Source organism: Salmo salar, chromosome 03 (genome assembly GCF_965601325.2).
Source record: "Salmo salar chromosome 03, fSalSal1, whole genome shotgun sequence".
NCBI classification, from domain to species: domain Eukaryota; kingdom Metazoa; phylum Chordata; class Actinopteri; order Salmoniformes; family Salmonidae; genus Salmo; species Salmo salar.
In genome coordinates this window covers 31200567-31330075 of record NC_138293.1, presented here as the reverse complement: position 1 = coordinate 31330075, position 129509 = coordinate 31200567, and the positions used below count along the sequence as shown (strand labels likewise).

General features: G+C 42.8%; 4 protein-coding genes across 7 annotated transcripts in view; 3 read left to right on the top strand and 1 right to left on the bottom strand.

Annotated features, from left to right (window-relative positions):
* Window positions 1-22129: 22129 nt before the first annotated feature.
* On the top strand, window positions 22130-84246 carry LOC106599714 (solute carrier family 22 member 23). Its single transcript, XM_014191013.3, has 10 exons — window positions 22130-23032; window positions 46345-46448; window positions 46649-46803; window positions 61282-61450; window positions 63812-63939; window positions 73944-74046; window positions 75128-75366; window positions 76117-76149; window positions 78043-78166; window positions 79452-84246. The coding sequence occupies exons 1-10, from the start codon at window positions 22586-22588 to the stop codon at window positions 81058-81060; spliced, it is 3111 nt and encodes a 1036-aa protein (XP_014046488.3). The 5' UTR covers window positions 22130-22585; the 3' UTR covers window positions 81061-84246.
* Window positions 84247-85189: 943 nt separating this feature from the next.
* LOC106599713 (tubulin beta-2A chain) lies at window positions 85190-90854 on the top strand. 2 transcript variants are annotated; one of them, XM_014191012.3, is made up of 4 exons: window positions 85190-85400; window positions 85853-85961; window positions 87558-87668; window positions 89396-90854. In XM_014191012.3, the coding sequence occupies exons 1-4, from the start codon at window positions 85344-85346 to the stop codon at window positions 90487-90489; spliced, it is 1371 nt and encodes a 456-aa protein (XP_014046487.1). In that variant the 5' UTR covers window positions 85190-85343; the 3' UTR covers window positions 90490-90854. The 2 variants fall into 2 exon arrangements, with proteins under 2 accessions (XP_014046487.1, XP_045570673.1); XM_045714717.2 differs by lacking the exons at window positions 85190-85400; window positions 85853-85961; window positions 87558-87668 and adding an exon at window positions 87925-88092.
* Window positions 90855-94229: 3375 nt separating this feature from the next.
* LOC106599711 (desmoglein-2-like protein) lies at window positions 94230-102919 on the bottom strand. Its single transcript, XM_014191010.3, has 14 exons — window positions 102636-102919; window positions 101598-101723; window positions 100674-100829; window positions 100433-100574; window positions 100006-100169; window positions 99716-99850; window positions 99323-99508; window positions 98597-98907; window positions 98319-98461; window positions 97915-98136; window positions 97449-97682; window positions 96958-97085; window positions 96454-96801; window positions 94230-96319 (listed from the first exon to the last, which is right to left on the bottom strand). Exons 1-14 carry the CDS (start codon window positions 102681-102683, stop codon window positions 95114-95116), a joined length of 3549 nt encoding a protein of 1182 aa, XP_014046485.3. The 5' UTR covers window positions 102684-102919; the 3' UTR covers window positions 94230-95113.
* A 21566-nt stretch (window positions 102920-124485) lies between these two features.
* Window positions 124486-129509, top strand: part of LOC106599708 (desmocollin 2-like protein) — a 15126-nt gene continuing 10102 nt past the window's right edge. The window contains exons 1-2 of one of the 3 annotated variants that reach the window (XM_014191009.3): window positions 124486-124663; window positions 129407-129497. Coding sequence is in view for 1 of the 3 variants with exons in the window: in XM_014191008.2 (XP_014046483.1) it covers window positions 125392-125430; window positions 129407-129497 (130 nt within the window). In the remaining 2 variants the exon portion in view is untranslated. Of the gene's footprint in view, window positions 124664-125092; window positions 125431-128753; window positions 128851-129406; window positions 129498-129509 lie in introns of those variants that run through there. The other 2 variants (XM_014191008.2, XM_045714716.2) reach the window with 2 other exon arrangements.

The window sequence follows — 129509 nt, the reverse complement described above, 5'->3', positions numbered from 1 at the left end:
ACTATAGTAAAGATTCAGCCATTCATATTTGCTTCTCATCAATTAAATTAGGCTACTGTAATTACAAGAAAAAGAAACATCAATGCACCCACATATAACTGCATGGTGAATAATACATAACATGTGGTCCTATTCAGTGATGAAGTGGTAAAAAAAAAATGGATGGGTAAACTTTGATAGCTGGTCACAGTGAGAAAAGAAACGCATCATATACTCCCTGCTAAAATAGTGGTACATGTTTTTTGATGAAATACAATCCCCCAAAAGGTGGGTAAACTGTCATGCAAAAAAAGGTGATTAAACTGTGTTTACTTGTGTTTACCCTCCACTACACCACTGGTCCTATCTCTGTATCATGAGATATCTCTTTGATATGTATAGAGCAGCAGAATCCATGATTCGTGTCTCTTATTGAATGGACAGTGTTTAGAATGAAGAGTGTTTTGCATGTGCATATACAGGTAACTGCCAAAATAAAGGAAACGCCAACATAAAGTGTCTTAATAGGGTGTTCTTCTTCCCTGTAGCTCAGTTGGTAGAGCATGGTGTTTGCAACGCCAGGGTTGTGGGTTCGATTCCCACGGGGGGACAGCACAGAAAAAAAATGTATGAAATTAAATGTATGCATTCACTACTGTAAGTCGCTCTGGATAAGAGCGTCTGCTAAATGACTAAAATGTAAATGTAAATGTGTTGCGCCACACCACAAGCTGCCAGAACAGCTTCAATGCACCTTGGCATTGATTCTAAAAGTGTCTGGAACTCCAATGGAGTGATGCAACACCATTCTTCCATTAGAAATTCCATCAGTCGGTGTTTTGTTGATGGTGCTGGAAAACGCTGTCTCAGGCCTGCTCCAGAATCTCCCAGATTTTTTTATTTAAATTTTTACATTTAACATTTATTTAACTATGCAAGTCAGTTAAGAAGTAATTCTTATTCAGTGTTAAACTGGGTTGAGATCAGGTGACTGACACACACGGACACACACACTTTTAAACCCCCTATGCTCTTTTATACGTTACCCTACATTACCCATGATGGGATGTTAATTGCTTAATTAACTAAGGAACCACACTGTGTGGAAGCACCTGCTTTCAATATACTTTGTATCCCTAATTTACTCAAGTGTTTATTTTGGCCAGTTACCTGTATCCTTCAGAGGTGTTAATGAGGGTCCTCCTAGGGCTAGGCTATTGATATAAGGTAATCCGATGTTTATAACCAATACTGAAATGTTTATAACCAATGTCTGCTATGGGTATGGAGGTGTGTAGACACTTCGCAGTGTATTTTTGGGTGAAACAACAACGACAGTAACATTTCTATTTTGCAATGTACCAAACAGTTCTACCCTATTTCTTCTCTACCGTATGCATAATCAGAACCAGGCCATTGTTCTCGACTTGAAGGGCCAAACACACCCCACACCCAAAGGACACACCTTGTTTTTTTCAGCAGAGATAGAGTGATGATGTTCGCTTTGCTCCTTTCTTTCCCTCCTTAGATCTAATAATCCTTACTGCACCAACAAACCCCAGAGCGAGACTGAACGCGCCTGTGTTTTCAAATGTCATGTGTGTAGTGGGGAGCCACTTTGAAATAGCTGGACTGAACGCTGCCTAATATCCCCTAACAAAGACTTCAACAGACATGATGTGTCACCCTGACTCCCTCCAGCAATATGGGGTTGGGATCATTAGATAGTTAACAGAACGATGACAATGAGTTGCAATTATGTCCATGCCTCATTTTTGTATTTGTTGTTAATGTCTGATTCTAGATTGGAAAGTTGGTAAGTATAAGGGGTTCAGTAGGAAGGCTCCAGTCAGAATGTATGAATCTCTTACAGACTCACTCACTCAACAGTGCAGTAGGTGTGGCACAGGGTTGGGCCTTCATGTCTGCCCACCTCCCTCGCCCACTTCTCTCATTGTCAGCAATGCTAAGAGCGTGTGTCCATGTTAATACCCTGTCTAACCCTCTCTAACCCTTTCTCAATATCCTCTTGGCTACATGTGCTGCTATGAACAGCCTGGAGAACTTTTGCAAGCTTTTACTTTCGATTGGCAGTGCACAACCAGTTTGGCTGCATGTCTATCTTTACCCCTCTCTCTCTCTCTCAACTATTTCTGTCTGTCTCTGATCTTTCGCACTCAGTCACACACACACACACACACACACACACACACACACACACACACACACACACACACACACACACACACACACACACACACACACACACACACACACACACACACACACACACACACACACACACACACACATTCGTCATAAAAATGTTGAGGTACCTGCATTTCCAATTCAATGGTAAATCACTCCAATGTTTGCTTTCCACTCTACGTCACTGCACATTGGAGTATACACTACTACAATTCAGACATTAACAGAAAAAAATATGATTTACTAAATAAATCTAATATCCCTTTACATTTAGACAGTTGTATTTCTTTCAACAAATATAAACAGCATTATGAGGCACACCTTGTCTGAAACGTGTTATGGGTGTCTGTGTGTGTGATAATTACTCCAGTCCCAAAACACAGTGTTCACTGTATGTGAATCATAGTGATTATGAGCCAGTCAGAAGACAGCTGGTACCTGTAGAGACTAACCTGAATCCACCAGACAGTGACATTATTATCATCTGAGTAAGACAGAGAACGGATTGTGACAGCTAGGTGATGAGCACTTCCTATGTATACTCAGTGGTGACCCGTCATTCAGGGCAGGTGGAGCAGAACCCCACCTGTTCTGAGCCCCACCTGTTAAGCTAAATATATATAGTACCAGTCAAAAGTTTGGACACACCTACTCATTCCAGGGTTTTTCTTTATTTTTACTATTTTCTACATTGTATAATAATAATGAAGACATTTAAACTATGAAATAACACATATGGACTAATGTAGTAACCAAAAAAGTGTTGAACAAATCAAAATATATTTTATATTTGAGATTCTTCAAAGTAGCCACCCTTTGCCTTGATGATAGCTTTGCATACTCTTGGCATTCTCTCAAACAGCTTTTCAATTAACAGGTGTGCCTTGTTAAAAGGGGTATACAGCAGTTAGCCCTATTTGGTAAAAGACAAAGTCTGTATTATGGCAAGAACACCTCAAATAAGCACAGAGAAACGACAGCCCATCATTATTTGTCTTGTCATCTAAAATACTTACAAACTTTTACAGATGCACAATCGAGAGCATCCTGTCGGGCTGTATCACCGCCTGGTACGGCAGTTGCACCGCCCTCAACCGCAAGGCTCTCCAGAGGGTAGTGCGGTCTGCACAACGCATCACCGGGGGCGAACTACCTGCCCTCCAAGACACCTACAGCACCCGATGTCTCAGGAAGGCCAAAAAGATAATCAAGGACAACAACCACCTGAGCCACTGCCTGTTCACCCCACTATCATCCAGAAGGCGAGGTCAGTACAGGTGCATCAAAGCTGGGACCGAGACACTGAAAAACAGTTTCTATCTCAAGGCCATCAGACTGTTAAACAGCCATCACTAACATGTGACGCACGTTAAGGATAGGGGGCGCTACAGCGAATTCTGAAAAAAATACGTGCCCATTTTAAACGGCCTCCTACTCAAACTCAGAAGCTAGGATATGCATATAATTAGTAGATTTGGATAGAAACCACTCTAAAGTTTCTAAAACTGTTTGAATGGTGTCTGTGAGTATAACAGAACTCATATGGCAGTCAAAACCCCGAGACAGATCCTAACAGGAAGTGGAAATCTGATTTGTGGAATCACCTTCAACACTTTGCCTATGAAACACACCGTGAGTTAGGATTCATTGAGCACTTCCTAAGGCTTCCACTAGATGTCAACAGTCTTTACAAAGTGGTTTGAGTCTTCTATGGTAGAAACTGACCGAAAGAGAGGCTTGGAAAGTTGGTCATAGGGGGAGGGCCATTACTACTATGACGCGGGCGCCCATGGGTAGCCTCCCCTTCCGAAACGTTTCGTAAGACAATGCAATCGTCCCCCTTGAATATTATTGAAGCTCTGATTGAGAAAATCCCTAAAGATTTATGTTATACAACGTTTGACATGTTTGAACGAACGTAAATATATATTTTTTGCACATTCGTGACGACAAGTCCCGCGCGCTTCGGTACATTTTGAGTAGCCTTCGGAACGCGCTAACAAGAAGGAGCTATTGGGACATAAATTATTAACTTTTTCGAACAAAACTACATTTGTTGTGGACCTGGGATTCCTGGAAGTGCCTTCTGATGAAGATAATCAAAGGTAACGGAATATTTACAATAGTATATTTGATTTTAGATGGTTCCAAGATGGTGCTAATCTGTATCGCCTAGACTATTTTTCTGAGCATAGCACCTCGTTTATTGCAAAGTGTGATTTCCCAGTAAAGTTATTTTTAAATCTGGCAATGCGGTTGCATTCACGAGATGTTAATCTATAATTCTTTGACTGACAATATTACATTTTAAAAATGTTTTCGAATAGTAATTTAGTAAATTGTAGCGCTGATTCACCGGATGCATTTGAGGGAGAATATTTTCTGAACGTCACGTGCCGATGTAAAATGCTGTTTTTATATATAAATATGAACTTTATCGAACAAAAGAATGCATGTATTGTGTAACATGATGTCCTAGGAGTGTCATCTGATGAAGATTGTCAAAGGTTAGTGCTTCATTTAGCTGTTTTTTGGTTATTTGTGATGCATGTGGTTGGTCGGAAAATGGCGGTGTGGCTATTTTGACGATGTACTCTCCTAACATAATGTAATGTTTTGCTTTCACTGTAAAGCCTTTTTGAAATCGGACAACGTGGTTCGATTCAGGAGAAGTGTATCTATAAAACGGTGTAAAATAGTCCTATGTTTGAGAAACAGAAATTATTAGATTTGGTTATGAATATGGCGCTCTGATTTTTCGCTGGATGTTGATCCCGATTACGGGACCAGCGTTTAATACGTGTCATATATCAGTTTGAAAACAATGTATTTTTTTCAACATTCAGTTAATAAAGCCGCATACAAACATGGTCTCTTTTTTGCTTTTTTGAGTAAGGCAGCTCCAAAATGCAGGTGTTTCAGCCTAGCTCATTGTTTTCTGTGGTGGTGGAGCAGCCAGCAGAAAATACAGAGCACAGGGGTTGGTAATGTTTTCTAGTTGTGACATGATTAGATCAGTGTTCTGTCACTCACGGAGACACTACGTCACCGCAAAATCTATGGGGAGAGCTCGAAAATCCAAGCCCCTTGGGTGCTGCCATAGAGTTACATTAGAAGTGCCCATCCAAGAAGGCTCAAGATCATTGGCCACAGATAAAATGACTTCAAATCCTGTTATATTTACTGTAGCTTTGATTGGATTTATCATGTCAACATCATACTTTCAAAATCTTAGCTAGTAAGCTAGTGTAAGGGTCCTGTGTGTAGCTGGTGTAGAGAGTCAGGCGCAGGACAGCAAATAGGAGTAATCAATGTACTTTTACTCAAAATGACAAATGTACAAAGTAACATCACGAGCACACCATAACAGACCAAAAATACAATAAACAATCACTCACAAACAAACATGGGGAACAGAGGGTTAAATAATAAACAGGTAATTGGGTGAGTGAACCCAGGTGTGTAAGACTAAGACAAAACAAATGTAAAATGAAAAGTGGTTCGGCGGTGGCTAGAAAGCCGGTGACGTCGACCGCCGAACGCAGCCCGAATAAGGAGAGGGACCGACTTCGGCGGAAGTTGTGACAGTACCCCCACCCTTGACGCGCCGACACCGACCTCGGGGATGACCTGGAGGACGAGGCGCAGGGCAATGCGGATGGAGACGGTGGAACTCTCGCAGCAACGAAGGGTCCAAAACGTCCTCCACCGGCACCCAGCATCTCTCCTCCGGACCATACCCCTCCCACTCCACAAGGTACTGAAGGCCCCTCGCCCGACACCTCGAGTCCAGGATGGCTCGAACAGCATACGCCAGGGCCCCCTCGATGTCCAAAGGGGGCGGAGGAACCTCCCTCACCTCAGGCTCCTGGAGTGGACCAGCCACCACCGGTCTGAGGAGAGACACATGGAACGAGGGATTAATACGGTAATCTGGGTGAAGCTGTAACCTGTAGCATACCTTGTTCAGTCTCCTCAGGACTTTGAATGGCCCCACAAACCGCGGGCCCAGCTTCCGGCGGGGCAGGCGGAGGGGCAGGTTTCGGGTCGAGAGCCAGACCCGGCCCCCTGGTGCGAACACCGGGGCCTCACTGCGGTGGCGGTCAGCGCTCGCCTTTTGCCGCCTCACGGCCCGTTGTAGGTAGACATGGGCGGCGTCCCAGGTCTCATCCGAGCGCTTAAACAATTTGTCCACCGCAGGAGCTTCGATCTGGCTCTGATGCCACAGTGCCAGAACGGGCTGATACCCCAGTACGCACTGGAAAGGAGAGAGGTTAGTGGAGGAGTGAGTTTTGGGCCATCTCTGCCCAGGGGATGAACGCCGCCCACTCCCCCGGCCGGTCCTGGCAATATGACCGCAGAAACCTACCCACATCCTGGTTTACTCTCTCCACCTGCCCGTTACTTTTGGGGTGAAAGCCTGAGGTGAGGCTGACCGAGACCCACAGACGTTCCATGAACGCTCTCCAGACCCTGGGCATGAACTGGGACCCCGATCAGAAACTATGTCCTCAGGCACCCCGTAGTGCCGGAAGACGTGTGTAAACAGGGCCTCCAGAGTCTGTAGGGCCGTAGGGAGACTGGGCAAAGGGAGGAGACGGCAGACTTAGAAAACCGATCCACAACGATCAGGATCGTGGTGTTGCCCTGTGAGGGAGGAAGATCCGTCAGGAAGTCCACCGACAGGTGTGACCACGGCCGTTGTGGAACAGGTAGGGGTTGTAACTTCCCTCTGGGCAGGTGCCTGGGAGCCTTGCACTGGGCGCACACCGAGCAGGAGGAAACATAAACCCTCACGTCCTTGGCCAAGGTGGACCACCAGTACTTCCCACTAAGGCAACGCACCGTCCGACCGATGCCAAGGTGACCAGAGGAGGGTGACATGTGGGCCCAATAGATCAACCGGTCACGGACAGCAAACGGAACGTACAGGCGCCCAGCTGGACACTGGGGGGGAGTGGGCTCTGTGCGTAACGCCTGCTTGATGTCCGCGTCCAGCTCCCACACCACCGGTGCCACCAGGCAAGAGGCTGGAAGTATGGGAGTATGATCCATGGACCGCTCCTCTGTGTCATACATCCGGGACAGTGCGTCTGCCTTAGCGTTCTGGGAACCTGGTCTATAGGATAGAGTGAAAACAAAACATGTAGAAAACATGGCCCACCTTGCCTGGCGAGGATTCAGTCTCCTCGCCGCCCGGATATACTCCTGATTGCGATTGTCAGTCCAGATGAGAAAAGGGTGTTTAGCCCCCTCAAGCCAATGTCTCCACGCCTTCAGAGCCTTGACAACAGCCAACAGCTCCTATCCCAGCCTTGGACGCGTCCACCTCCACTATGAACGCCAAAGAGGGATCCGGATGAGCCAGTAAGGGAGCCGAGGTAAACAGAGCCTTCAGGTGACCAAAAGCCCTGTCCGCCTCAGCCGACCACTGCAACCACACCGGTCCCCCCTTCAGCAGTGAGGTAATGGGAGCTGCTACCTGACCAAAACTCCGGATAAACCTCCGGTAGTAGTTGGCAAACCCTAGAAACCACTGCACTTCCTTTACCTGCGCACCAGGGACACATGCTCGGCGCGTGTCGCGGAGTATATCAGAATGTTGTTGATATACACCACTACACCCTGCCCGTGCAGGTCCCGGAAAGTCTCGTCAACAAAAGCCTGGAAGACTGATGGAGCATTCATCAACCCATATGGCATGACGAGGTACTCATAGTGCCCTGAGGTGGTACTAAATGCCGTCTTCCACTCGACCCCTCCCGGATACGCACCAGGTTGTAAGCACTCCTGAGATCCAATTTTGTGAAGAAGCGCGCCCCGTGCATTGACTCGATGGCACTGGCGATGAGAGGCAGCGGGTAGCTATACCTCACTCTGATCTGATTGATCCCTCGATAGTCAATACACGGGCGCAGACCCCGATCCTTCTTCTTCACAAAAAAGAAACTCGAGGAGGCAGGTGAAGTGGAGGGCCGAAGTATCCCTGCCCCAAGGATTCGGAAACATATGTTTCCATAGCCGCCGTCTCCTCCTGTGACAGAGGATACACGTGACTTCTGGGAAGTGCTGCGTCTACCAGGAGATTTATCGCACAATCGCCCTGTCGATGGGGTGGTAATTTAGTCGCCCTCTTCTTACAGAAGGCGAGAGCCAAATCAGCATATTCTGAGGGGATGCGGACGGTGGAGACCTGGTCTGGACTTTCCACCGTAGTCACCCCGATGGAAACCCCCACACACCTCCCTGAGCATTCTCGTGACCACCCCTTGAGAGCCCTCTGTTGCCACGAAATAGTGGGGTTATGACAGGCCAACCAGGGTAGGCCCAGCACCACGGGAAACGCAGGAGAATCAATAAGGAAGAGACTGATTCTCTCCTTGTGACCTTCCTGTGTAACCATGTCAAGTGGAGCGGTGGCCTCTCTAATCAGCTCTGACCCTAATGGTCGACTATCTAGGGCGTGCACAGGGAAGGGCATATCCACAGGAACAAGGGGAATCCCTAAACTATGAGCAAATGAACAGTCAATAAAATTCCCAGCTGCGCCTGAATCTACTAGCGCCTTATGCTGGGAATGCGGGGAAAACTCAGGAAATGAAATAAACACATACATGTGAGCAACAGGGGGCTCTGGGTGAGCCTGGTGCCGACTCACCTGTGGCGACACGATAGTGCCCTGCCTGCTGCCTCGACTCCCTGAGGAACACCCCAGCACCGACCAGCAGTGTGCCCTCTGCGGCCACAGATGGTGCAGGGAATGGCCCCTCCGGTCGCCCTAAGTGCAGCACCTCCCCAGCTCTATGGGCATCAGAGCGGAGATGCTGGGGGATAGAACTGACAGGTCCCGATCTGGACGTCTGTGGGCAGTCAGCAGGTTGTCCAGCCGGATGGACATGTCCACCAGCTGGTCCAATGTGAGGGTGGTGTCTCGGCAGGCCAACTCCCGACGGACATCCTCACGCAGACTGCACCTGTAGTGATCGATCAGGGCCCTGTTGTTCCATCCCGCACTGGCGGCTAGGGTCCGGATATCCAAGGCGAAATCCTGCGTGCTCCTCGTCCCCTGCCCCAGGTGGAACAGACGTTCACCCGCCGCTTGACCCTCAGGCGGGTGGTCGAACACTGCCCGAAAGCAGCGGGTGAACTCTGCGTAATGGTCCAACGCCGCGTCTCCCTCACTCCATACGGCATTGGCCCACTCCAGGGCTTTGCCGGAGAGGTAGGAGACGAGGGCGGACACACTTTTTCAGAGTTCCCAGTTGTCTTGAAAACACCATAAATCCATAGAATGCCAGACTTTGATGACAAAGTTTGATGACAAAATGTTCCTACAAGAAGGACCCCACGCCTCCTTCCTGTTCAAGTGAGTACAGCACAACAAGGTGAGTCCAAAATGTATTGTATGCTGCTTTACAAATTATGTAAATTCCCAGGGAGATATGTATACTGTAGCTAAGAAAGTCATACTAAGTATATGTTGTGTAGTAAGCTGTTAGTAGCCCATGTGCCTCACCCTAATATTTTGGTCTCTTTCCCCCTCATAACTTAGCCTCCTGTTCTGACTACATTAGGTGGTTCACATGTAGTCTATAGCCTGTTTTAGATAAATGTCATCATCGAAAATTGTTAGAGCTTTCATTGTCTGCTGATAAGTCCCCATTATTTATCCTATGGTTCTGACTTGGTGGTGTACAGGGAGAATACTGTAAGAACAGCCCATGTTCTTAATTCTGTCACTGTACATTTCAAGAGTGCTGAACAAAATAAACTCAGCAAAAAAGTAACGTCCTCTCATTGTCAACTGCGTTTATCTTCAGAAAACTTAACATGTGTAAATATTTGTATGAACATAACAAGATTCAACTGAGACATAAACTGAACAAGTTCCACAGACATGTGACTAACAGAAATTGAATAATGTGTCCCTGAACAAAGGGGGGGTCAAAATCAAAAGTAACAGTCAGTATCTGCTGTGGCCACCAGCTGCATTTAAGTACTGCAATGCATCTCCTCCTCATGGACTGCACCAGATTTGCCAGTTCTTGCAGTGAGATGTTACCCCACTCTTCCACCAAGGCACCTGCAAGTTCCCGGACATTTCTGGGGAGAATGGCCCTAGCTCTCACCCTCCGATCCAACAGGTCCCAGACTTGCTCAATGGGATTGAGATCCGGGGTCTTCGATGGCCATGGCAGAACACTGACATTCCTGTCTTGCAGGAAATCATGCACAGAACGAGCAGTATGGCTGGAGGTGTGACAAAACCGCGACTCGTCAGTGAAGAGCACTTTTTGCCAGTACTGTCTGGTCCAGCGACGGTGGGTTTGTGCCCATAGGCGACATTGTTGCCGGTGATGTCTGGTGAGGACCTGCCTTACAACAGGCCTACAAGCCCTCAGTCCAGCCTCTCTAAGCCTATTGCGGACAGTCTGAGCACTGATGGAGGAATTGTGCCGTTCCTGGTGTAACTCGGCAGTTGTTGTTGCCATCATGTACCTGTCCCGCAGGTGTGATGTTCGAATATACCAATCCTGTGCAGGTGTTACACGTAGTCTGCCCCTGCGAGGACTATCAGCTGTCCGTCCTGTCTCCCTGTAGTGCTGTCTTAGGTGTCTCACAGTACAGACGTTGCAATTTGTTTCCCTGGACACATCTGCAGTCCTCATGCCTCCTTGCAGCATGCTCAAGGCACGTTCACGCAGATGAGCAGGGACCCTGGGCATCGTTCTTTTGGTGTTTATCAGAGTCAGTAGAAAGGCCTCTTTAGTGTCCTAAGTTTTCATAACTGTGACCTTAATCTCCTACCGTAACAACACTCACTTATGTCATCATGAAGTGCTTTGAGAGGCTAGTTAAGGATCATATCCCCTCTACCTTAAAACTCTTAGGGCTAGGGGGCAGTGTTCGGAAGTTCGGATAAATGACGTGCCCAAAGTAAACTGCCTGTTACTCAGGCCCAGAAGCTAGGATATGCATATAATTGGTAGCATTGGATAGAAAACACTCTGAAGTTTTTAACACTGTTAAAATAATGTCTGTGAGTATAACAGAACTGATATGGCAGGCAGTCCATTTTAACGCTTGTCTATGAGATATACAAATAAATAGCTCCCAGATTTACATTTACATTTACGTAATTTAGCAGACGCTCTTGTCCAGAGCGACTTACAGATTGCAGTTCCTATGGCTTCCACTAGATGTCAACAGTCTTTACAAAGGGTTTCAAGCTTTTTTTTAAAAAATGAATTAGTAGTTGTAGTTTCTCAAGGTGGCTCTCATTTTGACTGTAGTCTTCTGGCGCTAGTGGATGAGGGCGCGCACCTCGTTATTTATCTCCGTTATTGAACATACTACATTCCGTCTTAAATTGTATCGTTTATTTACATATTAGGGTACCTGAGGATTGATTAGAAATGTTGTTTGACTTGTTTGGATGAAGTTTATTGGTAACTTTTCGGATTCCTTTGTCTGCATGTTGAATGGGTGGATTACTGAATCAAACGTGAAAACTAAACTGGGATATAAAGAAGGACTTTATCGAACAAAACTACCATTTGTTGTGTAGCTGGGTCCCTTGGGATTGCAAACAGAGGAAGATCTTCAAAGGTAAGTGATTTATTTTATCGCTAATTCAGATTTTTATGACGCCTCTGCTGGTTTGGAAAATGTTTTTAATGCTGGCGTATGCGGGGCGCTGTCCTCAGATAATCGCATGGTATGCTTTCGCCGTAAAGCCTTTTTGAAATCTGACAACGTGGTTGGATTAATAAGAAGTTAAGCTTTTAAATGATGTAAGACACTTGTATGTTCATGAATGTTTAATATTACAATTTTGTAATTTGAATTTGGCACGCTCCAGCTTCACCGGATGTTGTCGATTTTGATCCCGGTAACGGGATCCGTGCGCTAAGAGGTGTACCTTAACTGACACCCTAGACCCACTACAATTTGCTTACCGACCCAAATAGATCCATAGACGATGCAATCGCCATCGCACTGCACACTGCCCTATCCCATCTGGGCAAGAGGAATACCTATGTAAGAATGTTGTTCATTGACTATTGCTCAGCATTCAACACCATGCTCAACACTCCATGATCCTCATTAAGCTCAGGGCCCTGGGTCTGAACCCCGCCCTGTACAGCTGGGTCCTGGACTTCCTGACGGGCTGCCCGCAGGTGGTGAAGGTAGGAAACAACACCTCCAATGCGCTGATCCTCAATACAGGGGCCCCAGAAGGGGGCGTGCTCAGCCCCCTCCTGTACTCCCTGTTCACTCATGACTGCGTGGCCAACCACGCCTCCAACTCAATCATCAAATTTGCAGACAACACAACAGTAGTAGGCCTGATTACCAACAATGACGAGACAGCCTACAGTGAAGAGGTGAGGGCCCTCTTCTCTGACCTCTCATTCAATGTAGACAAAACAAAGGAGCTGATCGTGGACTTCAGGAAACAGCAGAGGGAGCATGCCCCTATCCACATCAACGGGACCACAATGGACATGTGGAAAGCTTCAAGTTCCTCGGCGTACACATCACTGACGATCTGATATGGTCCACCCACACAGACAGTGTGGTTAAGAAGGTGCAACAGCGCCTCTTCAACCTGGCACCTAAAAGCCTCACAAACTTTTACAGATTACTTTTACTTTTACAAACTTGCACAACTGAGAGCATCCTGTCGGGCTGTATCACCACCTGGTACTGCAACTGCACCACCCCCAACCGCAGGGATCTCCAGAGGGTGGTGCGGTCTTCCCAACGCATCACCGGGGGCAAACTATCATCCAGAAGGCAAGGTCAGTACAGGTGCATCAAAGGTGGGAACGAGAGACTGAAAAACAGCTTCTTCCTCAAGGACATCAGACTGTTAAATAGCCATCACTAGGCGGCTTCCACCCGGTTACATAACCCTGCACCTTAGAGACTGCTGCCCCATATACATAGACTTGAAATCACTGGCCACTTAATAATGGAACACTAGTCACTTTAATAATGTTTACATATTTTTGCTTTACTCATCTCATATGTGCACTGTATATACTGTATTCTATTCTACTGTATTTTAGTCTATGCCTCTCCGACATTGCTTTCCTAATATTTATATATTCCTTAATTCCATTATTTTACTTTCAGGTTGTGCGTTTTGTCAGATATTACTCTATTGTTGGAGCTAGAAACACAAAGCATTTCTCTACACCTGCAATAACATATGCATAACATAACCATGTGCATGTGACAGATGAAATTGGATTTGATTTAATAACCTTATACCATTATAGCTTGGGGATTGGTTAGTAGATCTCTCTTTTGCCTTACACACCAATTTCACCAACGCTCTAGCAAGATACAAATCTGATCTATCTTTGTGTGTGTGTGTGTGTGTGTGTGTGTGTGTGTGTGTGTGTGTGTGTGTGTGTGTGTGTGTGTGTGTGTGTGTGTGTGTGCACATGCATGTGTGAGAGAAAAATAAGCTAATTCAACACGTGTACATTGCTCTCACATGATCTCTGTATACAAGAGTAGACACATGGCAATAAAGCCTTCTGAGAAATAATAAATGTGTTTATCTGCACCTCTCAGTTGGACTTTGAATTCAGTGATGCACCTGGACACATTTGAAACATCACAAAGTGATACTATGTATGCAAATCTCATACAGTGCCTTGCAGAAGTATCACCCCCTTGGCGTTTTACTATTTTGTTGCATTACAACATGTAATTTAAATGGATTTTTATTTGAATTTCATGTAATGGACATATACAAAATAGTCAAATAAAAAACTGAAATGTGGTGCGTGCATATGTATTCACCCCCTTTGCTATGAAGACCCTAAATGAGATCTGGTGCAACCAATTACCTTCAGAAGTCACATAATGAGTTAAATAAAGTCCACCTGTGGGCAATCTAAGTGTCACATGATCTGTCACGTGATCTCAGTGTATATATACACCTGTTCTGAAAGGCCCCAGAGTCTGCAACACCACTAAGCAAGGGGCACCACCAAGCAAGCGGCACTATGAAGACCAAACCAGTCAGGGACAAAGTTGTGGAGAAGTACAGATCAGGGTTGGGTTATAAAAAAATATCAGAAACATTGAACATCCCACAGAGCACCATTAAATCCATTATAAAGAAATTGAAAGAATACAGCACCACAACAAACCTGCTAAGAGAGGGCCGCCCACCAAAACTCACGGACCAGGCAAGGAGAGCATTAATCAGAGAGGCAACAAAGTGACCAAAGATAACCCTAAAGGAGCTGCAAAGCTCCACAGCGGAGATTGGAGTATGTGTCCATAGGACCACCTTAAGCCGTACACTCCACAGAGCTGGGCTTTACAGAAGAGTGACCAGAAAAAAGCCAATGCTTAAAGAAAAAAATAAGCAAACACATTTGGTGTTCGCCAAAAGGCATGTGGGAGACTCTCCAAACATATGGAAGAAGGCACTCTGGTCAGATGAGACTAAAATGTTGCTTTTTGGCCATCAAGGAAAACACTTTGTCTGGCGCAAACCCAACACCTCTCATCACCCCGAGAACACCATCCCTACAGTGAAGCATGGTGGTGGCAGCATCATGCTGTGGTGTATGATTTCTTTTCATTGGCAGGGACAGGAAACTGGTCAGAATTGAAGGAATGATGGATGGCACTAAATACAGGGAAATTCTTGAGGGAAACCTGTTTCAGTCTTTCAGAGATTTGAGACTGGGACGGAGGTTCACTTTCCAGCAGGACAATGAACCTAAGCATACTGCTAAAGCAACACTTGAGTGGTTTAAGGGGTAAGATTGAAATGTCTTGGAATGGCCTAGTCAAAGCCCAGACCTCAATTCAATTGAGAATATGTGGTATGACTTAAATATTGCTGTACACCAGCAGAACCCATTCAACTTGAAGGAGCTGGAGAAGTTGTTCCTTGAAGAATGGGCAAAAATCCCGGTGGCTAGATGTGCCAAGCTTATAGAGACATACCCCAAGAGACTTGCAGCTGTAATTGCTGCAAAAGGTGGTTCTACAAAGTATTGACTTTTTTTTTGTGGGGGGGGGGGGGGGGGTGTATAGTTATGCACGCTCAAGTTTTTGGTTGTTGTCTTATTTCTTGTTTGTCTCACAAGAGAAAATATTTTACATCTTCAAAGTGGTAGGCATGTTGTGTAAATCAAATGATACAACCCCCCCCCCCCCCCAAAAAAAATCAATTTTAATTCCAGGTTAGGAAAAATGCCAAGGGGGGTGAATACTTTCGCAAACCACTGTACAGTCTGCATTGTCTTGGAGTCTTGCCTGGCACAGCTACAGTAGCAGGGTGTGGCACTGCTAGTATAACTCAGCAGACAACTAGGATGGAAATCCAGTTTAACAATGTCACATAGACACCTCAACTCACACTCTATGACCTAAAGGCAGACAGGGAAGAATTAAATAATTACTCATTCGTTTGAAAGGTGATTTTCTTGCAGCTGGTTCTGTGGGAAAACTATGAGTCCAGTATGAACTGTTTATCCTCTAGCAACTGATAGTTTTGAATAATTTTAAACAATTCGATTTATATGGAGCAATGATGGTGTGCTCACAAAGCTTTGATCATTAGATACAGTGAGACAGAAAAGGGGAAAATGTGTGTGTGTGTGTGTGTGTGTGTGTGTGTGTGTGTGTGTGTGTGTGTGTGTGTGTGTGTGTGTGTGTGTGTGTGTGTGTGTGTGTGTGTGTGTGTATGTATGTGTGTGGGGGTTGGTTCGTCTATCCTTGTGGGGACCTAAAATCCCCAAAGTCCCCACAAGGATAGTAAAACAAAGAAAATTCTCCCTCGTGGGGACATTTCCCACATTCCCATGAGGGGTTAGATTTAGGGTTACAATTAGGGTTAGTGGTTTGGTTTAGGGTTAAGGTTATGGTAAGGGTTTGGCTTAGGGCTAGGTTTAGGGGGTTAGGGAAAATAGGATTTTGAATGGAAATGTATTTTAGGTCCCCACGAGAATATAAGATCCTTAACGTGTGTGTGTTTGTGTGTGTGTGTGGCAGCATCATGTGTGTGTGTGCGCGTGTCTGTGTGCTAGCAAGAGAGTGAGAGTGTTCTACACAGCAAAGTTAGAATTGACAGCACTGTTTAAGCCTGAGGCAAACCACCAGTGCTTTCCAGCCGAGCATTAATCACCAGCCTAGTGAGTGTTGACAGTTTCCGACACACACACCTACACACACGCACGCGTGCGCACACACACACACAAACACACGCAGGTCAACCGAAGCGCATACGGTTTGGCTTCCCGCCACACCTGAGATTGTTGCCATGGTGACAAAGAAGCAGGTTTGAACAATAACAAACAGTATGGTGAGACAGGGCTTGTTTGAGTGGTAAGGCGAAAGCAACCGACTGTGGACGAAAGTCGAGGAGTGAAGGCGAGGGAGGTGCATCTGCGACAGCCGAAAGTCGGACACTGTTGTGGTTTTCCAACAGCAAGGCTTAGATCATTATGGCAGAGTCAACATAGATTGTATTGTTTGTAAAAGTCTTTATAAATGTACAAATAAATGTTTCTATACCCCCATATCACATACTCACAAACTGAAAACATAACGTGTGAAAAATGAATTGGTTAGACTGGTCTCAAATACCACTTTTCATTTGTATCCCTTGTAGCTTTAGAATCACCCAAAGTTGGTTCCTGTTTCAGTCACGTATTTGGCCACATTCACGTGGGTCAAACAAAAAACACTCTAATGATTAGTTGACAAATAGTGCTTTGCATGATGCAGTTGGTGAGAAGCAACTGCAGCAACTTGAAGGTGACTTCATCAAAAACTGCATGACCTTTGATCAGTTCATGCAGTCGACATGCAAGTCGGACACTTTTTATAACCATAATGCAACACGCTTTGAAAGGCAGTTCACAAAAGTGACCCATTCGAACGTGCCCACAGATAGTGTTGTGGTGTGAAGGCAGGTCAGGTTTTATTGGCAGACACTCAACAAAGTGGGCAAAAACTGGTTGAATAAATATTGTTTCCATGTTATTTCAACCCAAAATATCAATGTGATGATGTTGATGATGATTTGCAAAGAGTCATCTATGTAAGGGAATTTTGTATTTTTTGACAACTCAACCAAATGTAAATCAAAACTAGACTTTGAACTGACGTCTGTACCCAGTGGGTTGTGACAGGCTACATTGACAGGACCAGGTTTTGTGGGAAAGGCTTGTGAATTAAGCATATTAGTGATATTGCACAATTATAGAACGTTTCACTGAAACATTACTGTTAACTCTGTTCAACTAGGATGAATAATTGTATTTTTGTAAATCAAATCAAATATTATTTGTCACATGCTTCGTAAACAACAGGTGTAGCCAAACAGTGAAATGCTTACTGACGGGTCCTTTTCCAACAATGCAGAGTTAAAGATAAATGTATTTTTTATAAATAGAAATAGTGACACAAGGAATAAATACACAGTAAATAACGAATAACAATAACGAGAAAATGTAACATTGCTATATACAGGGACTACCAGTACCGAGTCGATGTGCAGGGGTACGAGGTAATGTACATATAGGTAGGGGTAAAGTGACAAGGCAACAGGATAGATAATACATAGTACCAGCAGCAAGTGTGTTGGGGTGTCAGTGTAAGTATGTCTGAGTGTGTGGGTAAAGTCCAGTGTGTGTGTGCATAGAGTCAGTGCAGGAGAGTTAGTGCAAATAATCGTTTGTGTGTGTTGGGATGTGCATGTGTGTTGGGGTGTTAGTGTAAGTATGTCCAGTGTGTGTATACATAGAGTCAGTGCAAACGAGTGCAATAAAGGGTCAATGCAGGTAGTCCAGGTAGCCATTTGCTTAGCTATTTAGCAGTTTTATGGCTTGGGGTTAGAAGCTGTTCATGGTCCTGTTGGTTCCAGACTTGGTGCAAACACAATAAAGGTAGCCTAGCTGTTAGATCGTTGGGCCAGTAACTGAAAGGGTGCTGGTTTAAATACCCAACATAATTAGTCAAATTAGTCAAAAGGTGAAAAATCTGTTGATGTGTCCTTGAGCAAGGCACTTTGCTCTAGGGGTGCTGTACTACTATGACTGACCCTGGAAAACAACACATTTGACTGCACTTGTCCAGTGCATATGACAATAAAAAACATATATCTTTTTTTACAGGATATCTTTTCATAAAAACGATGCCCTAAGCCACATTGAGCGTAAGAATATTACCTTGAACAGTCAAATGCTACATGACAGTTACATTTGTAGATATATGTCTTTGATCTTTGCTAAGAGCTGTATAATTCCCACATCAAGGTTGACAAGAGCTGTTACTCAGGTTTAGCAGTGCAGGGCAGCAGTGTGTCAGTTAAGACAATGGTAACAAGCTGGAACTGCTCCACGGTCTGTTAGACTACAGTAGGTCTGTATTCTACAGTAGTGGCGAGGAGCTTGGAAACAGTCAGAGAGTTGCATCTTTGGTTGGGGCTGACCGTTACCAAATAGAGCCTATGCTAGTGGAGCTTATTGAAATGTCAAACAAAGAAATAAGTAACTAAGTTATGTGTCATTGGACTAATTGCCATTTACTATCTACATTAAAAGTAAATACCTTGTCATTTCTGTAATGTAAAATAAAGTGGTACCAAAATAATCAAAACATCACATTTTGGGGACAGTTCCAATACCAACAAAACCTCTACCGACAATCCAAGGCCTATGTCAAGGCCTATGTCCTTTAGAATGACTGTTCACACTTTTTTGTGTAAACTAAAAATGGCAATGCTGTAGTGACACACTGTAACCAGCAGAGAGCGGCATTGCCACTAAATAGAAAGAAAAGAGGAAGGGGTGAAAGGGGTGAAACATAAATCAAATATATACCAGTCAAAAGTTTGGACACACCTACTCATTCAAAGGTTTTTCTTTATTTTTACTATTTTCTACATTGTAGACTAATAGTGAAGACATCAAAACTATGAAATAACACATATGGAATCATGTACTAACCAAAAAAGGGTTAAACAAATCAAAATAGATTTTATATTCTTCAAAGTAGCCACCCATTGCCTTGAAGACAGCTTTGCAGGCTCTTGGCTGGTTTTCCTTCACTCTGCGGTCCAACTCATCCCAAACGACCTCATTTTTTTTCTTTACCCCTTTTTTTTCTCCCCAACGTGCACAGTCTTGTCTCATCGCTGCAACTCCCGTACGGACTCAGGAGAGGCGAAAGTCGAGAGCCATGCATCCTTCGAAAGACAAACACCATACACCTGGCGACCTGGTCAGCGTGCACTGTGCCCGGCCCGACACAGGAGTCTAGTGCGCGATGAGACAAGGATATCCCTGCCGGCCAAACCCCCCCCAACCCAGACAATGCAGGGCCAATTGTGCGCCGCCCCATGGGCCTCCCGGTCACGGCCGGCTGTGACAGAACCTGGGCTCGAACCCAGAAAAAATGAGGTAGTTAGTGTCTTAGACCACTGCACCACCCAGGAGGCCATCCCAAATTATCTCAATTGGGTTGAGGTTGGATGATTGTGGAGGCCAGGTCATCTGGTGCATCACTCCATCACTCTCCTTCTTGGTTATATAGTCCTTACACAGCCTGAAGGTGTGTTGGGTCATTGGCCTGTTGAAAAACAAATGATAGTCCCACTAAGCCCAAACCAGATGGGATGGAGTATCGCTGCAGAATGCTGTGGTAGCCAAGCTAGTTAAGCTTGCCATGAATTCGAAATAAATCACCAGTGTAAATCACAGTGTCACCAGCAAAACACCCCCACACCATCACACCTCCTCCTCCATGCTTCACTGTGTGAACCACACATGCGGAGATCATCCACTCATCTACTCTGCGTCTCACAAAGACACAGTGGTTGGAACCAAAAATCTCAAATTTGAACACATCAGACCAAAGGACAGATTTCCACTGGTCTAATGTCCATTGCTTGTGTTTCTTGGCCCAAGCAAGTCTCTTGTTATTATTGGTGTCCTTTAGTAGTGGTTTCTTTGCAGCAATTCGACAATGAAGGCCTGATTCACACAGTCTCCTCTGAACAGTTGATGTTGAGATGTGTCTGTCACTTGAACTCTGTGAAGCATTTATTTGGGCTGCAATTTCTGAGGCTGGTAACTCTAATGAACGTATCCTCTGCAGCAGAGGTAACTCTGGGTCTTCCATTCCTGTGGCGGTCCTCATGAGTGCCAGTTTCATCATAGCACTTGATGGTTTTTGAGACTGCACTTGAAGAAACTTTCAAAGTACTTGACATTTTCCGGATTGACTGACCTGCATGTCTTAAAGTAATGATGGACTGTTTTCTGGGCTTATTTGAGCTGTTCTTGCCTTGTCTTTTACCAAATAGGGTTATCTTCTTTATACCATCCCTACCTTCTCACAACACAACTGATTGGCTCAAACGCATTAAGACGGAAAGAAATTCCACAAATTAATGTTTAACAAGGCACACCTGTTAATTGAAATGCATTACAGGTGTCTACCTCATGAAGCTGGTTGAGAGAATGCCAAGAGTGTGCAAAGCTGTTATTTCATAGTTTGATGTCTTCGCTATTATTCTACAATGTAGAAAATAGTAAAAATAAAGAAAAACCCTGGACTGAGTAGGTGTGTTAAAAATTTTGACTGGCACTGTACTTCATATTGATTTTGTTGTGTTGATTTCAATTATGTAATTTCCTCATAGTTTACAGTATTTTATCTGACCACACAAGACAGTGTCGCTGAGAGTTACAGTTAATCATTACTGAAATAATAATATGATAAGATCATAAAATAATGTGGTTGACTGACTGTATTGCACAGGTGATATTAATCACTCTCTCTGTATATCTGTGGTAATAATAAAATACCCCCTGTATATATGTGTGTGTGTGTGTGTGTGTGTGTGTGTGTGTGTGTGTGTGTGTGTGTGTGAGAGAGTAGGTCTACACCCCTACATTTTTCTTCTCAACTCTCAATTGCACACTCTCTTCTCCTTTCCCTCCACTATGACAGTCCTATTGTCACAGAACTATAAAGGGCAGGCGTATGGCCTACTAAACGTCTCCTACACACATTACAATGGGGACTTTTGTTGCTATCTAGTGCCAAAGCCTAATAGAGAGCAATAGTACTGGTGTATGTTTGTAGGCACTCACTCCGTCATGGCTCGTTGGCCAAAGCCTATGGGGGAAATGTATGTTTTTTGGGGGGATTTGATTGAAGCCCAAAATAAGGTCTGTGGTAAACACAGGTTTAGGGAAATCTTATACGTTTTGTTCTATGAGATAATCTTCATCAGTTAACGTCACTTTTTTGAATGATATCACATCGTGAGATAAATACATGTTTACCTGACCAAATTATTAGATGGCCTGCAAAAAAAAGAGATTTGTTTTTAAGGTAGCCTACTGAAATAATTTGTGCAGACCAGAATGACGCTCTCCTCCCGTATTGTTCCTGAGCTGAGGAATTACCATCAATGTCTTTTATATAGACTAATTTATCTGTGGATAATCGATATCTGGAGCTCAAAAAGCAATAGTAACAATATGCAAATCGGAAGCCAAATGAAAGGCTCTTTCACAGATGCGATTCTGTTCCCGACGTTCTCAAAAACAGCTGTTAAAAAAAGTGACGTTCTTAGCAAACGACCCACCACCAGTCTATTGTTATGCACCCTGTAGGTGTATGCGACGGACAAGGGTGGAGGGTTGCTCAAAGTTCCGCTTATCTTATTCTGCAAACAGAATCCGTGGTACTCCACCGCTGTGTAAATGATTAAAAAAGCATAAACTTTCGATACAGCGGATGACTTGACAGGAAAAGAGGGAATAGGCTTGTGTTTACAAGAAGTCAGAGCTCAATGAGTGTACTGTACTCTGTAATTACATCTGCAACCTTGTACATGTGACTATTTAACTCTGAACGCTATAGGCTACTCTAAAGGACTGTATTTGGGCAGGTGTGTTACCTGTACGTGCAACCGTGTAAGGGGCAAGGTTGTATTCCCTCCCTTGGTTTACTACTTCTTCCGGCACAGCTCACACAGATAGGTTGATCAAATTCTATGCAAACGAGATGTATCCAGCAGATGGGAAATATTGGTGATTAAAAACTTCCCTCGCCGCATGTTCTCGCGCTTGTCTGTTCTAATATAGGACATTTGCCAGCCTGCATTTAAACCTGCTTGCTGTCAGCAAATAAGCGCTCTTCCTTCAGTGATAATAGTGCGTGGAGTCCACCTAAACAGGATCACAGGGAGCGAGCAGCTTCCTGGTCATAAAGAAGTGCGTCTTGCTTCAATTTCAGTGAATGCCTACGCACCGCAGTCACCACCAGAGCGGGGTTATTGACGCAGTGTGGAGTCTCCCGGCAGCATTGCCAACTCGGCTGCACTACAGACGCATCCATGAGTGAAACCGCGATGGCCGTGGTACAGCTCGATACCGAGGACCATCAATCGGAGAACGGCTTTGTGTCCCCCGAAACAGAGTCGCCGGGATTGCTCACACGCATTGACAGTTGTGTCTTGCCTTTTCTTGGGGGATTTGGGAAGTACCAGAGACAGCTAATCGTGCTGACATGGATTCCGGCGTTATTTATTGGATTCAGCCAGTACTCTGATGAATTCCTTCTTGCCCAACCGAACAACACATGTGTTCCGCCTATGGCAAACACGACTAATTTGACTAGAAGTCCTTTATTTCATGGGGCAAATAATAGTTTTCCGCGAACAGCGGCGTACGTTTATACCAATGGCACCCACAACGTAACGGCTAGGCATCTGCAACATTGTATGTGCAAAGAGTGGACGTTTGAGCTGCATACAGGACTCATTCAGAATGTGGTTACCAAGGTAAGTTTCGTAGCCTGACATTGAGAAATTAGGACTGCATTTCCAGTTTATATTATGTCATATACATTCCTCCCTCTTTTCAGATGAGGTGCATTGGGTCAATTGATTTATAATAGGCTATCAGCATATTGTGGCGGGTTACCCACAGCCATAAGTAAAGGCTGTTACCAGATAAGGCCTTTGTCGTTTTCACATTGTTTTATTGTAGGACTATAGACCTATTCCATGTATTGTGGTCTCATACACTAGCGGTTCTGGGGGGGGGGGGGGCAGTGCCCCCGTGACAACAATTTTGGACCCCCTTGTGACCCTCCTAAATGTGGAGTATGAAATAATTTTTACATAACTCATTTTTGCTATCGTTCTTTTTTTTACATCCGTTATTAGACAGTGGCAACGATGATGATTATGAACATGGTCTTTTGCCTGCTAATGCCTGCAATGCAGTGAAGAAAACGATATGACAACAATAACGTCTAATGTAACTGGCCCCTCTAACAGTACAACTGGCCCCAGCTTGGACCCCCTGTTTGAAATGGTCTAGAACCGCCACTGGTCTCATAATATAATATTGTTTTGATACAGACCAGCACCTGGCTTAACCGTCACACCTTCATAGGAGTCAAAGCATATGGCTGGTTCATGCATTGCAGCCTCCAATATCCTACTGGCGCAACAAGCCCAGGAAAGGATTTTTCCACAATGGGCTATCCCCGAATAATAAAATGGGCTGCTGCACTGAGTGCATTAATAACCTGTTCACGGGGCTAAGAATAATAATGGCCAACTAGCACTATGTGGGCGGTTCTGTGATTTTCATTTTAACATGCCAACATGACATTACTATTCGGAGCAGCTGACGAGGTGTGAGCTATAGTGGAGAGATCTCTGACCACGGCGGAATGTGCCCGTGGTCATAAAGACCCAGACCAAAGTGATACTCGAGCTTTGATTTAGAGCAAAGGGCATGTACTGTCATGCTCATTAGTGCTCCCCCGCGCGCGCCTCCCGAGAATAACGACTTCCCTATTTTGCTATTGTCACCTGCCATATATCTAATTTAACACGCCAACACTAGTCTGCCTTGCTTGCTTGCTTGCTTTCTTTCTTTCTGAATTTATATCTGAAAAGTATACACTAGACTACTGTATCAAGGACTGTAGTCATCAGGTAATGGGATTTCTGCCCAGTTTCCATCTTATTTTTAATTGTTGATAGTTCAGATTAGGGCTGGGCGATATGGCCCAAATATTAATTCGTGGTATTTAAAAAAAAATGGACGGTATGACGGTATTTTTAGTTTGAATAATAAAAGGTCTACATTTGCTTTGATTAGTTAGTGATCCTATGGTGGCAACACATACATTCTAAGTGATTTCAATGAGTCTTTCTCCATTCTGATTGTTTTATACTGTTCAGTTCAACTTCAACAAATGTCAGCACTTTTATAATTTCTGCAGTTCCTGCACCCAATTGTCATACTTGAGTAAAGTAAAGATACGCTAATAGAAAATGACTCAAGTAAAATTGAAAGTCACTCAGTAAAATACTACCTGAGTAAAAGTCTAAAAGTATTTTGTTTAAAATGTACATAAGTATCAAAAGTAAATGTAATTGATAAAATGTACATAAGTATCAAAAGTGAAACTATAAATAATTTCAAATTCCTTATATTAAGCAAACCAGATGGCATCATTTTTTATATATATATATATATATATATCAGATAGCCAGGGGCACACTCCAACACTCAGACATAATTTACAAACAAATCATGTGTGTTCAGTTAGTCCTCCAGATCAGAGGCAGTCGATGACCAGGGATGTTCTCTTGACAAGTGTGTGAATTGAACCATTTTCCTGTGCTGCTAAGCATTCCAAATGTAACAAGTACTTTTAGGTGCCAGGGGAAATGTATGGAGTAAAAAGTACAATATTTTCTTCAAGAATGTACTAACGTATAAGTTGTAAAAATAGTAAAGTACAGATAACAAACAAAATGACTTAAGTAGTACTTGAAAGTATTTTTACATAAGTGTTTTACACCACTGCTCAATTGAGAGAATTTCCCCAGGGAGGAGTTATTGTGACAGGGTAGGAACTAAAGTGTTGATAAGTGTTTCCTAGGGGACCCTGTATGCTTTAGCTGCATTGCATGTTTTCTCTTAGCTACTTCATGTAGCTAACATTTTCTTGCTTTGCATATTCCTCTTTGATTTAGAAGATACTGTTGCACAAACAACATGCTGATTTAAGTCTACACCATCACTGGTATTATCAGGCTGTATTAGCTAGCTACGTTTGCTCTTACTCAGTACATTTATTAGCTAGCTAGCTATTAGCATTAGTGGCTATTAGCATCTCACAAGATTTAGGGCAACTTGCTAAGAAAAGACAAACTAGCTGTTTGCTGATGTAAGAAACACAAACTAATACTGTCATTATAGAACGCTAGTGGATTTATATTAAGAAGCAAAGTGAAAACAGCATCGTTATCAACATTGTTGCATGTGCTGCATTGATCATGCAGACTGAACGCAAGTCTCTCGTGGTTGAGGAACATCAAATGCGCTCCTTGAGTGACAGGGGGCGTAGCTAGGTCTGTGTGGAAAGTGGTGCGGAGAGAGAGAGATGACTCAAGTAGCGAAGTAAACTATAAAAATTGACATTACACATGGCGTATCACATTTAACAAACCAAACATTCAAATACCGGTATAGAAGGTAAAGGTAAAACCCAAACCGGTCCCTGCATCAATACCGGTATATCATAAAATATGGTATACCGCTTAGTTCAGTTGTAGTTCAGTTCCTCTTGTGTTTATTGATCCACACAGGCCTAGATCTAAGCCTCCAGCACCGAAACTCTCATCCATGACTCTGGAATTTCCTGTTTGGACTATTGCAACACTCTCCTCACTGGTATCCTCACCAACAGACTTCAACTGAACTCTGCTTCCAGAATCCTCACCCGCATCAGGCCAACCGAACACATCACACCAATCCTAAGCAATCTACACTGGCTCCCTGTCCAATCCCGTATTAACTTTAAGACACTCCTCACCTACAAAGCAGGGGTAGGCAACCCTGTTCATGGAGTGCCGTAGACTGCGTGAATTTGTTCCAACTAGTCACCACACCTGACCAACTGAGCTAAGGGTTGCCTTCCCCTGACCTATAGTTTAGGATTGATTCTGTCCCCCCCCCCCCCCCCCCCCCCCCCACACTCTTACCCTAAACCCGGTCTGTAACCTATTCCCAACCCCGTAAACCTAAACCCTTACCCTCTAGTCTAAATTGTATCCTCTACCCAACCCCTCCTCATTATCTGTCCTGTTTTGTCTGGTCCATTAATTTAAAATTGCACTTTGAGGCACTTGATTTGATGTATATATATATATATATGTGTGTGTGTGTGTGTGTGTGTGTGTGTGTGTGTGTGTGTGTGTGTGTGTGTGTGTGTGTGTGTGTGTGTGTGTGTGTGTGTGTGTGTGTGTGTGTGTGTGTGTATGTATGTGTATGTACTAACTGCACTTGATTTTATGTAGCCCTACTTTTAATATAAGATGTCCTTGAGTACCCTGGAAGGTGTCCACCAAATAAAATGTATTTATTTATTATTATTATTATTATTATTATATACTAGGCTTAGATATATTTTTTTAACCCAAATAGTGACAAAAAAACATGATTTTGCACATTCAAAATAGACCTCATAAGGCCTACTATTTCACAAAAGGGTGTCTTTCTGTGAGAAGATATTGAGAAATTATTTGGCATTCTTCTCATGGACCCCTAGCGGTATAAGAGTACATCCATAGCAGAGATGCCAGTCATGTGGCCTTTTCTGTCGTTTTTGGAGGGCTGCACATCAGCAACAAAACTACGACTTTAGGCCAATGTTGGACACCCCCTAATTGTTTGTTGAGCTTTGTAGTTACACTTTGTCCCAGTGATTCCTTTCTGATGTGTAGTAAGTTCTACATAGATAAACTAAACATCCTCTGTACTGAGTTAATGATTTATATTTTTATCAAAAAGGTTGAAAACTGAACTTTAAGGTCACGTATTACTACATTCTAAACGCTATGTCCTGTGTCCCTGTCGTGTGGGTGTGTGTGTGTGTGTGTTTGTGTGTGTGTGTACACAACTGTCGAAAGCAAACTTTTTTTTTAAAGTAGCCTAGTATATCCATCTCCATTGGGGCTGGGAAGGAAGGGGCAGTAGAGTTTGATAGGTTTCTGTTGAAGGTACACATTCTTAATCAAACACTGTACTTCAAATACACCCGTTTACACACAGATGCGTCATCCAGTCCAGTGTCTCTCAACTCCAGTCCATAAGTACACATTTTTGTTGTTGCCCCGGGGACAAACAGACCTAATTCAACTCATCACATGCTTAATGATTAGTTCACATGTTGAATCAGGTGTGCTTGTTGAGGGTTACAAAAAAAATGTACTGTTGGTACTTGAGGACTGGAGTTGGGAGACACTGTAGTCTGCTCTATGTTGACCTAGACCTGACATTTTGCTGCTCAAAGGCATAAGAGGACCAGCTTGATAAAGAGGCTGGTTTTGAAGGCTCTCAGTACTATACAAAGTGGTTGTACCTATGGCTGTTGCAGTGACCGTATTACCGCCACACCGGCGGTCACGAGTCATGAAGGCAGTCAAATTCCACATGACTGTTTAGTCACGGTAATTAGACTTCTCCAAGCTCTGATGCTGCTGCTGGTAATTAGTAACCTACCAAACTTGATAACTGCCTGGTACTCAGCACTCTATTGTCCCTCTAATCACCCTGACATCAATGCAAATGCATTTGAAAATCTAATCAAACACTTCATGGGTGCCCATGAACTCATCTTGTGCAAAATTTCTATAGGCTATGTAATTGCGGGAGATAACAGAGTTGATGGCCTCTATTAAAAAGAGGAGGATACCATCAGCTTTCTATAGGCTTAGTATATTTATTTCTCAACTTTCCTAATATTAAGCACATTGCTTATATTTACAACAGGAGAATAGCCTACCTGGCTGGCATGAAAATTAACCACGGGGAAAAGTGTCCTCCATTCGCTATTTAAGTGCATAGATGTCATGTATTTTATCCCACTGCCCGTTTTGATACAGGTGCATGATAATGGTCCATTCTACATCAAAACAAATGTCACACATATATTATTTAGTATATTTAAAGAGAAGATTAAATCAAGAATAGTCTGATCGGTGCCAACATTAGCTAATCACTTGTGAGTTATATACAGTATTATCACTTGAATGATGCCCTGCATAAGAAACAATGTGTTTTTTGTGTAAATTTAAAAAAAAATCAGTCACACACCTCATGTTGCCTAGCCCATAGGCCTATATGTTTTAATACGGTTTGTATAACTAAAGTGGCCAAATGAATTCTTAAAATTAAGCATAATAATCTGATTTACATTACATTACATTACACATACAATGTAATGTAATGTAAATGTAATGTAATGCTTTACAAGGGGTGTAGAGTCTAACTGGCATAATTAAGCAGCGCATGAGTTTCAAGTTTGAGGAAGATAATTTTCACCTTAAATGCACCTTTATAATAAAAGCCTTACATTTTATAATTGCATTTCCGGTCACTTTTGATAATGGTGTTTTCAACTAATGGAACATTCAAACTTATAGCCTACGACCATGTGCGCATTGCTGCGTTTTATAATGTGAAGAAATAGCCTAATAGTTTAACATTTTAAGCTAAACGTACAGTTTTTTTAATTTTTTTTTATGCTATTGGTTGTATTAATTTGGGATCTATCGCATCCCACAACTTTCCCAGACTATGTTTGGAATATTTATTTCTCGCACAGAACAGAGTAGGTTGACTTTTGTACTATGGGGGATAGTAAATTGACATAGACTAGTGCTTTTGCTGTTGGTTAAGACTACTCATCTTGTTGGCTGACGAAAAGTAAATGTGGACAGTTCTTCCAATCTCTTCAATTATGCACCTTGGAATTGGATAAGGACGCCTTCAGTTGCGTCCCCAATAAGTCTGTCTTCACTTGTAGACTGTGAGAAAGACCCCATCACGTGACGGAGAGCCATGCAAGTGAGAGACACTTCGGAATTCGCAGCACACTCAGGGAGAAGGGCACAATGTAGAACTCCGGATCGCAAAAGGCATGGATTTTTTTAGGATGCATTACGGCCACAAAGGGGATGCCGCTGTGAAATTCAAGGCAATATCAAGTGCTTGTCAAATTGTGAATGAGAGACTATTGTAGTGTGTACAGCCTGCACAAAAAACAAAGCAGAGCTCGTGCCTTTCAAGCGACTTTTTTTTCAAATCCTCATTAGTCTCATCATGCAGCCTTAGAATGTATTAAAAATCAAAACGAATAGCCCAACGTTTGTCGAACTAAAGTTACATTAATAACTCTAAATTCAGCATATAGGAGGACCTATTTGTTTTGTTAACCACTCAACACAATAGCCGCATATGTGCACTACCTCAAATCGTTTGGAGAAAATATTTTATATTTATTCAGCTTTGTTCAATTCTTCTTCATACTATAAAATAATGCCACGGAATTCAAAGCAAATCTTGTCTGCTAAATGAACTAGTGTAGCCCACAGCCATTTGGCATAGCCACACCAGGACCTAGCATAAGGACAACTCAGAGTATGCTATTCTTCTGAAATAGACATGTTCTCTAAATCATGGTTCTTTAGACCTGTCTGAAATAAATCATGGATTTATTGTGCTCAGTGTGATATGACAATGAGCAACCGCACGTGCTCCACATTCTCGGACATCTTAAAATCACAGATAATGTCCCCTGTTTAAATGAGCAGCAGATAAAAATGCAGAAGCCTTGCATGCACAGTGTTTCATTCCACCACAAGCCAAGGGAGACTTTAGCCACACTTCATTTTACTGTGGTGTCTTTTTGATACCACTTTGATTGGTAGAGTTGGTATTGAAACTCTAAACAATATGATAGCCTACCCTTTTTTTATTTTATTTTTTTAAAGCATTGCGATGTCATTAAATACAAAGCTATTGTTAAGTTCTTTTACCATAGTAATTACAGCTTTACTACACAGGTATAACAGCAGCTAAAAGTAGTATTACCACAATATTAAAGTCCCAGTGCAGTCAAAAACATGACTTCCCTGTGTTTTTTGCAAAATATGGAGGAATACTGTGAAAATTATGATAATGCCCTTTTAGTGTAAGAGCTGTTTGAAAAGGCCGCCTGAAATTTCAGCCTGTTTTGGTGGGATGGAGTTTTGGCCTGCATGGCGACGTCACAAGAAGGTAAATTAGTTTATAGACAATTAAGGAAGCCCATTCCAAACCTCTCTGCCAATAAATAACAGCTAGTTTTCAGTTTTCCGCTCGCCACTCAGAATTCTTGTTTGGGAAATTGCTCTTTGCTAAGCTATTTTTGACCAATTTTTTTGTTGTTGAAACAATCACATTAAGGTACTTAATTGTTGGCCATAAATTATTTGATATTGAGATACAAATGTCTGCATTGGACCTTTTCAACAATATCTAACAATGTTGCATCATTCCATCTCCTCTCTTGGACTAAATTGTATAGCTACTGATATTTGTGTTGGTTTTCCTGTTGACACTGGCACCAGGGCAAGGCAGTTGTTGACACAGCCGAGCAGTTGGTGACAAAAACTAGAGGTGTCCTTTTTCCCAAGCAAGCATTCCACAAACCAACAAGGTCGTCCCCAGAAGGAATTGATTCTCAGGCTAATGGACGAATCCAATCCCACTAAAGGACCTCATAAGCCCACTCCCTTTCCCTAGACTCCTGGTCCGACATGCTATAACCAGGAAGTGACACACACGATGACATAAAGTGACGGCAACGCAGTCCTTGGTGTGTTTAGATTACATGGGCATAATGGCACATGGTTCCATCTGTTGAAAATTCTGTCTCCCTATCCTTCAGGAGTGGAGCAGAGTGCCGACGCCATGGAAAGGTGGTGTCGTTTTCCTGTCACAATGTACCGGAACACTACGTTAGCGTCTTATCTCAGACGGTTAATGCTTTCTAAGAGAAATCAAAGGAATTACTTTCGCTACGTCTCTTGGAGTAGCATAGCAATACAGTAAGAGGATATATTTCCTTGAATAGTAATAGTACAACATAGTAATAATGCAATAAGAGCTTTGGCTATATCGTCTTTAAATATTAATAGTAGAGCAACAGAATGGATTTACACGGTAGCGTCTCCTTGAATAGTCATGGCATAGTAACTGTGCTCCTCAGTACAACTCTGCCCTCATAGCTATGTTCAGAGAAGGATTTGATAACGCTAGGTTCAGAGGAGGAGCGGATAGGGGCAGATGAGGGATCCAGACTGGCTGGTGTGGATGTGGAGGCCCATCCTAATTGAGACCTTGGGCTCCTCGGGGACTCAGTTAATTGGACTGAGCTGAATAAAATAAAACGAGCCCGGATCATTAGAGAGAGACAGAGGGTCTCCCACGCTCCCTGCTTAATCTCACGCCGCTCATATATTCTACATTATATTCAGATGGCAGCAGCATCACACAGCCAGGAGTAGAGCCTTAAAACTCTCATCACATTCTATCTAGACCAGTGGTCGCCCACCGGTCAATCACAACAGACTGGTCGATCTTCAAGACATTCCTAGTTGATCACCAGACATTTCTGTTGAAAAGCCAACGATAAAGGCTTGCGCTCCGCCTACTGGGCGGCCTGGGAGATTTAAAAAATGTTTTAGTCATTTTAGCAGACGCTCTTATCCAGAGCGACTTACAGTACATACATTTCATACGTTTTTTTTTTTTTTTGTACTGGCCCCCCGTGGGAATCGAACCCACAACCCTGGCGTTGCACACACCATGCTGGCGTTGCAAACACCATGCTCTACCAACTGAGCAATGGCCAATCAGCTCAAATCACAGTTTCCTACAGAGCTTCCACGTCCCTGGCCACAGCAAAGTTTGATAGGCTACTAGCCTACGTAAGATTTAATACATTTTAAAATCATGACCAGAGAGAGAGACTGTGAAAGTATACAGCAAAGAGCTGTTGTTTTTATGAGTTCAAGTTCATGTTTAAGATTTTATTCAGCACTGTCAACACTGTTTTCATTCAACACTATTACAAAACATAAAACGCGCTTCTCTGTACGTCCGCTCACGCTGCGATAAATGAGTAGCGAAGTGTATCGATAACCCTGTTTTTTTTTTTTTTATTAGTCTATTTTAATTTTGAAGAGTATTTCACTTCTCTGGCCATAGGAACAACATGAATTTGCGCATGAGGCAGATGCGCTGCGGCTCGAGCTTCGTCATCAGGTGTAAGACTGTGTCCTCCCCTCTGTCTCATCGGAGGAAAGGAAGGAGTGAGCAGGGACCGTGAGAGGCGGACAATAAGGGGATACTTCTGATAAATATCCAGCTAACCATACATACAGCCAGCTTTTATAGCTAGCTAACTAGCCATGCATCCCGCTAGTTATCTAATGATAGCTGGCCAGCATACTAGCCATGCATTCAGAAGCTAGCTAGCTAGCTAGTCTACCTAACAGATATGCAATAAAAATATGCTCTTACTCAGAACTGCGTCCATTTCTTTAAAGTACGGGCAGTACTGGGGGTTTGAGCAATTTTTTTGTTGTTGTGCTTAATGCTCTGTCGATACTTTCTTTTCAGATAGTTGATTTGTTCACAGTACTTCGCTGCGTCGACAAATGTTGATTTTTACGGCTGGACATTCCTCACACACCTGCTTAAATATTTCTTCCCAAACTTTTTATGGTTGTGAATAATTTTCTCGAAATGGCGCTGAAAGCGCAGCTCCCCCAACACAGATTTGTGGCATACTGTCTCCTTTCTTGTCCAGTGCCTGGTTTTCTTCGACTTGGGTGCCATATTTTGAATTGCCGCTGCGGTTTCCACGTGTGTTGTTGTTGTGGTAGGCGGAAGTAGTGTGTGACAAGTACATCTGGGAACAGACCAAACTTACTATCATACTCCCTCAGTGATTTTTGGTGAGAAGCCTTATCCCATGCGGATCGTTTATTAAAATCACTGATGTGCAATAGTAAAAAGCACATTACCCACATCCTGTAATACTAAATCCGATTGACTAGGGCTCAAGACAACTGGGGACGCTGAAAAAAAACTAGATCCAACTACCAAGTCAAACTCTTTCTAGAGCTCCGACTTTCTAACGTGACGATCACTAACCTCATGATTATACTTCAATTATATACTGCTAAAAAAAATAAAGGGAACACTTAAACAACACAATGTAACTCTAAGTCAATCACGCTTCTGTGAAATCAAACTGTCCACTTAGGAAGCAACACTGATTGACAATAAATTTCACATGCTGTTGTGCAAATGGAATAGACAACAGGTGGAAATTATAGGCAATTAGCAAGACACCCCCAATAAAGAAGTGGTTTTGCAGGTGGTGACCACAGACCACTTCTCAGTTCCTATGCTTCCTGGCTGATGTTTTGGTCACTTTTGAATGCTGGCGGTGCTTTCACTCTAGTGTTAGCATGAGACGGAGTCTACAACCCACACAAGTGGCTCAGATAGTGCAGCTCGTCCAGGATGGCACATCAATGCGAGCTGTGGCAAGAAGGTTTGCTGTGTCTGTCAGCGTAGTGTCCAGAGCATGGAGGCGCTACCAGGAGAAAGGCCAGTACATCAGGAGACGTGGAGGAGGCCGTAGGAGGGCAACAACCCCGACGTCCACAGGCGGGGGTTGTGCTTACAGCCCAACACCGTGCAGGACGTTTGGCATTTGCCAGAGAACACCAAGATTGCCAAATTCGCCACTGGCGCCCTGTGCTCTTCACAGATGAAAGCAGGTTCACACTGAGCACATGTGACAGACGTGACAGAGTCTGGAGACGCCGTGGAGAACGTTCTGCTGCCTGCAACATCCTCCAGCATGACCGGTTTGACAGTGGGTCAGTCATGGTGTGGGGTGGCATTTCTTTGGGGGGCCGCACAGTCCTCCATGTGCTCGCCAGAGGTAGCCTGACGGCCATTAGGTACCGAGATGAGATCCTCAGACCCCTTGTGAGACCATATGCTGGTGCGGTTGGCCCTGGGTTCCTCCTAATGCAAGACAATGCTAGACCTCATGTGGCTGGAGTGTGTCAGCAGTTCCTGCAAGAGGAAGGCATTGATGCTATGGACTGGCCCGCCCGTTCCCCAGACCTGAATCCAATTGAGCACATCTGGGACATCATGTCTCTCTCCATCCACCAACGCCACGTTGCACCACAGACTGTCCAGGAGTTGGCGGATGCTTTAGTCCAGGTCTGGGAGGAGATCCCTCCGGAGACCATCCGCCACCTCATCAGGAGCATGCCCAGGCGTTGTAGGGAGGTCATACAGGCACATGGAGGCCACACACACTACTGAGCCTCATTTTGACTTGTTTTAAGGACATTACATCAAGTTGGATCAGCCTGTAGAGTGGTTTTCCACTTTAATTTTGAGTGTGACTCCAAATCCAGACCTCCATGGGTTGATAAATTGGATTTCCATTGATTATTTTTGTGTGATTTTGTTGTCAGCACATTCAACTATGTAAAGAAAAAAGTATTTAATAAGATTATTTCATTCATTCAGATCTAGGATGTGTTATTTTAGTGTTCCCTTTATTTTTTTGAGCATTTGTATATATTTTTTTTGCGGGGGGGGGGGGGGCGGGGGGAGTTCCCAGTTGTCTTGAATTCACCATGACCAACAAAAGCAGGTAACATCAGTCCAGTAAAAAAAAAAGCTAATTATTTCAATTCATGCTCTGCAGTGCCTTGCAAATGGTACACTAACTGATCTATTTTGTCATCAAAGCTCGAGATTTGAAATATAGTATGGTCTGAGCATAATGAAATTTGGCAGGCCAGGCATATAGCCAGTATGCTGTGATCATGAATTAAGCCTACTGCCCAAACCCCATTTCTACAGAACTGTTTTATTAAGTTCATGTTTTTTTTTGTAGTCATGTAAAAAATATCAAATCTGAGGGTTAGATCTCAGCTTGCTTTTTGACTGTGAAAGTGATTTTGACTTAGAAAATGTTGGTGGCCACTGATCTAGACTATACTGACTAAAACCCCCAGTGTGTTCAAGGAATGTTGTGGTTGTCCATATTAGTTGCAGAGTTAGTGGTTGGAGAAGGCAGAGAAGGGGCAACAGAACTTCTTCAAATGTAGCTGGAGAAGTATCTAGGTGGGACTGTTGTATAGGGGTGCAATAAAATGTTAATTTCTCTAGCAGAGAATTTGGCAGTACGGCCTCACAACCGCAGACCACGTGTATGGCTTCGTGCGGGCGAGTGATTTGCTGATGTAAACAGTGTGCCTCATGGTGACGGTGGGGTTATGGTATGGATAGGCATTAGCTACAGACAACAAACGCAATTGCATTTGATCAATGGCAATTTGAATGCACAGAGATACTGTGACGAGATCCTGAGGCCCATTGAGCATGTTTGTGATGCTCTGTATGTCAGCCTGTTCCATTTCCCGCCAATATCCAGCAGTTTAGCACAGTCATTGAAGAGAAGTAGGACAACATTCCACAGGCCACAATCAACAGCCTGATCAACTCTATACGATGGAGATGTGTTGTGCTACATGAGGCAATTGGTGATCACACCAGATACTGACTGGGTTTCGATCCACGCCCCTACCTTTTTTTTAAGGTATTTGTGACCAACATAGGCATGTCTGTATTCCAAGTCGTGAAATCCATTGATTACGGCCTAATGAATTTATTTAAGTTGACTGATTTCCTTATATGAATTGTAACTCAGTAAAATCTTTGAAATTGTTGTGTTTCGTTTTTATATTTTTGTTTAGTATAACAACATGCAGTAATTCTTTACATTTAAATAAGAAATGTTAGAATATACAGCTCCCCAAGCTTGCACCCCTATTCTCTCATACACATTACCTGTTATGTGTATATGTCCAAGCAGATATCTTTTTCGTTTTTTACGAAAGTCTGTATTCTTTATCTGTAGAAAAAGATTAACTGTATGTCATGACACCTCACTTTCATACAAGTACGGCGCGATAAGGTTTGCACCTAATTCCACTGTAGTGATAGAGTAGCAGGACTGGATAATGGCCCCCACAATGCCCTGTGAGTGAATACAGGAACACCTAGCCTTAGAGAATCTCTATCTTCCATATACTGGCCTGCCCTGTCTTATCCACAGACCCAGGATCAGGGTGGAACAGCAGGAGACCGACAGATCTGTTTGGATAGACGCACGCACACACCTCAAGTGGGAGGAAAAGAGGCCTGCCTGTGGCACTGAAAGATAAAGCTTTGTACAGGCGTTGTATGTGTGTGCTGGCGGGAGTTAGATTCTGATAATATGTGACCCGGCTCAACCTTTGGCCCTGGTCACAGTGGTTTTAGGATTCATTGATGTAATGCAAGGATCAGAGGGAAGTAGCTAATCATGCCCTTTCTCTCCACCCCTCTCTCTGCAGGGTGACAAACAGTGAGATTTAAAAAAAATATACAAAATTCAACATTGAATTATATGGTTCATCAGCTATATTACCAGAACTGGATAGACTGGAGCACTTTGTGTGTAAGAGACAGAGAGGAGCTATGAGAGTCAGGCAGTACAGTAATCGTTCACTGCATGCTGACACACTACAAGGACAAAAGCCTCTCGTTTCACCCACTATCCGCCCAATAATATTGTCTAGTCTCTCTCTCCACACAGTACAAGGTGACTCATACCCAATATGCTATTACCTTAGTGTAAACACACCCAAACTTAAGAATGTCTTCTGATCTTTTGATGTGTTTGAGTATGTCTGTGTGGACACTTTCAGGATACGGTAAGAATGTCTTGAGTGCTTCCTGCAGAACTCAGACAACTCTTTAGTTTGATCTGATCAAGTCTCTCTCTCTCAGAAAGTGGTCTGACGGACACTGGTACCATTTTTCACTGTGTGCTCTGTCACGGAAACACGCGCGCACACACACACACCACACACACACACACCCCCCCCCCCCCCCCCCCCCCGCAGGCCTTCATAAGGAGATTTTGGTGTGGTGGAAGACTGTTGTCCTGTCACTGAGCGTGCCACTGTTCTCCAAGGCTGAAACCATTCATTTCAGTAGAGGAATAATGGTACTTTTCTTCAGACTGTTAATTTATTTGTGCCCCCGAGAGAAAAGGTGCCCCATTATTTCCATGAATGCTAACAGTAGAGACTTGACCTGAGGTGGTTTTTGAATGGATGTCACCATTGTCTGCTCAGCATGTAAATTGTATGTCCCAGACAGTCCCGTTTAACATTTCTGTAATATGTTTAACCGTTGTGTAAACTTGAGAATTGATTCTGGTATGATATTTATCTAGGATATGATATCAACACCTTCACATAATAGCTCTAGAATATGGCATTTCTAACCTAGGGGATTTCTAACCTAGGGGATTTCCAACCTAGGGGATTTCTCAATGAGTTGCATTTTAATTATCAAAATGATCCCACAGTTGTGGGTTTATATTTTTGGATATTATTTCTGTGACAGATGTACCGGTAATGGAATGTATTTGACGTCTCTCTCTCTGTCACTCACACCTCCACCTACTCTCCTATATTCCCTGATCCCAGAGATGAAATAATCCTTCTAAACTTATACTGTTAATTAGGAAAGAAACTGAGGTGAGTCTGTTGCTAGGTGGTAACTATGCATCAGTCTCTTTACTCCACTCTCCCTCTCTTCACAGTCCCTGTCAGGCATATAATTTCTCGCTCTTTTTCCCTTAATATAGTTCCTTATTCTCTTTCTCTTTCCAATCCTCATTCACTGTCAAGCATTTGCTTACCTCCCCCACCTCCCTCTTTCTACTCCCTCCCCTCCCTCCCTGTCTTTAGTTAGACATGTACTGTACATGTAGCTGGTGCATAGCGTCCTTGTCAGGGCCAATCCGAATCACTGATGCAGGGTGACCGTTGGGGTTAAACGATAGACGCAGCAGCGGGGTTTATACAGGGAGGCTCCTGTCCCCCTCTGTCTCCTCCCTGGACTGGGGCTGTCACTCGGGGCCAGTGTTCAGGCCCTGATGCCCTCCCCTGCTGCCACACACAGACCCAGAGCACAAATAGGCCTTTTGTCCTTCCACTTGCCTGTCAAACTAATGGATTAATAAGGCATTGCCTTCTGTCTAACACAGAGCCTTCAATTCAGCTCTCTGCAATGACCATTACAATAGTGTGTGAGTGAATCAGTGCACAAAAGGAAGCACGGTTAGGCTTTTTATCATGGGTAACATTTTAAGATTAGCATTAAGACATGCTGTTCCTCTAACTAAGATGTGGTCAGGCTTCTTGCCCGGTCATCTCTTTCTTTGCTGATTTTAATGGTTAAGGTTACTTTCAACCTTGCAGTCATCAACTGCTTTGAACTGCATTAATCGGTCATGCTTAGTCAGTCACCCCGACCGCGTGGTCTGGTTGGTCCCCCATTCTGCACAGTCATGAGTTCTCCATATCCCATGGTCTTCACAGTCCCAGCTCTGAAGCGCAAACACACACACCACACTTTCAACACGCTAGTTTAATACAGACCAAGACAGAGGAGACTTCCTTGGCTTTTTTTATGTGGTATTGCGCAACATTGAGTAACTTGTTTGCCTCCTGTCTTGGTCTTGATCCATAGTGACATCGATACTGAAGGTATGAATGACATGGCATGCATGTGTGTCTCATGATCACTGCATGGTGTCAATGAGTAATCCTCCAGAAGTTTCCACTCTGAACACAACAGGTCACTATGCCAGAGGTTATAAGAGGTTATAAACCTTGATAGCCTAAAGACATTGAGTTTCAAAGGAGAAGTGCAAACCCAGTCCCCATTTCATATCCATTGTTATATTCCTTCCTCATAATATTTGTATGCACAGAGAGGGCTCCAGACCAGAGTACCAGGAACCTAGTAACCGTCCCCAATAGCCTGCTTCTCAGTTCATTCACAGCTGCATTGGACTCAAATTTTCAGGTGATAGTGGATAAGTCAAACAGATTTGGGATGAGATTATCATCAGTTTTCTCAAAAGTGGGTTTATTCATCTACTTTATGTACTGTACACATACAGTACTTGTACAGGAGCTATGACTCGGTATACAATTTGATTTATTAGACATGATGTACGACTATCTACTTCATCAATATTGTGAGATTTGTTCAAAGTTGATTTGTTCTGTTCATATGTATGCACCTACTATATCTATAAATAAATAAAATGCTAATGCAAATCATCTAGAGTGGCACAGTATGCTTTGCATTCTGGGAATCCCACTGTTGCTGGGGTAGTGGACTACAGTACACAGCCGGAGGGAGAGCACACAGACAGAGGGTATATGTAATTATAGCCTAAACACAGAGGGAGATCTAGGCGCTGGAAGAGGAAACGCTGCATAATAGGCTATAGTACATTTACATGGCTGAACAATTTTAATGGAGGCTTTAAAGCAACGTTTCTGTGTTTTGCTGAGTCTCTCTGGTTAAGGCAGTGTTAGCAAAGTGAGAGTTTGGTTAGGGAAACTGGATTGGGATCAGGGGTTTTGTTGCCCGTTTCCAATCCCTATAGCAAGGTAGCTAATGCGTTTGAGCCCTGAGTTAATGTCCCCATACAGTCTGACAAATAATGTATGTGCTTCATTTAGTTATTGGATGTATTGAGTAACACACTCTGTGCAGAAAGTCTTCCTTCTAGTAATAGTCAGGGCTTGTTTATTCTTTTGAGGTGCAATGCCTGCTAGAGGGGGGATGGGCTGCCCACTGCTCTTCCACCATAACTGAAGGGTGCATACTTGACTGCAAACTCTGGACACGTCTCCTAACATGGTGGGGTGCTAGTGTGTCAATGCGAAACAATTATAATTATACTTCCACTTCCACCATTATCAACACTAGTACTAACAATTCAATGCTCTGTGTTTGTGGCAATAAATGAGTGACTTGAGTACCGTAATTTTCGGACTATAAGCCGCAACTTTTTTCCCAGGCTTTGAACCTCGCGGATTAAACAATGACGCGGCTAATATATGGATTTTTCCCGCTTTCACATTTTTTTTCTTCCAAAAAAACACATTCTGTGACGTGCTCAGTTTTTTTGGCGGCATGAAGCTTTCATTAGACCAATGAAATTGCCGAACGGGTTAAGGTCAAACAACTTTTTTGTTTACTGTTTTGATTAAATCGAGCGCGCTCAAACTTCCCATCATTCTGATTACGGTAGTCATTTTGTCACCCTGATTCCTGGGGGCACAACAAAGTATTTGCAGCCACTTGACATCAGTGTAAATCGTGCATTTAAGGTGGCGCTCTGTGTTCAGTGGGAGGCTTGGATGACAAGTGGGGAGAAATCCTTCACTAAAACGGGCCGCATGCGAAGAGCAACTTATGGTCAAGTCTGCCAGTGGGTCCTGACAGCGTGGAGCATTGTCAAAAAATCCACTATCATCAACGGGTTTCGAAAGGCTGGACTGCTGCGTGTTGAAGAGGGCTCAGAGGGGGATTTGCCTCCGGATGAAAGTGACGAGAGCGACAATGACAACGATCCAATATCGGATGAAGCAATTCTGAGGCTATTCAACTCCGAGTGGTTTCAGTGGTTCAGTGGTTTCAGTGCACAGGAGGAGGAAGATAGTGACCAATGACTTTCTTGGTAGGCTACTTTTTACTGCTCATTTTTTATTTTTTGTTACATGCCGTGTTACGTTAAAGCCTGTGTAAAGTTAATTTGTTTCAATGTACCGGTAGGCACCTGCGGCTTATAGACATGTGCGGCTTATTTATGTTCAAAATAATATATATTTTTTAATTCAGTGGGTGCGGCTTATATTCAGGTGCGCTTAATAGTCCGGAAATTACGGTATGTCTCCTGCTGCATCATTGTCCCTGTGATCGGGGACTGGGGAGATTGTCTCTAGTTTAAACCTGCACCTTTCTGAGTTCACCGACCAACAGGTGGCACTCTTTTTCATGGTCATTCGAGACAGATTAGAGACGATTAACGCTGCCTGCCCGGCTGCGGTTCAAAGGCAACACTATCACTTCAGGCGACTGCCACTCCAGGAACTGATCCAAGTGACACCTCTGCTTCTCATCAGTGCTGATTACTCGCTCCTCATCACCCCAGTCCAGCTTGTTCGATCATGTATTGCAGGCAGTCCTGTAGCTGTTAAGACAAAGCTGGGCTGGTTGGTCTAGGGACCCATGGGTTTTCCTTCGCAGGACCCTCCTCGTCAGTGTCTGCTCACCGGCATCCTTATTAGAGACGATTAACCTGGAGAAATTACCAGTAGGGGCTACTCGCAGTCCTCTCTGCTCCCCAGCCAACTCTTGGTCTTGGATCAGGGTGGTCCTGACCAGAGTTATGCAAGCACACACCGGCGAAAAGAGGATGGCGGGAATTGCGGCGGCCTGCTCAGGAGGCTCACCTACCCGGAGAGATCTTTTGACGTGCTCATTGACGCTTTCGACCGGCCCAATCCTTAGTCACAGGCCTCAGGCGATCCACCTGACCAGCCTCAGCCCTGGCCAAGGTTGCCACAGTACATGCCACGGATCGGCGCCTTCATGCACTTAGAGAAACTGTCGCTCCCTGATTTCAACAAAGATGACAGGGGAGTTTGCTCTCTTCAAGATGACCCTCGAAAACCTGTTGCTCCCAGATGAGGACGCATTGGTTAAGTTCCACCACTTTCTCGACCACCTCAAGCTGCCTGATCCCCGTCTCATGGCCATCTCACTCCATGACCCAGTGCCATACACCGCTGCCATGGCAGACCTTGAGCAGCAATGGGGCCATCCACATTACCTTGCCCTGGAGATCTGTCATCATGAAGTTGCAAGACATCCGGCCAGGGGACACACAAGGCTTCAGTCAGTTCTCTTTTCTCATCCAGACCTTAGTGAGCATGCCCTCTTCACTCGGGCCCAGGGGTAATCAAGGCCTGTGGCTCCAAAGTTGAGTGTCTTCTGGGGAAGCTCTGAATACCGGGCCAACTTCATACATACATACATACATACATACATACATACATACATACATACATACATACATACATACAAGCTCCCCATACCCTTTTATACCGAGCACAATGGCTGAAGATGGAAGCAGAGTGCCAGAGCCACGACAGAGCAGCCAGTGCCCGTACACTACGAGACAAGCCTGCAGCCTTTGAGCAGAAACGCTCGGGTGCCGCTATACTATGGGGCAACAAAGACTCCTGCACAGGAACTACCACTTGCAGAGGCCAACGCGTAGTGCCCCTGTGCAAAAGCAGGGACCACTACCTCATCAGGTGTTAGATTCAACTCAATGACTGTCGAGCAGAGCCTCAAGTGGCTGAAGGACAAGAGCCACTGTCGGCGGTGCAGCCAAGCTCACCGTGAGGCTCGGTGTGACTTCAGGAGACTGATATGTGGTGGATAGCACCTCATTGTACTCCATTAAGTGCACACGTAGAAGTATAGGTCCAAATATCCCGACAGCTCTTCATATCCAGTGGTTGTTCAGATGGGTCAGGTGAGCTCCTCAGGCCGGACACTGCTCAAAGTGTTCAAGGTTCTCCTGCAAAACAAGGATGGAACCTTGGAGACCTATGAAGTGTTGGAAGACGGGGTTGGAATGCACAATGCCCTTCCCTGAAGCCTCAAGCTCAGGCATGACGGGGCGGAAGAGTCCCTCACCGTCCGGACAGTGCAACAAGATGAGAGCTCCCTACAAGGCTCATCTCTCAGCTTCAGGTGCTGTCCCTTGGAGGGACCCAGGAGGGCCTTCTCCAGGCCCTTCTCCATCAGACACACATTCACTGCAAAGAAGCTAAGCCTGGCAAACCTGTCACGCCCTGCCCTGCTTAGGCTCAAAGACAACACCGCCACTTCAGGAGCTGAACCAAGTGACACCTCTGCTTCTCATCAGTGCTAATTACTCGCACCTCATCACCCCAGTCCAGCTTGTTCGATCATGTATTGCAGGCAGTCATGTAGCTGTTAAGACAAAGCTGAGCTGGTTGGTCCAGGGACCCACGGATCTTCCTTCACAGGACCCTGCTCCTCGCCAGTGTCTGCTCACCGGCATCCTTACTCCTAGACGGATGACTGCATCCACCAGACGAGATTCCCCACAGCAAATGCAGCACCCCCTGCTGTGCTCACAGGGCAGCTATCCAGGCAATGGACACCAGCCTGCAATCACACTGATAACACAGGGCGGCGCAGTGCTTCTAGAGACAATCAAATTGTATTTGTCACATGCGCCAAATACAACCGGTGTAGACCTAACCGTAAAATGCTTACTTATAAGCCCTTAACCAACAATGCAATTTTAAGAGAATATTTACCAAATAAACTAAAGTAACACAAAATAACAATAACCAGGCTATAAACGGTACTGAGTCAGTGTGCGGGGGTACATGTTAGTTGAGGTAATTTGTACATGTAGGTAGGAGTGAAGTGACTATGCATAGATAATTAACAGCCAGAAGCAGCAGTGTAAAAACAAAGGGGGTTGGGGGGGTCGAGGTCAATGCAAATAGTCTGGGTGGCCATTTGATTAATTGTTAAGCGGGCTTATGGCTTGGGGATTGAACCTGTTAAGGAGCCTTTTGGACCTAGACTTGGCGCTCCGGTACCGCTTGTTGTGCGGTAGCAGAGTGAATAGTCTATAGCTGTGTTTGAATACCCATACTAACATACTGTATACTACATACTTAATGAGTATATACTATTAGTTAATTTTAGTATACTGTAAACGAACAGTATGCTTTCAGTTGAGAGTACTAGCTCTTCGCCTGTCTAACATAAGTTAATGCTGTTGCATTGCAACCTCTTGCTAGCTAGTTAATTTTCTTTTTTACACTTTTTTTTCACCCCAATTTCGTGGTATCCAATTGGCAGTTAGTCTTGTCTCATCGCTGCAACTCCCGTACGGACTTGGGAGAGGCGAAAGTCGAGAGCTGTGTGTCCTCCGAAACACAACCCAACCCAACCCAACCCAACCAAGCCGCACTGCTTCTTGACACAATGCCCACTTAACAATTGTGCGCCGCCCCATGGGTCTCCCAGTCGCGGCCGACTGCGACAGAGCCTGTACTCAAACCCAGAATTTTTTTTATTTTTGACCGCCTTTTTTTCTCCCCAATTTCGTGGTATCCAATTGGTAGTAGTTGCAGCGATGAGACAAGACTAACTCCCACACGGACTCGGTAGAGGTGAAGGTCGAGAGCAATGCGTCCTCCGAAACACAACCCAACCTAGCCGCACTGCTTCTTGACACAATGCACATCCAACCCAGAAGCCAGCAGCACCAACGTGTCGGATGAAACACCGTACACCTGGCGACCTGGTCAGCGTGCACTGCGCCCGGCCCGCCACAGGAGTCATTAGTGAGCGATGAGACAAGGATATCCCTGCCGGCCAAACCCTCCCTAACCCGGACGACGCTGGGCCAATTGTGCGTCGCCCCATGGACCTCCCGGTCGCGGCCGGCCGGCTGCGACAGAGCCTGGGCTCGAACCCAGAGTCTCTGGTGGCTTAGACCACTGCGCCACTTGCTAGCTAGTTAGCATGACAAATTATTAGTTAGACATTTTACGAGTTCGGGTGTGATCTTAAATTCAGAGTGCACATGTAAATTTAGAGACGTTTTTAAAATCAGTGTTTGTCCGTTTTTAAATTCAGTGTTTCGCTCTAGGAGGGCACACTGACTGCTCCGGCTGAGGAGTAGGGTTGATTTGAGCGTTCTGCCCATACAACGGCAGTCAAGCACCCAAGATAGCTTGCTAGCTACTTCCAGACTCAAATGAGACCACTTACCATTTTACTCGCCTTAGCAGAGCTAGTTAGGCAGTATTCATGTTATCCAGAGTGTTGGTGACTAACTGTGCAGCTGGCAACAATTTAATTATGCTTTTTTTGCCGACGTTTACTGACACTGGCCATATTCAAAGGGTGTTGAGCGCTTGTAAATGATTTATTCTGCGCTGTGGTACACTCAAACGAGAGTGCGCCGAAATCGGAGTAAATAGCCAGAGCGAATTTATGATAGCACCCGAATGTCCATTGAGAAGGCACAACAACTATACCATTTAGATAAGCTAAGAATGATGGGAATAATCAAATCAATAAACGTTGGGTAGGTAGTGAGCCTATAGTTAATATACTGGGAAGTTTGACGTTTAAGTAGCCAACTAACATTAGGTAGCTAGCTACAACATACCAGTACATGCTGCTATACTGATACGCTATGTGGTTCGTAAAGACAGTATAGCTAAAACATTGTCAGCCAATATAACATGTAAGGTAACTTATTTGAAAAGTCATTACTTTATTACATTTCTCAACATTTTTCATAACATTTGTCATAATTAGTTAAAGCAATGAATTTGTATCCGCTCTCATTGTACTTGGACTGCATATTTTCCGCCATTTTCTTCAATTCTGGAAACGATGTGAAGCCATGTCCGTTTCATGAAGAATTGAATTATGGTTCTAAACTACAGAATTAGTGTACTTTGCGTGTATGCTTCTTATTTTGGCGAATTTAGTACGACATCTGGAAACTTGTCATACTAACTATATCCATACTATGGCCAATAAACATACTATATACTCAATCACGTCACAAATAGTGCTGTTAGTATGAGTATTTGAACAAAGCTTACTGGAGTCTTTGACAATTTTTTGGGGGGGCCTTCCTCTAACACCATCTAGTATAGAGGTCCTGGATGGCAGGAAACTTGGCCCCAGTCAAGCGGAGTACACTTTAGCAGAAGAGTGCATACTGGACTGCAAACTCTGGACACTTCTCCTAACATGGGTGGGGTGCTAGTGCATCAATGCAACAAAAAATAAACTTTCACTCCCACCATTATCAACACTAGTACTAACAATTCAATGCTCTGTGTGTTTGTGGCAATAAATGAGTGACTTGAGTATGTCTCCTGCTGCGTCATTGTCCCTGTGACTGGGGACCCGAGGCGATTGTCTGTAGTTTAAACCAGCACTTTTCTGAGTTCACCAACCATCAGGTGGTGCTTTTTATTTTACCCTGGCTGAGATAATTTAATGTACATGTTCCAGTCTGAAATGACTGATGTTAATGTGTTCTTTCTCCCTACGCCGTATTATGGCTGCCCTCTCTGTGTGTGTGTTTCAGAGGGGTCCGGATAAAGCAGAAAACGCATCTGTTGTTTACATTGGATGGCCAATAGTAGCCTAACCTTCATATGTTCTTAATCTTCCTTTACAGTGGAGTCTGGTGTGTGACTCGGCATGGAAGGTCCACATCGCTAAGTTCTCTCTGCTTGTGGGCTCCATATTTGGATACCTGGTCTTTGGGGTCCTGGCAGACTGGTGAGTTTTATTTCTAACTACTACATAATATATTTGAATAGACATTCAGTTCAGGAGTGTTCAGTGTGTTTCTTGCTAATGCACTGAAACAATAAAATACCTTAAGGGGCAGACTCGAAGTCTTTAGCTTGTGTTGTTTAAATATGGGACATCTCCCCTCCTCCCCCTTGTCTCTCTCCCCACCCCCCATCCATTCTCAGGTTTGGTCGCCACCCGGTCCTGATCATCTCAGTCCTGTTCATGCTGGTGTTCGGTCTGACCGTGGCATTCTCGGTCAACGTTCCCATGTTCAGCACCTTGCGCTTCTTCGAGGGCTTTTGCCTGGCAGGCATCATCCTCTCCCTCTACATCCTCAGTAAGTCTTCAGTAAGTCCTGCAGGCCTAGTACACCATGCTTTTCTCCATGCCTTTGCTATGCTGTACAGTCAATTGATTTATCTGTTTTAGTGAGAATTTCAATTAGTGTTGTGGTAATGGATGTGCTGCATTGAGGGCAGCTGTTGGTTTCCATAGCCTTGTCTTTGTGGAGTGTGTTATATTAAACAGACCCCCATGTCTTGAGTTGGCGTTGGGATTCTATATATCATCAGATGGTGTTATGAGTAGGGCCATATTACCTGACTAGGGGCCACATCACAAATGGCACCCTATTCCCTAGGGCTCTTGTTGAAAGTGGTGTACTATGTACAGTAGGGAATAGAGTGCCATTTGGGACACAGACTAGGGAACACCCGAGTGACGAGGTGTTAATATGGTGTGAGGGGTGTGTTCTTTCCAACAGCTGCTGTTTGTTCTAGTTGCCTGTAAACTGTTAGGACAGGCCTCTGTATCACTGGAGATGACTGCAAGTGTTTCAGAAGGAGCTGTGGAAATGTATCGCCCCATAGAGAGAAACACTGCCTTTCCTATGTGGGTTATGTAGATGCTGTTGCAGCAGCTTCCATAGGTCCTAGCTATCGATCTGTGTTGTCACTCATCCCCATTTCCACCAGGCCTCTGCATTGATAGAGATAACTGCAAGCATATGTACCTGTGTGGAAACCTAGGTTGTGTCTAAAATGCCACCCTATTCTCTATATAGTACCCTACTTTGAACCAGGGCTCTGTGTCAATAGTAGCGCACTATATAGGGAATAGAGAACCACTTCAGACACAGCCCTAGCCTTTCCAATGTGGGTCATGTTTGTGGAGGGTCAGCAGAGGGTCAGAGGCTGTTGAATATGTACTAAACACAGAGGGAGGCAATACTGTACCTGCAGCCTGTCTGGTCTATTACATGGAACACTGTCAGGGCTGTGTCAGGCTCACCCTTTTGATGGGGTCAGTTACACTAGGTTTGTTTTGGTCTGGGTTATAGTTCTAGGAAAGACGACATCGCATTACTGGTAGACAGAGTGGAAAGTTATCAAAAGGTTTTTAAAAAAAGGTCATCCCAGCTTGACTTTGCTTGTGTGTTCCTGTGGAGCCAAATACCCTTGATCAAAGTGCCTTTCAGTGTAAATGTAGCCTCTGATAGCATACAGCTTCTATTTTAGAGGGTGTGACCTCCTTCTGAGGAGGTATCAACTGACAGAGAATTGCTGACTTTCCACTTTTTGGAAGTCCCTCCGAAGCACTCCCAACAAGTGCAGAATAGCTTTGAAATGAGTGCAGTTTTTCTAAATCAAGCTCACTTCCTTGGTTTGTCCTCTCATTACTGTTAACCAATAGACTGAGTGACAGATACTGAGATAGAAACAGAGGAGGTGGCAAGTTGATAATCTGTCCGCTCCACTGTACTCGCTGGCCTTGCCCACTGCAGTGCTTCACTGGAACTGTGTGTACTGTACACTCCATAACAGTCAGAGAGATGAATCCTTGTGACCTTTTCTCTCCACAGTAAAAGTTTGATGAGGGATAATCTGCCCGAGAAAGCCGTTCCAGTCGGTCCTGGCGCTCATTCCCATTGAAATGCATTTACCCAGCTAGCGAGGAGAGGGGGGGGGGGGCCTTCTTGTCGTTCTAATTTACTCCACACCGTCTACCTTGAAAAGCCTCGCAGCGTTCCCAAAATAGACGGCTGGGACCTTCTGTCAGTTTGTTTTGTGTTTGATAATTGCATTCATTGGTTGGTTGTTTACATAGCTTTCGCAAAGTCGTCTCACTGTATGCTGACTAGATACTGTGTATGTATGGACATAATTAAATTAAGGCCCACTCTCTTTTTGTCTGTCTCGCCAACTCTTTTGTCCCTCCACCCTCTTTTTCTCTCGCGCTCTCTCTCCAGTCTCCACCTCTCCGCCCTGTCTTTCTCTATCCTGTTTTTCCACTCATTATCAACTGCCATCCCAGTGATTGCTGAGTAAATACTGTCGAGTGTACGTACGCTTTAAGGAGTGCCACTGAATCACTCCGGTAACGGTGGTAAAAGACTATGTACGAACCTGGAGTTCAAACCGACTGCATTTCATTCTCCGTCAGTGTTGTTGAGGAACACACAGCAGAAAGGCAGAGCAAGGATATGGGCATTTTCCATGAAGGCTATGTGCTGAGAGGATTCATTATGTCGGGACTACATTGGCTGTCTACTTGTTAAAACTACCACACGGTCATCACGCATTTAGAATGATTGGTATAATTGATTTGTAGCATACCCATGGTTTGGCTGTACTATATTTGCTTTACAGATTTGTCTAGATTATGTCTGAACTCGCCATTCAAGTTGTGCAAATGCCAACCAATACAGTTTGTAATAATTACTCTATGGAATGGGTGGAGTTCAAATAAAAAATTAAAAAATCAGCTAGTCAAGTCATTTAAGTTGAGCTATACCGTATTGTTGTTCTTAATGTGGAGGCGGTATACTTCACATTCTGCGCCTCCCCTCTGTATTGCCACAACTCTACTAATGCAGGTTCTCTTCAGATATTGGCACTGTTGTTATCCAAACCCTATATCACTATATACATAATACTGCTATGTACACTATAGGCATATTTAGACTTTCCCAAAAAAGTTTGATTCCCAAAACATCTACATTTTCCAGGGCAAATGGAAGAATTGTGTATGCCAGGCATCTAGGCTCTCATATCAACACAGCTGTTAAAAGAGACTTGTGGTGTGGGAAAACCTGGGAAGAACCATGTAGTATTTGGGTCAAGGATAGTTCAAGATGTACTGTTAAGGAGGTTAGGCTACTCCTTTAACGTCCAAGGACTTCATATGTTCTGTTCAGAGGTAACTGGCTCTGGCAACCAAAACAGTCAAATACTCCATCTAAACGTCAATCCATTCTCAATTGCCATACGGTTGTAGAAACATAAATCCGTCAACTTTCATATCACATCAATATAATTTCAAATTTGCAAAATACACTGAGTGTACAAAACATTAAGGACACCTTCCTAATATGTAGTCGTCGTCCCCCCCATCAGAAATGCCTCAGTTTGTCTGGGCATGGACTCTACAAGGTGTCAAAACCTTTCCACAGGCATGCTGACTCCATTGCTTCCCACAGTTCTGTTAAGTTGGGTGGTGGACCATTCTTGATACACACAGGATACTGTTGAGCATGAAAAACGCAGCAGCATTGCAGTTCTTGACACAATCCGTTGCGCCTGGCACCTGCTACCCTACCCCGTTCAAAGGCACTTAAATATTTTGTCTTGCTCATTCACCCTCTGAATGGCACACATACACAATCCATGTCTCAATTTTCTCAAGGCTTATAAAAAAATCATTTTTTTAACCTGTATCCTCCCATTCATATTTTTTTTGTGTATTTTTGGGGGTATTTTATTAGGATCTCCATTAGCTGTTGCAAAAGCAGCAACTACTCTTCCTGGGGTCCACATGAAACATAATACAGAACATCAACAGACAAGAACAACTTAAAGACAGAACTATATACATTTGTTTTTAAAGGCACACACAACCTACATATCAATGCATACGCACAAACCATCTAGGCCAAATAGGGGAGAGGCTTTGTGCCGCGAGATGTTGCTTTATCTGTTTTCTGAAACCAGGGTTGCTGTTTATTTGAGCAATATGAGATGGAAGTTACATGCAATTAGGGTTCTATATAATACTGTACACGTTCTTGAATTTGTTCTGGATTTGGGGACTGTGAAAAGACACCCGGTGGCATGTCTGGTGGGATAAGTGTGTGTAAATTGACTATGCAAACAATTTGGGATTTGAAACGCATTAATGTTTCTTATAAAAAGAAGTGATGCAGTCAGTCTCTCCTCAACTCTTAGCCAAGAGAGACTGGCATGCATAGTATTTATATCAGCCCTCTAATTACAATGAAGAGCATAACGTGACGCTCTATTCTGGGCCAGCTGCAGCTTAACTAGGTCTTTCCTTGCAGCACTGGACCACACGACTGGACAATAATCAAGATTAGACAAAACTAGAGCCGGCAGGACTTGCTTTTTGGAGTGTGGTGTTAAAAAAGCAGAGCATCTCCTTTATTACGGCTAGACCTCTCCCCATCTTTACAACCATTGAATCTATATGTTTTGACCATGATAGTTTACAATCTGAAGTAACGCCAAGTAATTTAGTCTCCTCAACTTGTTCTACAGCCACACCATTCATTACCAGATCCAGCTGAGGTCTAGCACTTAAGGAATGATTTGTACCAAATACAATGCTCTTAGTTTTAGAGATGTTCAGGACCAGTTTTATTACTGGCCACCCATTCCAAAACAGACTGCAACTCTTTGTTAAGGGTTTCAGTGACTTCATTAGCTGTGTTTGTGGTTACTGATGTGTATATGGTTGAATCACCAGCATACATAGACACACATGCTTTGTTTAATGCCAGTGGCAGGTCATTGGTGAAAATAGTAGAGGGCCTAGAGAGCGGTACACCACACGTTACATGTTTGACATTAGAGAAGCTTCCGTTAAAGAGAACCCTTTGAGTTCTATTAGATAGCTCTGAATGCACGATAAGGCAATCTGAGGTTGAAAAGCCATAACACAAGTTATTTTCAACAACTGATTATGGTCAATAATATCAAAGGCTGCACTGAAATCTAACAGTACCGCTCCAACAATCTTCTTATTATCAATGTCTTTCAACCAATCAGTCATTTGTGTCAGTGCAGTACATGTCGAGTGCCCTTCTCCATAAGCATGCTGAAAGTCTTTGTTAACAGATAAATCGCATTGTATTTGGTCAAACACAATTTTTACCCAGCAGTTTGCTAAGAGCTGGGAGCAAGCTTATAGGTCTGCTGTTAGAACCAGTAAAGGCCGCTTTACCGCTCTTGGGTAGCGGAATTACTTTGTCCTCAGGCCTGGAGGGAAGCCAAAGACTTTCCTCTAGGCTCAGATAAAAAAATATGACAGATGGGAGTGGCTATAGAGTCAGCTACCATCCTCAGTTGCTTTCCATCTAAGTTGTCAATGCCAGGAGGTTTGTCATTATTGATTGATAACAATTTTTCCACCTCTCCCACACTAACTTATAAATTCAAAATTGCAATGCTTTTCTTTCATTATTTGTTTTTTTATGCATGAATACAATTGCTCACTGTTCGTTGTTAGCATTTCCTGCCTAAGTTTGCCCACTTTGCCAATGAAATGATCATAAAAATAATTGGCAACATCAAATGGATTCGTGATAAATAAGCCATCTGATTCGATGAAAGACGGAGTTGAATTTCTGCCCATCATTTCATTTCAAGTACTTAACAAGTGACATCAATAAAGGATCATAGCTTTCATCTGGGTTCACCATGTCAGATCATGTCATGGAAAGAGCAGGTGTCCTTAATGTTTTCTACACACAGTGTACACGGTTTTAACCTGTTTAACACAGTTGCAGCCGACAGTATTCAAATATTTCAGTTACAACACTTCTGGCATCCTTCTTTCGTTACACACAGGTATTCTGAGATGCTAGATAGCCAATTAGAACAGGTGGTCACCTCTGTCTTCCGTAAACAAGCGCTCTAACATGGAAATATGGCCGTGTGGGAACCCTAACCCTATAAAGATGTCATAATTGAACCTTTTTTTTAAATTATTTTTATTGACAATTCTTTCTTGCTGATATGATGGTTAAGTTCCAAACGTTTACAAAACCGTATCGCAAGCGATGCATAGCCTATTAACGTTTAGACAGAGCTTCGGGGCAGTGTTGGAGCATCGGTGTATGTGGCAGATATGTAAGTGAATAGACGCTAACGCGCTAGCTTTACCGTCTATGAATGTGCTAGGTCAAGGCTAAATGATTGGACCAAGGGAGTGACCATACACTAAAGGTATTTCATCGTGGTTATGTCACCTTCCCTTGCACTCCAAGATTCCCCACATCAATGTCATTCTTCTTCCTTCTCCTAAAGTGTGGCTGTGAGTGCATAGTCATGATCCTAGTAGTCTGATTTTTGCTTTGCTAATCGTACACAAACGTCGATCTAGAGAGAGGGACTGTAACCCGGGTAAAACCCTGCAGGGTTCACTGTCAACAATGATATTTCCCCATGGAAACCACCATGTGAGCTACTGTGTCTTTTCAGTGTGGTTTCATCTTACCTAGAGACAGGGCGCAGTGCTGTACTATATAGAGCTGATTGACATACTCTCTGTGTGACTTGTGTTTTCCACTTGTGACTCAAAAGGCTCTGGAGTGTGTATGACAGTAATTCCCCTTTAATTACATAGGAAAGGTGCTCCCTTCCATCTAGCTTCCATCTGTTATCCCCTGCCTGAAAGTATTGGACATGGTATGTTTGGGCACTGGATGCTGCTTAGGGGTCTTAATGTACCTGTATGGGGAAACACTGAGGGTATGGTTAGTAAGAGAACATAACCAACCTCCTCTCTGTTTCCCTTCCCTAACTATATCCCCAGTGCCTGCCTGCCTGCCAGCCAGCCATTCAGTGAGCTCTACGGCAGGCGGTAAGCCCCGGTAGGGGAGAGGTTTGTGTTAATGCCTTTGTTCGCTCTGCTGCGCTGGCCTGTCAGATTCAGCCATACTGCAGGAGCGGACAGGGCTGATGTGAGGCTCCTGACACAACCTCTATCACCATCCAGACGAGGGAGAGGGAGAGCGATGGGAGAGACAGAAAGGCAGTGCGCTAGAGCGAGACCGAGGGTGGGGCAAATGGAGCGAGGGAGAGGAATATAGCTCACTATCTATGTGATGACTCATTATTACTCTTTTGGTGAGGATTTGATGTTATCAATCTTTTTTATGCTGACACAAGTGTGAATGTTTGCTGTGCTAATGTGTGCATTTACCTGCAGTGCCCAGGATGTGTGCACTCCAAAGCAGTGGGCCATATTAAGACTAGCACATCCATATCCACCCTATTTTTAAAACATAGCAGAATCGCTAATCAAATGCACTGCTATTTCTACTTCAGAGTTCCATCACTGACAAGGCCTACAGTATATTAGCATTTTTGCGCTGTAGCATCAGTAGGCATACAGTATGTTAGCATTTCTGCTAGGGTTATTGTGCTCAGGTGCAGTGGGTAGACTTAGCTAGCTAGATTTGTTTCTTTCTCTGTGTGTTATTGTTAGCTCATGTCTTGCCCCAGCTATGTAGGTCACTTTACTTCTCTCCCAGCCTGTGACGCGATTTGAATTCAACTAGTCTTCATTTTTATCATTTTAGCTAGGTCATTGGAAAAATTTAGTTGCCTATATTCTTTTAACTTAGTGAATGGTAAATGTTGACGACCATACTCTTATTCATTAGGCTAATCACAAAAGTATACAGTGTATTAGGGAGATCTCAGTATTTTGTGTATCTACAGCACATAGAAATCATATCAAACCTGAACATAGGCCTCAGCTTGTTGCTTCATATACTGTATCATTCCAGAGCACATGTGATCCTGGGATGTTGAACAGTGTCTAAGCAGACGATACTTGATGATATCACTCTCTGGCTGCAATGTATTCCCCAGGCTTGCCCCCGCCTGCCTCGCTCACAACATACTCGTGTTGTCTCAGGATTCTGACATCTTGTTGAGAGATTAGCTGGTAGAGCTGATGTCACCAAACAGCTAACTAGGAGTGCCCCAGCCCTGTGTACTAGTAGGAATCACAAGTTTGTGTGTGTAGAATTATCCAGATTTGACTACATATTGTTGCCATGCCTAACACTTCCTTATTATTGAACACTTGGGTTGTATTTCACAAAGGGTTAAGTTAGTCAACTTTTACACTCATTAAGAAATAACTTCAAAATAATTGTGATTATTTGATTGATTTAACTCTTCTATACTCTCGTCATGTTTATAAAGATGGAATGAGTCAAGTCAGTTACTTTGAATCACTGCGTCCTCTATGTGACCATATTTGTTCATCTATTCAGAATTCAACACCTCCAGATGAAAGTCATGTGATATTCTCACCGGGAAATCTAGTCTTGTGACTTTATCAGGAGGTGACTTCATCACGTTCTTGCTCTGTTTGTGTTGAAGGAGCAGGGCTGTGTCTTGATCACTGTGAAGCAGTGACATTAAATGAAATGTACTATTGACTATCTGATCATTCCGTTCATTCCAGTCTGACGTGTTGTAGTCTTTATGCTTCTCAACACTTACTGAACTGTATCGATTATTCTGTGTAGTTACAACTTGGAGACACTAGAGTCTGCACTCCAACTTAATTACATACATAGTCATACTCCTAGCTCTAATGGACAGGTAAGTATCTGCTGTACATCCACATTGCTATACATTTAGCATTGCACAGAGGAACTGAGAAGATGCATAGGAAAACACTTATCTACTCTAAAAAGTAGCTAGATGACGGCGTATCCCCTGTTTTGCCATGATCTGTCCTGGTCTGTTTCCCCTCTGGTGATGGGATAGTAAAGCTGGTTTATTCAGACAGGATTTGGGCCAGCTCTGTTCCCCTTCCTGCTGCAGTATGTATGGCTGGGTTCTGCTGCTCGGACAGATTGACTGTCGGTAATTAGTGTGCGTGCGTCCGTCCGTCCGTATCCAGAAGCATTCATCTCCCAGTACAGAGGGAGAGAAGAGACTGAAGTGAAGACAGACATGGGAGGGGGGTGGGTTTGAGTGAGTGAACGTGTCTGTGGGCATGCTGAGACTGAGTTCATGTTGGTGACCATATGTGAATGTTGGAGCTCCCATGGTCCAGAATGTACGAGTCTGGGGTCCTTATACTGTAGCTTCCATGTAATTTTATATTTTTCATTAATTTGATTGTCTATGGGTCTTAGCAAGCAGTTGCTTATCAACAGATAGTATGTTGATAGTGTGACCATCTGTAGAGCATTTACAGATGGATTACCAGACTATCCCCCAAAAATGTAACCGGATGAGTTAAAGCGGAATGATGGAGGCAAGGATGGAGGACCCTGGCTTAACTAGCTGACTATACTAGGATGAGTTAGGGTTGCACTAGGATCAGTTGAAGCAGAATGAAGGGGCCATGGAGTTCACTGGTTTAACTATCTGACTGAACTAGGATCAGTTTGTGCTGAATGATGGAGGTATAAAGGCATGAAGACTTTATGAAGGTATAAAGGCTTAACTGAACATGGATCAGTTAGTGATGTATAGACCTGGCCCACTAGACATTAATGAGCGCTGAGATCAGCCCTTTCTCAGAGAGAGACAGATAAGGATGTCTAGGCAGGATAAATGGTGGATTTTCTCAGCCAGAAGAGAGGAGGAAATCTGTGACTGGCTGGGAGATTCATGGGGAGCGATACCACGGAACCCCCTCCGTCCTTCTCTTCACGTCTTCTTCCTCCCCTCTCTCTCTGCTCTAGATGAGTTAAGGTGCAGACTCAGTGCTTCCTCTGAGCAGGGTAAAGTTCACTTTTGTGCGGGGTGTACATTCCCACTGGCTGCTCTGCAAACTTCCTTCCCTTCATTCTTATCTCTCACCCCTAGCACCCTTCCTCTCCCCTGGCGCTATATCCCTCCTATCAGAAGTCCCAGAGTCGTGGCTGGATGGGGACTTTCTATCCCATAGCTTAATACTGTAGTAGGCCCATATTGCTGACTCAGTTTTATTCAGTGTACAGAGACATGACTCACACTTTCATGATGTATCCAAAGGATGTAGTCACCCTTTGGAGACGTGACATTTGCCCAGTACCGTCCAATGTTCCATATGCACAACAAGCTTATTTCTCTCAAATGTTGTGCACAAAGTTGTTTACATCCCTGTTACTGAGCATTTCTCCTTTGCTAAGGTAAGCCATCCACCTGACAGATGTGGTATATCAAGCAGCTGATTAAACGGCACGATCATTACACAGGTGCACCTTGTGCTGGGGACAATAAAAGGCCAATCTAAAATGTGCAGTTTTGTCACACAACACAATGCCACAGATGTCTGGAGGGAGTGTGCAATTGGCATGCTGACTGCAGGAATGTCCACCAGAGCTGTTGCCAGAGAATTACATTTTCAATTCTCTAGCATAAGCCACCTCCAACATTGTTTTAGAGAATTTGGCAGTTCGTCCAACCGGTCTCACAACCATGAACCACATGTATGGAATTGTGTGGACGAGCGGTTTGCAGATGTTAACGTTGTGAACGGAGTGCCCCATGGTGGCAGTGGGGTTATGGTATGGGCAGGCATAAGCTACGGACAACGAACACAATTGCATTTTATCGATGGCAATTTGAATGTACAGGGATACCGTGACGAGATCCTGAAGCCTATTGTTGTGCCATTCATTCGCTGCCATCACCTCATGTTTCAGTACGATAATGCACAGCCCCATGTCGCAAGAATCTGTACACAATTCCTGGAAGCTGAAAATATTCCAGTTCTTCCATGGCTTGCATACTTACCAGACATGTAACCCATTGAGCACGTTTGTGATGCTCTGGATCGACGTGTACGACAGCGTGTTCCAGTTCCCACCAATATCCAGCAACTTCGCACAGCCATTGAAGAGGATTGGGAAAATATTCCGCAGGCCACAATCAACAGCCTGATCAACTCTATGCAAAGGAGATGTGTCATGCTGCATGAGGCAAATTGGGTCACACCAGATACTAACTGGTTTTCTGATCCACGCCCCTACCTTTTCTTTTAAAACTATATCTGTATTCCCATACAAATCCATAGATTCGGGCCTAATTAATTCATTTAAATTTACTGATTTCCTTATGAACAGTAACTCAGTAAAACCTTTGAAATTGTTGCATTTATATTTTTGTTCAGTATACAGGTGAAGTCGGAAGTTTACATACACTTAGGTTGGAGTCATTAAAACACTATTTTCTCTACCACTCCACAAATTTATTGTTAAGAAACTATAGTTTTGGCAAGTCGGTTAGGACATCTACTTTGTGCATGACACAAGTAAGTTTTCCAACAATTGTTTACAGACAGATTATTTCACTTATAATTCACTGTATCACAATTCAGAGTCAGAATTTTGCATACACTAAGTCGACTGTGCCTTTAAACAGCTTGGAAAATTCCAGAAAATTATGTCATGGCTTTAAAAACTTCTGATTAGGCTAATTGACATCATTTGAGTCAATTGGAGGTGTACCTGTGGATGTATGTCAAGGCCTACCTTCAAACTCAGTGCCTCTTTGCTTGACATCATGGGAAAATCAAAAGAAATCAGCCAATCACCTCAGAGAAAAAATATTGTAGACCTCCACAAGTCTGGTTCATCCTTGGGAGCAATATCCAAATGCCTGAAGGTACCACGTTCATCTGTACAAACAATAGTACGCAAGTATAAACACCATGGGACCACGCAACGTTATACCGCTCAGGAAGGAGACGCGTTCTGTCTCCTAGAGATGAACGTACTTTGGTGCGAAAAGTGCAAATCAATCCGAGATCAACAGCAAAGGACCTTGTGAAGATGCTGGAGGAAACAGGTACAAAAGTATCTATATCCACAGTAAAATGAGTCCTATAACGACACAACCTGAAAGGCCGCTCAGTAAGGAAGAAGCCACTGCTCCAATACCGCCATAAAAAAGCAAGACTACGGTTTCCAACTGCACATAGGGACAAAGATTGTACTTTTTGGAGAAATGTCCTCTGGTCTGATGAAACAAAAATAGAACTGTTTGGCCATAATGACCATCGTTATGTTTGGAGGAAAAAGGGGGACGCTTGCAAGCCGAAGAACACCATCCCAACCGTGAAGCATGGGGGTGGCAGCATCATGTTGTGGGGGTGCTTTGCTGCAGGAGGGACTGGTGTTCTTCACAAAATAGATGGCATCTTGAGAAAGGAAAACCATGTGGATATATTGAAGCAACATCTCAAGACATCAGTCAGGAAGGTAAAGCTTGGTCGCAAATGGGTCTTCCAAATGGACAATATACCCCAAGCATACTTCCAAAGTTGTGGCAAAATGGCTTAAGGACAACAAAGTCAAGGTATTGGAGTGGCCATCACAAAGCCCTGACCTCAATCCTGTAGATAATTTGTGGGCAAAACTGAAAAAGCATGTGCAAGCAAGGAGGCCTACAAACCTGACACAGTTACACCAGCTCTGTCAGGAGGAATGGGACAAAATTCACCCAACATATTGTGGGAAGCTTGTGGAAGGCTACCCAAAATGTTTTGACCCAAGTTATACAATTTAAAGGCAATGTTACCAAATATTAAATGAGTGTATATAAACGTCTGACCCACTGGGAATGTGATGAAAGAAATAAAAGCTGAAATAAATCATTCTCTCTATTATTCTGACATTTCACATTCTTAAATAAAGTGGTGATCCTAACTGACCTAAGACAGGGAATATTTACTAGGATTAAATGTCAGGAATTGTGAAAAACTAAGTCTAAATGTATCTGGCTAAGGTGTAAGTAGACTTCCGACTTCAAGTGAATGTCCGTGTGTACCGTATTTAGAATGAGCGGGCCCTGGGAACACGTGTTAGACAGACACACACACACACACTAAACCCAGTGGCCGAGGTCAGTGAGGCAAGGAGGGGGAGGGCATGAGGAGATCATGTGACTGCTGGGGAAAAGTCAGTGGTCAGATAATGTAGTGTTCTCAGAACAATGGGCCTTCTTTTGCTAACTGGACGTTCAGTTCTTGACGTTGCATGCTCTAAGGATTCCACACTGTGCGTTACTCAACTGCTTGTATTGGTAAAGGCAGCAAAATAAGAAGATTATCGCTTTTGTTGGTAAGGCTACCCCTAGTCAACCTTCGATGATATCACCGTGGCGTTCAATGAGCACCTTGTTGTCACCAAAGCCCTTTATTAGTGCATTTGGTCACTCCGTCACCCTGGCTTTCTGAGTGTTTTTCTTTTGACATCAGCTGAGCGCTTCTCTGTGTCAGCAGGCAGGGCAGGGCCAGAGCTGATGGTTGGCGGTTCGGGTCTGGAGCAGGGAATTGTGGGACTGCTGATTTAGGAGGGATGGGGAGGATTAGGGCCAGCTGGAGTAAGATGCTCAGGTGGCCCCCCACCTCACCCCTCAACCCCTATTCTGCCCCTTCAGGAATTTGTTTGTGTGTGTGTGTCAGGGGATGTATGTGTGTCTTACATGTTTTCATACATAGTAATTCTGTACAGAATGTTCTGTTAGTGCGTCCGTATGTGTGATCCTCACAACCACCTAACACCAAACCAATGCTATTCCCATTGACCCATGACTTGACTCACAAAACTCCCACTGAGCTACGGGATGAGGTTACTCCAAAACCCAACATTCCCCCTCTCCTCGCTCCTCTTCAGTCTTAGCTTGGACGTTCCAGCTGTGTTACTGTTAGTGTCAGGTTGAAGTTACACCAAACCCAATACTCCCTCTCTTTTCTCCCCCCCCCCCCTCTCTCCCCTCTCCCCCTCTTAGCTTAGTCGTTCCAGCTGTGTTACTGTTCCACGAACACAGAGCATTATTCATACTAGCCAGGAGGGGGGCAGATCCTAATTGAAATTCCAGGCTTTTCTTTGGGAGTGGAGCGGAGCTACAGCCTGCAGACACTGTATTATCCCGGCCCTGTCACCTTGAAAGACCCATCTGGAGCTGGGCCGCGTGCTCTGGCTGCAGAATGCGGCCGCCAGAAAAGAAAACACAAGTCAAACAAGGACAGGAGGACATGTGAAGGAAGGAATGAATGGAGGACAAAAGGCTGAGGGAGAGAAGGGGGAAGAAAGAGGCAAAGCAACTGTTACAGTACCAGACAACCTTGCCTGCTTTTAATATATTTTATAATGTGTGCTGCTGCAGCGTCTAGCTATCTAGCTAAGGGGCTGAGTTGTGTGTGTTTCTGCCGGCTAGCTGCTAGCGAGGTGGCGGCATGCATGCTAATGACTGTATGAATGAACCAGGATCTTTCTTATCGTAGCTGGGGAGAAGTAAGTACAAGTTGGCCATCATTAGTTCACTGCAATAGGCTCGGTTCAGGGCAGAGACTCTTCAGTGCTCTCATGACAAAATAAGCAAATATTTGGCGTCATATTCTCTGCATGATAGTTGTCGAATTATACAGTGGCATCAGTCATACAATGTCCCTGATCTTACCTCGGTATTGCATCAGTTCCAGACAAGGTAACTGGACAACGTTCACGATAATGGCATCGGTATCAGGGTACCTCCTCTCCTTCCCAGGGATGGAGCTGTGTAGTGGAACTCTAGTGCCACCACTCTCCCCTCTGTCCACTCTCTCTGTCAAGTTGTGTATATGTGGGGTTGACCTTTTGTTGCCTCTGCACCATCTATATCATAGACACAATTCTACTAGATACAGACAGTTCTATCATAGATGGAGATGTTTCTGTGATCAGAATCTGTGATCAGAATCTGTGTCTATCTGTATTTTAATTTGACTCGTAGGCTAACCTCTCGCTCTGTCTGTATTGTAATATTACTGACTCATGTCCCTCTCTTTCTTCCAGGGATTGAGCTGTGCCTACCAGCCTGGCGTTTCTCCATGACCATGGTTGCCAGCTTTGTGGTGCTGGGCGGGCAGCTCCTTATGCCGGGGATGGCATACCTCTGTCGAGACTGGCAGGTCCTGCAGGCCGTCATCATCTGCCCACTGATCCTCATGGTCTCTTATATCTGGTGAGGACAACACCTACTTTACTCCCCATCTCAGGCAAAGCACAAAAGAGTTCTGGGACAGGCTATACCCACCACCTGCTATAATTTGGCATCTTAGTATTGATATATTTAGCTATTTATTATACTGGTGATCCCATTGAGATTGATACTACTGATTTTAATTTACTTGGTTAGTTGCTATAGCCTACCACTCCCAATCATCATACACTACAGGTCATGATTGGGTTATATTGTAGGCTAATGTGGGTTCTATTTATCCAATGCTGATATTATGTACACTATCGGTCAAAAGTTTTAGGACACCTACTCATTCAAGGGTTTTTCTTTATTTTTACTATTTTCTACATTGTAGAACTATGAAATAACTATTAAGTAACACATATGGAATCATGTAGTACCCAAAACAGTGTTAAACAGAGATTTTTAAAATAGCCACCCTTTGCATTGATGACAGCTTTGCACACTCTTGGCATTCTCTCAACCAGCTTCATCTGGAATGCTTTTCCAACAGTCTTGGAGTTCCCACATATGCTGAGCACTTGTTGGCTGTTTTTCCTTCACTCTGCGGTCCAACTCATCCCAAACCATCTCAATTGGGTTGAGGTCGGGTAATTGTGGAGGCCAGGTCATGTGATGCAGCACTCCATCACTCTCCTTCTTGGTCAAATAGCCCTTATACAGCCTGGAGGTGTGTTGGGTCATTGTCCTGTTGAAAAACAAATGACAGTCCCACTAAGCCCAAACCAGATGGGATGGCGTATCGCTGCAGCATGCTGTGGTAGCCATGCTGGTTAAGTGTGCCTTGAATTAGAAATAAATCAGTGTCTCCATTCTTTACGGTGGGAAATACACATGCAGAGATCATCCATTCACCCACACTGCATCTCTCACAAAAACCAAGCGGTTGGAACCAAACATCTCAATTTTGGACTCATCAGACCAAAGGACAGATTTCCACTGCTCTAATGTCCATTTCTCGATTTTCTTGGCCCAAGCAAGTCTCTTCTTATTATTGGTGTCCTTTAGTAGTGGTTTCTTTGCAGAAATTCGACCATGAAGGCCTGATTCACACAGTCTCCTCTGAACAGTTAATGTTGAGACGTGTCTGTTACTTGAACACTGTGAAGCATTTATTTGGGGTACAGTTTGAGGCTGGTAACTCATAATGAACTTATCCTTTATAGCAGGGGTAACTCTGGGTCTTCCATTCCTGTGGCGGTCCTCATGAGAGCCAGGTTCATCATAGTGCTTGATGGTTTTAGCGAATGCACTTGAAGAAACGTTCAAAGTTCTCAATGTTCTGTATTGACTGACCATGTCTTAAAGTAATGATGGACTGTCGTTTCTCTTTGCTTATTTGAGCTGTTCTTTCCATAATATGGACTTGTTTTTTTACCAAATAGGGCTATCTTCTGTATACCACCTGTACCTTGTCACAACACAACTGATTGGCTCAAACGCATTAAGAAGGAAAGAAATTCCACAAATGAACTTTTTAACAAGGTACACCTGTTCATTGAAATGCATTCCAGGTGACTACCTCATGAAGCTGGTTGAGAGAATGCCAAGAGTGTGCAAAGCTGTCATCAAGGCAAAGGGTGGCTATTTGAAGAATCTCAAATATATAATATATTTTGATTTGTTTAACACCGTTTGTTGGTTACTACATGATTCCATGTGTTATTTCATCATTTTGATTTCTTCACTATTGTTTTACAATGTAGAAAATAGTTAAAATAAAGAAAAACCCTTGAATGAGTAGGTGTTCTAAAACATTTGACCGGTAGTGTATGTATGAAATGAAAGTGGGAATAGCGAGGCATGGGAGAACATGGAATTGGACATTATCTGTCTTTTCTGTGTAGAATCAGAGGGAAGCTTCTTGGACCCAAGGGAATTTTCCAGCGGTGCTTTCCCACTGTAGTAACAGCCATAATAGCGTATGATAATTAATAGCTTAACATCCATTCAAAGGACCTCTACTGTACATGTTACTACAGCTGGTGTCTCTAAGGCCTGGGCAATAAATACTCATTCATTAACCACCATTTACCTTGTATTCACACTGTATACCTGATGAGCGGCAGGTAGCATAGTGGTTAAGAGCGAGAGTACAGTATTGCAGTTATTAATGAGTTTCAATCAGCTAGAAAGAATGAATGCACACACACACACACACACACACACACACACACACACTTTCCAGTACCCGGGGATTCCCACAGAGCCTGAGGAAGGAAGATAATATATTGAGGTTCCTTTCAGCCTCTCATTAAATCCCAATTGGGAAAAAAGGGACTAATTTAATTGATTCAACGGTTCATATTTTATTGAGCAGATTGTTCTCTTGTTTCCATGTAGGATCTTCCCCGAGTCTCTGCGGTGGCTGCTGGCCACTCAACAGTATGGCCGCTCCAAGTGGATCATGGGACACATTGCCAAGAAGAACCAGGTTAACACCGAGCTGGACACTGATCACATCCTCACAGGTATAGTACACAGGGGAGTGGGAGAGGTCATCCCTTTTTTAACTGCTCTAGTCAGATACACTCATATCAGTTTTAGAACTGGTTATATTGATGCTGTGTAACTACTCGGCTCTAGACGTCAGTCTTCGGGCTTGAATTTCTTTCTCTGTGTATTTGCTTTGCTTTTGGTTATTTGAAAGTGGAGGAGTTTGTCTTTTTCTGAAGGGAAAGGACTTTACATCTACTATTTCTCTAGCAAGATCAACTGGCTTGTCTCTGAGACAGAAGTGCTTGGTCAGTCTGAATGGATCTGACTGACGGGGGAAATCCCCTTCCTTCCTCTATGCCTGGTTCCCATAGTAACAGTCCTCTCTCCTGGGGCCGAGGGAAATTGGCAGGGTAGTAAACCTACACCATGGCCTTCCGGATGGGACCCTCCGGACCCTTAATTAACTTTATTAGGGCCTTTCGAGGGTGGAGGGGCAGAGGCATTGATCACAGACAACAGATGGGGCCAGGTCAATCACTTTGGATAGTGACTAGATACAACCATAGGCAGTGCCATACTGTAGGCAATGCTATATTCCTCCAGTGGACAAGAGATAACTATGATAGTGACAGAGGTTATGGTATATTAGATGCCCCTTTGAATGTAACTGTTTTTATGGGTGATTTGTGTGTGTGTGTGCGCTCATTAATAGTCAAAGGTTTGGACATTCCTACTCATTCAAGGGTTTTTCTTTATTTTTACTATTTTCTACATTGTAGAATAATAGTGAAGACGTAGACAACAACTGATGGACAATATAACTCACAGGGCTGAGCTTGTTTTATGCATGTTTGCATCATGCAGGCCTATGCAACTAATAAAACATTTACTCACATCTGTCATCACTATTATGTTGAATAATTCATTCCAGTTAATCATTTGGGATTAAAACGTATAGGCAGCCTAGCCAGCCCGGATTTGAATATAAACCAAATTTGATCACATTCACATTTTCTCCTGACACACAAATGGACTATAAATGCATAACGTTACCAATTTTGTTTACCCTGACCAGATGGACAGGGCACATAGGCTGTATGCAGCTGCTATTATTTGTAGCCTACAGTTGATCAGACTGAAATAGTCTCTTTTTCATCCAATACAGCATATCAGATCTCTATTTAGGTAGCCTAGGCTGCAGCAACATTTATGAAATTAGTTTTTGCTTGTGTCTGTCCGGAGTGATTGTGTTCTCACCTATGCTAAATAAATACAGAAAGAAAGGGGAAAGCCTACTTGAGCACGTGTGGGGAAAAAATGTGCTGCCCCAGCCTCTCTCTTTAATCTCACTTTTAATGGATGATGCGATGGAAGCTATCAAGTCATTCTTTATTGATTTCGACATCCCAGAAAAGACAGTCGGAAGTTCCATATTTTCAGCAAGTAAAGCATTGTAACGTGCAATTACCGCTGAAGAATGCCTTGCATGACTAAACTGTGAGTTTTCTAGCTAATTCTATGTTCATTAACTTCTAATGACTCAAATCCCGTTAACGTGATCGATTTGACAACATCCGGTGAAATGGCAGAGCGCCAAATTCAAATTAAATTACTATAAATATTAAACTTTTATGAAATCACACATGCAGTACACCAAATTAAAGCTACAGTTGTTGTTAATCCAGCCAATGTGTCAGATTTCAAAAAGGCTTTACGGCGAAAGCAAACCATGCGATTACCTGAGGATAGCACCCCACCAAACAAACACAGGCAATCATAATTCAACCCGCCAGGCGCGACACGAAACTCAGAAAATTCATGCCTCACCTTTGACGAGCTTCTTCTGTTGGCACTCCAATATGTCCCATAAACATCACAAATGGTCCTTTTGTTCGATTAATTCTGTAGTTATATATCCAAAATGTCAATTTTTTGGGGCGTTTGATCCAGAAAAACACCGGTTCCAACTCGCACAACATGACTACAAAATATCTCATAAGTTACCTGTAATCTTTGTCCAAACATTTCAAACAACTTTCCTAATACAACTTTAGGTATTTTTTTTAACGTAAATAATCAATAAAATTTAAGACGGGATAAACTGTGTTCAATACCGGAGGAAAACAAAGTGGAGCGTGCTTTCAGGTTATGCGCCTCAACCACAACAGTACACTTCACTCGACCCTCGTTCTGAACAGGGCTACTTCTTCGTTACACAAAAGAAAAACATCAACCAATTTCTAAAGACTGTTGACGTCCAGTGGAAGCGAAAAGAACTGCAAGCAACTGCCTTAGAATTCTAGATTCCCATTGAAAACTCATTGGAAAAGAGTGACCTCAAAAAAAATTATTCCTGGAACCCCGAGGGGGTTTCGCCTGCCAAATAAGTTCTGTTATACTCAGACATCATTCAAACAATTTTAGAAACTTCAGTGTTTTCTACCCAAATCTACTGATAATATGCATATCCTAGCTTCTGGGCCTGAGTAGCAGGCAGTTTACTTTGGGCACGCTTTTCATCCGGACGTGAAAATACCACCCCCTAGCCTAGAGAAGTTAAAAGTAGTTAAAACCTATGCCCCGGTTTGTCATTATACAAGGAACAAACATAACATGGTGTCAGATTGGTAGTCGCTATGACAAGACAGAGAAAAGGAGTTACTCTGCAAATTTCTGCGATGAAAATTGAATATTCTACCGCAAGTCAAGTGACGTGAGTAGTCAAAGATGATAGCTTGCAAGAGCTAGGGCAACGAGCCGCAACAACGAGAGTGACAGCAGCGAGAGCGAGGCTGCATTGGAACCTGTTGCAACATACTGAAGTAAAAGAAATTGACACTGTTCCTATTCCCCGTCATGGATAGTCTTAGTCCTCCTACTCCTATGCAGTTAACAGGCAATCTAGCTGACGATTGGAAACGTTTCAAGCAGATTCAATATCTACCTAGTAGCCAGTGGAGCAGGGGGAGATGATGACAAATTGAAAGCTTCCATTTTTCTGCATGTTATTAGAGAGGATGCATTGGACATTTTACAATGGCTTTCAGCAAGATGAGGCAAACTTGACATTGACTGTGCTAATGGCTAAATTTGAGGGGTACTTTGTACCAAGCCAGAACTTCCCATTTGAGAGAGACAAGTTTTTCTCTCATGATTAAAAACAGGGAGTCCGTTTTGACCAGTATTTGGCTGAGCTGAACACACTGAGCGAAACGTGTGAATTCGAAAATCTGAAAGACTTACTAGTGAAAGACAGGATAGTCTGTGGCATACTTGATAATGGAGTCAAGGAGAGATTGCTGCGTGAGCAAGATTAACTTTGGATATAGCAGTGAATATGTGTCGCAGCTGAAACCACCAGAGCACAAGCTAAAGAGATGTGCAGGAATGAGACGTCAGTGCATGCAATAAGAAGAGAGGAGCAACACACACAACACCTTACAAAACAAAAACAAGCTTAAGAGAGAAATCAAAACACTACTTGTGGAAAATGTGGATTCATCCACAAGCCAAAAAATTGCCCTGCAAATGGCAAATCATGTAACAACTGGGAAAAATAATTTCTCAAAATGCTGCAAAGCTGAGGGTACAAAGAAAAAGGTTCACACAGTCAAGGAGGAGATTGAATAATTCTTTGTTGATTCTGTGGAAATATGCCATGCCGTTAAAGCTGAGTGGATTGTGCCATTGACTGTGAATGAAACTATAATACCATTCAAGCTTGATACTGGAGCACAGATAAACCTGTTGTCGCTGGATGACTACAAAACACAAAGTGAAGAGCAAAATACACCGATGAAAATGTAAGGTTACTGGGGAGAACGTACCAGTCAAAGGAAGCTGCATAGTAACTTTACAGCACGAAGGAAAACCGTTTAAAGCACAGTTGCTGATCATGGAAAAGAGTGTGGTATTCCAGGAATCGATGCATGTGAAAAGCTCAATTTGTTGAAAAGGGTGTATGTAGTGACATCACAGACTGAAAATGACCAAGAATCACTACTGGCCGAGGATGTGTTTGAGGGTCTTGGATGTTTACCAGGAGAACACAAAGGTACTGATGACAAAATTACTCCAGTTGTGCATACATGCAGAAAAGTTCCACGCATGGAAAAGATGGACATCATCACAAAAATGGATGAACCTACAAACTGGGTAAGCTCACTGGTTATTGTAGTGAAAAAGAACAGTGATCTCAGGATATATCTAGACCCGAGATCTCAACAAAGCAATCAAGAGAGCATTTCAAGTTGCCAACCAGAAAAGAGATAATGTCGCAGTTTGCTGGAGCAAAGTGGTTCAGTATGCTTGATGCCTCATCAGGATTCTGGCAAATGAAGATAGACGATGCAAGCTCAAGGCTATGCACATTCAACACATCTGAGGGCAGGTACAGATTTCTTTGTCTACCATATGGGATTCTCTCAGCGCCAGAGGTCTCCCACAAGACAATCCACATGATCTTCGAGCACATTCCAGGAGTGGAGACCATGATGGATGACATCATCGTCTGGGGGTCCACAAAAGAACACGACGCGAGAGTGAGACAAGTGCTGGACCTGACACGGAAAGTCAACATAAAACTAAACAAGGACAAATGTGAGTTTGGTGTGAAAACACTTACCTTCGTGGGAGACGTACTTTCAGAGGATGGAGTCGTACCAGACCCGAGGAAAACATTAGCCATCAAAAACATGGAGCGCCCGAAGAACAAGGATGACGTGAGATGCTTCATGGGCATGATCACCTACTTTGCTTAGTTCATACCTCAACTGTCAGCACAGTCCGCTCCACTCAGATGTCTCCTTGAACAGAAAAACGAATGGGAAGGGTCCCATGGACAGGAAAACTGCTTCAAAAACCTAAAGAACACAATCACAGAAGAGCCATTGCTCAGGTTCTATGATCCAGCGAAAAGCACAAGGATTTCTGCAGACGCGTCACAGTTTGGCCTGGGAGCAGTTCCTCTGCAATAGCATAACGACACATGGCAACCCGTCGCTTATGCATCCAGAGCCTTGACAGGCGCAGAGACGAGGTATGCACAAATAGAGAAAGAACTACTGGCGAGCACATACGCGTGCGAAAGGTTTCACCAATATGTCTACGGACGACTTCGAAGTAGAAGCCGACCACAAACCATTGGTATCAATCATGTCTAAGCCACTGAATGATTGTCCAATGAGAATCCAGAGATTGTTGATCAGACTGCAAAAGATTGATGTGAAGATGAGCCATACCCCGGGAAAGTTCATGTTCGCCGCCGACACGCTTTCTCGAGCAGTTGACAAGAGATCTTCGACACACAGAAAAACACTGAGATTCAGGCCTACGTCGACATGATCGTAGCATCACTTCCTGTGTCTTCTGAGAAAATGGAGCAGATCAAAGAGAGACCACATCTGACCAAACAATGATAGAGTTGAAAGAAACAACACTGATAGGATGGCCCGCACAGAAAAACAACTGTCCAAGGAGAACACAGGATTACTGGATGTGCAGAGCTCACCGTTGTGGATGACATAGTGTTCAAAGGCAACAAGATCGTCATTCCCATGACACTACCTAAAGAAATTCTACAGAAAATACATGAGGGCCACTTGGGTGAAGAAAAATGCGAACCACGAGCATGAGAAGTAATGTATTGGCCAAGAATGAACCAGGAAATAAGCCAGACCACTGCTTCATGTGAACTGTGTTTGCACTACAGGCCAAAGCAGCAAGCAGAGCTTCTAAATCCTCATCCAGTACCCAACAGACTCTACTACAAAGTTGGAGTTGACCTTTTTGACTGCAATGGCAAAAGTCACATTGTTGTTACCGACTACTACTCAAACTACCCTGAAGTAGCAACACTGCCAACCACCTTCAGCAAAGCTGTAATCACCTACCTGAAATCAGTCTTTGCAAGACATGGGGTTGCGTCTGAACTGTACTCGGACAATGGCACACAGTTCTCAAGTTTTGAATTCTAATCGTTCGCTAACGACTAGGAATTCCGACACAACACCCCAACTACCCAAGGTCCAACGGCTTAGCAGAGAGGTCAGTCAAAATTGTCAAAGGTCTGATGAAAAAGGCACACGATGGAAAGGGGGATTTCCTAAAAACTCTGATCTACCGCAGCGCACCACTGCAGAACTCACTTTCACCTGCACAAATGTTGATGGGACGTCGCATCAGAACCAACCTACCCATCCATGAGGTTTGCTAACACCCGAAGGTGCTCACAAAGTCAAACTCGCGAAGGAAAAACAGAAAGACAAACAAAAACAGTGACACGACAAAAGTGCAAGACACTTACCTGAACTGAAACCTGGAGATCATGTACGACTCCAAGACATCACTACAGGAACCATGACTGACGACGAACGCTGTCCATCTGTTTCAGGAAGCACTTCAGCAGAACGATCAAAAAGGACTCTGAGCCCCTGAAAGGCTTATTGAGAATTGCTTTAAAAAAATGTAAAAAGGGGCACCTGGACTGAATGTTTTGTTTATGTGAAAAGAAATAGAACCACAATAGAGTATTGTTGGACAGACTATATTTAGTTGGGGAAAAAAATACATCAGAATATGTTCATTGCCTTTTAAGTGATGAGAGCAATGTAAAAAAAAAAAGGAAAGAAATGTGTGTTATTGTAAATTGCGTGTTATGCAGGTTGAGTAAACAAATGTGATGTGACGTGTAGTTACAGAGAAAAGTAGTTTTATTTTAAAGGAAGGAAGATGTAGTCTAACTGTTATTAACACGTCACCCAGCAGGCTATGCGGGGGGGCAGGTGGTATATGTTCATTAAAAGTAGTTAAACCTTCGCCCTGGTTTGTCATTATACAAACATAACCAGCTCACTAAGCTTCTCAACACATAGAACCCCCCCCCCCCCATAATGCTCTGCAGCACAACCCCAACACAACGCACTAGGTTCATTACCTGATCCTAATCCTATGATTGGATGGACAACATATCACTTCATACTGCAAAAGCTTTAATTGGTTGTAGGTCGTCTTACGGAACTGGTCATAATGACCATGTAGGTCTATGGAAGGGGGTGAGGCCTACGAGCCTCCTTGGTTTTATGTTGAAGTCAATGTAGCCAGAGGAGAATATAAGCTAGCTGTCCTCTGGCTACACCATGGTGCTACCCCAGTGAGTGCTGTTGAAGTTACCATAGACCTTCATTGCAAAACAGTGTGTTTTAATAAATTATTTGGTGACATATTAATATATTTAGTATAGTTTTATCTAAAAAGGCTAACTTTGTTTCACTATTTTTATTGATATTACATTTCAATGAGGAGGATGGTCCTCCTCTGAGGAGCCTCCACTGATTTATGTATTTGTTTACTTATTTATATGTACTATATATATATTTATGTAATAGTTTACAGTACATGACCAGTCAAAAGTTTGGACACACCTACTCATTCTTTATTTTTACGATTGTCTACATGGTGGAACTCTAGTGAAGACATCAACACTATGAAATAACACATATGGAATCATGTAGTAATGAAAATATTTTTGAGATTCTTCAAAGTAGCCGGCCTTTGCCTTGATGAAAGCTTTACACACACTTGGCATTCTCTCAACCAGTTTCACCTGGAATGCTTTTCCAACAGTCTTGAAGGTATTCCCACATATGCTGAGCACTTGTTGGCTGCATTTCCTTCACTCTGCAGTCCAACTTATCCCAAACCATCAAAATTGGGTTGAGGTCGGGTGATTGTGGAGGCCAGGTCATCTGATGCAGCACTCCATCACTCTCCTTCTTGGTCAAATAGCCCTTACACAGCCTGGAGGTGTGTCGGATCATTGTCCTGTTGAAAAACAAAGGATAGTCCCACTAAGCCCAAACCAGATGGAATGGCGTATCGCTGCAGAATGCTGTGGTAGCCACCATCTCACCACCTCCTCCATGCTTCACGATGGGAACCACATGCGGAGATCATCCATTCACCTACTGTGAGTCTCACAAATACACGGTGGTGGTTGGAACCAAATATCTCAAATTTGGACTCATCAGACCAAAGGACAGATTTCCACCAGTCTAATCAAATCAAATGTATTTTTATATAGCCCTTCGTACATCAGCTGATATTCTCAAAGTGCTGTACAGAAACCCAGCCTAAAACCCCAAACAGCAAGCAAAGCATGTGAAAGAAGCACGGTGGCTAGGAAAAACTCCCTAGGAAAAACTCCCTAGAAAGGCCAAAAACCTAGGAAGAAACCTAGAGAGGAACCAGGCTATGAGGGGTGGCCAGTCCTCTTCTGGCTGTGCAGGGTGGATATTATAACAGAACATAGTCAAGATGTTAAAATGTTCATAAATGACCAGCATGGTCAAATAATAATAATCATAGTAGTTGTCGAGGGTGCAACAAGCACGTCCGGTGAACAGGTCAGGGTTCCATAGCCGCAGGCAGAACAGTTGAAACTGGAGCAGCAGCACGGCCAGGTGGACTGGGGACAGCAAGGAGTCATCATACCAGGTAGTCCTGAGGCATGGTCCTAGGGCTCAGGTCCTCTGAGAGAAAGAGAGAATTAGAGAGAGCATATTTAAATACACACAGGACACCGGATAAGACAAGAGAAATACTCCAGATGTAACAGACTGACCCTAGCCCCCCGACACATAAACTACTGCAGCATAAATACTGGAGGCTGAGACAGGAGGGATCAGAAGACACTGTCTTTGCTTGCTGTCCATTGCTTGTGTTTCTTGGCCCAAGCAAGTCTCTTCTTCTTATTGGTGTCCTTTAGTAGTTGTTTCTTTGCAGCAATTTGACCATGAAGACCTGATTCACACAGTCTCCTCTGAACAGTTGATGTTCAGATGTGTCTGTTACTTGAACTCTGAAGCATTTATTTGGGCTGCAATTTCTGAGGCTGGTAACTCCTAATGAACTAATCCTCTACAGCAGAGGTAACTCGGGGTCTTCCATTCTTGTGGTGGTCCTCATGAGAGCCAGTTTCATCATAGCTCTTGATGGTTTTTGCAACTGCACTCGAAGAAACGTTCAAAGTTCTTAAAAGTTTACAGGTTGAATGACCTTCATGTCTTAAGGTATTGATGGACTGTTGTTTCTCTTCGCTTATTTGAGCTGTTCTTGCCATAATATGGACTTGGTCTTTTACCAAATAGGGCTATCTACTTTTTACCACCCCTACCCTGTGACAGCACAACTGATTGGCTCAAATGCATTTGGAAGGAAAGAATTCCAGGAATTTACTTTTAACAAGGCACACCTGTTAATTGAAACGCATTCCAGGTGACTACCTCATGAAGCTGGTTAAGAGAACGTCAAGAGTGTGCAAAGCTGTCATCAAGGCAAAGGGTGGCTACTTGGGAAGAATTTCAAATATAAAATATATTTTGATTTGTTTAACACTTGTTTGGTTACTACATGATTCCATATGTGTTATTTCTTTCTATGATGTAGAAAATAGTTAAAGAAAAACCTTGAATGAATAGGTGCGTCCAAACTTTTGACTGGTAGTGTGTGTTTTATATTCTATTATACAGGGTGCATTTCGAAAAGAGTCCTAGGTCTCATATCTTCCCTGTCCAAATAAAGATTAGATAACACACACATTATCTAGCCTACTGAATGTAACATAACTAACCCCTGAAAAGGGCCTTCCGTTTGAGGGCCAATTTTATACTAGGTATTATGGCTATGCCGCTAGGCCAGAGGATGACTTCAAAGCTCCATGATTGTATAGAGAGAAACATTGAGTACAAACTTGGAATGTTGCCCGTCACGTGCATACATGTATGTGTGTGTGCACATGAAGAAAGCGGAGGTTTGTTTTCATAGCAACACCTCGTACTTCAAAACATCCATGCCCCATGCTATGATCTGCGCTGTCCTGGGGCGTTGACTTCCTAAGACATTCCTCTTTCAATTGTTCGTTCATTCACTCACTTGTCATCTCCCCCCCCCACTCTATGAAGCCCTTTGGTTGGCTGTGTACAGCCTGTAGATGAGTGCATTGTGGTCATATTTACCTGATTTCTCTACGTTGTTTCAGAGCTGCAGAAAGCTCTTCAGAAGAAACCCAAAAAGACATGTATTGTGAAGATGGTGGGGACAAGGAACCTGTGGAAAAACATTGTGGTCCTCTGCGTGAACTCGTAAGTATCTTTTGTTTGTGTGTGTGTGTGGGCCTGTGTGAGTTTATGTAGTATTGTGTGCTTGTGTCCATGATGTAGCTGCCAGTCAGACAACTCTGGGTGTTAAAGCGATACTTCTGGATTTTAGCAATGAGGCCCTTTATCTACTTCCCCAGAGTCAGATGAACTTGTGGATACCATTTTTATGTCTCTGCGTTCAGTTTGAAGGACGTTTCTCACTTTCATTTGCGCAACACCTATAGCGCAATGACTAGAAGTCTATGGGAACAGCTAGCATGTTCCTGTAGACTTCCAGTCATTGTGGTAACACTCGTTATCATTGGCTCCTGAAACTACCTATAAACCGGTGTGCCGTGATTATGGGACTATTGACCTGTCAGCTCGATGCAGCATCATCCAGCAGTGGCCGTCTGTGCTTTTAGCAGGCCTGTCTGTCTGTGTCTGTCTGTCTGTCTGTCTGTCTGTCTGTCTGTCTGTCTGTCTGTCTGTCTGTCTGTCTGTCTGTCTGTCTGTCTGTCCTCGTCTGTCTGTCTATCCATCAGTCTGTCCATCCCTCTGTCTTCCTGTCTCTGTGCTGTTTGCAGTCCTGTCTCTCTGTCCGTTTGTCTGTCCGCCGGTCTTTCTGTTCGTTGGCCTTCAGAACAAGCTTCACCTCTCCTCACTCACGTAACCCAGTCATTTGTAGACAGCAGACTTAGACACAGCCCTGGCTATTTCAGTGCACAGTGTCCCTGACTGTAGTCTGACCATACATTTTTCATGAGCTGTGTTCTTATGAGAGAACTGGAGACGAGCAAGAGGGTTTGTGTGCTTTTAGTTTTGTTTCACAGAAATTCACTTTCCTCTTTTTTTTTTTCCTTCTTCCTTACTCTCTGTCTGAACTTATATGGTCTTTCTTTGTCCTCTCTCCCAATATCCCTCTTTCTTTCTCTCTGTCCTCTGTACACTCATCTCCTTACTCCTTTCTCCATCTCTTGCACTACCACACACCCATTATCCCTGTCTTCATTATCTCTCTTTTCTCTTTCCTCATACCCTTTCCTCGCTCTCTCTCTCTTCTCTCCTTTCTCCCTGTATCCAGACTGACGGGCTATGGTATCCACCATTGCTTTGCCCGCAGTATGATGGACCACCACGAGACCCACGAGTCCACCATGTTCCACAACTTCTACGCTGACTACTACACCATGGCGGGCATCGCAGTGGCATCATGCATTGCACTGTGCCCGGCAGTGTCCCTGATGGGGAGGAGGGGAGGCCTGCTCATGTTCATGATCATCACTGCACTGGCATCACTGCTGCAGCTAGGCCTGCTCAACTGTGAGTAGCCTACAGTATAATACGCATATGGTATAGTGCACACACACACACACAGCTGCCTCTTCCTATACGCAAACTATGCACTGCGTGTAAGGCCCCGTGGCCACTAGGGGGCCCCTGACCAAAAAAAAACATATTTTTTTCTGTTGCGAGTTAGAAAAGTACAACCCACATTTCGAAATTTGGTAGTGCATCAGCGGTCTTCCACTTATGTCAGTCAATCAATTAGCCAGTGTCAGCTAACATTGCTAGGTAAGGTAGTCTAGCCAGCTAGTCGGGCCTAATCATCACCAAATTACCGACATCCGGGCACGCAGGGCATGTGCTCAGGGGCCCTGACCTCCAGGGGGTGGAGGTGAAATAGTTTTTATAGTTGTTTTTGAAGTTGAGTTTGACTGTAGGTGTGTGGGAGGTGGTCTCTTTACTGTGTGACAAGGACGGATGTTGTCTGAAATCTGACCGAGTACTTAGTCCTTTTTTAAAGAGTCACTTAAATGTTGAGGGAACATATATTTAACCTAGACCTACAAATACACCTTGAGATCATTCAAACAGCAAACATATTGTCTTGTTATTGCTATGGTGTAACCAATGTGTGTTTTGTGACTGGAAATCTCACTGTGGGCAGTGTGTGTGTGTGTGTGTGTGTGTGTGTGTGTGTGTGTGTGTGTGTGTGTGTGTGTGTGTGGGATCATTTGACTACATATTAACCTGTTTCTGTTTTCCTCTCTCTCCCTATGGCTCCTATAGTGCTGGGGAAATACAGTGTACATCTCAATATAGGTACAGTACAACCATCGATTTCTCTCCTATTCATTCTAGTGGGAACTCAGCCCATATTTCCCTGGTTGCTGTACCCTAGACTCTTAACTAATCAATAGCCCATCATTCTGGGTCTTAACTGTTTACTCCATTATAATCAGCTTACTTGAAATACTGTATCTGCTTGATAAAAAACCAACAAGGTCCTAGGCAGATGAGAGAATTCCACAATAAATTGATAACCAATCTACTGTCTTAAATGTGGTTCAAGCCGTTAGAAACACATTATGATGGCTGGCTAGCTGCAGATGTCTTAACATGATTTCTTTGATGTGATTAGACGAAGATTGGAGGAACTCTGACATTTGTGTAAGATTGGAGGACACTAAGAAAATGTCAGTGTTCCACCATAGTAGCAGAAAAACAAGGGGGCTTTGCAGTGTGTTTGTTGAGCAATAGAGGTGGTTTAAAGCAAAGGTTGATTTTTCACTATCACTGCGACCTAAATACTGTGACTTGTCCTCTCTCTCCCCTTCTCCCACTCTCCCACCCACTCCCTAAGAACAACAAAGTCAAACTCATTGCAGAGTTCAGTCAGATCCCGATAGAGCAAACCATGGCGTGTCATTTCTGTTTGCCGACTCTGACGAGTGACAGTTCAAACACAGGCACCATGTGACTGTGGCTCAGAACGCCCGTAGGCATCAAGGAATAAATACATCTCTCAAGGACAAGCTAGCTGCATTCTGTTTACTGCATAAACACACATTCAGATCCAGCCTGCTTGTCCTTCAGTGAAACGGAACAGCTAACACATGAAACCAGCGGTAGGCTAGTTGTACAACTTGGTAGTACTACAGTCCATTATAACAAATAAACCTGATGTTGACTGTGTAATAACCACACTACTGCATGGTATTATAGTACGTTATATGGTTTTATCGCCATCGTTCATCAGAACTTTTTTTGATCTTGCCTGGTCTTCATGTAACTTCTTACAACTATTAGAAGTCTTCCTGTCTGTGTTTCACTTCCCGATCCTTGCTTTGTTCTGATGATCCTCTCTGTTTGGCTTGGTCTCATTGACCCTAGCTAACCCTACTAGCCTCTAGCCCTCTTCTTCCCCTGTGTGTTTATCTAGCTCCTCTCTTATCTCCGTACTCTCTATCCCTAATCCTCCACCTGGCAGCAAAATTAGCGTGGCCTGTTGTCTGACAGCCAGAGGATTAGACAGGAGCAGCAAACTGATCTGAGTTGTGCCTCAGATTATCCGCTTAGGTCAACTTAAACATGTCTCATTCAGCAACAAACTAATCTGAGACCAGTTTCAGATGATCTTCTGTCAATTTAAACATGTCTCATTCAGCAACAAACTGAACTGAGACCAGTTTCAAATGATCGTCTGTCAATTTTAACACGTCTCATTCGGCAGCACTGTGTGAGTTAGTTCTAGGATTGTTTTGCTGCTGTTTAGCTGAGGATCAGACAGATAAACGTCAGGGTAATCCGTCATGGCTAGTTTAGTTTTAAATGGATAACATGGTCAGGGTGATGGACAACATACAGGATGCTCAACAACATGCACTCATGGGAATTATGTAACAGTCTAAGTAGGTTTAATAGGATCATCCTACTACTTCAATAACAACCTGCTCTTAGGAGAATGTATTAGGTACTGTTCATCAGTGCACTGAGCCTTCTCATATGAGAATCATTCATTCAGGGTTAGATATAGTATTTTTCTATTGAGTTAATCTCACCTTTCTACAGTACATTAGAATGTATTCTCTCTGTATGATGGCTGGATAATTAAGTTTGTTTTCTTGCTATGCAGAGTACTCAGATACACAAATCTCAACTTAATTCTGAGTCGTGTTTAATGGCTGACTCGTGTGTTGTCGTCTGTCTGTCCAGAGCGCTCGGATACGCTGAAAAAGAACTTCTCCATCGCCTTCTCCATCATCGGCATGTTCTCCTCCCACGCTGTCAGCAACCTGAGCATCTTCTTCTGCGCTGAGATCACCCCCACCGTCATCAGGTAAGCCCACCCACACACTTGGAACGGACCAGTGGAGGGGACGAGGGGGAGGTGAGGGATAGGTTTCAGAGGGGGCCGTCAGTCAGGATATGTGCAGGCCAGGGTTGAGGAGAAAGCTTCATGGAAATCAAAAACAGGGTTTCCATTTTCTTCCCCTTTTATTCAGAGATGGGTTGGGTCAAGTGTCTGGTTAATTTTATAACATTTTACAGAACATTCACTCTGTCAAGCTATGAAAAACATACTGTATACATCTGGAATTGGAGAAAGAGAGGTGTGGAGTTTTGAAGGTTGCTGTCATCACGTAGTGTGAAGGGAAAATAGCCTGTGTTTTGTGATGCGCACTATCATAGTAGAATGTAGTCGCAGTCTGATCTCAATAGAGAGGTTCATGATTCAGTGTCTCTGACCTGCCAGGATATCACCAGAATATTACTACCCTGCTATAAGCACTTAAAATGAGTGTGTGTGATCATGGCTCTCTTGTTAAATGCACAACCATAATAAAGGTGTAGTTCAATATCCATATTTCTATATTATTATTAATTTATTTAACCTTTATTTTGACAGGGAGTCATGCTGAGACCGAGGTCTCTTTTTACAGATCAGCCTTGTTTTGAATTAGCCTTTCCCTCTCTTGACAAACTGACACAGCTTTGGATCATCATCATCATGATGCTGTGTTGTATTATGTAAGGTGTGGTGCACTGTACTGCCTGAAGAGTGACTGTGGATCGCCACCTGGTGGCCAGTCACAGAGCAGACAGGAGAGAAATGAGGGTACTGCTTTGGCAGGATGCTGTTACATGGTATTGCAGCAGTCTCTGCTGCTGTGGGAGTAAAATGGCAAGGACATGTCAATAACACAGACCACGTGCGTCTGCATGAGGAAATGAGAATAGTAGTGGCTTGCAATGGGGAATGTGCTATTGAATGTGAATATAAAGAAAGCATTGAAATTGAATAGACTTGGAATGTAACAAAGCAGAACATTGCACTGGAAATGGTAGAGGTTTCAGGTCACACCTTTTCTACAGGATGGATATGGTTTAAAGACAGTGGGGCTTGGAGGTTGGTTTGGGATCGGGTGTAGTCATGTTCTTCAGAGATAGACAAGGAACATCAGTTAGGAAGTCCCTATTTCTGTATGGGGTGGTGGTCTGTATCCTCTCAAATCTACATGAGAGCTTAGAGAGTAGGGGCCAAGGGTGGGTTTGAGATTTGGTTTAGATGTGTAGGCTTCAAAAGTGATTACTGACATGACGGTCCTTGTCTCGCTCCGTAGGGGTGGGGGTCTGGGCCTGGTGCTCGCCAGCGCTGGCTTCGGCATGCTGACCGCCCCCATCATGGAGCTCCACAACCAGAAGGGATACTTCCTTCACCACATCATCTTCGCCTGTTGCACCCTCATCTGCATCATCTGCATTCTCCTCCTCCCCGAGACGCGCTACCAGCCTCTACCCGAGACCCTGGCCGACGGAGAGTGTTACACCCGCCAGCCCCTGCTGCCCCCCAGGAAGCCTGGCGAACAGCGCCTCCTCCTGGCCCAGTTGGAGAGCAACAGGGACTACACCCGGGTCCACGACACGCCGCTGCACGAGGCGGCCGCCACCGCTGTCTCCACAATGGAGTTCACGGCGTCCTCCGCTGTTGACCGCACAGCACCATCGGTTATTGACGTTTCGGCGCCCTCCGCTAGGAAGTTAATGTCACACCAGCCTGAATCTGATGGCAAATCCACTGAAGACTCCACTGATATACCCCTCATTAATTCTGTTGCCCCTTTATCCACTTTCATTGTTAATGATGAGACGGCTCCCTCCCCTACTAAAGACGTTACCAGTAGCCCCCTCACAGAAGATACCCATACATCCATCTTGGTCAACACTATTTCCCCTGTCACTGAAACTCTTCCCATCTCTTTATTGGAATCAACCATTCCGCCAGTACTTGATTCAACCCCTACCTCCGCATTGTACCCTTCCACTCCCCCTGTCATAGAATCCACCCCTAGTTCCGTATTGGATCCTTCCACTCCACCTGTTATAGAATCCACCCCCACTTCATTGGATGCTCCAGAAGTAATTGAAACTCCCCCTACCGCCACATTGGACTCTCCCCCTGTCATAGAAACCACCCCTACATTGAACTCTACCATTCCCCCTGTCATAGAAACCACCCCTACATTGAACTCTACCATTCCCCCTGTCATAGAAACCACCCCTACATTGGACTATACCACTCCCCCTGTACTTGACCTTCTACCCCCCTCTCCAACACCCTCCCCTACTCCTGTCATCAATGACATTCTTCTCCCTCCCCCCAATGCGGACTGTACGACTCCTATTGATTCTACTGACCACATAACCACAGACCCGATCATATACTCTCTAGATGACAAACTCCCCGCTCCTCCTCCCCCTACATCAGACTGTACCATTCCCCTTCTCACAGACTCTGTCCATACTCTAGAGTTGGACTCATCCCCATGTGTTAATAATATTGTTGTTTCTCCCGCTTACCCTGTCGTAGCTCATGCCCCTGTTCATCCCCCCATCTGCCCACTACCACCACCACCCAATGACTTAGGTCATATCCCCACAACAGTGGACTCTTCCATGCCCCCTGTCATGGACACTGTTCACACCCTCACTGTGGACTCTACCACTCTCCCCATCACAGACATTGTTCAACCCCTTTCATTGGACTCTACCATTCCGCTTGTCATAGACTCACAGCACCCCAACGTAACAGACTCTGAGACCACAGAGGCGGCCACCGCTTCCACAATAATGGACTGCACCATCTCCTCCCCCATAGACTCGGGTATCCTCCCTATAATGGACTGTACTATCTCAGAAAACCGCGTCATCAACGGGGTGGCATCGTCATGATCCAAGGCTCTACCTCTGGAACAAGGAGGTGTGCCCCTTCCTCGTGGCGGAAGAAGCCCTGGACATCCAGGTCACATGTATGGGGTCACTAACTAGCTGATCAGGCCTTAGACATTTTGGCTGCTCTGTAGGGAGAATGCCAGTGATAGACAGGAGAGGGAACAGCTTGATATAGGAACAAGTGTATCTCTGTGACACTTTTTACTGGCAACAGCCAGAAAACAGGACAGGAGAACCGTTCTGAGGTGACAGTAATGAGTGGTTACTCTGCCACAGTGTGGAACTGTACATAACTGACATCTTCAGCGTTTTACATTGTTGGGGGAATCTGTGTGTCATTTTAGACTGAGAAACTACCAGCCAAAACTCCCTTTGACTTCCTCTGACACTTGATCCCAATGCTTAGTTGGAGATGCCATACATACCACTAAAAAACATTTGACTGTACATTTGCCTCAATTGCAGACTTAGATGTACGCCCAATGTGTTTGATGTACATTTGCCTTATGTAGAAAAAAAAATACTTTAAGAATACAATGCATAATTTTGAATGTCAACAGTGCCAGATATCTAAACCGAGTTTAGAGTGTCACCCAATTTGGTTTTTGTTGTCGCTGAAATTAGTTCTCAGAAACTGAATGGAATCTGTGTAGGGAAAAGAGCAATTTGCCAAATATGAAAAACCAAAAGACTCTGCGTTTTGCCCCAAGTATTGGAGATGTTTAAATGTATGATGCAATGAGTTAAAAATCACAAGCGAAACATCTCAAGACTTCAGTCCTTAGTGTTATACGAGCATGGGTGTATGAAAAGGTACTAGAGAAAGAGAATGTTGTGAACTGAAGAGGCATGTTCATACGTTTAAAAGGACAATGGACTGTTTGTCGAGAGAAGGAGAGCTGTACCGGCGACGTGGTATAAGTGAGAGGTCTGTTGGTCCTTTAGGACTATGTTGTGCTTGTTGACGTTGCGGTCCTGTAAGTGAAACATTCGAGAATTTACAGACTATATCAATGTTTCATGGGACATTTTTTTCCACTCTTAAAAACGTTCATGAATTGTACTATATGCAATTGGATCTTGTTAATGTGATATTCTAGGTCAAATTGCGTAGTTTGTTGTTGTGCTACTGATGTTGCGCTTGATCACAAAAAAAAATATTGCTATTATTTCACGGGGGGAGGGGGGTGTCCTTAGTGTATAAAGATAGGGGGCACTGTTAACATTATTTGTGTGAATGTAAGTGGCACTTTATCCTTCGCTACGGGGACAAAGCATGTAAACAAAAATGTGAACTTTTCCATGAAACAAAGAGGTGATGTTCAAATGTTACCTAAAAAAACACAAGAGCTATCTCTCTCAAAAGGATTTTGTCTTCATTACAAATACATCTGTCATTGCCACCATCTTGTGTTTGTTTTCTACATGTAATTAGTGTATTTGGTGATGTAAAAATATTTGTAGTATATTTCCCCAAAAATATACCAGAAAATATTTAAACTTCACCAAGGTATGCAAAATTGATATATTTGTGATATTGACTCAAATTCTGTTGCGATTTGAAATGTCGGCTTATCCCTCTTTGTTTTTGTTAGTTTTTTTACTTCAAAAATATTAACTACCATTTACATGAATTACTTTCATTGTAATCAATACAGACATGATAGCGAAATGTTGTGATCATTATTAGCAAAAACTACAACCAATGTCTCTGATTATTTTTAATTAAAACAAAAATATATGAAGAGCTTTCTTTTTCTTTGGAAAAACTCAAATGTCTAGTGGCAACATCATGTTTTACCAACGTCTGTGATTGACTATTGACAATAGTACATACCGGGCAAACAAAATGGTGGCTGTCAGTTCACTGGTTAGGCAATTGCATCAGATTGTGATGAGATCTTTGTGTTGTTAGGCCACTGTTTACAAATACAACATCACTTATTGTGATGTAGAGCTTCTTTTTTTTTTTTCTAAAGTCTTTGATTGACGTCTTGTCCTTTCAAATGCCATGGAGTCCAGTCTTTTACAGTGTGTTTATTAATATATATTTAAACAGGAAAATACAATGGCTTTGGAGGTGACCAAAGTATTATGTATCATGCAATAGCAGCTACTGATCACTCTACTGTACACTAATCATACAGTAGTCATCACAACACACACTGTCATGTAGTTCTATGGATGTAAAATGAACTATGTAAATACTAAGTGTAACAACCTACTTTCTGTTTATTCTCTGGTTATTTACTGGTAAATAAGCACACTGTTAAAGAAGATATACTTGTTGCTGTGGTCTTCATTCCTAATACTACATACACCTTGTCCAGAAAATTCAAGCACGGCGGAGAAAGGATATGTGAATCAAGTAAAACTTCATTACACCCCCTGTATGAGTCTCTTAGCTTCTTTTAATATCTAATAGACTTCACGCCTCAAACCATGTCTCCTGTACTCCTGTCAAGTCAGATTACTACATTTGGTTAGCTGTGATGTGAGGATGGTGTTATTAACGCACGACAGTCTATTGACACTGGAACAACAGAAGAGGCCAATCGTACAAATGTTAAGTGTTTTGTCTGCAGCTGTAGCAATACTTCTCACCCCACATTTCTTGAACTGCAACCGCTCTTATCTTAAAATGTCACAGTACAACACATTACAACCTTACGTTACAGTCTCGGATTTCATATGTAATAGCGACAGCAGCACCAGCGATGGTGTATGGTTAGTCAGACGTATAATGACTCATTCTATTTCTATGGGTAGAGTGATGGCTTGGAAAGTGGCTGTACTAAAACAGTCTAAGTAGATGGACAATATAATACATTGAGTATATAGTGGTAAAGAAAATGCATTGAGATGGAAAAGCAGACTGATGTTATGTAAACTGACTATGATTCGTTGTGCATTGATAGGTTGTGCTATTATACAGTGGTTTGGAAATGGTTTTCAACTGATCAAATGACTCCCCTCATCCTAAATTGTCCCCACTGCAGCCAAACTATGTTGCGGAAAATGAGAAATAGTCCTGATGTAACAGTTTCTGTTTTTGCATGATTTGAATGAATGAATGTAAAAACATGGATTTTATCAGTTTAATTTTCCCTTTTTTGTTTTAACTTGAATAATGCATTTGTATATAAGCCATATGTGTCGGAATAAACTTCACTATTTATTGATCAATGATGCATTCTGGGTCTTGGTTGAGTTAATTGGTCTTCGGACAATTTTCAAGCCACCTCTTGAATCTTGAGGTGTTTCTGTGCAAGGTTCTTGTTTTATGTTTTGTTTTTTACTGCTCGATGTCCTCCTCTCCAACCCAAGATAATGACAAGGGCATAAAGTGTGTCAATTCTGTATGTAAAGGATCAGTTTTCAATATTCACCTTCTTAATGAATTGTGGATTCATGTTGGTGTACTGCTGTGCTGGAAAGTCATCTCCTAAATATGATTCAGTAATTAGTTGTATTGATTAGCATTTCACTACACCCACAATAACATCTGATAAAAATGTGTACAATTTGATTTGATCTTTATATGTTAAGACCATACTACTAAACCAAAAAAACTCACTCGTGCTGCCAATAGATTTCTCTGCTTGGAATACTCTGATTTTAACCACTTCCTGTTGTATGATGTCATACAATAAAGCAATACATGGCGAACGTGTGCCTAGGTGAAGGCTTTTCCTGTCTCTGCTAAACAAGTCATTAATAAGAACAAATAAGTAACCTGTCTTTGATTTTAACATTGTGGACGGTATAGTTGCAAAGCTCCAAACTGACCTCTATTGGACAAAATATAGGCTACACCTGAAGCAGAGTCAGGACTGCAAGATTCAGGACTGCAAGGTACATGGGCAATGCCTATGTTATATTGAAAGGGTGCATATTTATCGACAATTAAGCTGTATTTCCTTAACTTGGAAACTAACAGCTAGGCCTATGCGCCACGTATTAGATTAAAAGTGCTTGGCAACAACCCGCATTTTGGCCCGGGACAGGGTGATGTCATGGAGAGTGATGCAGCAAGATCCTCATCCCGTCCACTGCATCAAACCGGTGCCCGCTGATAGGCTGGTGCGCAAAATTGGGATGCAGCACAGGTGTGACGTCACCCAATCAGCATCAACATGACGAGTCTCCCTTGGTTTACCGATCGCCATAAGAATGTAACAACTGCTGAGAGGCGAGAAACACAGTGGTCGCAACCAGGTTGAGGGCACTGTTGTTAGTTGAGACAAAAGGCTGCTATCTGCGTGCACTGAAAAGGCATCATCATGAGGGAGATTGTTCATATCCAGGCCGGGCAATGCGGAAACCAGATTGGTGCGAAGGTAGGTGTTATGTGTATATTTGTCTAGACGCAGAGGTTATTATGAGCAATCCTTTTTTTTGTTAGATGTTTACAATTTTGAGACCTGCATGCTTTTGTCCCAACATGAATCGCACTACATTTTCCAAGAGAACAAAATCAGCCATCCAGTATTTTGGGGTCATGTTTTTGGACAAATGTGTCGTGGAAATTGGTGTTTAATTTATTTACAAATATAAGATGCCATTAGGTTGATATGGGTGTGTTGCTTTTGGACTTGGGCTAGGAGCCAAAGGGTCTGCAGTGGTGTCGCGCACCTGCGGGGCTGGCGCCAAAGGAGCTGCGCCATAGCGATAGACTACGCACAACGACCGTCCAGTACTTTTCCATGTCTTGATCAGGTTCTAGCCAGATCTCTCAGGTCAAACTATGAAGCATTACGTTTGCATGACCTATTCTTTGTCCCATTTTTAGTTCTGGGAGGTGATAAGTGACGAACATGGCATCGACCCCACCGGCAGTTACCAAGGCGACAGTGACCTGCAGCTGGAGAGGATAAACGTGTACTACAATGAAGCATCAGGTAAATACATATCAATTTACTATCTAGATTGGTCTTCAAGTAATCTCTGCATGCATCTAAACAACAGGTCTAAGAAAATAATCAACCATAAGCACTGTAATGTAAACTGAGTGTACAAAGCATTAGAAGCACCTGCTCTTTCCATGACACAGACCGACCAGGTGAATCCAGGTGAAAGCTGTGATCCCTTATTGATGTCACCTGTTAAATCCACGTCAATCAGTGTAGATGAAGGGGAGGAGACAGGTTAAAGAAGGATTTTTAAATCTTGAGACAATTGAGACATTGATTGTGTATTTGTGCCTTTCAAAGGGTGAATGAGCAAGACAAAATATTTAAGTGCCTTTGAATATTTAAGTGGCTTTTGATATGGTAGTAGGTGCCAGGCGCACTGGTTTGAGTGTGTCAAGAACGGCACCGCTGCTGGGTTTTCATGCTCAACAGTTTCCCGTGTGTGTATCAAGAATGGTCCACCACCCAAAGGACATCCAGCCAACTTGACACAACTATGGGAAGCATTGGAGTCAACATGAGCCAGCAATCCCTGTGGAACGTTTTTGACACCTTGTAAAGTCCATGCCCTGACAAATTTTGTCTGTTTTGAGGGCAAAGGGGGTGCACCTCAATATTAGGAAGATGTTCCTAATGTTTTGTACACTCAGTGTGCTTTGGCCTTGCCCTAAATAAACTCAGAACGAAAACTATATTCTCTGGTGATGAAAACTGCATACCTTTTTTGACTTGCAAACTCATGCACTGTAGGACAAATTTAAATTGAGAATGTGACATTGTGACCATAATATCTGTCTGGGTGCAGAGGGCCCAGTGGCAGGGCAGGGGAAAATGAGGACAGCAGCAGGGACCTGTCAATCTCTCTCTCTCCCTCCCTCCCTCCCTCCCTCCGGGTCTCTCTTTCTCTCCCTGTATCACCTCTTTCTCTGCAGCATCATCTTTCTCTCCCTCTTTCTCTCTCTCGCTCTCTCTCCGTCTCTTAAGAGCCTGTCGCGGGGGGGGGTGGCGGCGGCATGTATATATCTGCAGTGAATGCAGTCTCTATAAAACCAACCCAACCCTAACGCTTACCTGCTGTCTGTGCGTTGATCAGATTTTTTTTATTGCCCAGGCATTTGAAGGTCACGGCCATGCAGAATCCCATTCGTTGTCTCTGTCTCTCTCTCATACGGAACAGTCAGTCTCCTATGGCAAACCAGCCAGGCTGCAGATTCTGGAGCCTATAGTAGGCCTACATGTCCTGTGGTTAGCCCCGATCCTATTTCCTGTGCGTGCAATGCTAAGCACTATTGACCTCTCTTGTTAACGTGGCTCTGATTTAATTTCCACTCATAGAGAAATGCGCACAGCAGCATGATAAGATGATATGACGATAAGAGAGAAAATGTGTCATGTCTACTGGGAGATGCCATCTTGGTCTGAATGAATTCAGCTTAGCTCAGCCTCCTTGGACTGGAGCTAGCAGTTTTTCTGTGCTGCAGTCTGCAAGGGAGGCTGTGTGAGTGAGTGAGAAAAAGCAAGAGAGAGAGAGCCCATCCTCCTTCCCTCCCTAAACCTGATGTCCCTGCCTCTCCTCCCCCACAGGTAACAAGTTTGTCCCCCGGGCCATCCTGGTGGATCTGGAGCCAGGCACCATGGACTCTGTACGCTCCGGGCCCTTCGGCCAGCTCTTCAGACCAGACAACTTTGTCTTTGGTGAGTAGTGGTTATCTAACCGGGTTCCAGATTGTTTTATGCTATCTTGCCCAGCCTGGTCCCAGATCTGTCTGTGCTGTCTTGCCCAATGGGTCATCATCATGTCCTGTCAGCACTTCTATCCTCAACCCACAGCATGTCATGTCTGTGTCAGCATTCACTGTCATGTCCTCTGAAGCCAAGCTTAGTTTAACTTTGACATAGATACAGTGTGTTCAATGTGCAACTCTTCCGCCACAGCTCAGCAATGTGCCAGTAAGGGGATGCATGGTCGGCGAGCGGTTGTGTCAGGCACAGACAGCTAGCATGGTGCAGCAGAAAACAGGGCATAGACTGCTACTGTTGCAGTGCTCATCAAGATGGGGATATAGAATTAAATAGAATCCACCCACGACACCTTGCCAATTCTACTGCATAAAGTATAGTAAGTCTACATTCACATCCTATTGTATATGCGGACTTCTACACGATAATATTTTAGATCATGATTATGGTACTCTTGATCATGCTCAATTAAGCTGTTTTTATCCACTGTAATTATCCACTCTTAACAAAATGGAAATGTCTCTCTCAATGGAAACGGACAAATAATATGCCCAATGCATTTGCTTGTTAACTTGTTAACTGACTTTTCATTCTAATTGATGTGCATTGCTACAGTTGAAGTTGGAAGTTTACATACACTTATGTTGGAGTCATTAAAACTTGTTTTTCAAACACTCCAAAAGTTTCTTGTTAACAAACTATAGTTTTGGCAAGTCGGGTTAGGATATCTACTTTGTGCATGACACAAGTAATTTTTCCAATAATTGTTTACAGACAGATTATTTCACAAAGATTGTACTGTTTGGAGAAATGTCCTCTGGTCTGATGAAACAAAACTAGAACAGGTTGGCCATAATGACCATTGTTATGTTTGGAGGAAAAAGGGGGACACTTGCAAGCCGAAGAACACCATCCCAACCGTGAAGCACGGGGGTGGCAGCATCATGTTGTAGGGGTGCTTTGCTGCAGGAGGGACTGGTGCACTTCACAAAATAGATGGCATCTTGAGAAAGGAAAACCATGTGGATATATTAAAGCAAGATCTCAAGACATCAGTCAGGAAGGTAAAGCTTGGTCGCAAATGGGTCTTCCAAATGGACAATATACCCCAAGCATACTTCCAATGTTGTGTCAAAATGGCTTAAGGACAACAAAGTCAAGGTATTAGAGTGGCCATCACAAAGCCCTGACCTCAATCCTATAGAAAATCTGTGGGCAGAACTGAAAAAGCGTGCGCGAGCAAGGAGGCTTACAAACCTGACTCAGTTACACCAGCTCTGTCAGGAGGAATGGCACAAAATTCACCCAACTTATTGTGGGAAGCTTGTGGAAGGCTACCCAAAACTTTTGACCCAAGTTAAGCAATTTAAAGTCAATGCTACAGAACACTAATTGACTGTATGTAAACCTCTGACCCACTGGGAATGTGATGAAAGAAATAAAATCTGAAATAAATAATTCTCTACTATTATTCTAACATTTCACATTCTTAAATAAAGTGGTGATCCTAACTGACCTAAGGCAGGGAATTTTTACTAGGATTAAATGTCAGGAATTGTGGAAAAACTGAGTTTAAATGTATCTGGCTAAGGTGTATGTAAACTTCTGACTTCAACTGTAGCTGTGTATTAGCACACAAAGGTGCGATGTCTTTTAACACAGGTTCACCATGGCTCTTTCAGGTCAGAGCGGAGCTGGTAACAACTGGGCTAAAGGCCACTACACAGAGGGAGCCGAGCTGGTCGACTCTGTCCTGGACGTAGTCAGGAAGGAGTCTGAGAACTGTGACTGCCTCCAGGGCTTCCAGCTTACCCACTCCCTGGGAGGGGGCACCGGCTCTGGCATGGGCACCCTGCTCATCAGCAAGATCCGCGAGGAGTACCCCGACCGCATCATGAACACCTTCAGCGTCATGCCCTCACCCAAGGTGTCAGACACGGTGGTGGAGCCTTACAATGCCACCCTGTCAGTCCACCAGCTGGTGGAGAACACAGATGAGACCTTCAGCATCGACAACGAGGCTCTCTACGACATCTGCTTCCGTACCCTCAAACTCACCACGCCCACCTACGGAGACCTCAACCACCTGGTGTCAGCCACCATGAGCGGGGTTACCACCTGCCTGCGCTTCCCTGGTCAGCTTAACGCTGACCTCCGCAAGCTGGCCGTCAACATGGTGCCCTTCCCCCGCTTGCATTTCTTCATGCCCGGCTTCGCCCCTCTAACCAGCAGGGGGAGCCAGCAGTACCGTGCCCTCTCCGTGCCCGAGCTCACACAGCAGATGTTTGACGCCAAGAACATGATGGCCGCCTGCGACCCTCGCCACGGCCGCTACCTCACCGTGGCCGCCATCTTCCGCGGGCGCATGTCCATGAAGGAGGTGGACGAGCAGATGCTGAGTGTGCAGAACAAGAACAGCAGCTACTTCGTAGAGTGGATCCCCAACAATGTGAAGACGGCCGTCTGCGACATCCCGCCCCGCGGCCTCAAGATGTCCGCCACCTTCATCGGCAACAGCACGGCCATCCAGGAGCTGTTCAGGAGGATCTCTGAGCAGTTCACCGCCATGTTCCGCCGTAAGGCCTTCCTTCACTGGTACACCGGAGAGGGTATGGACGAGATGGAGTTTACAGAAGCAGAGAGCAACATGAACGACCTGGTGTCTGAGTACCAGCAGTACCAGGACGCCACCGCTGACGAGATTGGCGAGTATGAAGAAGACGAGCTGGAGGATGAGGAGCAGGATGTCCAGCAGCACCATGATGTCCGCCACTGAGGGATGCCGGGTAGAAGCAGCACAGCAGTCTGTATGTTATATCCACCAGTCATTTTAAATTATCAATAGTTATGGAACGATAGAGGCGCAGATGAGTTATCGTCGCGTCAAGATATATTATAGCTCTTTAGCCTAAAAACTACTACTACTGCGTTTCATTGTGTTTCGATTATGTCTTGAAGACCATAAGTGATATTAGAAACATAACAATTATGTGAGTATTTTAAATGACGTCATTGGTTTTCCAATTCATGCTGTATCAATGTCAATAAAACAACAATACAGTATTGTCAAAAACCGATTCTTGTAACATTTACCTCAGAATACATTTTTTGTCGCAAAATAAAATGGTGCTGTCCTATGAATATCAGTATCTGTAGGCTTTTTTTCATGGGAGTGCTAATCGTATTCAGCAGGTGAGATACAATGAACACTCCAGACTTTGGGAGCAGGCGTAACCAAAATACAATAACTCAGTTTTCCATGATGTAATGATGATACTGGATGAAAGAGATGTTTTCTGGTTTTAAAATGCAAGGTAAGACTTGAATGTTATTACCATACCCCCAAGAAGCTTACTACTTTTATAGTCTTGTGAGTGTCCTGAGTCATCATGACTGTGTGTCTGTCTGGGACAGAAAACACTTCCTCAAAGACTCAGAGGAAAAAAAGGAACATCTGTTTAGTCCTCTTTATCATGTTTTGATCTGGGAGCTAGTAAATCAGATTAAAGGCTGGCCAGACTTGGCAGCTGTTAGAGTATAGAGTTTAATGTGTGGAGAAGTAGGGCGCTCTCCATATACAAACTTATACGACTCACACAAACAATGACGACATCATTAGGGCGCTCTTTCAATGCCTCAATATTTTGGCTAATAATTAAGAAAATCAAAGTACCAAACTTTGAATATATAAGCCTTATCAGATATTCACATTGGTTCAGCACAATATCACACACCTTTATTCAACCTGGTCAATTTGCTTCATATCATTTACAACCAGGTCCTTGGTAAAATATGAATTGCAAGGCTGGAAAGGCTCACTGCCAAGAGTTTCTACTTAAGTTAGAGGGACAGTAAATAACGGTTAAATTTTTCATTGCGCTGAGGTCCGTCAATACTTGAAGACTGAAGTAGTTCTATCTTGACAGAAAATGGCTAAAAAGTCTGACAAGGAAGAATGCTGTCAGTGTTCAAGTTGCCAAAGTGTTCAAATGAGGTCATGTTTTCGCATTCAGACAAATGGGCAAAAGATGCTCTTGTCAAATACATCATACATTGAATGAATGTGTGGTTACCAAGGAGGACCTAGCAGAAGCATATGAATTAAAAACCGGTAGGATCACCCAAAACCACAGGTTAGGCCAGAGTGAGGTTATGGTTAGAATTAGAATTGAGCTGGGGTGTAGACATGAGGCAAAGGTTAGAATCATGGCTAATGTTTGATATGCCAATGATGACACCTAGTGGAGTATTACTGCAATTGAGTATGTGCTCTGGACTCGAGCTTTGTAGCCAAACAAGTAATAACACTCCAAGGAAGAGAATATTCCCTGAGATGAACCAAATTGTTCTTGTATATTTTTCACATTTCCGTGGAGATATTTCTTTAAGTTCTCAGTGTCTTTTGAGACACAGTGATAAAAAGCACTCAAAATCAAATCAAAGTTTATGGTCGTGTACGCAGATTTGAAGATGTTATCGTAGGTTCAGCGAAATGCTTGTTTCACCTGTATTGTCTTCTGCACCTGTGCGTCGTCTCCTTCATCTGAAGCTATTCTGTGAAAAACTATTGCCATTGTTCTTTTTGTTAAGGAAGTGTACGTTATTAATAATAAGAGTTACCTGGAGAAAGTCGGACCGCTCTGAAATGAAAATGGATGTCCCTCCCTCCAGCAAAATATATTATAACTAAGCCCTCCCCTATAACTGAAATAATAATTAAAACATACAGTGAATAGCAGAGAACATGCCTACCATTTACCCTCACTTCTAGGACAAACCAGAAACTTAGATAGGCCTATGCAGTTTTAGAAATTGTTCTTCGCCCTGTAAGCATTTGCTGGAATTTTGATAGCTCACAGGGCTGCGGGCCAGAAGGTTGTGGGTTCTCAGACCACCATGCACAAGAGTAGTGGTGGAAATATCTGCTTTATAATAAAAGCTTTGCATGAATCTATCATTGTATTTGCGGGTCTGTAAAAAAAATAAAAAATATGCATTTCTACGTCATTTTACATGGCTAGAAACCTTAGTAGAATATTTTTTTATACCACACAAATTACCGAAATGACAGGCTAAGAATGGACAGAGAGATAGGCTTATGCGTTCGTCTTATCATCTTTCTCCAATGCCAAATCAGTGTGTCTTGTTTGCAAATAAACTGTTTTCAAATCATTATGCATGGTACTATCAAAAGTTAGGCCTTCCTTTCCACCCCAGATAGAGTAGGCCTACCGACGCAGTTTTTTTTTTATAACTTTAACTGCTAGCTACTCTTATTCTGTGGCATAACCCAACGGGAGAGGGTCACAAGTGTTTCCTTAAAAACTGTGTGTTAAAACATCTTATATTTTACAGAAAGGGAATAGCTCAATCAATTGATAGCGACAGAATAAGATTACTTTACAAGCAAAGCACATTTTTTTGTCTCCTCGGCTGTAGAAGGTTGTAGCTCAGCCAATGATTGTCATAGAATCTTAACGAAGATATCCACATATGCATCCAGAGTCATGTCTTTCCCGGGTATTTAACAGTTTGTTGCTAGCATAAAGCATTATGGACCAAAGTGCTGTTATAGATCACATTATATAATCAGATCTATTTTATTTTCTTCAAAATCTTAAGCTAACAAAGGATAGGTCAGGCTTATGCTTTTTGCTATGGCATGATACCCATACCCTCGCATACCCCCTCTATTCCTGGTTTTACTTCACTGACATATATAGCATAATAACCAATTCAATCTAAAACACTGAGAAAAATAGAAATGTCATCAATTGCAAATTACATGACCCTCCCCTGGACTAGACTTAAACAACACTAAACTCTCCACCTGACTGAAATTGAAAAACAATGAGCCCTCCCCCATATTCCTCCAGGGTCCCATTCTGTCCCTTCCCTAAAATAACCTGGCAACGTTACTTGCATTACTCTTTTGTTGCCCATTGCTTACAGCAACAGTTGAGATTGCTCTTTCCCCCACCTTCTCATTATATTGTTCTGTATTGTGAGTCCAGCACCATATCATGCACTTCAGGTCCATGCACAGTAGCAAGTCAGAACTGGTTTCAAACATCCTTTTCAAATCAAATAGTACTATAGACCTAACATTCTTCTGGTAATTAATCAGTGATAATATGGTTCCTGTCAGACTTCCGTGGGCTGACTCTGAAACAACTCTGAAAGATCAAAAGATACTCCCATTGCATTGTTGGAGTGGGCAGGAGGGAGGTGAGTCAATATGTCACTGAAAACTGGTAAAGACTTGTAGTCCTCTCTTGTAGAGTCCCCTTTTGTTTGTGTCTTTGTCTATGAGCAGTGACAACATCTGAGATCACATAAAGCATGTGAACATGTCGAGGTGTGATACAGGAGTGATACTATAAAATGGGATTTTCCACTCTCTATCCCCAGAAGAACCACTTACAGTACCGGGGTAGAAAGGATCTCTTTCCAGTCACACGACTCTAACATACGGGTCAATATTAAACCATAACACATGACCAACAGAGCCGTGTATGTTATCACTCAAGTTTTATTGTTACTCTCAAAACATTTTATCAAACTTTTTGATACAGAATGAAAGACACACAGCAGGAACATTCCTTGCATTGCCACAAAATATTAGAAGTTAAATAATTGGCAAAAATATCAGTAGCATTAAAAGCAACATCCGTGTCATACTTTAATGCATATCAGTGCATAATAAGCCAACATCATGGTAAATATCCTACATAATCTCTATTTTTATATTGCATGAACAGATGTAAAAAATATATGCAACAATTTAAAATCCATTTTCTGTAAATGATATTAACTTGGCATCAATAACTTGAACACACTTTTTATCATGGGATAAGTTAATGCATATGAGGCCAAACAGCAAAAACAAGGCACTATTTGGCTTAAAATGTAAACTATTTACAATAGAAAAATAGGAGGAGTTTGAGGGGTCCCACACTTCTATGCCACAATAATTTTGTATGTACCGTTTGTACAACTATAACATTGGAAACATTGGCCTACTCAACTATGAATTAGATCAAAGAATTGACCATCCCAGAAAGAAAAGCTAAATCAAAGATACAGAAAGATTTTGTTACCTGAACAATTAATACATCATCCGCCACAGATTTATCAATTCATCATATCAAGGATTAAATACCCGCTGGTAATCGTAATAAAGCCCATCGCTCCAGTAAAAACTAAAAGCATTATAAAACAGTAGTGTTAACAATCGGTAGACGTATTCATGAATCATTTAATTCCAGACCAGCAGAGAGCACCAATCCCTCTGTCTCTCCCTTGACTGGTGTTTCATTGACTAAAAAGAAAACATCTCTTTTAAACCCACAGTGACTTGGCTGTACTGTATGTTTTCAAGCAAATGTGAGGTTGTTTTTCTACGCTATAGTACTGGTCTCAATGTATTTCTCAGTGACAGAGGATTTCTTCTCTTGCACCACAGCGGTGTGGCTCCTGCTACGTGGTGCAGCCGTGGGCATGGGTGTGGTGGTGACTGTGACAGCAGCAGCAGAGGCCTGATTTGACCCCATCGAGCCACACAGGGAGCTGGAGGTCAAGGTGGAAGCACCCCTCTGACCTCTCACCTCTACACTATGACCATCTGAGGAAAAGGCGGAGGATGACCCCTGGCCTCTCTGCAGGGTGACCTGGGGTGCCCATAAGCCTGCACTGCCCCCTACTGCCGAGGCTGGCCCGGACCCGCCCTCAACAACCAGCACTTTCCTAGAACCCTGTGAGAAGCTTCCTCCTGGCGAGAGATGGCCTCCTCCAATCATGGTCTGCCCTGCCCCCTGTAGAATCTGGCCTCCCTGCGTAATGGTTTGGCTCGTCTCTGTAATAACGTGACCTCCCCCAGTAATAGTTTGGCCGGCTCCCTGTAAGAACTGGCCTCCCCCCATAACGACATGACCATGGCCTCCCCCACCACCACCCACCCCCATCTGCTTCTCTACTAGCAGCATACCCTGAGAACCATGGAGCCCTCCTGCCTGCACCATCCCCTGACCGGTCCCTACCCCCACATGGCCTACCGCCTGATGGGCATGGACATAACCACCTCCTCCTCTCTGCTCCACCAGCAACAACTGGGGCTGAGGCTCCACCATGTACATGGTGGGGGCAGCGGCATAGTACATGGTGGGCTGCTGGATGAGGACGCTCTGCCTGGGGATCACCACGTTCTCCTGGATATGAGACCGGGGGATGGTGACCAATCCCTGGTCCCGAGTAATCAGGCTCTCCTGTAGGGGGATGGAGGTGGTGGAGGTGGAGACTGAGGTGTTCAGGGTATTGACATTGAGAGCAGTATTTCTGCTGACCTCTGTGTGAGTGGATGTGGTAGGTCTGGGATGAGTGGGTGACACAGACACATTGACAGTCTCCGCCTCCATAGCTATCGACCCCTGGCAGATCTGGGCCAGGGTCTTGAACTTGGGCCCCAGGTGGTTGAGGAAGTCCAAGTCATCATCAGCCCCCAGGAGGCTGCAGCAGCCCACAGACCCTACCGGTGACCCCTGACCTTCATAGTCGTAAATCAGCAGGGCATCTCTCTGTTGGTCGATCTGCGCAGTGTGATTGGCCTTCTGCAAAGGTCATTTGATAGGGACAGATATATTAAGACAATGACACAATGAATCAAAATGGCTACAATAACACTGCCCCTCAACTCCTATGTCAAAGGAATAGTCCAAGAAGTTGGATGATGTAAGATACTCACTGCAGAGTAGTACTCCTCTAGGACTTCCTTAGAGAGTGCCATCCCGTCGTAAGCACCAGCAGGTAATCTGGAGAACAGTGAGTGTTCATGATGTTCTGTCATGATTCCTCCGCCCATGCCATAGTCCACCTCTAATCTGCCACTGGGCTGGTGGAAGCCATGGTACTGTTGGTGCGCTCCTGTGAACATTGAGGATGAGGTGAAGCCGTCCCCTGACATGCCTCCTGCTGCTCCTCCTGCTGCCCCTTCTCTTCCTATGACTCCCGCATTTCCCCCGTACTTCCCTACATTCACAGTTTTGATGTGTCCATGCTCCTTCTCCACGGGAACGTTCAGGACAGGAACTTCCTGTGAGGGGGAATGCGTGGGTCAATCAGAGGAGGGAATTTCAGAGCAATTCAAATATCAACTTGAGCCATAATGGAACATAACATGTATTTCCAAAGATCATTCTTATTCACTAACTCTAGAATATTTTCATGTCATCCATTGTGTATAAAATACCTTGTCTTCTCCTTGTCCTTCAGTGTGATATGCAATCAGGTGTTCTTTAGTGTCAAACGGGATGGGCTTAAAGTCTCCAATGGCCGCCGCTCCTCCACATAGACAGAACAGCAGCAGGAGAGGAACCACTGTGAACCCACATTCCACATTTTAACTCATGGACACAATTCAAAAGCACAAGACATGTTGCTAGGTGAGAGACCTGGATGCCTTCCCACTGGGCACAGACGTCAATTCAACGTCTATTCCACGTTGGTTCCACGCCAAACAATGTTGATTCAACCAGTGCGTGCCCTGTGGGTTGGCTTAAAGGCCTGTTGTGGACATGACCCATCAATGACTTGTCTTGGTCATCTTACTAATCACTCAAAGCATGCTGAAACAGGTGTATTTTTATGAGCATGATGAAGCAGTCTCTCCTTCCTAGATTCTTACCAGGTAGGCAGTCTGAGGAAGCCAATGAGTATGAAGATAACAGAGGGCCTACTCACGCAGCAACAGCAGGAGGCCCAGGAGGAGCAGCAGGATGGCAGGCGCTCCTAACCTGACGTCCGTGCCCGTCCTCCGTTCGAAGCAGACCTTATTGACCTGATCACAGGTGCACACAACCACGTTCAGAATCTGAATGTCAGCACAGGCCTTCCCCTGCTGGTCATGGATCTCCACTGCAACCTTGTAGTGACCTGGCCACAGGTGGGCATGGTCTCGTAAAATGGCAGTGGTGGCTAAAAGAAACATGAAAGAGAAAATAAAAATGAATTATACAAATTGTAAAATGAAATCTATCAATCAAATCCATGAAAACATACAAGATATAATTTAAGTTCAGTTTAAGACTGCACTTTTAAAAACACCTATCAGGCTCAACAAAATAACTCCAAAACAGTCCCTTAGTGAGAAGCTTGTCTATCTGCTTCCTACATGCCAAACCTAAATGTCCTGGAATAGGCCTGTTACCATTGAGGTGCTCCACCATCCACGTCTGTTTGCCGTCGTCCTGAATCACTCTGAACTTGAAGGGAGCTCCGTTGGGGAAGGCATCCCCATCCACAGCCGTGACGTACACAGCGGTATCCCCCAGACACATGGTCGTAGTCGTAGCTGTCAGCGTGGGACAGTGGTCGTTAAAGTCTTCCACCTGGATGGCTATTGTCCCTGTGGCCGTTTTGGATGGCAGATCTGGACACCAAAAGAAAATACAGAATTAGATACAGACCTGACTTGTTCTCTTTTGGCTTCTTGTGGAGCAAAGGTCCTAGAGTGTATCTCCAACTACAACTGTTCTGGGTAGATTTCTTCACTTAATTCCATATCTTACAGAATGGCATTAGGACCAATTGATTATTACTATGGGTACTTGCCCGTTGTGATGGCTATTATCTTGGCGTAGTATGTTCCATTGACCAGGTATTTGGACTCCCGATCAGGCAGTTTGTTCAGCTTGATCTCTGCTGTCTTTTCATCGATGATCAGCCAGTGGTCTTCGTCATATATTTTGGCATACCTGAGAAGATGATCATGACAACGGCACGCGATCAGGATGAACTTAAGGATTCTTTAGTACTGTATGATGGAGATTAACATTACACCGCATAATCTTCACCCCAATAAAACAATATGAAAACATCTGGGACCTCACCTGACATTGGTAGCGACCTGTAATGTGTCGCTGTCGATGGCTTTGTAGGTAGTGATAACCTTGTTAATGGTGACCAAGCTGGAGTCCTCAGAGATGGTCACCACTTTAACCGTTGGCTTGAATTTGGGGCCCTCTTTCTGGTTGACCACGTTGATCTTGATGGGATAAGTCTTACCGCCGCCCGTGATAGCTCCTCCTATAACCCCTCCTCCTATGGATCCACTCGTAGAGGAGGAGCCAAAGTAGTACTCTGCTTTGTTGGAAACACGTATGGCAAGGTTGAGCACTTTCAGCTCCTCATAGTCCAGTGCCTTTAGATTCAAACAACAGGGATAAACAGTAGAATCAGTCAAGTGACACAAACAATGTTGGAATAAGGTGAGAACACTAGTAGTTACAACCCGCTGGGCACAGACGTCATTTCAACATCTAGTTTTCATGTACAGTACATTTGGTTGAGCTGTCAACTAACGTGAAATCAACAATAAATGTCTCCATGCCATTGGATTTAGGTTAAAAGTTACATAAAAAAAAATTGGAAATCCAATCAGTTTTCCATGTTGATTCAACGTCATGACATTGCATTTTTTGTTGTTGAAATGAAGTGGAAACAATATTGATTCAACTAGTGGGGACACTGAGGCTGGAATTCAATCTAAAAGAAAATGTTAACTGTGCTTCGGTTCAATTCTAGCCTCAGAGTCAATCTACAATCACAGCCCTTACCTTGGTTATCCATATAATGCCTTCGTTGGTCTTAGCGTCTGTAGTGATGTTGAAGTAGCCGGCCTCATTGCCTGTGACGATGGTGAACACAGACAGCCAGTTGTCAGTGTGCATCAGATCCAGATCAATGGCTTTGATCCTCAGTACTTCCACACTGACTGTGTTCTCCTCCACACTGCCCTCGTACTGCAAACACACATCATAAAGGTCATACAGCTCAGGAACATATTGCAGTGAATTCAGGGAGTCCAGCAACTGTCAACCCAACACCTTAGCCAAGGGATCTGAACCTATTGACGCTAGGTGTTAGGTTAAGGTTGCTACAATATAATAAATATAATTCCCTATTATGCTGAATAGAAAATAGAAATGTAGTGGAGGTTTTGTCCTTACAGATTCTTTCTCCAGGGTGGGGATGTTGTCATTGATGTCCAGGATTTTAATCACAACTTCTGTTGTTCCTGTGTTTCCTCCGAATGCTCCGTTCATGTCTGAACCTTTTACAGTCAGGGTGTAGGTGTCTTGAGTCTAGACAACCAGGAAATACAATGGAGCTTACAGTCACTTACTACAGTTACTCAAATATTGACAAAATGGCCTCTGAAAGTGTCAATGCATACAGTGATATGCTCACATAGATGCACTGTGTACTGTATAATAGTATACCAAGGCATCTCTCTCACCTCTCTGTCCAGTGTAGTACTGCGAACCAGTATCTCTCCAGTCTGGTAGTTGATGGCGAACATCTTATCTGAAGAGCTCTTCTCCACTATGCTGTAGTAAATCTGAGAGTGTAGACTGTTCACTTCATCTGCATCTGTGGCAGTCACTTTCATGACAACGGTCTCTGGAATTGACCAAGGGGAAGGTTTACTTGTGCAGTACAGCAGTACTATACTGTAGTATTATTACTATTCATTTTACTACTACTACTACTACTACTACTACTACTACTACTACTACTATTATTGTATCACTACTGTCACTATTCTACTGATTACACTGGTACCAGCAATACTAGTACAACAGCTGCTACAACTTCAACCATTACCACTACTCCGACTACTAACTCTGATAGAAACATATATACAATAGTTGGAAACTACATGCCTGCAGCACTGGACTCGTTGACGGATCCAGATTGGCCAAAAACGAACACTGGTGAGCAGTCATTCTGGTCATCAACTAAAATATTCAGCTCAATGTCCTTCTCTGCACGGCTTCCATTGTTGTACTTCGCTACTCCAAGTAACTAAAAGAGACCACGATAGAACAACATATTTTTATTCATTTCTTACATTTTGAGCACAAGCATTCCACACCTTGGATTAGGTTTTAGTGGGTAGCTTACATGGTAGGAAGCGGTCTCCTCTCTGTCCAGAATGCCGTTGATTCTGACAAGGCCTGTCTCTGGGTTGACGGTGAATAAGTTTATGGGGTATTGGTCTGCACCGATCCCGGTCAGTGAATACGTCACTCCTGACTTGTACTGCTCATCAGAACGAATCTGGCACAGACACACATTCCAATCAGCCAAGATAGTAAAACACCATTGTTATTGTAATAGTATTCATATAGCAGCCTCATTTGTCCAAAGAAACATGCAGTAACATGAGGCCCCTATTTAACACTTCACACTCTATATTTATACAGCTGGATTATGGTCACCAAGAATGACCCTAAATGCAGATACAATGTGTTGTAAGCATCGGTGAATACCTAGGTTGGTACACTACAATGCTATAATGTTATTTTAGTGCCAAAATGTTTTTTTTTTGTGTTTTTTTTTCAATATAGCTCTCATATCAAGGTATAGGTACGAAACTATAGATCAATTAATTGTATATTTGAGTTCTAGAAAAGCAGGCATACAACAATATTTGTTGAGAGACTTCATATTTTGTTTTTAGCCTGAACCATTCCTCAGCCAGAATGACTGTACTGTACATGTGACCACACATTGGGCTGTATCTCTGAGCAGTTTGTTCACAACACATACGTCTTTATTTGTATTTATTGTATTACTTGTTAAACAAAATCTCATTCTCTGAGCAACGGTATTGGTATAAAATAATTAAAATATATATATATTTTTAGCATACAATATAGCTCAGTATTTGTATTATTCATTTTATAGTATTTTTTGCTCATCTTTATCAAGGGTGCCAATCATTTCAGACCTGACTGTATGTCATGCTCAGACAAAGGCATGGTCTTATGGTAGTCAGAAACATCTGAACCACTCCATGAGTTTGACTAAGAGATGAGCTCATACCTTTGCAATGTACTTCATGTTTCTGTAATCTACATTCTCCTTCAACTTCTTAGGAGGAATGATCCATTCTCTCTTCTGTCTTCTCAGGTTCAGCCCGCCGCTTTCTACTGCCACCACACATATAAACTACAGAGAAAAACACAACAAATAACATTGACTCCTCATTTAATATTACTGTAATAACACTGTAATACCAATGTATCTCTTCTAAATCACTCAACACTGTACAAGTTGTACAATAACTTATAATTTCTAGCACAGTAGTTAAAGCTTAATGTAATTAGGTGTGCTGTACACAGATCCATGTCATGATTGTTTCCTCAGTGTCTGTTCCACTTTGTACAGATTAATGTGTGTGGTTTCTTGACAAGCCAAATGATGATTGCATGTTTAGGCCTGTTCATAATGAAAACCATATGACATGCATACTTACAATTTACAATTATATAGCTTTAGGCAATTAGGCCAATTCGTTTTCGTTCACTATCACAAGGCCTACAAACGGAAGCTGTATCCTTTCGGTTTATGAGAAGAAAACATATTCTTTATGCTGAGGAGCAATGAAAATATCTCATTAATTAATTTCACAACATTTAAAGGAGAACGTTGTAATAGTGATATCACTGTCGATAGTGGGTGTCAGTATACTTTTTTTGTTTTAAATCTGAGCTAAAACTGACATTGACCAGATGTGGTCTGACATACTGTAGGCTATGACTCCCTGGACAACCATTACGCAGGTAAACACATTTTCTTCTCATGTTGTCCATAGTCGTTGTCACTTGCACGCAAACAATGACAGAGAAATTGCAATTAAATAACGAGATATAGAGTAAACACTCTCCTCTTGTAGGCTTAAGGGATGGCTACAATGCTAAAAAAACGGTAAATTAATTCGAGATATAAACTGTATTGTCGACATTGACGCTTAAATCTACTTGAGCAGTGCCACACCCCAAAATAGAGAACTGTTATAAATGTTAGGGTATATCATTATCAATACCTGTTACGATATGAAAAGTATTATTCTTTACTTACCGTTAGTATGAACGGCAACAATATAACAACCGTTTCTACACGGGCCATTGCAATTCAGTAAAACGTTCCCCTCCTGAAGTATAATGCTTTAAATCCGCGGTTAGTATTTTCTATTCTGCATTGGACTTCGGCCTTTTCGAAGGTGTAGGCACAACTTTTCTGAGATTATACGAACTGCAATAGGCGGCGCCTCGACGAGTTTCACCACAGCACATAGGCTGATTACAGAAGCGCCAATCGAGGCGAAACTAGGGAGGGATTTTTTGTTCACAGTCCCGACAAGGAAAGCTATTATTATTATTGTGTTGAAAATGAAATATAAACTATTACAATGTCATGTACAACACACATCACAACATATTGACCAAAATTGTTTTGATTTCTTTAGTAGTCCAAAACTGCAGATAATGCATCCACAATCATTAATATTCTATAAAATGTTAGGACACCATCTTGTGTCCAGTGCTTTCTCATTCAGGTGTAAAACCTCATTCAGGGATGTGAGATTCCCAAACCTCTGTTTCTGCTAGGAAGGACTACACTCAGAACTTGAAAGACACTCTTGATGTTTACATTTTCAACAGTCTTTAGCCTGGTAATAAATTGATTAACCTAGTTAAATATTATTGCAGTGTGCCTGTCTGTGTGTGTGTGTGTGTGTGTGTGTCTGTGAGAGACAGAGACAGACAGACAGACAGACAGAGACTAAGAGAGAATGTGTACTGACAAAAGAAAACAATTCCACTTTTGCATATGTTGCCAAATTACAAGGAACTCCTTAATGGTCTTTGGGGAGTAGGGTGGGAGATTTCAGCTTTCATCTGGACTGATAAAACCATGGGTTTATTATGGCTGCAGTCTGTCTTCATACAGTAAAAGTCCATCAGGTCCCTTTATGAAAAAAATTGCATTCAGAGTGCAGTATAACTGCAGTACAACTGTAGGAAGAGTGCAGTATAACTACAATTCAACTACCAAACACTCCAGTTATTCTGTAATTACTGTGTCCAAAATAATACAGTCGACTGCAGTTACTGCACTTTTACTGCAATTTCAAAACTGCAATCTTTTTTTGTAAGGGGTGGATTGTACAGAGACAGGTATGCTAGGGATGTTGCAATCACACCAAAGTGAGAACTTAAGGGGAGGGTGGCAAGGGTGAGGGAGGCAGGGTGACAAGATAGAATTGCAGGACTTCTACAGAAATTATTATTCAATGTTTTTCCTTAATGTGCACCCTGGCCGCCCTAGGCTAGACCAAAAAATAGCAGCCCTCCTATACCCCCACAAATTTAGAAAAGTCCCAGTAAGCAAAATTATGTCAAAAATAGGTCTAAAATACGTATTTTCCAGACATTGAATTTTGGTTTATTTTATGTTCTGAATGAAAGGTGAAAATATCTATTTTCTGGATGTTTAAAATACAATTTTTTTATGGTGAAATCAGGTTAATTTTCAGTTCTGAATGAAAGTTGAAAATACTTATTTTGTGACATTGGAAAGATGTCTTTTTAGGATGTTGAAATCAGGTTCATTTTCGGTTCTGAATGAAAGTTTAAAAGACGTCCTTTATAGATGTCTATTTTTTTACCAAATCAAGGTCGGTCCAGACCGGACCAAAGCTGAACCAAACATAGACGTCTAAATTGCTACAGGGAGACAGGACGGACAGCTGATCGTCCTCACAGTGGCAGACCACGTGTAACAGGACCTGCACAGGATCGGTACATCCGAACATCACACCTGTGGGACAGGTACAGGATGGCAACAACAACTGCCCGAGTTACACCAGGAAACGCACAATCCCTCCATCAGTGCTCAGACTGTCTGCAGTAGGCAGGTCCTCATCAGACATCACCGGCAACAACGTCGCCTATGGGCACAAACCCACCGTCGCTGGACCAGACAGAACTGGCAAAAAGTGCTCTTCACTGACAAATCACTGTTTTGTCTCACTAGGGGTGATGTTCGGATTCGCGTTTATCGTCAAAGGAATGAGCGTTACACTGAGGACTGTACTCTGGAGCAGGATCGATTTGGAGTTGGAGGGTCCGTCATGGTGTGGGACGGTGTGTCACAGCATCATCGGACATTAGCTTGTTGTCATTGCAGGCAATCTCAACGCTGTGCATTACAGGGAAGACATCCTCCTCCCTAATGTGGTACCCTTCCTGCAGGCTCATCCTGACATGACCCTCCAGCATGACAATGCCACCAGCCATACTGCTCGTTCTGTGCGTGATTGCCTGCAAGACAGGAATGTCAGTGTTCTGCCATGGCCAGCGAAGAGCCTGGATCTCAATCCCATTGAGCACGTCTGGGACCTGTTGGATCGGAGGGTGAGGGCTAGGGCCATTCCCCCCAGAAATATCAGAGAACTTGCAGGTGCCTTGATGGAAGAGTTGGGTAACATCTCACAGCAAGAACTGGCAAATCTGGTGCAGTTAATGAGGAGGAGATGCACTGCAGTACTTAATGCAGCTGGTGGCCACACCAGATACTGACTGTTACTTTTGACCCCCCCTTTGTTCAGGGACACATTATTCAATTTCTGTTAGTCACATGTCTGCGGAACTTGTTCAGTTTATGTCTCAGTTGTTGAATCTTATGTTCATACAAATATTTACACATGTTAAGTTTGCTGAAAATAAACGCAGTAGACAGTGAGAGTTTATGTCCAGTATTTCTGAAAACTACAAACTCTCTTGAATACACATCTGTTTTATTAACACAGCTATCTTTAACAGAACCAAAGTAAGAACCTTTTAACGTCATCTACATCCCCAAATTAAAAAGATAAAAACATGAATTAAAAGATTCAAAGACACTCAACTGGGTTGTTTTCAAAAAGATTGTTACTGTATTTATATCTTTTGAAACAACACTTATTCATATTATTTGCAATAAAATATCACATAGAACAAATGATTTTGACAACAGTGTTGAATTATTGGTACCACTAGAATGAACACATTTCAGAGTCAATATTATTTTTTTTATATCAGTTTACATTTAAAAGTTGATTAACACGTTGGATACAGTGTAAAAGATCACAAACAATTAACTATAATAATTATATTAAAGGCTATATGTAATTATACAATCATTACAATATGATGATTATATAATTAAGCAATAAGGCACGAGGAGGTGTGGTATATGGCCAATATACCATGGCTAAGGGCTGTTCTTAGGCACAACGCAAGTTAAGCAACCCTGAGGTGCCTTATTGCTATTATAAACTGGTTACCAGCATAATTAGAACAGTAAAAATGAATGTTTTGTCATACCCGTGGTATATCAAACAGTATACCACGGGTATGACAAAAGATTTCTTTCAGCATTCAGGGCTTGAACCACCCAGTTATAGTACTATATATACAAATTATAATAATTATATTTATATTATTATATTAAATGATGTACTGTAACTTCTAAACATTACTGTAGGCTAGATATACATTACAGTAGGCTAGTTATTGATTAAGTTGTTGTGGTGTGTGTGTGTGTATGTGTGTATGTGTGTGTGCATGCATACGTGCGTGCTTGCGTGTTGGTGTGTGCGAAGCTGATGAATTCTTTTCAGAGTCCTCACAGTAAGCCCTCCTCCCAGGCTTAGGGACTGATGGGAAAGGGGTGGTAATGCCCCTACACTCTTCAGCGGTGAAAGGCCTTATCTCATCATAGCAATACCATGGTCATTTTGTATCCAGTCCTTTTGGAACAATCACTTTTTTCTCACAGGTGGCTCTTCATCTTTAAGCAGACTTTGCTGTGTGACTTCACTGTCTGCAAACTCTTTGTTCTTCACAGACCCTGACCCCTGTGTGAAATAAAATGGTGGTTATTTATTACCCCCACCACTTTCCTGAAGAAACTGCTAAGGAATGCTGTCCAGTCATATGTTGGAACAATCCACACAATATGTTAACCTTGTTCATCATCATCATCCGTCTGATTGTTTTCCTCATCTGAATTGGTCAAACAACGTTTTTGGGAAGAAGAACCATCACTGTCAGTTTCACTGCTGTCACTTTGACTTCCTCTCTCATCATCATCATCTTCAGCAGCAGCAGGGCCCTCGTAAGATAATCATTGATCAATTCTGGCAAATTAGAACCACTATCAACAATTCTCATATTAATTAGATCTAATTAGATTAAACAATGAGCAACTTCACTACCTGAAAACGGTGCCGTCCTGTTGATTGACAGCTGTCAATTTTAGAAGTTGATGTCTTCATTTCGGACACAGCGGGAAGCGCAGGGGAGGGGGTGACGTGCAGCGGGATGTGCACCTGAGTACTTTAACCATCTTCACAAGGTGCGGATGCGGGAAGTTTCTCCGCGATTGCTTTTCATTTAAAAGATTTATAGATTATAGTTTAACTGAGATAAAGGACTGCATATAATCCACTGCCTTTGCTTTAATCATTGGGAGGATGCAGTCAAATGCAGGAACATTTCATTTGAATTAGGACAGGGTGACTGACCTGTCTCTCACTTCTAATGTTTTAAGAATAGGGTAGGCTATCGTTTAACATGAAGTAGGGTACAACATATTCATCAGTGTTTGTCTTTTGATCACTGTCTGTCAACTCCGTTTTATTTGGGCCAGCTGAATGAATTTAGCTTTCAGTTAGGCTAGGAAAGCAATCTCGGATAAACTCCGTGCATCCGCATCAACATTATAATGATATGGAAAATTAGAATCAATCTGCGGTCGGATCTGTTGATACATAGCCTAGTTGTACTATAAATAATCAAGGAACTGGCTACTAGCCTAAGCCAACACGGGAGCTGTCAGTTGGCTAGCCAGGCACCGAACATGAACAGTGTCAAAACAACTAAATTGACTAATTTAAAACTTGTAAACACATACTAAGTAAATGGTTCAAAGTATCTGATTTATTACAAATGTCAATCTATGGGTGGACGTGACATCCGATGGGTTCTTCTCGACCACTGCACATATGCCACTGGTTGAGAGAAACCGTAATTGTTTTTGGGAATAATTCTGTGAGGTTGTTGGAGGTGCGTCTTGGTCAGTTTCGCTTGGAAAATGTCGCCCTTGTCAATCTGCTGTCATAGGCAGCCGCCTAATCATGTCTAATGGGCAGGCCGGCCCTGTCCCTGATAGTTCTGTGCTAGTCTGTGGGCCAGCACAGACAGATATTTTTGCAGATGTATAAATGTGAAGCATTCAGTTGGTGTTTCCACTCACTACCAAATAGTGATGAGAGGATGATGAGAGGAAGCCCAGTGGCCGGCAGCCCAGTGGCCCAGAGTCTGGGAGAAAATGGAGGGAGATGGATTTTGGCCGACCTTTTGCACATCAATGAAACGTTTGATCTCCATACATTTTTCTGTTTCCAAAACTATAATCTGGAACAAACAGAATGGAGTGCATTTTGTAGACTTTATCCCTTGCCAAAGTTTCAAAAAATTGCGTTGTTTAGGAGTGCAAGTGCAAATTGAGTGATTGCACATGCGTACTTCACAAAGTAGGTGTTCCCTTTTGGCAAAACGTTCCCTTTAGGCAATCTCAATGTTCACTATGCGCTGGATTTACGGTGGAGTTGCTCATTGGTTGTTTTCCATGTCAACATGTGGAGCCTCGAAAATAGAATTAGAATTTATAAAGTAAAAAACAAACATGTAGCTGTTAGCTAGACAAGTAAGATGTTTTGTGGTTGGCATTGCAGTCTGTATTTGATAGAGTGTAAATATTTGCATTGGAGGATAGTTGAGAGGGTGATCAAATCAGGATCAAATCCTCTGCTCTCCAGCCCATTAATAATATAATAATAGATTTAGGAATTAGAACAATGGAATGGTCATGAACCTTCTTGTGATGGTCCAAAGGTCAGCCATGTTGGTCAGGGAGTTGGCCAACTTTGCCAGTCCTGTGATAAAATATTGTGTAAATCAGATCAAACTTTATTTGTCACATGCGCCGAATACAACAAGTGTAGACTTTACCGTGAAATGCTTACTTACAAGCCCTTAACCAACAGTGTAGTTCAAGAAGAAAAAATATTAACCAAGTAGACTAAAATAAAAAGTAACACAATAAGAATAACAATAACGAGGCTATATACAGGGGGCACCGGTATTGAGTCAGTGTGTGGGGGTACAGGCTAATTGAGGAAATCTGTACATGTAGGTGGGGGCGAAGTGACTATGCATAGGTAACAAACAAACAGCGAGTAGCAGCAATGTACAAGGGTGGGGGTCAATGTAAATTGTCTGGTGGCGATTTTATGACTTGTTCAGCAGTCTTACGGCTTGGGGGTAGAAGCTGTTGAGAAGCCTTTTGGTCCGAGACTTGGCGCTCCGGTACCGCTTGCCGTGCGGTAGCAGAGAACACAGTCTATAACTTGGGTGACCGGAGTCTCTGACAATTTTATGGGCTTTCCTCTGACACCGCCTATTATAGGTCCTGGATGGCAAGACACTTGCCCCAGTGATGTACTGGGCCGCTCGCACTACCCTCTGTAGCGCCTTGCCGAGCAGTTGCCATACCACGCGGTGATGCAACCGGTCAGAATGCTCTCGATGGTGCAGCTGTAGAACCTTTTGAGGATCTGGGGACCCATGCCAAATCTTTTCAGTCTTCTGAGGGGGACTAAGGACACTGGGACACCTCCCTCTTCAATTGGATCCTAGACTTCCTGATGGGCCGCCCCCAGGTGGTGAGGGTAGACAACAACATATCAGCTACGCTGACCCTCAACACGGGGGCCCCTCAGGGGTGCGTGCTTAGTCCCATCCTGTACTCCCTGTTCACCCATGACTGCGTAGCCGCGCACAACTCCAACACCATCAGTAAGTTTGCAGACGACACGACAGTGGTAGGCCTGGCAGACGACACAACCACACTGTCCTGGCAGTGTGGTGCCAGGACAACAACCTCTCTTAATGCCAGCAAGACAAAGGAGACGCTCATTCATGGACTACATGAAAAGGAGGGCCGAATCTAGTTAGCATTTTACAAAGATCCCCATCAAAATCTGTCTGTTTAAGATAGATATCTGTATAATACAGCTTGTGTTAAAATACATCCCACTGGGCACAAACTTCTTGAATCAATGTTGTTTTAAGGTACTGTCATTTGTCAATATAATACATTGGATTTGCAAAAAGTCATCAAAGTAAACTGTTGTTTTTAGGTTGAAATTTAAACCACAGGATTATGTCATCATGGTAACCAATTTTCAAGATAGACAAATCTTGTATAACATTTTTTGAATTTGTAAGTTTGAAACAATGTCAGATCTTCAACTATCAGAAAAAATGCTCAGTAGTACCTCCTACTGGAGAGTTGATCTATCTACAGCTAGCAGTTGGTCTCCCATCAAGGGTTTTAACCAAGCCCAGTCATGCTTAGCTTTGATATTTGTTACTGACTACTACCAATGTGCTATCGTGAAAATGATTAATAACTAAATAGATTCACTGTTGCTACCAAAGTAATTCCAAAGGGTAGGTTTAACAGAGCAAATGAAATCTAACCATACTTTATAATTAATATATAATCAATGATGCTATTTAGTATATAGCATTTGCGAAGTCATCAACAGCTATTGTTTCAATTTAACCGAGGGTTGAAAACACCCCCCCCCAAAAAAAAAAAAAAAAAAAATTATATAGATATATATTTTTTGGGGGGGGGGGGGGGGGTTTGAACACACTGCTCAAAAAAATAAAGGGAACACTTAAACAACACAATGTAACTCCAAGTCAATCACACTTCTGTGAAATCAAACTGTCCATTTAGGAAGCAACACTGATTGACAATACATTTCACATGCTGTTGTGCAAATGGAATAGACAACAGGTGGAAATTATAGGCAATTAGCAAGACACCCCCAATAAAGGAGTGGTTGTGCAGGTGGGGACCACAGACCACTTCTCAGTTCCTATGCTTCCTGGCTGATGTTTTGGTGACTTTTGAATGCTGGCGGTGCTTTCACTCTAGTGTTAGCATGAGACGGAGTCTACAACCCACACAAGTGGCTCAGGTAGTGCAGCTCATCCAGGATGGCACATCAATGCGAGCTGTGGCAAGAAGGTTTGCTGTGTCTGTCAGCGTAGTGTCCAGAGCATGGAGGCGATACTAGGAGACAGGCCAGTACATCAGGAGATGTGGAAGAGGCCGTAGGAGGGCAACAACCCAGCAGCAGGACCGCTACCTCCGCCTTTGTGCAAGGAGGAGCAGGAGAAGCACTGCCAGAGCCCTGCAAAATGACCTCCAGCAGGCCACAAATGTGCATGTGTCTGCTCAAACGGTCAGAAACAGACTCCATGAGGGTGGTATGAGGGCCCGACGTCCACAGGTGGGGGTTGTGCTTACAGCCCAACACCGTGCAGGACGTTTGGCATTTGCCGGAGAACACCAAGATCGGCAAATTCGCCACTGGCGCCCTGTGCTCTTCACAGATGAAAGCAGGTTCACACTGAGCACGTGACAGACGTGACAGAGTCTGGAGACACCGTGGAGAATGTTCTGCTGCCTGCAACATCCTCCAGCATGACCGGTTTGGCGGTGGGTCAGTCATGGTGTGGGGTGGCATTTCTTTGGGGGGCCGCACAGCCCTCCATGTGCTCGCCAGAGGTAGCCTGACTGCCATTAGGTACCGAGATGAGATCCTCAGACCCCTTGTGAGACCATATGCTGGTGCGGTTGGCCCTGGGTTCCTCCTAATGCAAGACAATGCTAGACCTCATGTGGCTGGAGTGTGTCAGCAGTTCCTGCAAGAGGAAGGCATTGATGCTATGGACTGGCCCGCCCGTTCCCCAGACCTGAATCCAATTGAGCACATCTGGGACATCATGTCTCGCTCCATCCACCAACACCACGTTGCACCACAGACTGTCCAGGAGTTGGCGGATGCTTTAGTCCAGGTCTGGGAGGAGATCCCTCAGGAGACCATCCGCCACCTCATCAGGAGCATGCCCAGGCGTTGTAGGGAGGTCATACAGGCACGTGGAGGCCACACACACTACTGAGCCTCATTTTGACTTGTTTTAAGGACATTACATCAAAGTTGGATCAGCCTGTAGTGTGGTTTTCCACTTAAATTTTGAGTGTGACTCCAAATCCAGACCTCCATGGGTTGATTAATTGGATTTCCATTGATTATTGTTGTGTGATTTTGTTGTTAGCACATTCAACTATGTAAAGAAAAAAGTATTTAATAAGATTATTTCTTTCATTCAGATCTAGGATGTGTTGTTTAAGTGTTCCCTTTATTTTTTTGAGCAGTATATATATATATATATATATATATATATATATATATATATATATATATATATATATATATATATATATAGTCCTACTGTAGGTTTTCAAGCTTTAGTAATGTAATCTCAAATGTAATCTTAAAGTTAATAATTGATATGTTGGATTCATGTCTCCATCTCAACCAAAAATCTAAGTTAAAGAATAGGACTAAATCAAATAAAAGTTTATTTCAAGTTAATTTAAAGTTTGATTGAATTCCATTTAGTCGTATTCTTTAACTTTGAAAAGAATACGACTAAAATCTAAGTTAAAGAATAGGACGACATCAAATGTTTGACTTTTTGCAATCCAGGCTGTATCACAACCGGTGAGTCCCATAGGGTGGTGCACAATTGGCACAGCGTCGTCCGGGTTTGGCCGATGTAGGCCGTCATTGTCAATAAGAATTTGTTCTTAACTGACTTGCCTAGCTAAATAAAGGTTAAATAATGTTTTTTTTTTTTTTAAATACACTTAAAAAAAAAGAATAGGAAGCAGGACAAGATCTTCAGTGTGTGTGTGTGTGTGTGTGTGTGTGTGTGTGTGTGTGTGTGTGTGTATATATATATATATATATATGTGTGTGTGTGTGATACCACCTGAGGGCAGGACACAGGGTGTGTCCTGTGATATGGCTCTCTCTCTAACCTGAGTAGAACCCTGGATGCCTCACCACACTGTGTTTTGCAGGGAACAGGTTTCAGCGGCATTCCTCTCTGAAGAGAGAAGAGCAGATAACACTGCTATGGAAACCCCGTGAGACACATGACTGCAGTCAGCCAATCAGATAAGGCACTCCAGAAATGTGTGTTATATTTGGTGATGTGTCTAAGGATATTAATATGTGTTTAAAGTCAACTATCTAGTGATATTGTACATTCATAACCTGGGTCTTGGTCAAAAGTAAAAGTATGATTGATTGTACACCAATAAAGACTGAGATGACTTGAAGATAGGCCTCAGACCAGTCCTTTGACTGAAAAATTATAACGTTCCTTCTGACTTTTTATAATCTGAAATGTAAAATCAGAAGGGCCATTGACAGTGCAGTAGTTTGTTATCTCTTTGTAGCAAAGATGGTGTCTACATTTTTAAAGCCTATAATGCAACTTCTCTCACCCAGACAATGATTCAATGATTCCTCTTAACACATACGTTGGAGCCCCTCCCACTCACTCACTGGCTTCAAGGGAAGGGAAGAGGGGGTGTTGGTGACGCTAATGTTTGGGTAAGGGAGGGGGGGAGAGGTGGGTGCCTGAGGTATACGCAGAGCCACACCCTTGTCTGTCACTGACCTTTCTACTGAAGAAAGTTTCATTCAGCAACCGCCTTTATAGACATTCCCTTTTACTGGAACAATACTGACTAAGACCTGAGGTATTGTTTTGGGTTAACATTTAACGAAGAGCATTAACTGACAGTTGAGGGGAGAGTTGCACAAGCCTCTCTTTTTTTGCTCCTTTTTTCTTCTTCTAGTTCTCAATAGTTTGATAAGATTTACAGGTAAAGGGGGTTGAAATGATGTGGTTTGTTGAAAGAACAAGAACAATCATCAATCCTTACCTGGTTATCCTGGTTAGGGGAAATAAAACTAGGACTCGTAAATCAGAGAGAATATGAAACCCAATCTGTCATTTGCCTATGCCCATACATTTAACTGATTTAAATTACGAGATATTTTCTTCTGTTGGATCATGTGTGTAAAACTGAAAGCGCACATGCGAAGGTGAGGGTTAGAACGGTAACATCAGAGCATCTCATCAAACTCTTCTAAAAAGTCTCCAGAACTGTCCAGCATGAGGATAACTTTACCTTAACTTTCTCACACTATGTTTTAATGCACAGGTTTTAACGCAAGACCTGGTTAGGGATGTGTTTCTACTTAACATAACACTATTACATGAAATTGCTATCACAAGTAAGGTACTTTTGTTTGGAGTTTTGGCTGGGCCTTGGTTGACAATAACAGACATTACTACCTCAAATTAACTTCACAAGGAAATGATTGGAACACTAACAGACCTGTGCAGTGCTATAGGGTATACTGGGGTTGTGTTCACTCCTGCAGTTGTCTACTAGCCTGTAGTAGACACACCTATTCACACTAAGCTCTAAATGACTAAGTATTTATCAGTTAATGAATGACTCGTGGAAGAAAGATTATGCCTCGACAACACAGACAAATAAAATAAATAAATAAAATAAACAGTATAAATTTTGATCCCTTGAGACTGACATAGGAGAAAGAGGAGAGAGGAGAGAGAGGAGAGAGGGACGTCGTTGTAGGGGCATTTGCAGAGTGTGTTTTTGTGTGTGTGTGTGTGTGTGTGTGCATGTGTATCTGCTTTGCATTATGGTGTTACATTCCTTCTCAAGGCCTGTCATAATGTCCACAACCATGACCCAGACGTGAAAGAGTTTTCCACTACAAGTGCTTTCATTTTCTTTTCCTGTTCTAATTCTTTGTGTGGATTCTGAATGCAAAGTCAAAAATATTAAACAAACCAAGAAAAACAATGCTTAATGGAGTGTGATACTATGTTGGCCCATCAGTGGGAGATTCAAACATCTGATATAAAATGTAATAATAGCGGCAACTCACTCTCTCTCTCTCTCTCTCTCTGAATGCTCCAGTCTTATCAGCAGTTTATAGTGATAGCATGAGCTCAACGGTCTGAACACAAATCCCAGCCTCCTCCACTTCAGCTCCCATACAAAACACATTTATCGCATGCAGCAAGAGGTGCAGAGGGAGGTCATGTACTTTCAAGTACAGACCATGGAAGGCTTTACATGGATTAACAGGCTTTGGGCAGGTCCATTAGAGTGCAAAAGAAAAGTTTGGGATCAACAGGTATGGTGCACTTGGCTCACTAAAACCTCATACTCATTTTAATAATGACAAAGCATATTCCCAGAACAAGTCTTGGTATATTGACCATACACAACAACCCCCCGAGGTGCTTTATTGCAATTATAAACTGGTTACCAACGTAATTAGAGCAGTAAAAATAAATGTTTTGTCATACCCGTGGTATACGGTCTGATATACCACGACTGTCAGCAAATCAGCATTCAGGCCTCGAACCACACAGTTTATTAAAAAAAATATGGGGTGTGTATAAACCAATGATGTGTATAAACACTGGATGACTGACAGGGGGAGCAGTATTGAAGCCACTGCACAGCCATGTTGGTACTCCTCCTCAATTGTAAAAAAGATTTGGAAGCTATAGAAATGCATTTATTCATGTCTACATTTGTTTGTGACATTTGTTGTTTATTCTATTACAGACACCTTAATGAATATTTTTAAATTATGTTATGTGAGCTAAACAGAAAATTGAAAAAATATTAAAAAAAAATTCTTCAGAGTACTAATGTTACTGTACTTACTACAACAACACACATTTAGAATAAACAGAAATTGATGCTGGATAATGAACAATGCCAAAATAGCCTTTGTGCAAAAACGAACTTCCAGAAGTTATCAAGGCACTAACATGAAGTGAAAAAATAATAAGGAACAATTAACTACATGAAAATGCCTTGATTACTTCTGGAAGTTCGTTTTGCACAAATGCTATTTTGGCATTGTTCATTATCCAGCACTAACTTCTTTTTATTTTATTGTATTTCATCCCATGATCAAAGAGCACCAAATGGATTAACTACATCCCAAAGAGGCACTCTTCTCCTGTGTCACTTAATTACGTTTAATTGAAATACTGTAAAATGCCATTCATTCCTATGGAGGGCTGCTCCTACTGGGGAGTACAATTATGGCCTACCGGTGGCTTCAAAGCCTCTCAATGGCCAAAACATCACATCAGCAATCCAGGGTTTATATACAGTACCAGTCAATAGTTTGGACACGCCTACTCATTCAAGGGTTTTTCTTTATTTTTACTATTTTCTACATTGTAGAATAATAGTGAAGAAATCAAAAGTATGAAATAACACATACGGATTCATGTAGCATCCCAAAAAGTGTTAAAAAAATCAAAATAGATTTTAGATTCTTCGAAGCAGCCACCCTTTTCCTTGATGACAGCTTTGGTCACGCTTTGCATTCTCTCATCCAGCTTCAGCTGGAAGGCTTTTCCAACAGTCTTGAAGGAGTTCCCACATATGCTCAGGACCTGTTGGCTGCTTTTCCTTCACTCTGTGGTCCAACTCATCCCAAACCATCTCAATTGGGTTGAGGTCGGGTGATTGTGGAGGCCAGGTCATCTGATGCAGCACTCCATCACTCTCCTTCTTGGTCAAATAGCCCTTACACAGCCTGGTGGTGTGTTGGGTCATTGTCCCGTTGAAAAACAAATGATAGTCCCACTAAGCGCAAACCGGATGGGATGGCGTATCACTGCAGATAGCTGCGGTAGCCATGCCGGTTAAGTGTGTCTTGGATTCTAAATAAATCACTGACACTGTCACCAGCAAAGCACCCCCACACCATCACATGTCCTCCTCCTCCATGCTTCACGGTGGGAACCACACATGCAAAGATCATCCATTCACCCACTCTACGTCTCACCAAGATACAGCGGTTGGAACCAAAAATGTCAAATTTGGACTCATCAGACCAAAGGACAGATTTCCACCGGTCTAATGTCCATTGCTCATGTTTCTTGGCCCAAGCAAGTCTCTTCTTATGGGTGTCCTTTAGTAGTGGTTTCTTTGCAACAATTCGACCATGAAGGCCTGATTCACACAGTCTCCTCTGAACAGTTGATGTTGAGATGTGTCTGTTACTTGAACTCCGTGAAGCATTTATTTGGGCTGCAACCTGAGGTGCAGTTAACTCTAATGAACTTATCCTCTGCAGCAGAGGTAACTCTGGGTCTTCCTTCCTGTGGCGGTCCTCATGAGAGCCAGTTTCATCATAGCGCTTGATGGTTTTTGCGACTACGCTTGAAGAAACTTTCAATGTTCCGTATTGACTGACCTTCATGTCTTAAAGTAATGATAGACTGTCATTTCTCTTTGCTTATTTGAGCTGTTCTTGCCATAATATGGACTATCTTGTTACCACACAACTGATTGGCTCATATGCATAAGGAAAGAAATTCCACAAATTAACAAGGCACACCTGTTAATTGAAATGCATTCCAGGTGACTACCTCATGAAGCTGGTTGAGAGAATACCAAGAGTGTGCAAAGCTGTCATCAAGGAACACTTTTTTGGTTACTACATGATACCATGTGTTGTTTCATAGTTTTGATGTCTTCAATATTATTCTACAATGTAGAAAATAGTAAAAAATAAAGAATAACCCTTGAATGAGTAGGTGTGTCCAAACTTTTGACTGGTACTGTATATCAATGGCATTAACAGTTTAACTCATAATATAAATATTAGAATGAGCTATGTTGGGAATACATCATTTAAATACTCAGTGTGAAGCAGGAAGTAATCCTGTAGTAATCATGAAATATCCACCTGCAGAGGAATACGTACAGAGGAATCTGTTAGCAGAAAAATTATTTTATTAATTACATTAACTCAGAACTGGGATTAAAAACTATAATTTAATACGTACAGAGAATTTTTATTTTGCTGCAGTTTTTCAGCAAATTTTGCCATGGGGTGGGAAGGCATTTTTGCAGTTTTAAAAGCATATTTCCTGCAATTCTAACATTTTTGCCATGACTTATGCCATGTTAATATGATATATGTGTGAGAGTGACTAACAAAATCTGTCACGAAATTCGTCGTGGTGTTGAAGGGAAGACCAAAATGCAGCGGGTATATGGATACTCATTCTTTTAATGAAAAAATGTAAAGCATCCACAGAACAAAAACAAAACAAGACTCACGACAGTGTAGCAGGCTCAATAACACAGTGCTCACAAACAATTCCCCACAAACACACAGACAAACACACCCAACTAATATAGGACTTCCAATCAAAGGCAACACCACACAGCTGCCTTCAATTGGAAGTCCACCCCAATTAACTCTACATAGAAACAGACTACCTAGACTAAACATAGAATACATGAATCTCAAACAGTGCACAAAAAACCCCGGAATACTTAAATCAAATGCCCTTACTACAAAAACACCACCCCGAACCACATAAACCAAATACCCTCTGCCACGTCCTGACCAAACTACAATGACAATTAACCCTTATACTGGCCAGGACGTGACAAAATCAATGATGGCCCCTGGGCACCTTCAGCCATGATTACTACAAATTTAGATTGCTGGATAGACTAACTAGACTAATTTACCAAACTAAACATTTTAAGTGACATGGGCTAATTGAAAATATTATAATAGGTTGAAAATATACTGTCATCTTCAACCTCAAAATGGCTGTCAGTCCACACATTATGCCATCATTGACTTGAAACGAGATGCCCTTTCTATTCATTCTATTTCTACAGTTTGTCATTGGCAATTTAGCACTAGGTTCATTAGGCTGTAACAGCAGAATTCAGCAGGAATTTTGTTAGGGTGAGATGATTTGTCTTACTGTATTGTGAACATTATTTGGTCAAATCAGTGGCCAACGCTCTTGGAGAGCTATACATGCACCTCTAGGCAGGATTTTCTATGGTCCTATTTTAAAGCGAAAGTTCACCAAAATGACTTACATAGGAACATGTCATGTATGTCATCTTCACTTCCCTGGAACAGTCACAGCAGCTGTAGAAAATGCTGATCATAGGTTTGTTGAATGGAAAGATACTTTACATGATAGCTGCATTAAGGATTACATTAACAATACAACATATTTGAATCTCTCCCCTTCTCTTCAGAACAAATCAAAATGGTAGGGGTTTAGATGTGGATGTGATTAAATGTATCTGACCCTATTTCCAAGGAATTACAATACTTACAAAAGCTCTAGTGATAAGAAGGCTACTATCTCAATATACAATAAACATATTTCTCATACAAAAGAGGCCAAACTGAGTGATATTTCAAATGTTTACTCATGGAAGATGTACCAGCTGAATGCATACATTTGATCCATACCCTTAGCACTCAAACCCTCCCTACTACAAATGTGTACTTTTCCACCACCCAGGATTTCTCCATGGTCCTCTGTGCATATCACAGGACTTCTTATCAGTCACAAGAAGCCTTGAGTTATTGGGAGTACACATTCCTACAGTTCACTTCAGTCCACTAAATACACTCAACAAAAATATAAACGCAACATGTAAAGTGTTGGTCCCATGTTTAATGAGCTGAAATATAAGATCACCAACATTTTCCATACGCACAAAAAGCTTTTTTCTAATTTTGTTCACAAATTTGTTTACATCCCTGTTTTGCCAATATAATCCATCCACCTGACAGGTGTGGCATATCAAGAAGCTGATTAAAAGCATGAGTGGTGCTGAGGAGTATTTCTGTCTATAATAAAGCCCTTTTGGTGTGGAAAAACTCATTCTGATTGGCTGGGCCTCACTCGCCAGTGGGTGGGCCTATAACCTCCCAGACCCATCCATGGCTGTGCCATTGCTTAGTCATGTGAAATCCATAGATTAGGGCCCAATTAATTTATTTCAATTGACTGATTTCCTTATACTGTATGAACTGTAACTCAGTAAAATCTTTGAAATTGTTGCATGTGGCGTTTATATTTTTGTTCAGTATAATTACACTTTTATACACAAAGAGCTTAAACCTAACACTATGTTCAATCTCATAAAAACTAGATATTAATACTAGGATGATATAATTATATAAAAGAGTAAAGACATAAAACAATAATATAAAACCAAATGTACAATCTATCAAATATAATAATTAGTTCAGTAGTAAAATGTGGCTTAACAAATCACACAATAATTTACATGGGCTAACTCTGTGTGAAATAATAGGGATTTACATGATTTTTGAATGACTAACCCTTCCTCTGTCCCCTATACATCTACTGTACCTGTAAGGGCCCTCAATCAAGTATTGAATTTCAAGAACAAATTCAACTAAAAAGACCAGGGAACTTTTCGAAAGCCTCATTAAAGAAGGGCAGTGATTGGTAGATGGGTAACGATAACAAATCAGACATTGAACATCTTTTTAAGCATAGTCAAGTTAATAATGCTGTGGATTATATATTAAACCACCCAGACACATCAAAGATACAGTCATCCTTCTGAACTGCAGGACAGGAATGAAACTGCTCAGGGATGTTATCATGAGGCCATTGGTGATTTTAAAACAGCTACAAAGTTAAATGACTGTAATGGTAGAAAACTGAGGATGGATCAACAACACTGTAGTTACTCACAATAATGAACTAAATGACAGAGTGAAAAGAAGAACACAAATATACAGAATACAAATATTCCAATAGATGCATGTTGTATGCAACAAGGCACTAAGGTAATGCTGCAAAAAAAAACACAGCAAAGGAATACACTTTTTGGCCTAAATGCAAAGCCTTATGTTTGGTGCAAATCCAACATAACACCTCACTGAGTAACAGTATAGCCATGATCCCTAACATCTTGACAGAGCTTGAAGACTTTTGAAAAGAATAATAGGCAAATATTGCACATTCCAGGTGTGCAAAGCTCTTAGGGACTTACCAAAGAAGACTCACAGCTGTAATTGACGCCAAAGGTGTTCCTAACATGTACTGACTCAGGGAGCTGAATAATTATGCAACAACTATATTTTTTTGTTATTACATTTATATTAAAAACTGTTAGAATGTTTTTGTGTAGATTGCTGACAATTAAATCCATTTCAATCCCACTTTGTAACACAATAAAATGTGAAGAAATCCAAGGGGATTGAATACTTTTGCAGGGCACTGTAAATCCATTGCATGGTGGGACAGTTGATAGTTGGGAACAAGCGCTAAGGGGCATTCCATTTCAGACAATGACCCTTTGCCGATACGTTTCCCCCTGTCGGTAACATTTCTTCACAGTGCTTTCTCATGTTACAATGTAACACAATTTACTTAGCGTGTTTTGAGCAGCTTTTGATCACATATGAATAGAGCATCAATCACACTTGTATATTTTATTTTTTACAGACCAGAGGGTGGACTACAGTAGGGTAACTTGGGGTAAAGCGAACCCCGGTATAAGGTGCCTCCTGCCTGTAATTCTCACAAAAACCACTTTATGTCATCCATTTTATTTCCCAACACCTTCCCTGGCTGCCACTACTCTTGCTTAACTAAAAATGTAATCTGTATCATCTTATCTAAGTTAAACCAACAAAACGATTTTGAGATCAATTGATTAAAAAAATAGTAATTTAGAAAAAGTTACATATGAAGTTAGAGCTATAAACTTTTTATACATACCAGTAGGGCAGACTAAAGATAAGTAATTCACTTGTTAAGAAAGAAAAATTGTAATCAGTTTTTAATAAAGTAGTAAAATTTTAAGTGATGTTTGAGCCCCCCCTCCAGCGGGGACAGATGCCCTCAGGGCAATCCAGTGCAAGTCAACAGTACCTACTGTATATTACCATTTTCCAAATCATGTCCAAATCATGTATAAGCAACTTCATTTAGTTTCACAATCAATTTGTAGATACAATTTGATTTGGACATGAAGCTTGACAATTAAAAACTTCATCATAGTGACGATATTTTTAGTGAGAGGTGCAATGCCATTTTCTTTCGATATTTTATTTAATAAATAAAAATAAGATACGTAGAATTTAGTTTTTAAGAGTCAATTACTTAACATTTTAAAATAAAAATGTATAAAATGGATTTTAACACACTAATCTTCATGAGGCATCTTGTCCCATGCCCCATGGGGACTAGGGCTGTGACAGTCATGGAATTTTGGTATGACGGTAATTGGCCAGCCAAATGACCATGGTCACGGTAACAACCATTCGAATAGCATTTTTTTTAAAATAAATATTGATTTATTTATACATTTTGTCAAGACATAGTAGTCTCATACCCCTGCACATCGACTCGGTACTTGTACTTCCTGTACATAGTGATGTCATTTTCTACTCCCTATATTTTTAGCCATGTTATTTTTACTCTTTATATGTTATTCACTATGTCACTATTTAAAAAAAAATATATTTATTTTTTATCATAACCTTAACTCTGCATTGTTGGAAAAGGACCCGCAGGTAAGTACCTCAGTGTTGGTCTACACCTGTTGTCTACGAAGCATGTGACAAATAAATTGGGATTTTATTTCATTTGAACCCAACTCAACTTCAATCTACTGAAAAAAAGTATAATCTGCCATGATCAAATGTACAGTATATAATACATTAGTGCCAGTATATTTTCCCATTGGTCACAAATGGGACTGCTAAGATATGTTCATATACCACATGTATCATGGATTCAATGTATTGAAATGAAGGTACATATGTAAACTACAAAGAAAATATATACTGCTCAAAAAAATAAAGGGAACACTAAAATAACACATCCTAGATCTGAATGAATGAAATTATCTTATTAAATACTTTTTCCTTTACATAGTTGAATGTGCTGACAACAAAATCACACAAAAATAATCAATGGAAATCCAATTTATCAACCCATGGAGGTCTGGATTTGGAGTCACACTCAAAATTAAAGTGGAAAACCACTCTACAGGCTGATCCAACTTTGATGTAATGTCCTTAAAACATGTCAAAATGAGGCTCAGTAGTGTGTGTGGCCTCCACGTGCCTGTATGACCTCCCTACAACGCCTGGGCATGCTCCTGATGTGGTGGCAGATGGTCTCCTGAGGGATCTCCTCCCAGACCTGGACTAAAGCATCCGCCAACTCCTGGACAGTCTGTGGTGCAACGTGGCGTTGGTGGATGGAGCGAGACATGATGTCCCAGATGTGCTCAATTGGATTCAAGTCTGGGGAACGGGCAGGCCAGTCCATAGCATCAATGCCTTCCTCTTGCAGGAACTGCTGACACACTCCAGCCACATGAGGTCTAGCATTGTCTTGCATTAGGAGGAACCCAGGGCCAACCGCACCAGCATATGGTCTCACAAGGGGTCTGAGGATCTCATCTCGGTACCTAATGGCAGTCAGGCTACCTCTGGCGAGCACATGGAGGGCTGTGTGGCCCCCCAAAGAAATGCCACCCCACACCATGACTGACCCACCGCCAAACCGGTCATGCTGGAGGATGTTGCAGGCAGCAGAACGTTCTCCACGGCGTCTCCAGACTCTGTCACGTCTGTCACATGTGCTCAGTGTGAACCTGCTTCATCTGTGAAGAGCACAGGGCGCCAGTGGCGAACTTGTCAATCTTGGTGTTCTCTGGCAAATGCCAAACGTCCTGCACGGTGTTGGGCTGTAAGCACAACCCCCACCTGTGGACGTCGGGCCCTCATACCACCCTCATGGAATCTGTTTCTGACCGTTTGAGCAGACACATGCACATTTGTGGCCTGCTGGAGGTCATTTTGCAGGGCTCTGGCAGTGCTCCTCCTTGCACAAAGGCGGAGGTAGCGGTCCTGCTGCTGGGTTGTTGCCCTCCTACGGCCTCCTCCACGTCTCCTGATGTACTGGCCTGTCTCCTGGTAGTGCCTCCATGCTCTGGACACTATGCTGACAGACACAGCAAACCTTCTTGCCACAGCTCGCATTGATGTGCCATCCTGGATGAGCTGCACTACCTGAGCCACTTGTGTGGGTTGTAGACTCCGTCTCATGCTACCACTAGAGTGAAAGCACCGCCAGCATTCAAAAGTGACCAAAACATCAGCCAGGAAGCATAACAACTGAGAAGTGGTCTGTGGTCACCACCTGCCGAACCACTCCTTTATTGGGGGTGTCTTGCTAATTGCCTATAATTTCCACCTGTTGTCTATTTCATTTGCACAACAGCATGTGAAATTTATTGTCAATCAGTGTTGCTTCCTAAGTGGACAGTTTGATTTCACAGAAGTGTGATTGACTTGGAGTTACATTGTGTTGTTTAAGTGTTCCCTTTATTTTTTTGAGCAGTGTATATTTTTTAAATGCAACAATGTATTTGTTTTTAATAAACTTTTAAATACAGACTATTGGTATCAAATTCGTCTGTAAAAGTACACCTTAGATATGTATGCTTGTGGTCTTGTGACCATTTTGAAGAATCACATGAAACTTCTCTGAATCATTCTAGACACCTTGACAATGCATAATATATTACTTATTTGTTGATAAGTATAACTAACTTCTCTAGAGCCTGTAAAGTACAAACGGTTTTTTTCTCACTATTGTGACAATTGTCAACTGTAGCCACTTATTTCCCTTCACAGTCGGTTTGCCTAAATACAGTATGACCATCATTCACATACTTAATACTTCTTATCAAACTTAGCTTTTTTAAGCCTGCAATTTACACATACTTCGAGACGATATTTATATAATAAGGAATCCCCTTGATCACGTCCACAAATTGGGGAAAACAAACATTCTTTCCCATTGTAAAAGAGCCAACCTTGTTGTCGACTTTTTTGTTATACAGAAATAACAAAACATGCTACTGTTTTGTTCCATGTACATGTATCCAGGTCAAAAATCCCGATCTACGGTTCTCAATGCTCCCAGGTAGGGAAAAAAAGGCTGCGAGAAGAGCCATTTGGCTTCAGGCTATGGCTATTTGGCCCCTACAAAAAAAGATAGCAGTTTTGTAACTGCAGTAAAAGTACAATAACTGCAGTCGACTGTGGTATTTTAGACGTAGTAATTGCTGAATTCAATTGCAATCTGTTTTATTAAGGAGAGTGGGATAATCTTGAACGGCATTGTTGGTTAAGGGCTTGAAAGCATTTCACAGTAAGGTCTACACTTGTTGTATTTGGCGCATGTGACAAATAATATTTTATTTGACCCGGTGTCCAAGTAGGCTTCATGTAGCTATGTGTGTTGAAAACATTTCACCACAGGTAAGACATTTAACTTGTTTAGTACAGTCAGTTTATAACTCCACTCACTACTTGTAGCCGTTTGTTTGTGTTGTTGGTCTTGGCTAGCTTAATGTTCCGGTCAGCAGCTAGCACCATCATGAAAATGGGCGTGAGGGTTTTTCTGAGAAGTGAGAACGCTAGGGAGCAGGCAATGTTGAAAAGTAATCTTAAATGTAGTTGTGTAATCGACCAAAAAAAGCACCCAACAATAACATTTCGTCTGAAAAGGGTGACGTTTTTGCTGTTAGCCAATGGAATAACCTAGGTAACCACAGGTTATTTTCCCCACAGGAAAGCTGGGCATGACTTGACTATTGTTAGGGGGGTAGTATCTCACCCCTAGACAACCAATGCGTCACCGACGTGCAGGTTAGTGAGTAATCGCGGGCGTGGTTCCATGCCTACATTTCTACGGTCATATTAGAACATCAACGAAATCGTTATTCCGCTACAGGCAATGTCAGTCGCCATATGGACAAAATGAGGGTTCTGTAATTGATTGATGTAAAGAATATCCACCATCTCAATCCCGCCCTTGACAGAACAACTTTTAGTTATTGTTCTTGCGTGTGTAATCGTGTCTAGTCGGCAACAAAAATGGCACCGAATTTACTTGTACATTTATGCATCTTTTTGGTAAGTCAATTCTATTAAATTAAAGTGTCTCTATATTTTTCACATTTGATTTTGATATATCACCTGCCCAAGTTTCTGTTAATGTAATTGAGTTTGCAAACTTTGTAGCCAAACTTACTTTACAGTGTCGCATAGCCGGGGAATATGTTTGGGGACTACTAAAGGCCCAGTGCAGTACGTTTGTGAAAAAATAACATTTTCAAAAAATTTATACATTTTTCCGTGTTACAGATGGCATTGGTCCACTAATACAGGACTAGTAAAGGCCCAGTGCTCTACTTTTGTGAGGAAAAAAATGAAAGGATATATATATATATATATATATATATATATATATATATATATACTCTTGAATGTTGAAAAAGTTGTGTCCAAACTTTTGACTGGTACTAATATATATATATATATATATATATATATATATATATATATATATATATATATATATATATATATTAGTACCAGTCAAAAGTTTGGACACAACTTTTCAAGAGTTTTTCTTTATTTTTACTATTTCCTACATTGTAGAATAATAGTGAAGACATCAACACTATGAAATAACGAATATGGAATCATGTAGTAACCAAAAAAGTGTTAAGCAAATCTAAATATATTAAATGTGAGATTATTCAAAGTGGCCACCCTTTGCCTTGATGACAGCTTTACACACTCAAGCTGTGTAAGGGCTATTTGGCCAAGAAGGAGAGTGATGGAGTGCTGCATCAGTTGACCTGGCCTCCACAATCACCCGACCTCAACCCAATTGAGATGGTTTGGGATGAGTTGGACAGCAGAGTGAAGGAAAATCAGCCAACAAGTGCTCAGCATATGTGGGAACTCCTTCAAGACTGTTGGAAAAGCATTCCAGCTGAAGCTGGTTGAGAGAATGCCAAGTGTGTGCAAAGCTGTCATCAAGGCAAAGGATGGCCACTTTGAAGAATCTCAAATGTAAAATATATTTTGATTTGTTTAACACTTTTTTGGTTACTACATGATTCATATGTGTTATTTCATAGTTTTGATGTCTTCACTATTATTTTACAATGTAGAAAATAGTAAAAATAAAGAAAAACCCTTAAATGAATCGGTGTGCCCAAATTTTTGACTGGTACTGTATATACACTACATGACCAAAAGTATGTGGACACCTGCTTGTTGAACATCTCATTCCAAAATAATGGGCATTAATATGGAATTGGTCCACATGCGTTTGTGTATATATAGTGTATATAGGCCTATTTCTACTTAAAGGTTTTTTATTCCAATTTTTCAGGGAGTGCTGCAGAACTCTCAGCACCCCAGCTATGTAGTGGTCTAACATTCAGCTAAAAAGATCACTGGCAAGGTGCAGCTTGTTGATACATCTACGGTGCCTTCAAAAAGTATTCATACCCCTTGACTTATTCCACATTTTGTTGTTTTACAGCCTGAATTCAAAATGGATTAAATATATTTATTTTTCTCATCCATTTACACACAATACGCCATAATGTCAACGTGAAAACATGTTTTTAGAAATGTATGCACATTTATTCAAAATTGAATACGGAAATATCTCATTTACATAAGTATTCACATCCCTGAGTCAATACATGTTAGAATCACCTTTGGTAGTGATTACAGCTGTGAGTCTTTCTGGGTAAGTCTCTAAGAGCTTTGCACACCTGGATTGTACGATTTCTGCCCATTATTCTTAAAACAAATATTCAAGCACTGTCAAGTTGGTTGTTGCTCATTGCTAGTGTCGTCAAAACTCTAACCAAAAAGGAGTTACTTGTCATTTCTTCAAACAATCAACCTTTTATTTGATAAGATTCGCAATAATGTAGCTGGTCAGCCCTACACTCTGAGGTGGAAGGCTGAGAGCTCAAATGACACAAGGAGTGCAGAAACCTTATATCGTCACACCGTCCTATGCAAGCGTGTACAAAACACATGCTCTTGTTATGTGTACGTGTGTGGAGAACAGGACGAAACTGAAGTAAAAGTTACCGACTAACTGTGAATTCAGTCGCCTCGTTCTGGAGCAACTGCTGGTTATTTTAATCTTCTAGTGAGGACAATAGGTGTCAAAGCAACAGAAAATCACTCCAGCCTTAGTTCCTCATAACGTAGCCAGCAAGTGCCTTTTACTGTCTGCCCGGATGATATATGGTTTCACTTCCACACACATTCACAAGCATGAACCTTTAGCCCAGCAACAGGCTCGATCACTGGTGCACAGGATACAACACTTTGCTCTGTTTTCAGTACATTAAAAGTAACCAGTTCATTCCCTTCTGACTAATAGGAAACCATAGGTCGCCCCGGTCAGCTCCTGACTGTGTGCCCAGAACATCATCGGGACCTCATTTCCTACTTAGCTTTCTATGCTACTCACTCACAAGACAAGTTAAAACAGGCCTATACTAATGCACGTACATTCTTATATGAGCTAGTTTCTTTAACAATCTCAACCTTAATGCCCAAGCAACTAAGCTTCAGGAAAGATCTTCTAGTACACAAGCATCAGCAAGGTTTAACAAAAATGTCCCTTACACTAGACAGACATTTTCAAGTCTTGCAATAGATTTTCAAGCCGATTTCACTCAAATCTGTAGCTAGGCCACTTAGGAACAGTCAGTGTCGTCTTGATAAGCAATTCCAGTGTATATTTGGCCTTGTGTTTTAGGTTATTGTCCTGCTGGAGGTGAATTTGTCTGCTAGTGTCTGTTGGAAAGCAGACTGAACCAGGTTATCCTCTAAGATTTTGCCTGTGCTTAGCTCTATTCAGTTAATTTATATCCCAAAAACTCCCTAGTCCTTGCCGATGACAAGCATACTCATAACATGATGAAGCCACCACCATGTTTGAAAAATATGAAGTGGTACTCAGTGATGTTGTGTTGGATTTGCCCCAAACATAATGCTTTGTATTCAAGGCAAAGTTAATTTCTTTGCCACATCTTTTTGCAGTTTTACTTTAGTGCCTTATTGCAAACAGGATGCATCTCTTGGAATATTTATTTTCTGTACAGGCTTCCTTCTTTTGACTGTGTCGTTTAGGTTAGTATTGTTGAGCAACTACAGTACAATGTTGTTGGTCTGTCCTCAGTTTTCTCCTATTACATCCATTAAACTCTGTAACTGTTATAAAGATACAATTGGCCTCATGGTGAAATCCCTGAGCGGTTTCCTTCCTCTCCGGCAACTAAGTTCGGCAGGACGCCGGTATCTTTGTAGTGACTGGGTGTATTGATACACCATCCAAAGTGTAATTAATAACTTTACCATGCTCTACGGGATATTCAATATCTGCTTTTTTTTACCCATCTACCAATAGGTGCCCTTCTTTGCGAAGCATTGGAAAACCACCCAGGTCTCTGTGGTTGAATCTGTGTTTGAAATTCACTGCTCGACTGAGAGACCTTACAGATAATTGTACGTGTGGGGTATAGAGATGAGGTAGTCATTCAAAAATAATGTTAAACACTATTATTGCACACAGAGTGAGTCCATACAACTTATTATGTGACTTGTTAAGCACATTTTTACTCCTGAACTAATTTTGGCTTGCCATAACAAAGAGGTTGAATACTTCTTGACTCAAGATATTTTAGCTTTTAATTTAATTAATTAATTTGTAAACATTTTGAAAAACATAGTTCCACTTTGACATTATGGAGTATTGTGTGTAGGCCAGTGACACAACATCTCAATTGAATCCATTTTAAATCCATGCTGTAACACAACCAAATGTTGAACAAGTTAAAGGGTGTCAACACTTTTTGAAGGCACTGTACCTGTGCAGCCTATGCACTCCTTGAAAACGTCCTTGTACACATTTAAATGTATATTCTTTTGGTTAATCTAGTACAAAGAACTGACAAGACAGAATGTCCATGAATGCAGTACCATATTTGTAACACAGCTTTTGTATGATATGCCACCTGTTAGAATGTATGAACAATATCTCTCTCGCATGTGTCAATTCCAGATCCTCTCATGTGTGGACTCCTGCTTTATCCCTGTCTCCATACAAGCAACAGTACCTCAGACAGTACAAGTGGGACATGTTATTGCAAAAGGTCCTGCCATTC

What these genes read in the sequence shown, in the direction of transcription:
- LOC106599714 (XM_014191013.3), top strand. Translation starts at nt 22,586, where the DNA reads ATGAGTGAAACCGCGATGGCCGTGGTACAGCTCGATACCGAGGACCAT. An exon ending in TTCAGAATGTGGTTACCAAG is followed by an intron (nt 23,033 to 46,344) that starts GTAAGTTTCGTA and finishes CTTCCTTTACAG; the next exon opens with TGGAGTCTGGTGTGTGACTC. An exon ending in GTGGTCCTCTGCGTGAACTC is followed by an intron (nt 74,047 to 75,127) that starts GTAAGTATCTTT and finishes CCCTGTATCCAG; the next exon opens with ACTGACGGGCTATGGTATCC.
- LOC106599713 (XM_014191012.3), top strand. Translation starts at nt 85,344, where the DNA reads ATGAGGGAGATTGTTCATATCCAGGCCGGGCAATGCGGAAACCAGATT. An exon ending in GAAACCAGATTGGTGCGAAG is followed by an intron (nt 85,401 to 85,852) that starts GTAGGTGTTATG and finishes TCCCATTTTTAG; the next exon opens with TTCTGGGAGGTGATAAGTGA. An exon ending in ACCAGACAACTTTGTCTTTG is followed by an intron (nt 87,669 to 89,395) that starts GTGAGTAGTGGT and finishes TGGCTCTTTCAG; the next exon opens with GTCAGAGCGGAGCTGGTAAC.
- LOC106599711 (XM_014191010.3), bottom strand. Translation starts at nt 102,683, where the DNA reads ATGGCCCGTGTAGAAACGGTTGTTATATTGTTGCCGTTCATACTAACG. An exon ending in GCATTATATGGATAACCAAG is followed by an intron (nt 98,908 to 99,322) that starts GTAAGGGCTGTG and finishes TTGAATCTAAAG; the next exon opens with GCACTGGACTATGAGGAGCT. An exon ending in AAGGACAAGGAGAAGACAAG is followed by an intron (nt 96,802 to 96,957) that starts GTATTTTATACA and finishes TCCCCCTCACAG; the next exon opens with GAAGTTCCTGTCCTGAACGT.